Below are 101,327 nucleotides of genomic sequence, written 5' to 3'. Positions count from 1 at the left end.
TGGTTTCCAAGAAAATATTTACATTATGTTATTTTTATGAATTTAAAAATAAAGAACGGTTTCGATTGATTTATTTTTCTATTAATAAGTAAAATTAACATTATAACATCTAATATTTTATATTATTTTTCAAGTATCATAATTTTCCTATCCCCACTCAGCGGTGCATAGGGAACTGCATTGATACTCTTTTTTGTTCGTATTGCCGATTATTTTGATCATTTAGAAAGTAAGGTGATCGGTGTTAAGCCTCAGATGCCAGTCTAGGGACAATAAAATATAGCAGTTAAGGCAATTCCTTCATATGATGGGCATTTCGGTTTTTTCAAATAGTAGCGGTTACTTACACCGTTTCACAAATTAAACTGTTTTGTAAAACGGTTTCTAAATAATAGTTTTGATAAGAGTTAAAAAAAAATCTGGTACAAGCAATTTTAAAACAGTTCCATAAAAAAAAGTGTCACTAGTAACACAATCAGGATATGTGAAACTGTTTATAAAATAACAGTTTAGAGCAGTGAAGGCAAAACTCGTAGCCACCCCTCCCCCCCGTAGGATAGCAATATTTTTTTTCTTTAGAAACAGTTTCACAAAGTAGTTTAATTTGTGAATGAATAATATTAGATATCAACGATGTTTTGAGTACGTCCAAATATATGCAGACTGGCTGGATTTCCTCCCTAGGAAGTTATTCAGATCAAAATTTAGATCTTTAGCGAGGAAATCCAGCCAGTTTGCAAATGTTTGAACATCCTCAAAACATTGTTGAATCAACTAACTGGTAAAAGAAGAAGCACAATTGCTTTCAGGCGTTGCCTAGTAGGTAAATTGGTTCAGCCGGATGAATCTTACCCACATGATAAAGGTTTCAGCTCTTTTTCTTCACAAAAGTCAACAGGTGGAAGTGCTGAGGAAATAATTATGTTTAAACATAGGCAGCATGGTAAAAGTTACACAGTGTGTAAAATGGCCACTTAAACCAGCCAACGACAAATCATAAGCCCTGTAAATGCCTAGACTTCTATATTCCCTTCTCAAAAATGATTTACATCTGTTGCAACTAATATAAGAAGTTTTTTTTTCGGTAACAGTTTAATTTTTGTGTAAAATTGTTTCCCTTGTTTCGGAAGAACAACTGTTTCGTTTTTTTACCACCCTTTCTCAACATACCCGTAAATTGTTTAAAAAACTGAGGGTCTTTGTATCGGTTTCACTTCACTATAAAATATATATTTTTTATAGTTGAACGACATATTACAGCCAGCTTAAAAACAAACATTCGTATCCTCCCTCCAAGGAATCGAACCTGGCACCTCAACCATGGTAAACGAACGCGCGAACCTATATAATACGAGGCGGACTTATCTCAGCTTGATTTTCTTCCCACCTAGATAGAGGCATTCTTCTAGGGTTTTGGTTGTAATTTGCCCACAGAACAGTATTCTTTATCCGCCCGGACGGGTCAGGAAAAAATGAAGATTGACAGACTTGTTGTTTGCTAAGAAATAAGGTCGAAATATAATTTTAATCGAGTTAAAAAATTTACTGGGTTTACATAAGTTGGGTACTTTATCTTCCGAATTCTAAAATGAGCACAGGAAGTAAAACAAAAAATTTAAAAAACACGTCAAATTTTTTTTTTGCTCTATAAGATATTGTATTTAATTTTAGGTCACACATAAATGTTATTTTATTTAATTCCAAGTCGTCAAAATGGAATGTCAAGTAAATTAAAACGAGCAGTTTGGACACCTCTTTCTGTTCGCGTTCAATCGAGGAATAAAGCTGCCAAAGCTGCTCGCGATATTTGCGCAGTGTACGGTGAAGATGCCAGGTAATTTCAACCTGGAAGACAGGAAGCGTTCCGGACGACGATGAAGACCGCTTATAATAATAATAATAATTATGGATAACTTATATAGCGCCATTTTCGTAATATAATACCTCAAGGGCGCTTTACAAAGTGATTATAGAAAGATTTAAATTTAATTTTAACTTTAACTTTTTAATTTAAGAAAAATAATGTACTTTTTCATACTACTTTTCCACCACATGCTAAGAATTTATTCAAATGATTTATAGAACAAGTGGGTTTTAAGTTTCTTCCGAAACATCACCTCACTCTCTCAGTTTCGGATTTCTGCTGGGAGAGCATTCCATGCCGTAGGGCCTGCGACCGCAAATGCACGTTCGCCAAATTTAGTGCGCTGTTTGCGTAGAGGTATAACAACTTTACGCTTAATCCATAGTATTCATGAAGATCCTTTTCAAACCACGTAAGAATTGGCTGAGCAGATAAAATGGAGACCGTCTTTGAAACGCAAAAACCATCGACGAGCTGTTCTTTCATTCATAGGATCTTCACCCTATACACTGCAAATATCGCGAGCAGCTTTGACAGTTTTATTCCTTCGGTTGAACGCGAACAGAACAAGGCGTCGAAAATGCTCACTTACGCCTACTTGACATTCTATTTTAAAGGCTTGTAATTTAATAAAATAATATATTATTTCATTCTTCCGAATGACGTATAATAACCGTTACTTTTTTGTTTTACTTTTGGAGCAAATTTTTAAATTTGTTAACAAACAAACACAGCTTATGTTAACACTCAATTAGTAGTTCGACATTTGGCAGACGATGATACTTCAAATCTACAGAAATTAAGATAGCAAACACGCTTTTTGTTCGCCGTGAAACATTAATTAGCAACATTTTACAGAGTCGAAAATATTTCAGACTGTTTGATTAAAGTAGTCAGTTAATCGAGTGAAGAAAAGTCCGCCCTGTAGTGTTATGATTGGTGCATTTGCCTATCATACATGAGGTCCTGGGTTCGATTCCTGCGATGATCGGCATGAAATATTGTTTTCAAAGTTGCTGTTACATCAAAATTTATGTTATTGAATTATCAAAAACCACAACGGATTAAAATTTTCTCCTTTATTTTTTATTTCCTCATTTTTTTCTCAGGCTAATCCTGGGGATTGGTTTGCAGAAAAATCCTGCATCTCGTCCTCAACCGCTCTTTATTATCTGCAGCCCTCTTTGGCTCGACTTAAAAGGGGCAATTCAAGTCTTCGCACACTTTTAAATACTCCCGTCGAGGGTGTCCTCTGTAATTCGTCCCCTCAATCATTCCCTCTAATATGTAATGGAGGATACCCTCATGGCGCATAATGTGGCCGATCCACGGGTTCGCATCTCTGAGATGGTTTTGATCAGATAGCTCCCTTCTTTGGTTTTACTGAGAACCTCGTCATTAGTGATGTGGTCCCAGGAAATTCCCTACCGGCAATTTCGACATCTAGCAGTTTCCTATCATTATGAGATTCGGAGTTCCAATCGCGATCTGATTTTACTATAAATAGTTAGAACTTCTTTAGCACATAGACAATACTTCTACACAGGAAAAAAGTCATACAATATGCAGAACCATGGAAATGTTGCAAGAGACACAAAATAAATAAGTTAATGACTACTTTTCTCAGAGAAATTGGTCGCAGTCTAAAGGGTTGATAGATGGCCAACACATGTTTTAATTTGAATTGTTAGTATATATTTTTGGTTTTCGTCGATTAAATTTTTTTAGATTTTCATGATTTTTTAATCTGTCAACAATATTTTAAGTTTGTCCAAATTTTTGTAGACAAGGACTGGATTCAACTCCCTGGGGAGCTGTTTATATTAACATATTACAACAGAGATAAAAAACATTTAAGAGAAGGTAATATAGAAGTCTAGGCATCTACAGGACTTATGACCTGTCAATGGCTGGTTTAAGTGGCCACTTTACACACACTGTGTAACATTAACCATTCTGCCTATATTTGAACATCTATATTCCTTCAATTCTTTCATCTGTTGATGTTTGTGAAGTTAAAGAGCTGAAACCTTTATTTATGCGGGTGAGATTCATATAATTGAATTATTTCACCTACATACTAGGCAACGCCTGAAAATATTATTTTTTCAATTTCTATACTTCTTCATGGACCAGGTAATTTATCAACAATATTTTGAGTTTGTCCAAATTTTTGTAGACAAGGACTGGATTCAACTCCCTGGGGAGCTGTTTATATTAACATATTACAACAGAGATGAAGAACATTTAAGAGAAGGTAGTATAATAGTCTAGGCATCTACAGGGCTTATGACCTGTCAATGGCTGGTTTAAGTGGCCACTTTACACACTGTGTAACATTCACCATTCTGCCTATATTTGAACATCTATATTCCTTCAATTCTTTCATCTGTTGATGTTTGTGAAGTTAAAGAGCTGAAACCTTTATTTATGCAGGTGAGATTGTTTTTACTGTGTTTTTTTAAAAATATGTTTTGTTTACCATATATATATAAATTTCTCATTTTGTTTATTACATCTTTTACTTTGTTTTTCACAACAAATTTCTTTCTTTTTTCTCGGTATTTTACAATTTTTTTTAAAATATGTTTTTTTTACTAATATGTTTTTTAGTGTGTATTTTGTTTTTATTACGAATTTTACTGGGTTGCTTAATGTTTTTTTTATCATGTTTTTTACTGTTTTTACTACATATTACTATGTTTTTTAATATGTCCACTAATGTTTAGATATATTGATTACTGTTTTTATGAATTTTTTACTTTCTTGGAATGGGGTGAATAATTTTAGTTAGATAGTCAAAGCAACTTTGTATAAATTATATTTTTTTGTAGATAATATGATAAAAAGTTTGCTTGCGGAGCTTTAGATTTATTTAGAGCAGGCATTGCCTATATAGGAACTGATAGATCCTCTTAAGTATTCCGCTATACCGCACTCCTTCGCTTGCTTGATTTATCCTTAGTGTTTTAGTAGAATATTTGTTTGTAATTTGGCTAAAGTGATTTTTCTAATACATAAATATTTATTTTTATTTTTAAATGTGACTTGAGAAAAAAATATTTTTTTGTTTTAATTCAGCAAACCTCATCATGTCTATCTTTTGCCCGTATATTTTAACAACTTCAGTCATAGAGATGACTCATTTTTTCTCTGATTAAATTTATTGCGATAAATATCTGGGTATTTGTCCATTCGGATAACTGGAGTTCAAATAAACAGAGTTCTACTGAATTATGTATTTATTTTTCAGTTCGACCCTGTTACCATCACCGTAACGTGTGTTCAAATTAGTACCGTGCGTTAGAATCGTACGAAACTTAAAAGTGTCAGTAGACGTATACATATTATTAGACTTACATCATTTTAAACGTTCTCTTCTCTATAGAAAACCGTATAAATCACTAAAATAATCGCATTGCACCAAAATATTGCATTTAATAAAGTTTGTTATGTTACCCATGTTTAAAAATAAAAAAATGCTACTATAGTGAAAGCAATAAACTTCTAAGGTAAGAATTTATTTTATTTGTTCAAAATTAGGTTATTTTAGACTATTTTTAAACGTAACCTTTCTGAATTCACATTGCTACTGTTCTTCGTTTCACAATAAGACAGCATAATATTATTGACATTATTAGATGAAACATTATCATATATCCTTAGAATCCTGAACTTTCGGAACTTTACTGTTTTTTTCTTAAATATATATTTTTATCCCTTTTTTTTTCCTTGGTTCCTCTTTCTCTCTCCTTCCAAACTCATTATCTGATCCCACATCCCTCATCATTTAATATGTATAACATAATGTACTTTATTTTTTTTACATATGCAAGCTTTATCTCCTAACTAAAAGAGCTGTTAGTTTTAATTGATTAGGTTATTTTTATTTTATGTACGAGTATGTATCTTTTTAAATATATTTATGGTTTTTCGTACAAACTTTTGACCAACTCTTTTTTTGACGAGTCTGTTTTTTGGTTGGCTGGAAGATATCGCTTTTAGCAATAAGGCCGTCAAAGTACTTGGTACTTATACTTGAAGTTTTAAATAAATTAATGTGGAACTTCAGCCCTACGGGAAATATGATACAATAAAAAATTACTTGCGCGCGGTACAAATTAGAGCATTTAATTGTACCTGAAAATGTACGACAAAAATAATAAACAATATTTTAACAAAACCGAACTACTTTGAACGACATCACTGGTTCATATGAATCGATCAATTAAAAGAGAGCAATGGAAGATTTCCAGTTTGCTCGCCGTGAATGTACCAATGTGCAGAACTGATCGAGAATAAGCGGAAGAGAACCTCTGACGTCACACGTGGAGTTATTTCAGAAATACAAAACTTTAAAAAATCATTCTTTTTTGGCTTAGCTTAATAGTTATTAACAAATAAAAAACCACCAAACTTCCTCATTCACTAATCAAAAGTTTATGATTAAAAAAAATGTATGAAATAAAATTCGTATTACTCAATTTAAAAAAAAAGATAACTATTTGTTTTTCCTTTCATCATTTCTTTTCTGCACCTAATGGTGCATAGTACACTGTATTTGTACACCGACCAAAATTTATCCAGATAGTAACATGAAGGTAGGGTGATTAGTCTTACGTTTCAGGTACCAATCTAGGGACTATAAATATTATAGTGTGAAAATACCCTTTTAAATAAATATTTCATATCAACCATGTCGGGAATCGAATCCCAGATCTCTTGCATGGTAGGCAAACGAGCTGACCATTACGAGTTCGACAGTATTGTATTAAAAAAGTATTGATATAAAATCGGTCACTAATTATGAGTTTTTTTGTTTAATAAATATTTAAGTTGATATTTTTTACCCAAATGTAAATAACTTGTGTTCGGAAAATGGGAATTGAGTTGTTGTCGAGTGCGATTTGATCCTCGGAGCCTTTTATGTTGGTTCACACATATTACATAACGTTGTCGGCCTCGTGGAGGAGTGGTCAGCGCGTTTGCCTAACATGCAAGAAGTCTCGGGTTCGATTCCCGACACGGTTGATATGAAACGTTTTTTTTTTTTAATAGAGAAGAAATATATGCGTTCTTATAATTTACCCAAATATTTAAAATTTGGTGGCCATTTTCAACGAGTTGTAAATAACTCACTATTAGAAAATGGAAATCAAGTTGGGGTAGAGTGGGGTTCGAACCTTGCACCTCTGATTCGTGAGTCCACAACACTGGTCACGGGACCACAACCCAATTAAATTATAAAACCAAAAGTACCAAAAGTATGTAATAAGTATGGTAATAGAACTTTGAAATATTTAGTACCTAGATTTTTTAATTTATTGTCGAAAGAACTTAAATTTAACACATAATGGTTCCATAGCAAAATAAGAGAGTGGCTACTTAATAAAAAGTTAATATATGAATAGTATTTTCTTGTATGTAAAAAAAAATGAGGAAAAAATAATATTAATATTATTTGTATATGTATGTATACTTTGATTTTTCCGGCTGTTAATTATATTGGTTAATCATTTTTTTTTATAAATATAGATAATTTTATTTTAGTTAGTATAAATATAATCTCCACCAACAAGCTACAGAAAGTGGCTTAGTGGGACATTTAAATAAAATAAATAAATATAAAAATTCACAAGCGATTGAAAAGGGTATTTTTAAACTAGAATATTTCAAATTTCCTGGACGGGCACCTGACGCCTAAGACTGATCATCTTACCTTCATGTAACAGAAATGATTAAGATACGCTGCGTTTGTTGTGACCAGGCTGGTGCAATCCAGTGCCCTATGCACCGGAAAGGGAATGATGATGATGATGCTATAACGTTATTACTTTTTGCATAGTCTTAATCTCTTTGTTTGTCAGTTAGCTTTAAGCTATGAGGCCGTGTTTGCTGGGTGTAATAGTGTTGAGTTGTGCCTACTTGGTGACGTCACATTCTTCCTTGGACGATCCCCCCCTCTTCGCCCCTCCCCAGGAGAGTTCGGACAATCAAGTTATCCTTGAGAGACAAAGGCGGTACCTGCTATATCCTAATGGCGATCCTGCCAGAGTTCAGGTATTTTGTATTAATAATTTATATTCACACGGTATGAGAGATGCAGGGAGTAAAAAATTAACTATGGAGAGTTATATCATCAGCTTTGGTCCCACGGGAGTAATGCGTAATTACTATTTATGAGAGTTTAGAAAGAGTGGCTTCTGGTCTATTTTTGGTAAGCAGTTATTAAGGTTAATCAATATAATTGCAAATATATAAAAAAATCAAAGCGGAAAATTAATTTGTTAACTCTTAAAAGACTGTGGTAAATAATCCCTTTGCGCACAGTGATGTAACACCGTGTTAACGCTAGAAGATGGAATATTCTAAAGTTCAGACATTTGAAAAAAAACTTGGAGATATACTGTTTAATATTTTTTTTCCATAATTTATACGAATAAACTTATAGTTTAGCTCTATTATAGCAAAATAAATTAAAAATCACAACAGTGTGATCACAGCAGATAACGAAAGGATGAAAGGAGAGTTTCTGGGGCCTCCAAACCAGGACCGAAGAGAAATACGATAGATTCATGAGGGTATTTGAAGCAAACTTAGAAATCCCCACCAAAAACGGAAAATTAGTTATTTATGCCAAAATAAACTATACATAAAAACCTATCTACCGAAATAATAGCGTATTTCAAAACCGTCTCCAAATCTTGCAAAAACAGATTTCAAAAATACTACTTGACACCGCAAACCAAGCATTTTTCGTTGAGTTGGTTAAGCATAATTAGAAATCTTACAATTCTTTTTTCAAAGTTTTTCGCAAATATCTCAGTTTTTTATCTATTTATTTAATTGTAAAAATACACATGAATAAAAATTAATATACAAAAAGAGAATTACACTTATTAAATACAATAACCCCACCAAGCCACTTTTTTGGTGAATTTTCATTTATTATTACATGTCCGCTCCCTAGTTGGAGCATATGGTGTCCACAATTCTCTAAGCATCTCTGTCAGCTGCCAGCTCCTGTGCATCTTCCCAAGTCCGGTTTGCGTCCCGTTGTTCTGACACAAACTGCCGACGAACAGTCAGCGGTGAACGTCAAGGACGTCGAGAACCTAATGTCTTGTAAAGTAGGTAAGCGTGGTCAAGGCTCTCAGGAGGCATCCGCAGCACATGGCCAAGCAATTGAAGTATCGCTTCCGCTTGATGACAGTTGTCACCGGAGTTTACTGCGTCCGTTCTCTTATTACTTCGATCCTTACAAAGTCAAACCACCGCACACCCAAGATTCTTCTGAGGACACCTATTCTCAAAACTCAGAATTTTGCTGTTTTGGGCCCTGGTGCCACGATTCGCATCCATAGAAGAGAAAAGGTGTTATGCAGGCGTTATATAGGCGGCATTTGATTTTCACTGAGTAAATATCTGACCTCTAGACTGCCTTTTTAGTGCTAAATAAGGCGTTTGCTATTCCTAGCCACACTCCCAGTTCTTTTTTAAAAGTAAATATCTTTATATAAACAATTACAGTCAAAATAAGGAGCAGTAGTTAGTCAGTATCCGCTCAATCAAAAAAATTGAGTAACTCCTACGATTTTAAAATTTGTTCTAATATCCTCACATATTTTGCAATTCGACAGTATCTAAAAGCTTCTTCAAAAAAGTATCCATCTTTAATTTTGCTCTCCTGTAAATTCCACAAAATTCAGAGTGGACAGTATATGTAGAGACTGTTGAGATACGTGTTCGGCATGACTGAGGGATTGGGCATGAGTTACGTGTCATCATTTTTGAGGACTCGGGGTATGTCTATGTGTATTGATTTAATTTATTTGTTTCAGTTTATTATTGGTCTTGGCTTACCTCTGGATTTGGAAGATCAAGCAGTAACCATAGGTTATGTGATTAAGCTTCTTTACCACGTGCCCCAAGAAGCGTCAGACTACGCTGTGAACATGTTCGCTTCCGCTGCAGAAGCCAGAAGCGCTAGGAACACCAGAAACTCGGCAAAGTGTAACATAGATCACGGCGCAAACACAACAATGGGGAATAACGAACTCTGCGGTATAGAAGACGCAGAAAGTAATGCGAATATAATTACACAAGAAAGCAATAAAAACGATTCAATGAAAAATTCCGGAAGTGCAGACGGAGCAAAAAGAAATGTTATTTATTCAGAGGGAGGAATAATTGCAGAAGATGAAAATTATAAACGGAATTTAATGAAAGTTCGGGAACAAGAAAGGAAGAAGTTTCTTGAAAAGATTCCAAAAACAACGCGATGGGATATTTACAAAGTTTTAGAGAACTTAGTTGAGATGTAAGTAAAAATATTGAATTAATTTTACTGTATTTAATTCGTATAAAAAACGAAGCCGATGCTCGTTTATTAAAGGATGCGCACTTGTTTTTTTTATATATGCTTTGCTAGCTAAGGTATTTAAAAAATATAAATATATATGGGAGTTGCATTATTTTTTACTTTGCTTATAATATGCAAGGTTTATAATAAAAAAAATATTTTTCTATTACTTTAAACTTTAGGTAAGTTTTTGAGATCAGGAAGGATATTCTAGAGTGAGGCAATCAGGAACTTTTCAGCATTTGCTCATGTGGAAAGGAAACCACTTTAAACTCTTCAGGAGAAGCTGGCCTGTTGACAGTAGCCAACAGGCCTTCCGTTCCACTAGAAGAGTCTTCGGCATTTTGTTCCCTACATTGGTTTATTTTACCAATTGCCTGCACAATTTTGATCATGTATAATAGTACCTCTCGTGGGAGTTTTTTATTACCTATCACCGATAGTATGTCGCGTCGATCTTCACCCAGGCTTCTGCATCGCGCATCCAGCTGTTGTCTCTGATAGCTGAAAAAGGGGCAATGCATCATCAGTTGAGGGACATCTTAAGGTATTTTTTTTTAAGATACACAATTTTATAGCATTCTTACTTATTGTAAAAAATAATAATATATTAAAAAATAAACAGCCAGTTTGAGGGGTAGTGCCATATATAAAACATAAAATTTGTCATCTTTAACCAACCCTAAAATTATAATACTTAAAATACATAAATAGTTAATTCCACATTTTTATTTAATCATTTTTTTTTTTAATTACCAGTGACTGGATTTCGTAGTGACCGACATTGATTGCGCCACCTGCTCGTTAGCAGATAAACACTCGCAATGCTGGTTCGCGGAATGCGTTAGCTTTTATTTGCTTTGCCCTTAAAACCTTAATACAATGAATGTAATTACCTACCTTATTCTGGGTTCTGGCTCCTTTATTGTCTGAAACTTCTGTCTCGGCACTCAGGATCAGATCAGATTTGATCTTGTGGTCAAGAAGGAGGAGCACTTGACAATGACACGACATAGTGGATTTCATGAGTTATTGATCGCAAAAATAACTTATTTGCAATCACGGTGAGAATATAAAAAACACGTACACTTACGATTAGCTCAGTTGTTATTATGGGGCCAGGACAATATCGGTACCCACGGTAGGCAATGCAACATCTTAATCCAGGCCCGGTAGGTAGCAAATATTCGAACACTTCATCCTTGTAACTATGCTTATGTATATATGTGTGTACACAAAGAGTTTGACTGATGGGAGTTCAAACAAATTTCAATGGTTTATGGCCGGGATTTTACATAATCATGGGAATAAAAGAGTTTAAATTAAAATTATTTAAGTATAAAGTAATAAAAATTGTATTAATTGAAGTTTTGGTTGAATGTATACCATGAAAAAAGATGTAATTTATATAATTTAACGAAGTTTAATAATAAAAATGTATTTGAATCATATGTTTTAAATTTTATTAAAACTATAACAGGAGGCTCTGGAAGTCCTCGGGCCCAGGGGTAGTTAAATGATTCTCTGAAAGCGAAATTCCCGGCAGTTAATTCTTATCAAGTAGTGTTGTTTTTATTTTAATGAATAAAATAATGGGGAATGAACGTGTGTTAATTGATCGCTTAATATTATTTCATCGGGGCAATTATTTAAGCGGTTTATTTATAAAACTTCAAGTTTATCTTATTTTTAAACTTTTTATCAAAAAACATGATTTTATTTGATAAGGTGGTTTGCAAACGTGAAGTTTTCCTTGTTATTTCTCCAACTTTGGAAGTGTTTGTTAATCCTGTTCGTTTTGAACGACCTTCCCGTTCGGCTTACGTAACCCACGTAGCCCGCCCAAACCTAAAATGAAAATGAATCTTTTCATAGAAGTCCTTAGTATGACATTTTGTAATGTCTGTAAATTTAATCTTTCGGTAGAGGGATGACAAAGGGGTAGGTACTCGTATATCTTTCAATTTCTAAGCTGTACTGGACAAGCAAATTCCTTCTGTCACGTGGTTTAAAGTGTGAAAAGAATAGATGAATCCCATATTTCAATATGGGCATTTTAAATGTCCACCTTGTCGTATATTGGTCTCCACGTTTGGCTACTATGCAAGATGTCTCGGGTTTGATTTTCAACGTGGTTGACATGAAATATTTATTTAAAAATATGTTTTGGATAAAAATATTTCACAGTCCCTGGACAGGACAAAAAATATTAAGATATGCTGCGATTGGTGTACCAATGAAGTGCCTTATGCACCATACGGTACGGAAAGGGAATGATGATGATATCAATTAATGTTAACAATGATTTTATTTACTACATAAAACTTCGAGGCATTTCAGCATACAATTTTGACCCTGTATATAAATTCAACTATTTTGTGAAATTGCTATATTCTTATCATGTCTCTGTCAAGTTCTATAGTTTTTTACATATACTTTTAATACAATTTCACATGTGAAGAACTTCGGCATAATATTATTAAACCCTAAATGAGGGTATTACTTGCAACCCTGGCAAAACCCAAAATCTTAAAAAGTAAGGTATGAATCCAAACCTATTCAGTTTACAATAATTAAGGATCGTCTTTTCTAAACACGATATTCGCCGTACTAAAGCCAGTATCGAGACGCATTCATAACCCGAAAAAAAAACTCACCAAAACACACTAAAAACCGGCTAAAAAAAAAAAAAATTAATCGTTTTTGCAAAACACGATATTTTATCGTTGTCCCTAACTTTAATCATTTGTATTGAGCGGTTTTAAAATACACATGTACAATAATTTTAGGTAATAAGAGCCTATAAAATACCTAAATTATTAGTAGTAAAATAATGCATTCTTACTAATAACGTACACATTTTTTTTATTTTATCAATTTAATTTCCGTGAAAACGTTCCATTGCATTGGCCACTCCCCTAATACGTCACGATTCGGGTATATTTTAAACTTGGTTCTGACCATTTTAAATTTAAATAAAACTTTGTCACGAATCTGATCGGGTTGTGGTCCTGTGGCTAGTGTCTCGGACTCACGGACCAAATTTCTGTGGTTCGAATCCCACTCTACCCCAACTTGATTCCATTTTCTAATAGTGAGTTATTTACAACTCGTTAAAAATGGCACTCAAAATTAAATATTTGGGTAAATCATAAGAACGCAGATATTTTTTTTTTTTTTTAGACAAAAAAAATAAAAAATATTGACGTCACACTTATCAAGGCTAAACATGTTGCATTTTTGGACGGACATATTTTTTAATAATTTATTTTTTAAAGTATTCTGTGAAAACATTTCTCTGCAATATCCATATTGATTTTGAAAATCTTTTAAAAACAGCCCGGATTCCATTTTACATCTTTGTATGTACCTTAAAGAAAAGATTTTTGTTTTATTTTATTTGTTTGTTTAGTTAGATAGTTAATACAATTATTTTATTTATTTGTAAACAAAAAATAATTAAATCAAGAATCAGATTACGGAATGGTCTGTTTTGTTTTGTTTTTTTCTCAGTTGCCAGATTAATAGTTTTATTGCAGATAGTAAAAGTAATGAAAATGAGAAAAACAGTACATAGAGACATAAAAATTATTTATTGCAGTAAATTATTAAATCTGATAAATTACATTATAACATAAAACTTTTTAGACGTATTTATCAATTAATACATTATGATTAAATGAAAATGAAGAAATACTAAAACAGTAATATTTCATAATATTTTGAGTGTGTTTGAAGACACGTACTGGAGTTTAACTTTCTTAACCCTTCAAGTACGAAGATGATAATATGGTTACAGTGGACAATGTCACGAAACACTATCCTAACTTCCCCTGTTTTTAAGTAAATATGGTTGCGTTTACAATATTTTGCCCCTAAACATATTATGTCATTTAGTAAGTGGAAATGGAATGAACAGTCTGTGGAATTAATGGCAAATTTTTAATTTAACGAAATGTTAATGAAACCATCTTAAAATTTCATCCCGAGAGAACAATATCTCACTATTACCAAGGATATAACTTTTTGATATAGGGTGGGCGCCATAGAAATAAGACATTCTATAGCAATTAAATACTCTAAATCTAATAGTTTAAGATGAATTAACGTAAGAATAAATACCCAGCACAAATGAGGCACTTTTTTGTGTGTTTTTTTCTTAAAATTAACGCATTACGTTTATTTATTTTTGACTATTAGATTTAAACTTACCGAAATGAAAAATTTATAAGAAAACGTAAAATATATATATTTACAGGGATTAAGACCTATCATTGGTTGGTGTAAGTGGTAATTTAACACTATTCTGGCTATTGTTTGTGATTTCCATTACTCCACAATAGAGAAATATCACATACTACGAATACCGATAAAAAATATATAAAATGGTTTAAGAATAATTAATTGTATTTCCAAAACCACTATGGATATTGTGAAGAAATTTTTTCATATACAACTTTAAAAAAGAAATTGTTAAAAAACATGTTACTAGAAAAACGCGACATGTTTTGCATTGATAGTTGTGACTTCAAAATTTGTGACGATGTTCCATAAAAATTTTAATGGTTAGAAACAAAGTTGAAAATAAACATAAATCGTGATGTATTAGGGGCGTGGTAAATACAATGACCGTTTTTGCGGGAATTCAAAAAAACTAATTTAAAAATATTTTTTATACTACTAATGAGTAGCAAAAAAATTTTTTTTTACTTGACAGTATTTTAGGGACCATTTTTATTTTGAAAATGTAACAAAAAGTGATATTTCTTAACATGAAGTTGTATGTTACAAAGTTTAAGAAGGCCCTTACACATTTTTTGACGCTTCCCTGTGGGCGAAATCTGTCGAGTTTTTCATTGATCTTTTGACTACTGGATTTTTACAGTTCCTAATAATTTCAGTTGAAATATTGGCCTCTTTCAGTATTGGTGTTATGTTTAAGGTGATTGAATCACACATAAAAGAATCCGCGTTCGATTCCCGGTGAGAATACAAGAAAATAAAATTGTGATTTTTGTCAAGCCTAGGTGTTCTGTGGCGTTATTTACCACTATAATTAGGATTTCTGGGCTATTATTGCGCGAAAATAATAATAAGAAAAAAAAATCTAGGTCGCAAATAAAAATGTCAATCCTTTTCTAATAAACTTTTTATTTGCTTTTGTAATTTTTCTTAATTTAATTATTTACATTGATTTTATTAATTTTTGTCACTATTATCTATTATCTATATCATATTTTAGATTTTAAGAAACCTGAATGTAACTTAATTTTTTTATTTTATTATGTTTTTAATATATATGTATACTTACTTATATCTACATGCACCATAAATTTTATAATGTATTCTAGATTTATTACACCCACGCACAGGTCAAGCCAATGTAGGATTTTTTGTTTTAATAAATATAGTGATATTAATAAAAAAAGGTTACAACAAAAAAATAAAACTAAATAAACATGATTAACAAATTACAACAGGGATCAAGAACATTTTAGAAAAGGGAAAACGGAAGTCTCTGCATTTACTGGGTTTATGACCTGTCATTGGCTGTAAATTGCCACTTTACACCGTATGTCATATTCACCATTCTGCCTATATTTGAGCACCCATACTTCTTCAATTCTTCTATCTGTTGATTCTGTTAAGTTAAAGATATGAAAACTTTATTGTTTTGAATAGATTCAACTGATAGAATTATTTTGCATACTAGTCAACGCCTGATGACTTTATTTTAATATTACCTTTATTAAAAAAACTAATTGTTTCATTGAAACTTGATGGACTGAATGAGTCAAATCAATTATTAAACTCGTCATTTCGGAGTAGGTACTATATAAATGATAAAAGAAATGAATAAGTAATAATTTTGTAGTGTAGAATGAATCAATAAACATATAAAACAATTTAAATACTACGGTCAGACCTCAATATTTTTAATAATTCTATCACATAGATGACACATTTTAATCACTATGAATAAAAATAATGTTTTAGATCAACCGTAACATTTTTTATATTTTGTGCATTTAAATGTATTTAAGACCCAGAAGCGAGTAAACTTTGAACATTTAACGGGAAAATCAAATTGGTAAAGTAATTAAATAATTTTGGCTGTCGTAATTGTGACAATTAACATTAATTGATATGAGTGGTTTTTGAATAAATAATTGTTCTTTGCTTCACAACGGGGTAGAGGTTACATTATTATCAAACTCTGAATTAAGTTGCCTTTTTGCTGAAATAGCACTTAAAAAGCTGAAACCTTCCTAACTTCAGTAAAATCAACATTGAGGGAGAAAACCCATCTCCATCCCCAGCTGTCATAGAGTCCTGGAGGACTCTGTCAGCCACGCTATTTTAACGAATTTACTTTCTACATTTTTTTCCAGTGATTTTAGTTAAAATCTAGGGCAGAAAAGAGCGTACAATTAATAAACATATATGATTTCTCTACCTTGGTCTCCTTGAATGCCTCCGTCACAACTAATTTTTTACTATTTTTTTAATAAAACATTGTAAATATTTACAAAGTTATCAAACATATATGCACTAATGTCCCGATTGTGTCGTATTGTAAACTTAAGACTTGTCTTGATCTTCCTTATCATTGAGCCATGACATTTTTGGCATCACCACATACAAATATGGAACTTGCATTGCGAGAAACTCACTCTAAAAGTTCAGTATGGGCTTTATATGTATCAATTGGTGGCGAAGGAGGAATATAAATACAGCCGATTATATGTTTCTTTGAGTTAATAGAGACACATAAAAATAACTGACCAGCAACATTATTAGAAGATTCAATGTCCCGATTGTGTCGTATTGTAAACTCGAGACAAGATATGGACTTTTTTGGTGTAAGTCTTAATAGATTTAAAAATTCACTAAGATAGACCGGATATTGTCTTGAGGTAGCAATTTTTTTTTGTCCTCGCTTTAATTTTATTTAATTGTATTTTATTTTATAAGTGCCTGTATTTATTATACGAAATTGTATTTACCATCGTTTGAATGGACTGCATAAGTCCGTCAAATAAATAAATAAACATTACAGATAGGGATATACTGGAGAAAATACACCCAGATGTAAAGCTTATTTTATTTTATTTGTTACTAAAACCAACAAATGGAAGAATTGAATAAATATGGATGTGTAAACAAAGTCACAAGTTGAATGTCGCGCGGTGTGCAAAGTGGTCACTTAACCATAGATGGATCATAAGTCAGGCAAACGCCAAGGCTATCATGTTTATTTTATTTATTTATTTAAATTCTTAAGTAAAGAAAAAAAAATCATTGACTGACTTATTGCTAAAAGCAGTCATTTCCTAATTCAATATTTCTTTTTCTAAAATGTTATTAATCACTGTTGTAATATGTTAATCTTAATAACTCCCTAAAGAGTGAAATCATATTTTTGTCTACAGTAATTCGAATTAACTAAAAATATGTTTTTTTTTGTTTGATATTTTTTACATTTAATTGAATATTTTAGGTTGTTTTTTTTATTGGGTGTGGAAAAAAGTTGGGTTTTTTTTCTATGGTATTTGCTTAGGATTAGGTGTTTGCTTTTACGTTTCAAATTTTATTTTATTTCATTACAAGCATTCAAAATGACATTTCAAGTAGACGAAAAAGAGCATTTTCGGCATTTACATCTGTTCGCGTTCAATCGAAGAATAAAGCTACTAAAGCTGCTCGGGATATTTGCGCAGAGCACGGTGAAGATGCTAAGAATAATTGACTAATTTGTCGTAAAATAATGAAGGAGAATACATTGTTGAATAATTTGTTGTATTTTTATTGTTGTTTCCTTTTGTTTTCTTCATTTGGAAGGTGTATAAAATACTCTCTTTCCTCTTACTTAAAATTCCATTTTGAAGACTTGCAATCATTAAAAGTAATTCTTGTCACGTAAACACAATACCTTTTAGAACAGAAAATTTTCTTTCGACCTTTACCGTTTTATTTATAGTTTTGATACTCATTTTTAAATTTGGAAAAAAAGAACTCAACTTATGTTTACATCTAAAATTTATAAATATACTTATGTGAATACATTGTAAAAATATAACAACTAAATAAAAAAAGTCAAAAGTAAATTTTTAAACATTCGTATTTTGCCTTTTTAAGAAGTTCTGTATCCCCGACGAAATCTCTTCTGAACAATAACTTTTCCATCGAAAGCACAGAGCGTGTTTCTTTATACTTTTGATTATTGCCGATTGAACATTACTTTCTATTTGAAATAATCTAATACCACCCTTAATCGAAAAGCTTAAATGAAAAACTCTTGCAAGTGGTTAAATTTCACGAAACTAATAATGAAATATAAGGGCAGTTAGAAGGTACTTATAAAAATTAACCAGCCCCGTACTTTGTTAAAAGAGTAAAATAAACAATATTTTGAGTTTGCCCAAATCGTTGTAGACAAAGGCTGGATTCAACTCCCTGGGGAACTGTTTATATTAACATATTACAACAGAAATAAATAACATTAAGGAGAAGGTAATATCCAGCTAAAATCCACATGGTCCACCTGGTCAAGGTAAAATTCACCTGGTCTATGAAGAAGTATATAAATTGAAAAAATAAGATTTTCATAAGCCCTGTAGATGCCTAGACTTCTATATTACCTTCCCCTAAATTTTCTTCATCTCTGTTGTAATATGTTAATATAAACAGCTCCCCAGGGAGTTGAATCCTATCCTTGTCTACAAAAATTTGGACAAACTCAAAATATTGTTGATAAATCCACCTGGTGCATGAAGAAGTATAGAAATTGAAAAAATAAGATTTTCAGGCGTTGCCTAGTATGTAGGTGAAATAATTCAATTAGATGAATCTCACCCGCATAAATAAAGGCTTCAGCTCTTTGACTTCACAAACATCAACAGATGAAAGAATTGAAGAAATATAAATGTTTAAATATGGGCAGAATGGCAAATGTTACACAGTGTGTTAAGTGGCCACTTAAACCAGCTATTGACAGGCCATAAGCCCTGTAGATGCCAAGACTTCTATATTACCTTTCTTAAATGTTTTTTTTCTATCTCTGTTGTAATATGTTAGTATTATAAACAGTTTTTTAATTATTGTTATTTTTTTTTATTTTTTTTTTGTTTTTTTTACAATAAACATGATAATAAAACAGAGTATTAAAAAATAAGGCATAATTACATATCAATGAAGTACATATTAATAGAAAAATAGTAAACAAAATAATCCCAAAAAGGCATGTCCTGTTCGTGGGTATACAAGAGAATGTTAAAGAATTTTTGCTCCTAAAGTAAATAATGGACAGTTATAATAATCTTGTATAACATAAGAAAGAAAAAAAAAGTATTCCGTTAAAGATAATATGGTATTTTTTTTTATAGTAATTAAAAAAGGAAATGAAAAATATTTAAAAAAAAACACAAAAATATTCCTTATTATTAAAGGGCAACAAAATAAATCATAGAAAAAAAGAGTTCATATCTTTAGTTTGAATCCAGGATAGTGCATGTTTTTTAAAAGAAGGAAAATTTTGAAAGTTTGGAATCAATGAAATATTATCAGTAAAAAAAGAATTAGAAATTTTTGGCCCTATAAAATATGCATGTCTTTGTGCGAGCCGCGTTTTGCAATGAGGTATTTCTAACACACGATTCCTTCTTTGAATTGATCTATTTGAATTACCTGTAAATAAATTTTGGTTCTTAGATATATATTTTAAACATTGAAAACAATATATTTGTCTTACATCTAAAAGTTTAGCTTCTAGGAACAATTGGAAAGAGGGAAAAGTGCGATTTTTGTGAAGCATTATTTTTAATATAAATTTTTGATTAGTTTCTTATAGTTTTAAATTGCAGAAATGGATTAAATGGTCGTGCTTGCATTCTGAAGACTATTTGTGAAGCAGCTGATACTCCTTTTACATACAAAAATGGTCTACTTGGTGAACTAGTTCACATAATTTTTACGTAAGTACCTATTATATTTGCATATGCTATCAGTATGTTTTTGACCAGTCATCTCCTCTCAACCCCTATCCAATCCAGAAAGTATGGCCAGGGTCCCAATTAGGATCTAAGGTTGTATACGGGGAAACTAAAATAAGAAAAATGCTCTGACCACGTGTGTTTTATTGATCACAAGTTGATAGAGTGATATGACGTTCTATTTTCTCTGCCTACCCCCAAGGAGATACGGCGTGATTGTTTGTTGTTTGTTTTGTTTGTGATTTGAAAGAAATATTAAATTTTCAGAAATAAATTAAAATTTTTATTTATTGCTATTATATTTTTTTTAACTTTTAAATTATTATTTATTATATTTACATATTTTTTTTGCAGTTTCTGAATTACTAATATTTCTTAACTTTCAATTGAATTTAATTATATTACTGGGTTATTTTAATGTGTCGGTACACTTGATTAATAACTTACATAGCCGTGGAAAATGATTATTGACGGTTTTTAGAATGTATGTTTCAATGTACCCTTATCTTTTATATGAATCATATGTAAAAATTATTGTTTTTTTCCAAATAAATAAAAAAAAAAAAAATCAGGATAGAGGTAGCCGCTTTTAACTCTATGCTGTCCAGCTCTTATAATATATAATAATATTTATTGGATTCTTATTTTATGGGATTTGTAGTGAGTTGATAATTTGGTGGCCTCCGTGGTGTAGTGGTTAAGACGCTTGACTCACGCACGGAATGTTCCGGGTTCGATTCCCGGTGAGAAATTAAAATGTAATTTTTCTCAAGCCAGGTTGTTCTGTAATGTAATTCACCACTGTAATTGGGCTTTTTGGCCTGTTGTGGTGCAAAAAAATGAAATGAAAAAAAAAATCATTTTTACAGTCCTTCAACAAGTGATGAAAAGGTCTCTGCTCACTCTGATAATGAATACCACGCTGCTGAGAAACTTGGTGCTGATGAAAGAAGTGACTGCGAACGTCTCTTCCCGGAATGCCACGAGTCGCTAATTGAAATGTTTTCTGAAGTAGGATTCGAATCGGTGTTCGGGTAAAAGGATCAATATTTATAATCCACCAATTATGGTAAAACTAAAATAAACTTCTGATGATTATTTTTTGCGTTTTATTTTTATTGAAAACATATATTACAGTACATTTGAGTAGATATACCTACATTTAAAATATTGCCAATAAGTTTTAATTATAAAAAAAAACTCCTTTTGGGACAATATTATGATCTGACAATGATTGTCAATAATTTAGACATGATTGATGGATCCAGAAAACGAAAATGACCGAGAAAGACATGGCACGGTCAACTCCATCAAATGCTTGAAGATGGACACGTCAAGAGTAGGAATAATAGGCGTGCTTGCATGATAAGATGTATGAATGTAGACGAAGCAAAGTCTGTATGGAAAAACAGAGTGATGTGGCTTCTGTCCTCTTTGTCTAACCCCTTCGGGGAAACAGCGTGATGGTTTGTTTGTTTAGATATATGTCCCTTTTCGCGTGACAAGAAATAAACATTTTTTTCCATCTGTCAGTCTATAGCGCTAACTATGCAAAACAAACTTTTTTTTTGCATCAATTCATATATTTAACATACCCCTTAATTTTATTCCAAAATAAATTAAAACTTATTTTATCTGGTTGCGATACGCTCTCACTTGATTTTTAATGATGCAGACGCTTACACACATTTGAACCACACAAATACACACAAACACACCTGTACACTTACTATCATACAAATACAGGCAAACACACCCTTTAATATACATATATGTATACAGCATGTAAATGGAGGGGCGGATCATCGGTGGCAGAGCGATGGGAGGTCTTAATGCCTATCGATTTAATCCCCATGTATGCTCAGCGATATTCAGTCGTTTAAAAGCTATTAAGATTTTTAAGAATTTTTAGTAAAAATCCGATTTTAGGCTGGATGTCCCAAGTGTAGCCAATCTATTAAGTCTACGATAGTTATTTTTTTGTACAAGTAGCTCAATAGTAGGTCTTTTATCCTACAATACAATTTTGAGTCGTTATTTGATTTAATTCCAAATAAAAAATAATATTATATTCTAAAAAAAGTATGAATCATACATACATACAAATACGAACATAAACTGGTATACAAAATAAATTAATCCTAAAATTAATAAAATATAATACAAAAACGTAATTGTTATAATAATGGAAATACTATAACGTGTAAATTAAATTTATTGTTTATGTAACAAAATAACGGTTTATTTGGTAAATTATATACAGAGGAAATAAGGATAAGGAAGGAAAGCAATGAGGGATACGATAAATTAATACACATATAAAGGATATTACACAATATATTATATATACCTTCACATTTATGCATGCATTTATACACAAATACAAGAAAATACACACACGTCAAAATATTTTAAGGTAAATTCCTACTTGCAAAATTCCTCAATATAAAAATATATATTTTTAATGTAAATAAAGAGAAACATTTGCGTTCTTATTTGAGTTGTAAATAGCTCACTGTTATTAAATGGGAACCGGGTTGTGGTAGGGTGGGATAGGAACCTTAGACCTTTGATCCCGAGTCAACTACACTATCTACGGGACCACAACCAGATTAAAATTTATTAAGTCGATACCTTTTTTTTATATGGAGAGCATGATTATGTAACTTGCTTATAATGATCAAGGTTGACATAAAATATTGATTAAAAAATGTGTTTTTCCACTAGAATATTTGAACGTTACTACGTTCCGTATGGTACGTATGCAGAAAGCAGCCAGCCATAGAAAAGTGAAACTGAGATATAAGCGCCTTTGTGAAAAGAGTGAATAATCAAATCTACATAACAGTTAAAATCTCTTTGAACTTAACAAATGATAAACAACGAATACATTAGTTTTCTTTATATTACAAACAACAATAAAATTATGCAATTGACCAGTTTTATCGATTTTTAAAGTACCGTTAGATTTTTCTAGCGCTATTTTCTAAATTGAGAAATCCCATTTTTGTGAACGACACTTTTTTTAGAAGGTGATTATTAGAGTTTTTTGTATGAAAGCGGTTTGGCTGTTTTTAGCAGAACATAGAATTGACCTTACTGCGCTCAATGACACAAATATCTCATTTTTTTAATTTGTGGACTGGCTACTTTCTGCATAACTACGTTTATTTCATAGTCCCTGGACTGGCACCTGAAGCATGAGATTGATCATCTTACTTTCGTGTAACAAAAATGATCAAGGTACGCTGCGATTGGTTTATCAATGCAGTGTCCTATGCACCATTAGGCGCAGAAAGGGAATGATGATAATGTACATGGTTAATATTTACTTCAAAGGGATTTTTATTTATTTGTTTATGTTTTCTTAAATTTATTAAAATTCCATAAAAACTTTATGAAGTTGATATTTTTACGTTATAAAAGGATCTGGTGGGGTGTTTCGGCTGTGGCCTGTTTTAGGAGCTTCTCCGCCTTTGCTCTGGTGACGAGGAAACCACAGAAAACTCATCAGGAGAATGCTGACTTTTGTCTTTCGTCCATTCACCTTCTGATCCACTTGAAGAATGGTCAGCATTTGGTATACTGTTAGCATTGATACCTTTTATTGCCTTTACTATATCTATCATTTATAATATTACCTCTCTTGACAAGTCCTCATGACTAATCACTATACATACATCGTCTGAATTCTCATTTAGACCTCTGCATCACCCCTTAAGTTGTATTGGCAATGCATCAGCATTCAGTCGATACTTATAAGAAATAAGTATTTAAAAATAAAGAGGCAAAAGGTTGCATTTTATTAGCAATGTTCTGAATAGAATATCTATGATAATTATTACAATAAAAGCTATCAAAAATAAATGAATTTCACATTTTATTCAAAGGAACATTTTTTAAAAGTAATTATTTTCTTGATCATCAATTTCGTGGATAACTTCAGTCAAATGATCAAGGGGTGACAGGGGGCAATCTTTGTATACAGCATCGCAACCCCCGATAGTCCTCCCTACATTTTCCGCCCTTAGATATTCTTCAAAGGGTGTTGGATTGGGTGTGACGTAATAATCGGTGCCATGTCTCGCCCTTGTGACGTCACCATCCCTTTTCGTGACGGATTGAGGGTTGTGATCAGAAGGCCTGAAAAGAAAATCGATTCGATGAGTTGACAGTTTTTAATTAAATCGTTAAGTTTTATAATTGTAAGTAAAAGAGCCGGAACCTTTATCGACGCGAGTCAAATCACGAACGTTCAAACAAAGGCAGACTGGTAAATGTAACAAAGTGTGGTGAGTGGCTTCTTAACCAATCAATTACAGGTTATAAGCACTATAAATGCCTAAAATTTCATATTCTTTTCTCTTGAATATTCTCCGAATTTCAAATTGGAATATTTTTTATGAAAATTAGATGTTTTATTTATTTAATGCACAAAATACACAATTTTACATAGACACAATTATATGTTTTTTATGTCCCGACTTGTTAGAAAATTCCGTGTTAAGTCGGAACTCTTCGATATATAAATCAAAAATATTTATTTACATATTAAAACAATATACAGGTAATCAAAACAATATGCAAAATAATCAAAACAATATACAAAATAATAATAAAAAAATATGCAAAACAATAATAGGAAAAAAAAATAAAAAAATTATAATACATGTCGAAAATGGAATCAAAAGTTATATGATAATACGTATGACAGTGATGACATACACATATACGATATACGTATATGGATAATAATGAAAACAGCAGCGATGTTATGCATTTATTCCCGAAGCAATCTCATGCAGTGGTCTCTACCCCTCGATACAATCCAATTATGGATCTTCATCTTGAATATAGACGTTGTTTTGGAGAACTTAATTTGTTCATCCAAGACGTTGAACACTCTTGGAGCTATATATGAAAAGTGTCTCCGAGCAAACATCGTACGCGTTCTCAGTATTAAGAAGTTTAGGTTCCGCGAAAACCTCGTACGGGCATTCTGTTGGGAGTTGGGACCTCCTTCCGTAGTCGCCCGACCAGAAAATTGTCAATACATTCTTGATATAGATTTGACTAAATAGATTTTATATATATGATGTTTTATATAGAGGTTGATGTTCTTATTTGTATTGTAAATTATTAAAGAAAAAAAAAATAAGGGACCGGCTAAGCCTCTATTTTAGATGATTGTCAGCAGGTGGGAGAGAGAGGACGTGGAAAGAAGTGATGAAAAACACATCACAACACCCAGACTAATTGAGGTAAAAACTCTTGTTGGATTTTTTTCATTGAATTGGCAAGAGTCGAACCAGCGACACCAGTTTCACAGTTAGCCGTCTACCCAACTGTGCCACTGCGCCTGTCTTATGTTTATTATATTTTTTTATTTATTGAATTTCGGTAGATTTTCATTACTTTTTACTCTGTTTTTACAATGTTTTTTCTACATCCATATTAATTAAATCTTTTACTTAACTTTTTTACTGCCTATTTTATTACACTTTTTATGTATAGTGTCTCAAACAACATTATTTACTATCTATTTTACCATGTTTTTCAGTATATTTTCACTATGTCTACTATCTTTATTGACCTTTTCTATGAATTGATTACTGTTTTTGACTGTCTAAGAACGGGGATAATATGGGTAACTCTAGTTAGACAGTCAAAGCAACTTTCTATAAATGGATAATTTTATGTATACGATATGATAATAAATAATAATATATTTTTTGAATATCTGACTTAAATTTTTTATCAGAAATACCTTCAAAACTGTTTGTATTTACGTAATGTTCATTAATTTTATTTTTTTAATGGCGCGATGATAAATCGTATGTTCAATCGTATGTTTTCCTTGATATTTACGTGTTTGGATAAACCCATTAATTTCTTATTATTTTCTATTGTTAAAGGAAAAAGCCGTATAATAAACAAATAAATAAAATTTCAAATATATTTATAGTGTGATAGTATTCTGATGTATGTTAGTAAATAATACAGTTTCCAAGTTTATCGTCTCCTGGGGCGGAAAAGTGGAACTATGTGCAATAAATAATGTATGCGGAAGTAACTTCGAGTGTATATTACGATACCATTATGTAGAAAGTTTAAAATAAGAAAGACAATGATATATTGGTAAAATGTGATTTAAAATGTTGGAGGAAGAATTCGTAAATCGTTATCATAATTGAGGGTATTATATGCAAACTTGGAAATCTCCATCAAAAACAAAAAATTAGTTATTGTTGCCAAAAAACAGATTTCAATTGTACTACTTGACACCGCAAACTAAGCATTATCCATTGAGTTGGTGAGGCATAATTATAAATTTCGCAATTATTTTTTCAACGTTTTTCGCAAATATCTCTGTAACTCTTTCAATGGAGATTTCTAAGTTTGCTTCGAATACTCGAAATTATTATGTTACGATGACGGTTTGACTTTACTGTTACTAAAATTTTTGATCAACAATGTTTTGAGTATGTCCAAATACTTGTATACAGACTGAACTTCCTCCCTTGGGAGTAATTTGTTACTGGCTTGAAACAAATTTCTTTATTTTTATTTATATCCCTACAGAGATGAGGTAGAATTTTTTCAAATTCAAGATTCAGGATTATGGATATTCGAGCGTTTACAGGGCTTATGACCTGTCATTGGCTGGGTTAAGTGGCCACTTTTTTGTAGGTACTACAACATTCTCCATTACGCTTATTTTTAGCGAATATCCACACCAGGTAACATTTTTGGTTTTTGCATATATGCTACGAATCAAGAACCCATCCACAAGCGAGTTGGAAGCGCCATCTATGCATTGGTATTGAAGTTAAGTATTTAATTAGCAGATTACTTTATTTTATGTAGTTAAGACTCATCCGAGTTAAATTAAGTACTAGTAAACGCCCGCAGATGACTCTGCAATTTATTTTTACTTATATTTTTACCAGATTTTTTATAAAATTTTTTGGTTTGTGTACCTGCACACAAATCTGGATTTTTCTCCCAAGACGGGAGTAGGTATATATTTTTATTCAATGCATAGATGCATAGATGGCGCTTCCAACTCGCTTGTGGATGAGTTCTTGATTCGTAGCATATATACAAAAACCAAAAATGTTACCTGGTGTGGATATTCGCTAAAAATAAGCGTAATGGGGAATGTTGTAGTACCTACATAAAGTGGCCACTTAATCCAGCCAATGACAGGTCATAAGCCCTGTAAACGCTCGAATATCCATAATCCTGAATCTTGAATTTGAAAAAATTCTACCTCATCTCTGTAGGGATATAAATAAAAATATATACCTACTCCCGTCTTGGGAGAAAAATCCAGATTTGTGTGCAGGTACACAAACCAAAAAATGTCAAATTTATTTAGTTTAAATAATAAAAAAAAAACATGTATTTGCCTTTTCAAATATCAAACAAAAGTGACCCTTCAAGGAAGTTGTCAATTAAAATACATGATTTAAAATGTAATATAGATATCTATTATACGTGCTACAAAATATGTTCAGGGAAAAGCAATAAATATTTGGGTATACACATAGATTAAAGGCTAAAATGGGAAAAGCATACAGCTTAACTAACAGACAAACTCAGATATTTATCTTTTTTTTTAAAAAGACTAAAAAATATTTTAAACAAAGAAAATTAGAAATGTTATATGACGTTTTAATTTAATCTTCAATATATGGTGTAATAGATTTGTACGTGCATAGTTGCTCAATAGAAATTGCACAGAAAAGTATAATTAAGATCATGTACAAAAAACATGGACTATTTTCAAGTAATGAACTATACGTAGAGAGTGGACTCCTTAGCTTTAGAAAATTATATCTATTTCAGTGCCTAAAGTATATTCACAGAAATAGGGAATTATTTAGCAATAATTTAACTGAGACATGCATTATTGACAGAATCAAGAAAGGGGTGCTGCGTTGGTTTGGACATGTAGAGCGAATGGACAGCGAAAGAATGACTAAAAGGATCTACGATGCAAATGTTGATGGATGCAGAAAACGAGGAAGACCGAGAAAGACATGGCACGATCAAGTCCATCAAATACTTGAAGATGGACATGTCAAAAGTAGGAATAATCGGCGTGCGTGCATAAGAAGATGTATGAATGTAGAGGAAGCGAGGTCTGTATGCCAAGATATAGTGTTATGGCGTTCTATCCTCTCTGCCTACCCCTACGGGAAAACGGCGTGATGGTTTGTTGTTGTTGTTGTTGTTGTAATTTAAATTGGATTAGCAATAGATCTTACAGTGTACTGTTAGTTCCAGAATGCAGAACTAAGTTCGCACAGAGCCACTCTTTACATGTTGGTCCAAGATCCTTCAGTCTTTTTTGGCATTTTTTCAAAATTACGGTATACTTTAATAATAAGATTTATTTTTTAAAGTGTATTTTTGCAATGAAAATTCTATGTAAATATATGTAAGGAAAAATATTTTTTGTTTTTTTTTTAATATTAAAATTTGTTGCAACAGAGAAGAAAAACATTTTAAAGACAAGAATATGGATGCCTAGGCATTTATAAGGTTTATCCCTTATCAATAGCTGGGTTAATTGGCCACTTTACACGCTGTGTAACATTCACCATTTTGCCAATGTTAAAACATCCACATTTCCTCAACGCTTCCAATTGTTGACTTTTGTGAAGTAAAAGAGCCGAAAACTTAATCATGTGGGTTAGATTCGTCCGGCTGAACCATTAGGCGACGCGACGCGACGCCTGAAAACATTTTTTAATTTTTTACATTTTTTCTTATACCAGTTCAATCAACAATATTTTGTGTACGTCCAAATGATTTCCTTTATAGGGATTTATATCTAAATTTGTTACAACGGAGAGGGAAAACATTTTTGCGAAGGGAATATAAACATAAATACGTAGTGGTTATATATTTAGTTTTTTTTCTGTATATTAAGTCTTCTTAGTATATTCCCACATGTAAAAAAATAAGAAATGTATTTGTTAAGTGTCCTCAGCACGGGTACCCAGTGAGAACATATTATTTTTATTTTTAATAAATAAAAATATGGAATAAAACATTTAAACTGTTTTATTTTTTAAAAAGATTTTTGAAGGCATAATTTGACATTAAGTTTAAGAAAAAAATAATGTTTGCGTTTAATGTAATATAATGATAATATAAGTATTTTTTCCCACAGATTTATTGTTCAATCTAACAAATTTTACTACAATATTTCATTTTGGTATAAATACCAATGTACCCAAGTTAAGTATAAATTTCAAAATATGTAATTTGCCTTTCAAAAAGGAAGAACAATTAAATTAAATAAAACTTTTAAGTACATTTTTTATCAAATATACTTAAATATATTTATCTACTGTTTTGTTATTTTATTTTCTTAATTTCGTGATTTTAAAAGAACGGTGTTTTAAAATGGCCAACTCGTATCATTTTTGCGTTTGTTATCAGACTACAGCCTTAAAAAGATATGCGGTGGCTCAATTTTTTTTATGAATAAGTATTTTAACATTGTTTTTCTGTCACTTTCTCGCAAAGTTTTCAAAGCTATCGCTTTTTTTAAGGAAATACTGAAATTTTCTGTATTGGTACTTTTTCCGTTTTTCTACACCGTATATTTGTACACCGTACTGGGGACTTTAAAGGGCATTTTATTGATTTTTATCTATCTATGGTATCTTTTTATTTCGAATTGTTGAGAGCAACGCAAAATTTACTAAATGTAATAAACGGTTAGTAAGGGAATATCGTGTCTATTTATAATATGTCAGTGACTTTATACACATCTCTTAACCCGGCTCCAACGAACCGGGGTGTGGGATACCCAGTATATTTTTGAACGTTCACTACATAAAATTGACAGCGTCGCATACCCCCCAATTCAGTAGCTGAAGTAAAAGACTGACGTATCGATAACCTGCTCTGTTTTAGTAGTGCTTTGCGCATGGACTGAGATAGGTGGGTTCAAAATGCGTTTGAGTGCCTCACACCCAGGTTCATGTTCATAGTCGGTGTAACATTTTGGGGCACATATAATAAAAAAGATATCCCTAAGTAAAAAAAATTGTTAGCAATAGCTAGAAATTTTGTTTATTTTTTTATTGTATCTGCGTACTTTTATTTTTTCTCAAAAACTTTGTTTTTATTTGATTCTGAGTTTATTTTTTTAACAATGTTTGAATTGTTTGTTTTTCACACAATTTCATAAATTATTCTGTAAATGTCTAATTTAAAATAAAAAAAACGGTATTTGAAGAAATATTCTTACACTAAAATGTGTATTGCAGTTTATCCATGCATAAAATATTTATTTGTCTATTTATTCATATAAATATACATATTACAAAAAAATAAAATAATAACCTATCCCTAACTCCATGAGGCCAAAAGCCCTGTGTTGAGTTGGGATACAACATAATGGAAAGTGTAAGTCATGTGTAAGCCATGTGTAAGCATGCATATTATTAAAGAATAATAAAAATAAAAATGATAACAAAAACAGTGTGTTTAAAAATCTGATAAGCTAACAGTATCGAATTACTAATTATTAGAATTACGATTTGTTTGACAGACTTTATAAATAAGGAATAAGAAAAAAAAATAAGGATAGTAATCTAAATATAATGCAATTCTATTAAATCATTCATAAATCTATTATGTATTTATATTTTTTTTGTATATAACTGTTTTTTTTTCTCTTTTGGGGTGTTAACTGACTGTTCTTTATTTCTTTAATATTATTGAAGCATATTTGTCGCAACAAATTGCTTTCTTAGAACACGCATTTGCCCATATAGGAACCGATTGCAAAAAAAGACGCATTAATATTTCTGGCTTGCCGACCCTTCATATACTGAGCCTAGTACAAGCAAAATTTGTATAAATAAAGTAATAAAAATAAATAAGCATAACTTTTAATTAACATCTGGAAAACATTCTTAAAAGTGTATATATCTATGCCTCGTCTCGCAGAGTCTCCTGCAATGATCTCTTCCATAAGATAAAACCCAAACTTTTACACTTCTCTTATCTTCTTCTTCCGATGCCTTGTTGGGTCTCTTTGATGTTAGCGATCACTGCAGCAAAAAAAAATCTGCCCTGCGCTACCTTTTCATTCCACAACCGGGACGATTGCTTATTAATGTACTCGCCGTAGTGATTCCCGGGAAAATATGACCAGAATGGTTTTCCTTTGCCTTCACTGGTAAATTTTTCTGTCGAGGTTACCTTCTCTTATCTGGTTGGTTCTGCTTTGTCTCTCATCCTCTTATTATCTGCTGTGACCAAACCGTTATGAGTGTAATTTCATTGCCCAGGGTTTGCGATGTGGAAGCTAGCGAGCTGAAATAGTCAGCAGTGTTACTGGTGGAATACAGCTGGGTGTTTGCAGCATTTTGTAGAATCACATCTTCCAGCAAGATGTGACTCACTGCGACCCTACTGACAGGTCAAACCCAGAGCCAATCCATTATGTATTTTTCATTATGGGTGTCCTAAACCCGGTTCATTCACCGCGTAACGTAAAACAGGTTTATCGACGCCGGGTTAAATATAATTTTTCAACCAAATAGAAGTAATTCATCTTTTCAAAAAGGAACATGACACGGGTTTCATAAAAAAACGAAGACTAAGTATCTGTTTTTTGAGAAAACGATCATCAATCGATTTCAGTTTGTACTTAGTATGAAGAATCTATCGAATTGGGATGTTTTATGGAGGCACTATCAAACATTACACTTTTTATTGAACTTAAACAGAATGGAAAGTCGTTTATTTTATTTTTTGATAAATGCACCACATCCGTTTCAAATATTTGAAATAAATTATATCAAAGGGACAAAGACATTTTGAATATTATGCAATTAAAATCTATAACCTTCTTTCAGTGTCTATTAAAACAATTAGAAATGAGAAAATGTTCAAAAAGGCTATAAAAAAACGGATAATTGAGCTGGGTAGAAGTAAAATGGATTGTCTCATTCGCCCAAACCAATATTGAATAAACTGCTCCACAAATGCACCTACAATTAATGTTATGTTTTTGTTCTTTTATTGTACTTTTATGATGTAAATAAAATATATATATATTTTTTTTAGAAAAATAAATATTTGCAAGTATTTAATTTTGAGGGCCATTTTCAACGAGTTGTAAATAACTCACTATTAGAAAATGGGAATCAAGTTGAGGTAGAGTAAGATTCAAACCACGGACCTTCAGTCCGTGATTCCGAGACACTAGTTATAGGACCACAACGCAAAAGTGTACATAAATTAAATATAAATTTATAAACGTGGTGTTTAAAACTGTCTGAATATTTTGTTATTTATCTCTGTATATTAAGTCTTATTTGTTTTAATCTGTTAGACAATTAGATCTGGTGGCTTCTAAAAAGAATTTCAAGGTTTTCAAAAAGTTTCGTTATCATTTCGGCGGATTGATCATGTCCAATATACGTCATCTAAATCTCTGAAAAGTTCACTTCCCTCAACTCAATGAAGTCCATAATATGGATTATCTTATTTCTGCATATCGTGGTTAAACAAGTAAAAGTGACCATTTGCAAAAATGACAAAATTGAGATTGTTGACTTTCTGACATAATATTAGCATAATGCTTGACTGATAATAATGCCAAGTCGATCCAAAACACAAAAAAAAAACATTTGTAAAATATGTGACCATTTGATAGAAGCTCACAGATTTTTGACAAGTAAAACTGACCAACACATATAGTCACTTTTATTTGTAAATTTAAGATCCAAAGAATTGACCAAGTAACAGTTAGTCAATTTTACTTGTAGGTGATGTCACCAGTGAAGAGTTAGTTAGAGTTAGTAGTTAGCAAGTTAGTATACGTTTTGTATTGGACAGATACGGTTTTTTTTTTATAAAAAGTTCATTAATAAAAATTATTCTTTAGATTATTACGGAACACTTCTTAATTATTTGTTATTTTTTATTTATTTTGTATTTCTGTGTTTTTTTTAACCTTCATAATATAGAAAATTAGATTATTGAAATAAAAAATCCCCAAAACATAATTTAAACTTAAAAAAAAAATACTACCTTCCTCAATGTACGAAACAAAAATGATTATCTGCAAAATTTCATGTCAAATTATATAGGTAAAATTCACTAAGGTTTTCATTTTTTTTTTTTTAAAGTAATAATGTTTTTTTGAATACGCTATACTTTAAATAAAAGTCGAAAGTACCGTACAATTATATAATTTTTCTATATTATTATATTGTACAATTACCAACCGCCTACTTGAAAAATCTGATATTTGAGAAGCAATTGAACTCTAGAAAAACACTAAAATGGCTCCCTTGAACAGTATTGATTTTGTCACTTGGTCAATTATTTAATTTCTCTTGTATGCCCACGATATGTACCAAGGCCAGATTACAGAGAAATCTTCAAGCAACTTTTTTCGTTAAGTCACGAGCAATATTTATTCGAATGTGGCCACTTCCTAGAAAACTTTTGTCTCAGATTCTGCGTATGGTATGTTGTGAAATACGCTGCAGTTAGTGTATTCTATGCTCCTGTTTGCAAATTATGTAGCTGCAAGACGCGTAGTCATAATGTGTAAAAACGTTGATGGGATTTTCATGGAATTGTGCTTATTTTTTTTTTAAAAAGGAATAACCCGATATGCCTCTATTTTGAATCTTGTCAGCAGGTGGGATAGAGGGGATATGGAAGAAGGTAACGAAAAATACACTTCAACACCCAGACCAATTGAGAAAAAAACCTTTCTTGGATTTTTTTCTTGCAACTGGCGGGAATCGAACCTGCGACGCCAATTTCGCAGTTGGCCGTCTTACCAACTGCGCAACGGCGTCTGTCTGTTAAAAGTAATAATTAAAAAGATACAGGGAAATCAATTTACGTCAGGATAAACTGGATGATTTCCCGAAGAATGTCATCGTCTTGATGGAGAGGAATAGCAGCTAGGTGACAAATGGCGTGAAGTAAGCAAGCATTTCCATTATATCCTTTCCTAAAACATAAAGCAAAAAATGTTTATTACTTTTTATGCTGTGCGCTGTTACTGAATAACCATATTTTTATTAAAATGTTGATCATTTATTAATTCAAAATACACAATATGTTTTTTACAAACATATTATACACACCAATTTATATTATAAGCTTATAATTGATCGAAGTTATGCAGGAAGCAGCTAGTCCAAAATTAAAAAAAAAAGATTTTGATGTCATTATGTTCAGGAAGGTCAATTCTATGTTCTGCTTAAAACATTCAGGCAGATTTCGTACAAAAAACTGTAATAATCACCTTCTGAAATTTCCATAATGTCAAAATGTCATGAAAATGAAGGTCACCTCATACATTCTCAATTTGTATGGGGTTCCATTCCTGTCCGTTTTCTGCGAAACGCATATTTTAAGTTGTGCGCATATTTTAAGTCAGACTTTAAAAAATTACACTAATTCCCTTGAACCACAATTAAAGTTTTTTTTAAGTCATTATAAAAAAAAGGTATTTTTTTACGATTAATTACACAAATATAAACATAAAATAATAATATAAATACGTAATGACATAACACAAATCAGAGTTTTACCAGAGTTGGCGGTTTTCTGCAAAATGCACATCTAAGGTTGTGTGGTCAGACTTAAAAAAATATTAAATCTTGCCATATACTAAATTCCTTTTTGTAATACAAAAAAAAAACAGATGCATGCATTATTCATTATTTGTCAAAGTAAAAAACATTCCAACTGTTGTGTAGATTCGATTACTAAGTGCTATTATCTCAGTCTCACTTTTCTAACGCTTGTTGGATTTTGCAAAAGTTCCTTTCAGGGATGGTATCACAAGTTTGCGGGCCAAAAGGAGCATTGCCTTGCTTATGGATGGCCTTTAAACTTCTAAAAGGGTTGATTTATAATCGCAACATTTTATAGCGCATAAAATTATGTAAACCGAGCAAAAACTTAGGCAAATTATTTTTTTAGAGCTGAAACAAGCCTTAGTTTTTTTATTAAAAGCAAAAGATCGAAATCTAAGAAAATAAATACAAAAACATTGAAAAAAATGTAATAATAAATTTGGGGATTGGCCACTAGAGCAAATTTGTTCTATATGGCCCTCTCTTTCCACTTATTTTTGTATTTTCTATCAAACACTCTTTATAATCCATCCATACTTCCATACCAATAATAATATTATACTTATCAATAACCATAGAATTAAAAATAGTCCAGAAACCGCATACGCACATCAAACAGAAGGCGACTCAACTACTCATAAATAAGTAGGTTTACGTTTTGACCCATTAGTTTCTTTGTAGACGTCGCTCAGTATGCAACTCCTGATTTGAATTCAACTATGCCGTGTTGTGTCCTTTAAAGTTTAGAAATACTGATAGAATCTTAAAGAAACAGGATGCAATCACATTTCATCTGTAATTTGCAAATGAATGTGAATATAACAAATGCATAACTTAAAAATTGAATTATTTTTCCATCTGTCAGATTGAAATTAACTAAATGAACATTTAAACAAATGAACATTTCGTTAGTGTTGCCAGGGTAGTATTTTTTTTACCTTACTTTGCTCATCTAATGGAAGAATTAATGAAAATTAGACCTCAGATTAAACAAAGCCGTGGGGGACATTTGGACGACTTTATTTTATCAAATATTACTAAACATGATATAAAAATATCAGTTTTATGTCAAATAAAATTATATTTTCCGTTCAAAGTTCATTAATTCAATTACTCTTATTAAATGACCCTTTACTTATCTACTCTGTTGTGTCAATCAATGTTTCCGAGTACACAATAAAATTTTAGAGAAATTAACAGATTACTTTTTTTTATCTTACATTTGTGTTATGATTTTTTTCCCCATCAAGCAACATTACCCGGCGACTTCATGAATGCGAGCGGCGAAAGTAAAACGTAGTGGCGGAATTGTTGGACACAGTCCGATGTATTCAAGTATGATTCTACGCTCCTTCTGGACTATTCTTAATTCTATGCCAATAACATTAGAAATGCGAAAGTATGTTTGTTTGTGTTTTCTTACGTTTCGACGGAGCGACCAATTGACATATATTTTTTGCATAGGGATAGCCGGGGAGGTGAGAAGTGAAAAAGGATACTTGTTCACTTATTTTTCATCCCGAATAAAACAAAAATACCACGAAAATAATATGTAATTTACCAACAACAAGGAGAAACATTATTTGAAAATGAGTAGGCGGTGGAATGTCAAAAAGAATCATTTTTAATTCTTTAAATTTCTAAAATTTACTCGCTTTATCTATGGTTAGTTTAATTTGCCTTTTTTTAGTTTCATTGTAGAATTTTAGATCTGTGAACAGAATAACGATGCTACGTCGCCATAGACTAACTGATTATCGTATTTCTTTCAAAGCAATAGTTGAAAGACCAAGCTACTTTCAATCCCGATAAAATATATTATTCCACCGGGAAAACGACACAACTAATTAATAACTTAAATAATTTTTCCCTAATACCACGTGGGTGAAACCACGGGTAAAAACCAGTAACTATTAGCATGTAAGTTATAAATTAAAAATACTTTGTGTCAGGGGCGTGCGGCGAGTTGTTTGATTAGTGAAACAATTATTATATAGGTAACTGGTACATAATAATAAACACTGCCCTTAAGAACTTAGAGATCAACTTAATACTATATAAATATGATAAGAAATAATAACAATAACTTAACATATCTAGTAATAAATTGTTATAAAAAATCAACCAACTTCAGTTTATATATTATAGTAAATAACTGCGAAGTAATTTGTGGCGTTATATTTTCATCAGTGAAACCAAAATTGATATTATCTTGTTAAAAAACATGACTTTTAAACGAAAAAAAATGTCATTATTTGAACCCGAAAAATCAATAAAGTAAATTGTAAACCTTATTTTGTGTTTTTTTTTTATAAAAACCTTCATTAGCATAAAAAACAAAACATACGAGGCTCTCCTTATGCACCTGGAGCACCTTATGCAACTGCATAAAATGCAGTTGGTCAGCAGGTGCTTATAGTTAAGTTCTAATATATTTACACAATCTTATCTCTTAAATTATATAAACATATAAAAACTCTTATTACCATGAAAAAAAAGAAAAACATGTACATCGAAAATAAAAAAACTGTCCAAATAAAAAAGAAAAACACAAAAAAAATAAATATAAAAAACCACGTTCTAAAAGCCAGATTCTCAGCAGACGCCTTTCTCTTGAGCCAGATTAGTTGATTTTTTATATTTAATGGGAACATAATATAAATTTATGGTATATTGTAGTCTAGTGTTCTTTTCCCGTATTTATTATTGAATTGAGGGAGAGCTAGTCCATCTTCACTAAGGAACCGAGTATTTTATACATGCTCCGATTTATTTCTATATTCAGATAGAGACGCATGCTGAGAAACCAGCTTTGACCATAGTAAAGCTCTAAATGATAAAATATTTATAGATTTCTACAATTAGGACATTGGAAGATCGTGTCGCTGACAGTACAATTTTTTTTCAATTAATAAACCAGCCAATGATAGGTCATAAGCCTCGTAAATACCTAGACATCCATGTTTTCTTCTTTAAAATAGTCTCCATTTGTGTTGTAATATGAAAATCTTAATAATTCCCTCTACATGAAAATTCAATCTTAGTCTTCAAACATTTAGACAAACCTTAAATATTGTTGAATAAATATGGTGTTTTAAATAATAACGGTAATAATGAAATACAAATAAAATGTAAATTAAATTTAAAACAAATGTGTATTGATACTAAATATAATATATTCGTATATGTATAAAAATAAATGTAAAACGAACTCTCTCTTAAAACACGAGTTTTCACTCTATAAAAGAAGTAGAAACGTCGTTATTAATTATGTATGTACCAATCATTTTGTAATTTTGTACTTAATTTGTCTAGAATTTTTTTCAATTTACATTAAAAAAATTAAAATAATGATACATTTGGTTCAAGTAATAAAAGAAGTTGTAATAATTCATATTTTACACAAGAAACGTCACTTAGATATTGTTTCAATTTCTTAGTAAGAGAAAAGTTATAAATAATTGTGAATTATACACACTTGTCAAAAACAAAATTGTCACAAAAAAAATTGTCTGTGAATGAACATTGTTATCCGCATGTCAATTAAAAAAAATATAAATAAAAAATGATCATGAATGCCAGCTTATATTTCTTAAAGAGGTCTCTGTTGAAATATTAGTTAAAAAAGTCTTACTCGTTGAGAGTCTTCTCTATGAACAAGTAAACATCTTCCGATTTTATATTGTTGTATTCTGAGATAATGTCTCCCCACGACGAACTGGAATACATGGGTACCAATGATTCTTCCCTTTTGTCTCTCGACCTGGCGTTGATGACTGGGGGCACCCAGAGGAAAGAGCTGGGCAGTTTGTTGGTCATGTTTGGCAGTAAGAAGTTGAGCTGGAATCCTTGGTTCACGACAACATTTTGATTTCTGAGTCCTAGTGGAGACGCCATGCAAAAAGAAACCTGTAAAAATAGGGTTATTATTTATTTATTATTTTATTTAAATTTTTATTCCAGTAAAATAATAAATAAATAATTACCCTATTTTTACAGGTTATAATATTATACATTCAAAATATATTACATCACTCTCATATCTACAGTATAGTATTTTGCTCTAATCACAGCGAATCAGCAGTAATTTGTCAAATCATCCTCCTTTCGCCCCAGAGGTGCATAGGACACTGCATTGGCAACTCAAATCCGTCGTTGTTTGATCATTTGTTACTTAAAAGTAACTAACAAGTACGTCACAAACTTTGAAATCAATATTCCACGTTTACCCTTCAAGGAATCGACCCCTGGACCTCAAGAATGCTAAATGAACACGTAAACTACGACAAAGATGAGAATTTATCTCCACTCGATTTCCTTAATGAGGATTTTTACACGAGAGCAGCATCTAGTCGAAAGCACACGTCCAGGGTCATAGTTCTATTTCTCATACAGAGCTGTATTCTCCATCCGCCTGGACCTAAAAACATTATCTTTTAGATAAAAAAAATGTTGTACACAATACTGTCGGCCTCGTGGTATAATGGTCAGCGCGTTAGCCTACCATGCTAGAGACATGGTTGATATAAAATATTTATTTTAAAAGGGTGTTTTCACACTAGAATACACATGGTCCCTGTACTGGTATCTGAAGCGTAAGACTTATGATGTTACCTTCCTGCACCAAAAATGATTGAGATACGCTGCGATTGGTGTACCAATGCAGTGCCCCTAATTATTTATTTATTAACGGACTTAGTCCATTAAAAAAATGGTTAACAAAAATCTTTATAGTACATACAGGCACAATAGAAAAAATAAATTAATTAAAAAAATTATAGCTAGGACAAAAAGTAAATACTAATTTCTACCTCAAATACTATTATGATGAAAGATCACATTGGCATATTGATATTATATTTTTTTGAAAAAAAAGTTCTTGTATTTTTGTTTTTTGTATACGTTTTGTAAATACATTTCTCTGTGTGTATGCAATTTGAATAATAATTTTACTATTTTGAAACATTTTTGTTTATTATTTATTAATAAATTATGAATATAAGAAAATAAATGATGGGAAAATGAGAAGTTATGGAAGGAGTTTGTCGATTTAAAATAGGTGGTGCCCGCCACCCTACCGATATTCTAGAGTGCAAAAAGGTTGGGAGCCCCTTATAATAAGCAATTAAAACTTTTTGGCATATTTTCTGTATTTTTAACCTGTTTTTAACGAATGTCAGGTCGATCTCTTAGTTTAACAGACTAATAACCGGTTTGACAGCTACCGCGAAATTGCATGATTTTTGCTAATTTCATATTATTTACACTTACACCAGTTGTAAGCGGTGATTTATAGGTCATCTACAAAAATATTCATAAATTTGTACCTACATATATATATATATATTTATACTTTTTTTTTATTCATCAACGGTTTAAAGAACCTTTAACAAACAGCTCTTATACAGAAATAGCCACAGCAGTGAACAATTTATAATTTAATATTGTTGATTGAATTGGCATTCACTTCGTAACACTTCATTATAAATTATTATGAAAATAAAAAATTGTTATGAGTGTTACAAAGTAAACAAGAGTGATGTCTTCCCACATATTACAAAACTCTACTTGTACAACTTGGTCGTTTTTAAAATCTCTTGGCGCCGGTAAACTTAAAATAACAGTATCTTCAACTGTCAAACTAGACGATCTTAATACTCATTTTGCTACACCTCCACTAATACTGGATGTCAGCACTAAATCCAACCCTCTCCGACGTTTAAGTATGGCACCTTCCTACAATTATCCACCGTTTTTATTTTCTTCCGTTCAAGAAACTGATATTCAACGTATTTTACTTTCTATAAACCAAATCTATAGGCAGTGATCAGCTGAGTATAAAATTGATACACTTTATTTTCCTTATTCTCTCACCGGTTATTACTCACATTATAAACTTTTCTGTAAATACTGGAGATTTTCCTGAAGCTTGGAAAAAAGCATTCATTATACCACTTCCCAAATTTTTTTTTACCAATTTCTGTCAAAGATTACAGGCCTATATCTATTCTTTCTATTTTTCCAGAGTCGTTGAACGAGTTGTATATAATCAGCTAAATAATTATATATTAACAAATAATCTTCTTGATCCCAAACAATCACGTTTTCGTGCGGGCCATAGTACAACTACCGCTTCAATCAAGGTTACAGATGACATCAGATACGCAATGAATAACAAAATTCTAACCTTGTGCAACAACTATCGTGAAGGTGTATAGTGGGTTTTGCATGTTGGTTTGCATGTTGGTTTAATTGGTGTCCTGACGAAGAGACGGGTACGTCTCGGAACCGGTAGACAAAGAAAAGTCGGTAAGTGGTTATGTACAAATATTTAATAACATTTATTAAAAGGTTTGACCACAAAGTTAATGCTTTAAATATAAATAATAAATACGTTTATTTATATTTTTATGTATCTTCAGCTTTTTCATATTTATTTTCTATCGCATATGTTCTGTAACTTAATTAATTATAAAAATAAAACTTTTATTTTATTGGTGGGTTGGAAAAAAATGCCATTTGGCAATATACATGTAACATTATATACAAAAAGTTAAATAAATATAAAAATAAAAAAAATCTTAGGCATAATTATTGTAACTTCCACTTATGAGCTAAACTTTAAAAAATACATTCTACCTAACGTCCTTTCCCTAAATGATCATGTTTTTATATCTGTCATTAAGATAAATATCCATTTATATGCTAACACCTTGATTAAGTGGAAAAAAAACTCCCCAGCTCTAAGTTTCACTGATTAATTTGTTTATTTTTGGTTCAAATTCTGTGACATTGTTAACAATATTATGTGTTTACTATAAAAGTATTATATAACTCGTCGATGGAAGGAGTGCTCTTCCAAAACTGTGGTAGTGTTCTTGTAAACAAATAAAAATGGTGTAAAACTAATAACAAAGTTTTATTTTTATAATAATTTATAATGTAATACATAATATAACATATTACAACAGACACGAAGAACCTTTTACAGAAGGAAATATAGAAGTCTAGGCATCCACAGGGCTTATGAACGCACGCTTTTTGAATTGTAAAAGGTAATGGTTACTAATGCTAAAAAGATGTGACATTTGTCACCCACTCGACAATAGTCGATTGGGCATCTCGATTGCTTCGTCATAATGCTATTCTTGAAAACCCTCCGACAATTTAATTACAAAGACGAATGAGAATGTGGCAACACTAACAAATCCGTATTTATCTATGGCTCTCCTGTCACACGTAAACTTTTATTGTTTGTTGTAAGACTTCTTCTGTTGAACATTTTGGGTATGGAATATTATGAAAAAATAAAAGAAAATGTTTTACTAAGACACTGCAACATTTATAATTATTATTTGCTTTTGACACAACACACATCTACATGTTTTAGAAATATTTCATATTTATTTAATATATTTTAAAACATATTGCATAATATCATATATCTCAAATACGTATATACAGATTGACAAGGGATAAAATAATTTTTAAATCATGTTTCTAATGAAACTTCATTTGACAATGGATTAACAATAAGTTTAGTTATATTTGTTGCACATTTGTTGATACTTTATCACCATAAAATGGATCAGTGTTGTAAACTTTAAGTTAAAATACAACAAAAATACCTACTCTTCATTCAAACATGAACACCGTGGTTTACAAGAAAGAAGTTTAACAGCTGGAGTTACGATCTCGCATTCGATTGTCAATGTCGAGTGCTTTGGATAAAATGGATTGGTTTTCGATCGACTGAATTCCTATGGGTGGTTCAAGAATGCTGTCACTCGTCAAATTACGGAAGTCGCATACAATTCTAAAGACGAATGAGTCCAGCATGAGGCTCCTGTTCGCTATTTCACCGTTTAAGTTTTAACTTCGCTTTGATTCGCACAACCCCACAAACTTTTCATCATCCATCGCCGTTCTTCATCATCCGCCGCCTCTAGACGAAATTGTGTGCCTGCAGTGTTCTTGATCACCAATTTCCCTGGCAGCGTGAGCTGATCGCCGACAAGAAAGAGGACTGAACACTAAGTAAGTCAGTGTAATTACATGTTGATTTTCTCTAGTCTGAGTACATTTCTAATAGATTGTTGGCTGTATCCACTAGCTCATATTGTTAATTTGGAGAATTAATTTATTCAGTTGAAATTAATTTTAAAAGGCAAAGGTAAAATCTATTTACACGATTCACCACTCTTTATGTAAAAAATATAAATGTAATAAAATAAACGTAAAAAACAAATATATTTTTTTCTCTCAAATCAATTAGAAGTTCAGTACTATGGGAAATAGGACATAATAAATGTTTTGTTACGAGCGGTAAAAATTAGAGCATTTTTTTATTTATTTTTTTATTTATAAATCATATAACACAAAGTATTTTACAAGTATAAGACGTTAAATTACATTCCCAGGAGTTACGACATCTCAATTCGGGACATAAATAGTATTAGCATTAAGAAAATAACATATATTGAGAACAACAAAGAAACAAAGCAAGTTTAGCACCTTTATAACTAAATATACAACAACAATATATGGGCCTAAAACCTTTTCTTACACAAGCAGAATAAATTTATTTAAAAAAACGCTTTTAAGAATTAAAAAAAGTACTGAATCTACTAAAGGAGATAAGGTCATTAACATCACATGCCATGCAGATAATGCTGCCATAGTGATGATGAGAAAATATCTTTCTCAGTTAGTAAACATCTGGATGATTTAATTGTATTGAGTAGTTTCTTGAAAATTTAAAAAAATATTTATTTTAAAATGAACTACTTTGAACGACGACATTATTTTTACGAAATCAAACGATAGAGTGTTGTAATAGATTTCCGGTAACCGGAAAGCCAACTCATCAATCACGACAACTCATTGAAGAGAACTTGTGACGTCACAGGTAGAGTAATAAAAAAATAACAAAACTTAAAAAAATCATAGCGCTGGTAATACAACTCTTGACTTAGTTTGAGTCTATAAAAAAATAAGTATTCAACAATAAAAAAAACCACTGAATTTCTACATTCTAAATTGAACGGGTGACGTGGCTTTATTGTTAATAATGAATTAATGTGTTTCAGATTCTTTGTAAAAAAGAAAGTCTGGAGGTTTTGAAATAACCAAGAGATACGAACCGTTTGTTTTACAAGGAACTAAAAACCTTTTCCAAATAAAATGAATTATATGCCCATACAGCATTATAAATATCCCCGATTTATTTTTTAAACAAAGAACACGGAATTTTTTCATTATTCCATATTCCGAATTGGAATTTATTTGAGTTTCCGTCGCCGAAAGGAACCAATAAGGACCATAAAACGGTAACGTGATCGGCTATATAAACATATTGACGCGGATTAAAAAAAAAGAAAATGAACGGTGGTCTTGAAACTCTCACACGTAAGGCTCCGGGTTCGATTATTTCTGTAATTCACCACTTGGATTGGGTCCCCTGGCCCGTTGTGGTGTATAAACAGAAAACATGGACTTGGCATTGAATTATTAATCACTAAACATACTTCAGTATATCAAAATATTTTGTCTATGTTAGCACATAGATCCTTCAAGATTTTTATCCTCCCCAAGATTATGAACCGGTCTACAAAGATTTGGAAAAGAACTAAAATAGCATATTACAACCAAAATAGAGAACATTTTTGAAAAGGAAATATGGGAGTCTAGGTATTCATAAGGGTATGAAACAAGCATGTGATAGCATAGATCGGGAGTGTCTAAACTATATAATGCTACAATTTTAAGTCCCTCTAAAACTGATCAGACTTTTCAAACCAACCATGTCAGACTCAAGATATCAGGTCAAAATAGACTAACAAACGAGAACTAATGGAAGAATTTGCAGTATCCAAGGGATTAAAACAGGGGGACGGCCTGGTCCCACCTCTTTTTAATACTGCGCTCAAACATGTCACAAAAAGAACTCTGAAAGACATTAGCTACAATATTGGTTATAAAAGTAGCCAACTTGTCGGATATGCAGATGATATCAATATTGTTGGGAGATCAATAACAGCCATCCAAAAGGTCTTTGATCCCTTGGAAACGGCTGCACGAGATGCTGGACTGCAAATTAATGTTCAAAGTTCAATTCAAAATAGACGAAGAACTAACGGGAAAATTCGCAGTATCCCAGGGATTAAAACAGGGTGACGGCCTGGCTCCACCTCTTTTTAATATTGCGCTCGAACATGTCATGAGAAGAAGTCTAAAAAACATTCACTCCAATATTTGTTATAAGAGTTGCCAACTTGTCAGATATGCGGATGACATCAACATTGTCGGGAGATCAATAAAAGCCATTAAAAAGGTATTTGATCCCTTAGAAACAGCTGCACGAGATGTGGAACTGCAAATTAATGTTGAGAAAACAAAAATTTTGACGCAGAGCAGAAACCCATGGCACAGACTAAGAGGCAGTGTCCAATACAAAGATAATTACCCCTTTGAAATGGTCGAGCAATTCATCTTCCTGGACCCAGTACAACAGTGAACAATAAGGATCCAGCAGAAATTAGAAGAAAAATCATAGCAGCCGACAAAACATATGTACTTTGCCTTGATGCCAGTGTTTAAATCTCGTAACGTCCACAGAAAAATCAAAATTTTCATATACAAAACAATTATACGTACTGTATTAGCATATGAGTGTGAGGCGCTAATACTGACAAAAAAGTACTCCGAAGAATCTGCGGACCAGTGAAAGAGAATAATCAGTGGCGTTTTCGGTATAACGAAGAACTGTATAAAATATACCAGACCCCGAGCATCTCGGCCCATATGAAGTTGCTTAGATTAAGATGGGCAGGATAAGTGTCGTAAAGTTTGAACCTTTAACCTCTGATCCGTGAGTTCGCAACGGGATTACAATCTGATTAATTATAAAGGGTACTTTTTATTTAATTAAATTTATTGTTTTAAGGAACCTGCTAATGATTATTTAGTTGTGAAACAGGAGGAACCTTCGGTCATGCTCTAGACGTGGTTAAATACGACTGCAGGCCGAGAGGCTCTACGATCTTCGGAGCCCGAAGAAGAGTGAAATGAAGAAAAGGTCTCTAAGATTTGAATTGAAAATTTGAAGATGAATAAAATGCAGCGTAGAACAACTGAATTGAAATTTAAGTGTCTAGGTTATATTAATTTTTTATTATCTTCATAGTATTTGTGTTATTGTTTCGTTTCTGGTTCTCCAAAACGGTATAAGGTAATAAATGTTGTTAAATATTTGTATAAAATAGCTCACTAACTTTTCTTTGTCTACCGGTTTCGACACGTAACCGTCTCTTCGTCAGAACACCAACTAACCAAACATTCAAAACCCACTATAGTATAAACTTTCCCCATACATAGTTGTTGCACAAAAATATAAAACTGACATGCATCTCAATAAGCAACCCGTAAGGGTTGCATGTAAATACACTAATTAGGTTATGAAAATATTTTTTATTGAGTAAGAAATAGTTGAAAAAAGTGGGAGGGGATGAAAAGAGGAGCGTGAGCTTAATAGGTATACGATTTTCCATTACAATGGAACATCGAATAATGGGCTATATTGAAAGGTTGTTTTATTATTTATCAAAGGAACATTATTTTTTAATGCTTTTCTAATGTGATATATATTATATAATTTACTTTTAACCTTTTATAAAATTTTAACTCTCGTACATTTATTAAAGTCATGATTTAAATTGATTAGGTGATTTGTGAATTCAAAGAATTTGTTATTGTGAAGACTTCTCATATGTTCTTTAACAGGAATATCACCATTTCTTGTTCCAACGTAAACTGAAGGACAAGAAAGATTAGATAGTTAAGTTGGCTTTCTACATAAGCTTGATATATTACTGTTTTTTTTTGAGGAATGTATTATTTTGTGAAACACGCAGTTTAGTTTTGTTCTCTGTAATATTTAATGTGGTTGTTCCATTTTAACTGTCTGAAAGAATAAGTCCTAGATATGTTGCGCTTTCTTGTCGCGGTAAACCTGTTAGTTTTCGGAAACAAGCACCATTATATCAACCGTAGGGCCATTCTCAATTCTACAGATAAGCTTGTTAATCTGTATGTGTCCAGAATCCGTTAGTTTTGCCATAGATTCTCCCAGTTCAGTAGATATGGATTTGTCAGGATATAGGAGACAAGGAGAGGTAGAACTTTGGAATTGATTGCAACTTAACTTAACATTGGGTTGCGGCAGAGAACGCTTAATACGGCATTTCTCATTCATATCTCGTTCCAAAAATAAAAAAGTAATTCTAATTGAATGAAATATTTTTTTATTGAAAAGTAAAACTTCTCTTAAATGTTAAAAAACACACACACATTTTAAATATACAGATAAAAGTGTGTTGCAAGTACGTTCAAATTTGAACTAGGATTTAAAAAACCTAAATGATTAAAAAATCATCATCATCATTCCTTTTCAGTACCTAATGGCGTCGTTATTATTTTCGATCTTAAACATCAAAAAAAGCCATATTTATTTATCATCATTCCCCTTCCGCACCTAATAGTGCATAGGGCACTGCATTGGTGTGCCCATTTTTTCATTTGTTTATTTTTCCACACATATATTATTTACATAGAAATATAATTACAAAAATACAATTTAGAAAAATACATCTTAAAATTAAGCTATAACATAAATTGGAAAAAATGCCCACAAAGACTTCAGCGTCTGAAAAGACTTCAGCGTCAGCGTATCCATTATTACTACATTGACTATTTCGTAGTAATAAATTAAACGTAGAGAGTGGACTCCTTAGTTTTGGAAAATTATATTTATTTCAGTGCCTAAAATATGTTTATTTGAATAGGGAATTGTTTAGTATTATTTGAATCGTATTAGTAATAAATCCGATAGTGTACTGTCAGTTCCAGGATGCAGAACTAAGTTCGCACAGAGACATCTTTACATGATGGACCAAGATCCTTCAATCTTATAACCAAGAAACTACAAAACATTAAATCACTTGTACAGTTTAAAGTTGGTTTGAGGTCTTGGATTAGCATGGAAGGAACAGATAGACACATTTATAAAATAAACAAATAAAATTGAAAATAAATCCATACTGAAAATAAATAATATTTTTGTAATATCAGCATATTATGTTAATTTGGTTTTTTTTTTCATGGTCATGTGTCATGCCATATATTTATATGCTATAAACTTTTTAATAAAGGAATAATTTTTTTATGTAAATAATATATATATGGAAAAATAAACAAATAAAAAAAAACCTTTTTCAATGATTAAAAAGTTTATAGCATATCAATATGGAATGACATGATCAGGAAAAGAAAAGAAAAACCAAATTAACATATGCTGATATTTCGAAAAGATGATTTGCAGTATGCATTTATTTTGATCATTTTTGTTTCGTGAAGGTAAGATGATCAGTCTTACGCTTCATGTATCAGTTCCGGGACTATGAAATATTTTAGTGTGAACACTTTTAGATAAATGTTTCATATTCAAAATTGCGTCTTTTTTTTAAAAAAATTACAAAATTAAATTGCAAATTTATGTAGGACAAAATGATTCATTACAAAATACTTTGATAAACATTAATTAAATGCTAAAATTTAACATAAAACTTAATGTAATTGCGAGGGTCAGCTGTAAGGATATGAGCAAAAAACATGTTTTCGTATTTTGACGGTCGTTAGTCCCATTAAGGGTGTTTAAGTTTAATGTTGTGTATTTAGATAATTTTATACTCTACTTAAGAGAGTTCAACTATTGCTGTACTTAAAGTCATCTGATATTAAAATTAACATATTACAACAGAGATGAAGAACATTTTACATCAATATCAACGGCTTACTAGGGAGTTGAATCCGGTCCTTGTCAACAAAAATTCGGACAAACTCAAAATATTGTTGATATTAAAATACTAAATAAAGATTTTTGTAAACTTAAATTCCTAGGGATTAGTTACACAAAATTTAACCAGATTAATAAATACTTAATTTTAATTACTATTTTTATATATATATTTTTTATTATCGGAAATTTATTTAATAACCCTTACGGATTATTAAATTCATTTTACAAAAAATAAATATGACTTTTTATTCATGCACCACAAAGTTAATGCTTTAAATATTAATAATATAATAGATATTTTTTATTCTAACTTTGTTGATAATAATATTTTTTACACCTTTTGAAAAGTTTGTCTGAGTCTTATGTTCAATTTTGTCTGGTAGTTAATTGTAAAATATTAGTCTCGATTGTCCTTGTCTCGTTTTGGAATGTTGTATGTGATATTGTTCTGATATTCTTGTATTATGTCCATGTTTATTACAATTTTTTTCAAGTTTTAGTTCTTTGTCTACAATGATACCAGTGTCTAACTTATGAATACATTTTAAATGTTCTAGTTGAAAAAGTTCATTAACATTTAATTATTTAGTTTTTTTCAAGAGTTCTTAAGTTGGTGTTAGATAAGAAAAGGGAGGTCATACATAAGTACAAGCTTCGACATTTTATTTTGCTGTCGTTTGTCTGTTTATATCATTTTGGTTTTCTGTTCCTCATAGTTGTAGCATATAACTTATTTAAAATTTATATTTTTTTAAAGTTTAAAGAAATATTAGCGTTCTTATAATTCACCCGAATATTTCAATTTTGGTGGCCATCTTCAACGAGTTGTAAATAACTCACTATTAGAAAACGGAAGTCAAGTTGAGGTAGAGTAGGGTTCGAACCTTGGACCTCTGATCCGCGAGGCTATAGGCTTCATAGTAAGATTTTTTCCAGTTATTGGAACAAAATTTTTCATTTTAGAAAAATATTACAAATCATTCATGTTGTAAACTAATGTCAATAAACTATAATTTGAACTATAGTCCTTAAAATGTAACATGATTAGAATGACAGTTATCAGAAAAAAGTGATGACATTACTTTATAGTAACGTCAAAGGAGTTATTTATATTGACACACGAAAAATCATTTGCATCTGACGTGTTAATTTATTTTTTTATTACAATGCTTGAAACATAAATCAACATTAATATATAAAATCAGCTTTAAAACTAAAATGAACCTAATTATTAACCACGTTTTTACAAGGTTACATCATTTTGCAAAAAAGTTAGAGATGGGACAAATCGATCAATGTAAATTGATCGAACAAAAAAATAATTCATTCGATGTTGTTCATGAAAAAAATATAAATGTCTCATTTTTTGGTGAATAATTGTGTTAAACACACTATAAAAGGCTTGTTTTTGACTTTTTTATATCAATTTTCAGAAACAGAGTTTCATGATTGCATGAAATAACTGATAAAGTCAATTTGATCGGTGATCAGTAATTTTCTATCACTAATGAAATTAGTTTGACAGCTGTCATTCTAATCAAGCTCTATCTTAAGGACTATAGTGCTTATTATCTGTCATTGACTAGTTCATGAAATCAGTTTACACAAGATGTGACATTCATAATACTGCCTATGTCAGAACTCTAATATTTGATTCGCAGATTACAAAGCCCACTAAGATGCATTTTTACAAAATTGGATTTGTAACTCCTCTACATCAATTGCTTATCTATATTATTATCATCATCTCTCCACCTGCTATCAGTCTTTGTATCGGTACTCTAAACCCAGTGTTCGTTAATATTTTTTTTACATAGTTACATGTAAAAAAATTACATAGGATGAACAATGATATATTGGAATGCAAAACCACATTATAAAAAGATAATTAATGTCAATCTTGCTAGAAATCGACCGCAACATATCTAAATCATTTTTGTTACATGATCAATCTTTCGCTCCAGGAACTATGGCATTATCTAGTGAAAAAATACATTTTTAAACCAGCATTTCATTTCAACTATGTCGGGAATCGAACCCGAGACTTATTGCATAGAAGTCCAACGCACTGATTATTAGACAACATGGCGGACAACTTTATTGATATTATATACGTAAATATAATAAGTATCGAGTCGTGGTCCTGTGGCTAGTGTCTCGAACTCACGGACTAAAGGTCCGTGGTTCGAATTTCACTCTACCCCAACTCTATTTCATTTTCTAATAGTGAGTTATTTACAACACGTTGAAAATGGCCCTCAAAATTAAATATTTGGGTAAATCATAAGAACGCATATATTTCTTTTTATTAAAAAAAAATATTAAAAAATAAAGTACAAATAATAAAAAGCAAATAATAAAGATTTTCGCTCCATATTTGTAGAATAATTACTGTCAAAATTATTATCGGTTACGAATACAGGAATCTATTTGTTTCAATTATCTAATAAATTAACATAATGTTTACCAATATTTTTATTAATTTACCATAAAATATACCGTTTTAGTAAATATGGTAATGGAGCATTGAATTATAAAAATATAAAAAATTTCAGACGCGCGTCACACATTTCAGAGGAATCTATTTAAAAAACATACACGTATCCATACAGTGACATTTCAATCGATATAAGACATTCGAAAGCGGAATCAAAGATCCTTTATCTGACATCGGGATACAAATAAAGTCACATTTTTATCGTCTAACAAAAGGAGACAAGGAAGATAACTTGCCTGTACTAGAGTCTGCACAGGAAATAGCAGCTGTCTTTTCTGCCGATCCAAAATGGAAAGATGTTTTTCCACAATTTCCTCAATTTTCTCTCCCGGTAAAGTATGATTTGCCTTCATATTTATGATTCCTCCCAAACGAAGATCGTCCAGACGCACTAGAGAACACTTGAAGGCGAACACGAGAAAAACCGTATAAAGATATGACATTTTCGGATGATATAAATTGTAGGTTGTTTCGCAATTGAAGAGGCACTTATTTGAATCAAACGGTTTATTTTTTAAACGTTGCTACGTCAATATTGACGGCGGAATTGTAAATTATATCACGCGCGGTTAACTTCTAGATGGTAATGTTGATACAAATTTAAGAGATTGGAGTAAAGTCAGAAACCCTCTATATTTGGACATCCAATTATCGGGGAATCTAACGGTACTCGTTCTACTTAAGGAAACCTCATTTAAACTAATAAAAATATATGAGTGTTCATTATTTACCTTAAAGTACCTCATTTTTCATATTACACGAGATAAAGATAGATATTACAATGTTCATATTTTAAAGTTAGAAAGAGTACAACGTAAATTCCTTAGATTCATCAATTACAAACTTAATATACCCGCTGAAAATATTGATTATGATAATTTATTATGTACACTAAATATGTCAACTCTATGTAAAAGAAGAATTATAAATGACTTATTAAATTTATATAAAATAGCGAATGGCGTATTGGACGTCCCGGAATTAACTAGTGTTATCAGCTTGAAAGTACCTCTTCGAAATACTCGGCAGCTAACGTTATTTTTTGAATCTCCTGGCAGTCACAATTATTATTACAATTCACCAATACCTAGACTACACCGGCTAGGTAACGAGTATGGTGCAGTTGATATATTTTGTCTGTCTTTATATAAATATAGGTTAAGTATTCAAAAGGTTATAAATTAATTTATGTAAAATTTCTTAATATTTTTCTTTATTTACTATTTCTTTTTCTCATGTATCTCTTTAATAATGTATAAACTTATATGTATGTATATGTATGCGTGTATGTTTTCATATGTAAATTTTAAAAATATTTTTCTATGTACCATATACCTAAGTTGGTACATTTCCTGATTTTTACCTATTATTGTATCTTTTAGCTTTTCTTATGTTATCTTTTATTTTTACCAAACTTACATACTTATGTTTCACTGCTGCACTTAAATGTAATTTTTAAAATATGTAAAAGCCCATTGGGCGTGTAAATCAATAAATAAATAAATAAATAAATAATGAGAAAAATACGGATTCTTGGTTTACAATTTTACTATGAAATTGTTATACTTAACATTTTCACTATTTTATTTGAAAGATCACTAAGAAAAAGTAAATTTTGTCAAATATCACCAGGACGCTTAACGAGTGTTTTTGACTCGACAGCTACTCACCGGCGAAAATTCTTAACTAGGATATCGTGTGGAAATGAGACCGCCTTGTACCGTACTTGAGGTCCCGAGGTCGATTCCTGGGCCCCGATTACAATAGGAAATTATCAGAGCTATCTAAACCAACATTCGTGTACGGAAATGAGTATATTTGCATGAACATTTAAAGTATCTTCGTCGGTAACCTATAATTGAACATGTTTAGAAGAAAAAATTGTACGCATATACTGCTTTTCATACAGAAAACTTAATTTTACTTTGTGAATAAAATTGAAGATAAGTTGACATATTACAACAGAGATGAAGAATATTTTAGAAGTCTTGATTATTTTTGTAACATGAAGGTGAGATGATCAGTCTTACGCTTCAGGTACCAGTTCAATGACTATGAAATATTCTAGTGTAGAAACTCCCTTTTAAATAAATATTTCATATCAACCATGTCGGGAATCGAATCCGAGACCTCTTCCATGATAGGCATTCGCGCTGACCCTTACGCCACGAGGCCGACAAAAAAAAAGAAAAAAATAGAACAAATCATTAATACACATAATTATCAATCAAATAATTCAATGTATAGAGATCGCTTCCCTATAATGTTAAACACATATTTTAAGTTTATTACGAAGTTGTCTCGTTCGTGGAATTCTAAATTACTTCATTTGAATGTGTGTACGGACGTGATGTGATCTTGATTATTATTAAACACCCCCTTGTAAGGCGGGGAGAAGCAACCCTTCATACGTGGATGTCATTATAGAGCACTTTGCACGTGGACTCGTAAACTTTATGAAACCCTTAACGGAAATAGGAAATTAAATATGATAACCTAACAATAATTGAGGATATTCATTCACTATACCTACACAGTGTACATATAAAAAAAAATGCCTGAATAACATCTATTCTCCTCTACATATGCGAGTTGTGGTACTTCACTAGTGCCTGAAATAGTAAATGTTTGAGTTTCAAGAATAGATGTCTCAAAATAATTGGAAAAAAGGTGTTCGGTGGTTTGATTTTGTTAAGAAAAAAGTAAAAAGCAAATGAACCCAGCTAATTCCGGTGACAACTGTCATCCAGCGGAGGCAGTATGGTTAATTGGCCATGTACTGCGGATGCCTCCTAAGAGCTTTAACCAGGTTCTATAAAAAGCATCAGGTTCTCGGCATCCTGGATGCCCACTGCTGACTGTTTGTCAGCAATTCATATCAGAACTATGGGACGCGAACTTTACTTGGGAGGATGCATAAGAGTTGCCAGCTGAAAGAGATTCCTAAAGGATCTTCGTGGACACCATATGCTGCAACTAGGGAGCGGACATAGAACGATGTACATAAAAATGCGTTTGTAATAAAATTACTATCTTTAAAAGTGGAAATAGGTTCCATTTTGGTCCTTATTGACGGATACTCTAGAATTAAGACATAATTCTAATTTAACAACTTCAGGCTGAGTTTGTATGAGGCTTTTTTTATTATTGGAACTTTTTTATTGCCGGCTATCAATCCGCCCTTCACTTAGGGCTAAATGGAATCCTACAGAGCCTGTTCAATTTGTCAAGGGCAGAAAAGACTTTATCATAGTCATCCCTTTCAATCTTTCATCCAACGAACCCCTGCGGTGGTGAATCAATTTTTTTTAAAGTACGCTAGTTCATCATATTTTAATTTGTTTAAGTGTTTAAATTATAGAATCGTGAATTTTTCTCTCTATTTTAGATATTTTAAAATGAATTAGTAACTCTGCTCTGAAATATCTAAGGAAACTATGCATTCCAGAAGAACTAGCTGACAGACGTCTAACGCTTAGATCAGCTACATCTACAAATTCGATGAACGCACATTTGTGGTCGCTCGCAAGCTCCATGGCGTGGAATGCTTTCCCAGCTGAGGTGCAAAACTGTGAGAGTGAAGTGATGTTTCGGAAAAAATTAAAATACCCTTTGTTCTCTAAATCATTTGAATAAATTCGTGGCATGTGATATTAAAGTAAATAGTTTTAGTTAAAATTAAATTAGTATTAAAAGAATCACTTTGTAAAGTGCCCTTGAGGTATTATATTACAAAAAATATGCTTTTCATGTTATCTATAATAAAAACATTTTTTTTGCCGCAATGATTTTTTGAATTAGAGAAATAATTGTAGAGCTGATATTTTTGCATTTAAGGCCACATAAATATTGGATAGAATTATTTATTATTATTATTTATTAATATACACGGCACGCAGTGCTTTTTACCTTCAAAAGATACATATTAAAAATAATATAAACATTTCAATATAATGTGAAAAACTAAAAACTAAAATGAAAAGTATTATTTTACATAAATACCATATATAACACAGCAGTTTTGTATAAAGAACATATATAGATATAAAAAATAATTAAACAATGTGTGCAGATAAAATTTAAAAAAGAATATATATGTATTTTTCTTTAAAAGGTACAAAATATAAGTATATTAAATACAATTTAATTCTTTTGTCTCAAAAAAAAAAATAGTAATAATAATGACAATTAAAGTAATTTAAAAAATAAGTATACACGTAAATATAGTACAGAATAGTACCCATACAAAAGTAAACATAGAAGAACTATAATCTAAAAAATGTAAATTACCGTTCATCATCTTTGAAATGATTAAAGAGGGTTGATTTATATAAGCTATACTTTATGTCAAAAATATCAGCAACGTCGGAATAGTTATTGCCGAGAACATGGAGTCGATTCAGAATAGCATTATACGAGTATACGGTTAGTATAATTGTGCCGTAAAGTATGTAAATACTAAATACCATAAATATTAAAAGCAATAAATTTGTTGAGAAACATAAAAAGACGTTATTTAATATTTGCGTTAGCCTTTAAAAGCGTGTGTCCTAACAGTACGTTAGTTTTTTTTGTGCTACTATACTAGCGAAGGTGTATTGTAGTATTGTATGATTTGCAGGTTATTATGTAGACATAGAAAAGTCTGTAAGTAGTTATATTTCCCAATTTTTTTTTGTTAATAATTATTTCAACAATATTTTGAGTTTATCCAAATTTTTGGAGAGATAGTAGTGTTGTAGTGTAGTGTTGATAAATCTACCTGGTCCATGAAGAAGTATACAAATTGAAAAATATATAATTCGGGCATTGCCTAGTATGTTGGTGAAATAATTCAATTACATGAATCTCACCCGCTTTAATAAAGGTTTCAGCTCTTTAACTTCACAAACATCAACAGACGAAAGAATTTAAGGAATAAAGATGGTCAAATATGGGAAGAATGGTGAATGTTACACAGAGTGTAAAGTGGCCACTTAAACCAGCCAATGACAGGTCATTAGTCCTGTAGATGCCTAGACATCTACATTCCCTTCTCTAATATGTTCTTCATCTCTGTTGTAATATGTTAGTTCACGTTTGACAGGTTTTTATGTTTTTTTGCATAAATAAAAAAACAGTCAACATCTTTAAACATTTAATTATTTAAGATGATCCTACAAAACATTTATAAATAAAATGATCCGAAAAATTCAGTGCGAAAAATAAAAAAAAAGCCATAAACCTTTAACCCACAACTTTAGCATTATCATGCAAGACAAAATAATAGAAGATATATTTTTTTTCAATTGACGTAAGGTATTGTATACTAATCCTTTTGAATAAGACTGATCATCTTCATGTAACAAAAATAATCAAGATACACTGCGATTGGTGTACCAATGCAGTGCCCTATGCACCATTAGGTGCGGGAAGGGAGTAATGATGATATTCAGGTAGTGCCAGAGACAGTACGGCACAAAGCTTTTGACTATATCTTTAACAAATCTCTTAAATTCTTTGGATTTATTAATAGAACTACATCCGATTTGAAAACATTCTTCTTCTTCTTTGCAGTCTCAATCCTAAGGATTGGTTTGCAGCAAAGTCCTGCATCTCGTCCTCCATTGGTCTTTATTTTCTGCAGCCCTCTTCAGCTCGACATAAGAGGCGCAGTTAAAATCTTCGCACACATGCTCTAAATATTCCCGTCGGGCAATAGACCCTCATGGCGCATAATGTGGCCGATCCATCGGGCTCGCCTCTCTGAGATGTTTTTGATTAGGTGCCTACCTTCTTCGATTCTATTGAGAACCTCGTCATTAGTGATGTGGTCTCTCCAGCAAATTCCTAATATTTTTCTGTAGCACCACATCTCGAAGGCCTCTAGTCTTTTTTTATCTCTTTTGGTAAGGCACCATGTCTCACAACCGTACATCAATATGCTCCATACATATGTCTTGGCAAGTTGCTTGCGGAGTTTTAGTTTGATATTATTTGACTCAAAAATCTTTGATTTTTTGTTAAACGCAAGCCTCGCTTGGTGTATGCAGCAGTCGACTTCTCTTTTTGTTCTGCCATCCCAGGTGATTCTGCTTCCAAGGTACACAAACTCTTTCGCGTTTTTCAGAGTTGCTCTTGACATTACTATATTTATTTGTTGTTCATTACGGGCCAGAGCCATTACTTTGGTTTTGCTCCTGTTTATTTCCATATTATATTTAATACATTTTCCATGGAGGTCAGAGCCTCAGTGAGTTCTTCTTCACATTTAGAAATCAAGGCGATGTCATCGGCAAACCTTATCATGTCTATCTTTTTTCCATGTATTTTAACACCCTCTCTGTGACTCATTTTTTTCCCTGATTTTATCGATTGCGCACTGTATATATCCATTAAATAATACTGGAGACAACGAACATCCCTATCTGACTCCTTGTCTTATTTTGGCTTCTTCTTTGAAAATATATTAACTCTAAAAACGCTTAAGTGGTCATTGGTTCATCCCATTCTTGAATACGCCTCCGTAATATTGTCTCCTTCATATGATACTTATATAAATCGTATTGAATCAGTTCAGCATAAATTTAAAAGAAAAATTGCGTGCAAACTAGGAATCACAAGAGATCACTATCACTATACCGACATGGAACTTTTCCTGAATATATCCAGTCTCTCACAACGTCGATTTAATGCAGATTTAATTTGCATGTTTGAAATACTTAATAGTTTATTTGATGTCCCGACTATTCTCCAACAAATATCTCTTAACGTTCCTTCACGTAGACTCAGAAATAATGAAATTCTGTTCCTCGGTCATCATAAGACTAATTATGGTTTCCATGCACCCATGTATACCGAGAATGATTAGATTGGAAAATAAAAACCAAGATCTAAATTACTTTGATTGTAAATTGAGTTTTTTTACAAATAGACTGAAGAAATATTCCCAATAAATTGACTGTATATTTGTAAAATTACACTGGATTCACTAATGCCTTTCTAATGTACTAACTTGTCTTTACTCTTCTTTGTTGTATTGCTTCTATTATTTGTAACTGTATTATTAATGTTTTTCGTTGAATGATTTGTTTAAATTTTTGTCCGTAAATTTGTTAAATAAAATAAAACAGCTAATTATAATGTAATAACTTAATTCAATAACATCGAAGGTAATAAATAAAAGTATTTTTCCGTTCGAGTTTTAACAGACATATTATCCTGATATAGTGTGTAAGATAGGACTTTATAAATAACAACGTTATTTCACGTGATCTTTCTCTTTATTCACTTGCAATTTAATCCTTTTGACTTCGGACTTAAAGGAAGCTGGTCGCTAAGTCAGTCGTAAATAAAACTAAGCCCTCCCTTCATTTTTCCTAAGTTCCCTGGCTTTAGGGGTGCGGAAATAAATTGACTAGAATTTGTATACGTGCGGACAAGCTTTTGGGGAGAATTACTTTTTAAACTACTAATAATTTATTAAGCACAATATAAATAAGAAAAAATATAACATAGTTAGACGATACGTGATATTTTTTTTCGTTTTTTATTCCGCTTGTTAATATAACTTCTACTTTCTCAGCCTTTATCTCTGCACTGCAGGATAAAGGCCTATTCCATACCCTTAAATTTTTATCTTTTGCTTTTTGAAAAAAGGTTTCAAATTTTTTCAAAGTATTTTCAGGCGTTGCCTAGTAAGTAAAATAATTCAGTCAGATGAATTTCACCCCAACAACGATTTCAGCTCTGTCATATCACAAAAGTCAGCCGAGGAAAAGTTGAGAAATTGTGGATCTTATACCATAGGCAGAATAGTGGCCACTTAAACTAGCAAATGATAAAATAAATAACACAACATTGTTTTTAACCACCAATTTTTTTTTCCACCTACCGGTTTCATAGCGAACAAGGTTCTTCGTCAAGGTTTACGTAACTAATGAATTATTTCATATTTTATTTTATCCATGTTTACTAAATACGTGGAGCTTAAAAATCAAGTTTTTTTTTCCTCAAAAGGGATAATTTGAGATGAATACTTTTGAAACTAGACAGGAGTGGACTAAAAGAAATATTGTTTATTTGGTTATTAATTATTTATTTCTTATTTTGAATCATTTTTTTTACTTCTAAGATTTCCAAGTTGTCTTATTTTAATAATTTATTTTTAACATGAAGTACTTTTAATCCAGTTTATTTATTGAAATAACGATTATTTTCTATTAGACGGTTTACGAATTCAGAAAAAAAAATATTATTCAGGCACCTTAAGTGCTTTTATACTCTAGTATTGAAGTTTCTTTTAGTTTTCCCAATGTAGATAAAATCGCAATCATTACAATTTAATTGGTATATGCCAGATTTATTATATGTATGGACTTTGTCCTTGTGATTTTTTAGCAATGTTTATATCTAAATATTAGAAAATATACGAAAATTAAATGACTTGCTTTTTTTATTAAAAATAATAACATCAATGTTCGATTGTTGTGAATTCATCAATTTGATTAATGTGCGAGTGCCTAGTCGAGTTACCCGATGTAATACTCTGTTCTACTACGGTCCTTCATCGACCAATTACAGCGCGAATTCACCAGTAGTGCGGATGCATGTACTTGCGAACCAATATACTAACAACATCGATGTCTTTAACGTGAGAACGATTCCTGTAAATTTTAAATATCAATGTATATGTTTTATATAAAAAAGAACTCAATTTTCTGTTTATATTGTATTTTATAACATAATGTACCTAGCTGCTTTAAACTTCATTTTTCTTTAATATGTTTGTATTTTATTTGTTTATTTATTTTACTTTTTATTTCACTTTATTTTTATTACTTTTTTTTAATATCTAGCTTATTTATTATTTTTTTCTTAAACTAACTATACTTCTTAACACAGCCCTACATTTTATTTCTTTATATAGTATTTTTTAAATTTATGTTGTTTGTTTATACACTCATCTTTTTTTTTTTTATTATTTTTATTTTAATGCCAACTATACTTTTTAACACTGTTCCTATATTTTATTTCTTTACTTTTTTTCTCTGTATTTTTTCTAATTTATGTTGTTTATATACTCATCTTCTTTTTTATACCAATTTTACTTTTAAAAACTGTTCTATTCCTTATTTTTTGTTTTATAGAGTCTTTATTCAGTAAAATATACATATTATTACAATATTAATACATTATAAAGAAAACAAACTATTAAGATATATTTTGTCCCGATAAACTATTCAATAATAGTTTGTCATCGGGTGCTCAGACATTAGTTTTAATTAATAATCAAATAAGAAGAGTACAGACATAATACTGTATACGTATAAAATAATAAACATAAAAAATAGTTAAAAGATTTTTTTTTTTAAAATAAGAAAATAGAGTCAAATAATGCAATTAAAATTAAAGAATAGTAATTTACTTAAATATATTTTAAATATAAGAAAAAAAAATAAAAGACACAAATATAAATTGCTTTATATTGTATTTTAAAAATTTTATGTTGTTTATATACTCATGTTTTATATAACTTCCATGTATGTTAAACCCATATGGGCGTAAACATAAAAAAATAAACAAATTATATATATTATTAGTTGTGTAAAATGCAGGTTTAATGTTTGATGGAAAGTTTATTTATTTTATCATAATGAATAACCACAAAGTTAGTCCTTCAAATATAAAGCAACTAATACTTCATAAGTCCTTTCTTCTTAGTCCTTTGCTCTCGGCAGAGCAGTCATGGTCACATTGGCAGGAGGGAAGCACGTCGTTAAAATCTGCCTCCATCCGCTTCTATCTTCAGCGCTTCTGGAGGCCACCTGAAGAGGGACGGCCGTCGCTTCTATCACCAAGTCTGTCCATCTGGTAGACCTTCTTCCACGAGATCTAGTTCTCTCTACTCATCCGTGTACCACAAATCCTTCCATTTTGTCTCTTCACCCTTTAAATGACTCTTTATTTTAATTGTGATTACTCCCCGGGAAGTAAAATTTTGCCAACACTTGGACACACTCAAAATGTTGTTGATAAATCATATCATTGGAATTTTCATTATATCTTGTTCTTGTTCAAAAGTTGTATAGTATTGCATAATCTGTTACGAAGGTAATTAAATTTGTGCTGTTAGGTGAATGTTTTAAAAACGAATAAATATATGCGCTGTATGCAGAACATAAACTATTATTAATTGAACAAATTTGTTTGAGCATCGATTTTTGTTTATTAAAAATCAAAGTAATGAAAAAATCATTATTATATTTGTATTTTTTGTAGATAAATCTTTTCCAGAACAGCTGAATGTTGTTTTTGTTTTGTGTTATTCTGATTGGGTTTGAAGTTTTTCATATCTTCGTACTGTTTTGGAATATAAATGAAAGTGGGCGGTCCATGAGGGCTGGGACGGGAAATCCTTCAAGTAAATATATATGTGCTGTGTATAAATAGGAGAATGTCCTTTATATGTAAAGCTCTTTGAGTGAGTGCTGTGTTTAGGAACTAAGAAGGACTATTATTCAAGTTAAAATAAAGCAGTAGCAAGGCCGAGGTTAAAAAGTATACAATAAAACCTTTTTTTTTATTGATAGTTTTTATTCAAGAAAATATACCTGTTGAAACTACACTATTTTACATAATTAAACGAAAAATATTTAAACAGTATAATGTTTGAAAAACAAACATGGTAACTATTCATTATAATAAAATAAATATAAAACAACTTAATTTTAACCAGTTTTTTTTTCTACTGACCGGTTTCAAAGCCACACAAGCTTTTTTATCAAGGCATAATTAAGTAACAATTTTTTCATGCTTTATTTTAACAGCGTTTACTATAAATATAATCTATCTTGATAAAAAGCTTGTGTAACTTTGAAATGTATTTATTTATTTTATTTATTAGTGTGTACACGGCAAAAATGCCTTATATAAACATAAACATAAATACATTCGACATAACAGTGTTCTATTACAAAATTATGAAATAATATAATAACAATATATCTATACATACTCGTATTAAAAATGAACACATAGTAGGGCCTGCCATCGAATTATATGTATTCAATAAATTACACTGCAACAAAACGACGGCAGTTGAAAGTTTGAACTATATAAAGAACTAGCGGACCCGAAAGACGTTGTCCTGCCCGAACTTTGGCTTGCCTGCATTAGCTTAAATTTAAAAAAATAGATAAGTAGGTACCTAGAGACTTGTTTATGATTGAATTCCAAAACTAAAAATTATAAATATTTATATATTGAATTTAAGGTACATGTTTATGGTTGAATTCCAAAATATAAAATAATTCATTATCAAATATGGAATTCTTTTCGCAAATGTCAGACTCAGCTCTTCTCACTAACAAGGGTACACTTTATTCATAAATACGATTTTCAAAAATGTATTGAATGTCAGTTAATATTATTTGAGTATTACCAAAAATCCAGTAAAGGAAATAATGGGAAGAAATTATAAGGAATGTAAGGAAATAATCTGATTGGGATCCATAAAAAGTGAATGTGTTTGTAAACATTCAAAAACAAACTTTTTTTAAACACAAAACAACAACATCCTTTTATTTTTTTAATATGCATTCTCGTTTTGTATATGAAAAAATATTTATGCTTCTAACTTTTTTTTTTACATATTTGATTGAAAATTAATCTACAAACACGCGCAGCGTAAAGATTTACATTTCACTGAAAACCGCACGTAAATAGGTTAAGCCGTTTAAGAGGAGTTTAGTGACATCACATGTACAGATAAATTATATTTATAAAGATAAATATACCATATATTAAAATAAAAGAAATATGGACAAAACAAGGAGAGCGTGGGAAGGAAAAAAGAAAATGGATAAAGAGTGGTGAAGGATGATTGAAGGAAAGTAGGAGTGGAAAATTGCATTTGGTTTCATGATTAATAGAAAGAAACGAGACAAAACGTCTATTCTGTTATTCTAAATTAAGACTATTAGTTCTCTTCTAAACCTATTATATGGAGTGTTAAATATAATATCATGACCATTAAAATTCTTGTTAAATGCTTTACATATACAAGGTATCGTAGAATGTTTCCGATGATTAGTTTTAATAATACGAATATAGAAAATATCGGAGAGTCTAGTTGTTCTGGAACGTTGATGTAAAAAAAAGTATATTTATATATATACTAGCGGACCCGACAGACGTTGTCCTGCCCAAACGTTGGCAAAATACTTTTCATTGATAAGTAGGTACCTAGGTAATTGTTTGTGATTGAATTCCAAAACTAAAAATTGTTTATATTGAATTCAAGTAGGTACCTAGGTACTTGTTTATGATTGAATTCCAAAACATAAAATAAATATTTTTTCAAATATGGCATTCTTTTTGCAAACGTCAAACTCCGGTCGTCTCACCAAAAAAAGGGTGGACTTATGTCGGAATACGATTTGAAAAAATGTATTGAATTTAACAATATTTAAGTGTTACCAAGACAGGCGCCGTGGCGCAGTTGGTTAGACGGTTAACTGTGAAACTGGCGTCGCGGGTTCGATTCCCGCCAGTTGCATGAAAAAAATCCCAGAAAGGTTTTTTTCTCGGGTGTTGTAGTGTATTTTTCGTTACCTCCTTCCATATCCCCTATATCCCACCTGATGACAAGCCTCAAATAGAGGCTTAGCGGGTTATTCCTTAAAAAAAAAAACACTAAAAATAAATAAATGGGTGGAAATTATAAGGAATTTAAGGAAAGAATCTGATTGAGATCCACGAAAAACAAATGCTGTTTGTAAACATTCAAAAACAAACTTTTTTATACACAAAAAAAATTATACGTGTATGGCTGACGGGTGCTGTTTTCAGAAGACGGCAAAGACACAAAATACTTGGCTCGGACACAAGTAAGTATTATTGAAACGACAGACGGCAATACACTAGAAGATTTACTCAACCAATTAGAGGCAAGCACTCGGGAGTTCGCTGCCATATTCTGATACTGTGTGGGTATCTTATTTTTCTTTCTCATTTCCTGGTGGCTGCGTGTCCCAAATGTGCCGTGTACACGGGGCGAGATTTGACACGTTCGGTTGAACCAATATAAGCCTTATTAACACAGCGGCCAAGCGTATTGGGAGATTTTTCGAATATGTTCAGGTATGTAGTACTATTTTTACAATTTCATTTTATTAGAATGTGTAAAAAAAACAATCAAAATTTACCTTAAAAATGTATTGAATTGTTAATTTAAACATCTGCATTATTTTGTATCCAAATAGATAAAAAAAACAGTTTTTTGTGAGAAATAATTGAGTCTTTTTTCAAAAATCAAAAAATAATTTATGAAGCCTATATCAAATCTTAAATATGTTATATGCTACAACTATGGGAAACGGGTAACCAAAATGACATAAACAGACAAACGACAGCAAAATAAAATGTTGAAGCTTGTAAATATGGCCTCCTTATCTAACACCAACTAAAGAACTTTTTAAAAAATCTAAACAATTAGATATTAATGAACTTTTTTTAATATTTTCAATTTCATATTCGAGGTAGTTTATTTGTTTTTTTTAATGAAAATACGTGGTAGGCAACATTTTTGAAGAGGTATTTAAGCATTGTTTTTCTGTCACTCTCTCGCTGATACCTCCCTGATACAGTGCGATAAAGACAAATACACGACTGAATGATTTTGGCCAGTTGAAATCGGCAAAATTGACGTTTTGCTGTACCGTTTTCCGCACCTCAAAACAGATTTTAATGTTTTTTTTTTTAGAAAGAGTATCAGAATATATTTTTTTATGTCGATACATTTTCCACTTTTCAAAATTATTTATCATATTTGGATACATTAACGGCTGTTATGAAGAAGTAATTAAATACATTATTGCTTTCAAACCATTGGACGTACAATAGGGATATTTCACGAATAGCGAATAGCGATAAAAATAAATTAAATAAATTAAATAAATTTATAAATAAATAATTGTATTGTTTTAAATCAATATGGATATTGTAAAGAAATGTTTTCATACATAACTTTAAAACATAAACTATTAAAAAAACTGTCCATAGAAAAACGTGACATATTTGACATTGATAATTGTGACGTCAAGATTCGTGACGATGTACTATAAAAATTCAAACGGTTACAAACAAAGTTCTAAATTAACATAAATTGTGACGCGTTAAGGGCGTGGCCAATGAGACGTTGAAATGAAAAAAAAATGCTAGTAATTATAGCAAAAATATTACTGACCAGTTTCACAGACCCTTGTAATTAAAATGATTTTTTTTATTCATTCTCGAACTGACTTCCATTATAATCAGACGTGACGTATTGCTACACAGTGATATGCCATCGTGTGCGATAAAAAATGCATTAATTAGAATTTAAAAAATGCATTCGTTTCTAATTCATGAACTTATCATGGCTTTTTCGGATGTGCCTGTGTTAGGCCATAATAATTAACAAGAAAAAAATATGCCTCCTCTTTCACAGTGAATCTGCTCGATTATGGAATAATCTACCCACTAATACATGTTATGATTCATATCATTAATTGTAGTGCTTTTGCACTTATAGATTACGCAGACAGGGTATAGTCTAAGCTTATAACCGAGTTGCACAGTTTACACCCGCGCTGTGCCAGCGGGTACCCTGCAAGACATCGGACCCTCCCAGTGTAATGTCAGAGACGCCCCTTCTTTATTTTCATTCAAATCATGTATAAAATGTCACTTCCGGAATATTTGAATGTTTCCCTTCTCCTCCTTCTTTCCTTTTTTCTTTATCACCTCCTCCCTTCATAGTATAATGTAGATATTTAGTCAATTTTTATTTTTTTTAAATATGTGTATGTATTTAAAGGTTTTGTTTTATAGTTAATATATAATAATATACCTATAATACGTTCATAAACCTCGGATTTTCCCAAATAAACCGGTTTGGGTTGGTAGGAAGAAGTTGCTTTAAGACTATATGCCCGCCCTTTTGCATACGTTTGATAACTGTTTATGTAAATAAAGTGCCATTGGCATGTTTTTATACTTGTTATACTTTTAAACTACTTTTAATTACTTATATTATATATGTTAATAAAATCAATATATTGCTGCTCTTACTATAATGTGTCATTAGTTTGAAGATGTTTTTTAAATTGACCTAAATTTAAATTTACTGTCTTATATTTCACCTAAAGATTCTTCTCATCGTTTCTTTGAATCCCTTAAAAAAAATATGTGTTTATGTTTTTCCTTTTTTAAAAAAAAAATGTTATTACTATTTTATTTTATTTTTACATCTGAGCATGTTTTTCATTCTTTATTTCCATTCTTAATTCTTAATTACTCTTACAAGTTTTCTTCATTTTTAATATTATTTCCATTTGTAAATACTCACTACAAACTATAAACCTTAAAATATTTTTTTTTCACTTAAATTTAAATTTTTAAACAACTTTCATTTATGTTTTCTTTTTCCTTCTCTTTTTTATACTTTCATAATTAACATTAGATTTAATTGCTTTTTAATATGGAAACTTCACTGGTCCATTAGAATTAAGTCCAATTGTGTAAAATATTAAACTTTGTAACTGTACTGTATGTTTCCTGAATAAAAGAAAATGAAAAAAAAAAAAAATAAAGTGTTTAAATAAAATTTAAAAAAAACATTCAATTAAAGGAACGTGTGATTCAATAGAATAACAATTCGGAAAAATAAAATAGTTGTAAATAATAAAGAATTCGAATAAAACAAAGCATAAATATTCAAAAAATATTCAAATATTAGATTTAGTTACATGCATAATTATATATTCGGAACAATAAATAATCAAATACACACTTGCCAAATAAAAGAGCCTGGCTCTTTTTGGTAAGTTCAATCTAAATTGTTTTTATGTTTTTTTCTTTATGTTTGTTTTTATGTTAAATTAAGAATTTATTGAACAAAAAATATATTACAACAGAGATGAAGAACATTTAAGATAAGGTAATTAATATAGAAGTCTAGGCATCTACAGGGCTTATGACCTGTCAATGGCTGGTTCAAGTGACCACTTGACATACTGTGTAACATTCACCATTCTGCCCATATTTGAACATCTATATTCCTATAAATATTCCGCATAAATAAAGGTTTCAGCTCTTTAACTTCACAAACATCAGAAGATGAAAGAGTTGAAGGTTAAAAGTTACCTTCTCTTAAATGTTCTTCATCTCTGTTGTAATATGTTAATATAAACAGTTCCCCAGGGAGTTGAATCCAGTCCTTGTCTACAAAAAATTGGAGAAACAATAATGTTAAATAAAAATATAAAAAATCAATGAAATCATTGAAAAATAAAAGCATAACTTTATTGAGATATTGTTTATAAAGTAAAATAAAATGTAACCAAATAACATTGAAAACTGAATTTAATAATAATTAAAAAACACCAAAGTACCAACATTTATAAGAACGAAATCAAAGTGACACGAAATAAATATTTATTCCATCTGCAAGTCTGTAGCACTAACTATGCTCAACACTCTTTTCTCTTTCGATCTTGCTAAATTTTTTAAATTTTTTTTTAATCCATTGATGTTTAAAACATGCCGCCTAATTTATTTAATAAAAAAACTATGACTCAATACATCTGGTTGTGATACACTTTTACACATACTTAAACACTTTTTTTCATACAAATACACACAAACACACACCCTTTTACATATATACACACTTTCAAGAATGTACCATAATGTAAGCTTATTATGTAGAAACTTTGCAGGTGTGTCTTTTAAACTTATTTTTATTATGTAATTTATTCATTGTTGACTGTAAGTTTCTTTAAAATAAATAAATAAATACACAATTTAAACTTACTTAAACATGTCCAGCAAAGTTAATTGCACAATAAAATTAAAATTAAAAACTTCTCTTTTATTTTTAATTTCCTGATAAAAATCCGTATATTTAGCAATCCGGATTACTGGAGTTCGGATAAACGGAGTACTTCTGTATGAACTAAGCAAATATAATGTTTTTTTACATGAATTGGTGCATGTGTTCAGTAATTTTCCAAATTTTTATTTTAATTCCCAAAGGACGACGCAATATTTCCTATGTTTTAAACATAGCACACAGTACTCGTATTAGAATAACGAGTTAATTTATTATACGTCAGTGTTTTAAACATGTATCTGAGGAAAATCGATTTACTAAAATATCTCTGGAGTGATATCAAAAGATATTAAAAATATTGTTTTGACAGAACCGCGCTAGAAGTTTCGGGATGAGAATTTTAGTATAATTCCGCCCGCGTTTTATTGGACCCATTCTCGGAAGAGAATCCAAAGTTTGCCAAAGAATTTGCAAGTCAATGTAATGGTATGTCCAATTCTCCATTCCCCATTTTCCGGAGCACTGGATTGCATGAAATTTTGGATAATTTCCTTGATGAGTTTTGAGAGTTATCATTATCCAACTAAGACGATGATTGTAATTAAGTTCGGCAAAGATGGCTCCACATAAAACACCAGGAAGACAATCTACTACATTGGTGTCAACAAAATAAGAATGAAAATAATACAAAATAATTGGCTATAACAATTTACTATGGCGAATTATTTGAATGTTTCTTATTTGTAAAAGGGTTTTGTGACACGATATCTCCAAAACTTTTTACATTAGCCTTAGAAGACGTTTTTAAGACGCTAAATTGGAATAATAAAGGCATAAAAATAGATGGTAAGTATCTAAATCACCTCCGTTTTGCAGAAGACATAGTAATAATAAGTAAAGAGATAATTTAACTGGAAACTATGCTAGAATAATTATACGAAGCCTCTAGATTGGTCTAGAAATGAATAAAGTCAAAACTAAGATTTTGAGTCGAACACCCTTACAAAATATGTACTAGAAAAAAACTACGGGATAAGCATTTGAACCTTGATCACAAAATCAAATTGGAAAATGAAATCAAACTGGTGAAACTGCCTAGATGAATTGGGTTAAGTTGGCTTGCTTTTGGAAAGCTGAAACACGTTTTCAGAAATAGAAAAAAATCACAAATAATCTAAACACCAAGTCTACAACTTTTGTGTTCTGCCGGTGATAACATATAGTCAAGAAACCATGTCACTCTCTGCCAGAAGTGTTCACAAAATTAAGTGCTCAGCGGTCCGTACAAAGAAAAATGATGGGCGTTTCCTTAAGAGACCGAATAAGGAATGAGGAGATATGACGCCGTACACAGGTGACCGATATCGTAGAAAGAGTGAAAAAACGAAAATGGCAGCGGCCAGGTCATGTGGCGAGACAAGAAGTTGATAGGTGGACACCCAGAATACTAAATTAAATACCCTACGAAAATAAAAGTAGGGAGACCACAGAGGAGATGGACTGACGACATCGTTGAACTCATGGGACATGTGAAGAAACAGTGCCCTGGACAGAAAAACCAGGAAAAATTTGGAACAGGCCTTTATACTGCAGTGCAGAGAAATGGGCTTATTTTTATCTATGGTAAAAAGAAGAAAAGAGTTTTGTGTCGTTGTTATTCAATTCTGTTTGCATTATTACATTCTTCATTCTTTCGAAGCTGAATCTGGAAAGTATATCATGGTCTCAACTTGGAACTTACACCTGTATTCCTTAAACTTCGCGCTGGAAAATAAAAATAAGATGTTTGTAATGACCATACCTATTTTACCGATCGCAATTGATAATACACCAGTAAGGGGTACAACGAAAGCTTTTAAATTTTCCATGTTTCGATATTTTTGCGGTTTGATTGTGAAGAACTATTAAATTTTCCATTAATTAGTTAAACAAAATCGATAGTGAAAATGTGAAACTGAAGAAGAACACAAGTCTTTATAAACAATTTCGGAAAAGGGGTGAGCGCCTTCATTAAAACTTACTCGTTTATTTTTTAGAAATTTTGTTGAATAGTTGGTATATATTTTTTTGTCAAAGGAGCCCAATTTCTCTAGGCATGAAATCGATTTATATTATTGTACTCTCTTTTATGCATGATTATAGAATTAATAATTCGATGACCTTAATTAAGGTTTTTGGATTGGCTGTTGCATTTTTTTTATATATTGACAATAATAATCTAAATTGACGTTATTATTTATTTATTTGACACTTTATAAACATATACAATAAATAAACATATAAAGGCGGGCATATTGCCTTAAGGCGATTTCTTCCTTCCTACCCAAACCGTTCAGTTTGAGAAAATTATAAATACATGGACATATTGAATCTTACAATTTTAAACAAAAATTAAAAGCAAAGATTAACAAAAATAAATATATTTAAAGAAAATTAGTTATTGGGTTTACATAAAATACCATGAAGGAAATTGATTTTTGTCAATAATATTCTCATGAATATACTGGCTTTATACCGTCATAAATTTTATTTCTTCAAAAATATTTCTGAAAGAATCAAACATTGATTTATATGTACCTCTCACTGCCCTCTTTTGCAATACAGAAATTTGCGGAAATATCAGCAGCCCGACCCCACACTAAAATGCCATAATACATACTAGTGTGAAAGTAGCTAAAACAGACTATTCTTGCTGTAGCTACATCTGTTATTAGTCGAATCTTCCTGACGGTGTATGTTGCTGCACAGTCTTGCCGTTAAAGCTTTTATATGAGGGGCCCACTGTAGGGTTGAATCTATCGTTAAACCTAGGAAAACTATGCTTTTAACAAAATCGTCCCTGTTATTATCAAGAATTATATGTATGTCAACCTTTCTTCCGTTGAGTAAAGCTAATTTAATACATTTTTGTTGTTTATTTCTTTTTTTAACGTTTCGGAACGACAATTCGTTCGTTGCTGCAATCAAAAGTGTGAAAAATACTCGCACGTGGTACATCAACCCAGAATAACTTATTTTCATTTTACCTGTTTCTTTAAAACACTTACAACACTGTTTTTTCAGGATATCCGCGGTCCCTATATCCATGGGATTTGTGTTCCTAGTAATGCAATCCGAGGATGTAAAGGTAATGGCGGGGGGTAGTTTCCTCACCGAGGTAGCCACCCCTGGATATAATCAGGAACACCGCGACATAATGGATAATACTACGGAGTACCACGGAAGACACAAGAGAAATCTTCCGTTAATGTTTCCCGAAGGTGGAATTTTTAAGGTACTAAGTTACACTAACTAAAGCTTTCATTTTGTCTTTGGTCTCGCTAAACAAATTATCTTGCTAGAATTAAGATAATTTTGTTTTGCATTTAATATGTTAATTGCAAAATATCCAATTTTTTTTATTATCATAAAGTAATAAATGTCTATGAATACATTTTAAATTTATCTCCAGCTTAACTTTTAATTTTGACTTTTAATTTTATCTTTCAATTTTAACTTAAAAAAAAAAAAATCTTAATTTTAACTTTTTATTTTAATTTTTAATTTAAACATTTAATTTTAACTTTTACTTTTAATTTTAATTTTAACTTTTTATTTCAACTCTTAATTTATACTTATTCATATGTACATTAGAGTGGGCCGATGATGTATGAAGTTTTTTTTTTTTTTTTTAGATATCAAAGTGAAAGGGGTCTAAAAAGTTGCCCTTTGGATCGCATTGAACGTAAACAATATTTAAAAAAATATTCCATACTTTTTTTGGCCCTCAACAGAAGTTTGAAGTTTATAACTGTCTGAACATTTTTTAATTATCTATATTGATAAAATTATTTTTTTGTTCGTAAAGATATAACTTAATCACATTACAAATTTAAAAACACGTTTTAAAACTACCGAAATGCAAAAAGTTTACACTCCGCAGAACTGATTCCGTTGAGCGCCTGACAAATATTGACAAAAACAATGGCACATTAAAACAAAGCTACCCATTTATTACAAAACACAGTGCAACTCACGCCGTTGAATGCTTATATAATAAGACTTGATGCAGATTATAAAATTTAATTAGACTGATTTTCTTACTTAAATACGAAATGACAGCCGGTTTAGCGCAAAAAATGGACTTTTCGAAAACTTCAAGCTATGGTTGAAGGTCAAAAGTAGTATCAAATATTTAAAAAAATATTTTTTGCATCCCGAGTAATCCAAAAGGGAATTTTTTAGGACCCTTTTGATTCTAAATTCGGAAAAAAAATATCAGCTCACCCTACTGTAAATCTACCACCTGCATCTAATTAATTATTGTTGGTCGTGAATTTTTACTAAGAAATATAAATGCTCATGAAAGCAGAAAGTGAGAGGAGGAAAGTAGAGTTGGAGCTATACAATGTCTTCTCCCTTTTATGTACTTTTTATTTAATATTTATAGTTTTATTTTTTTAGAATTTAATTATTTTTTCCCATTTCCTTCTGCATTCATAGTAAATTAATGTGAAATCTGTAATTTGTATTACTTTTTTAATTGTTTTTTGTACCTTGTATTTATATAAAGACTATGATTTCCTTAAAAAAAAAGAAATACTTTTCAGTACAATTTTTTTTTAATGAAAGGTAGGTACTATCTGTGTTACGTGGATTATTACATTTAAGGAAAGTCTAAATTTAGGTGGCGTTCTGCTTTAATGTGATCCACTCTCGTGGACCCCCATTTACATATCATGCACCTTCAATTTTTTTTTCACTGACATGAACCCATTGCAGGTCGCAGTAGACCCTTGGAGGTGATTATAGACCTCTTTAGGAATGACTGTGTGATTTGATTAAATAATTAGTTTGTTGGATTAGGATATTAACTCCGTCGGTAATCATGTTGGTTAATATCAATGGAAACAAAACTAAACTTATGGTTTTTCGCCGAGAGAGTCGTCTAAATGTAAATCTTCAACTTAAAGGTGTCAATATTGAGAGAGTGAAACAGTTCAGGTACTCAGGCAGTATCATCACTGAAAATCTAGACCCTTGAGACATTGAGATGAAATCTTCTTTGTTATGATAATATAAACCTTAAGCTGAGACAACGAATAGTCAAATGTTATATAGTCTGTCTTACTGCACGGTGTAGAGGCGTGGACTCTTAAATTTAATATTAAAAACCGCCTTGAAGCATTTGAAATGCGGATCCACCGCACAATGTTAAGAATATCTTGGACTGATATGATAACCGACAATATTAGTATTACGTAGAGCCAATACTAATAGAGAACTATTCACCACTGTTAAGCTCCGTAAGATTTCATATTTTGGCCATGTGTTGAGAAGTGATAAATATGTCATGCTTCAGCTTGTCATGAAGGGAAAGATCGAGGGACGTAGAGGGGTCGGAAGAGAACAGCTTTCCTAGCTTCGAAACATCCGAGCATGGACCATGATAAGAACTGTGGAGGAGCTGTTTTGCACTGCTCTGGTTCGGGAAGCTTTCTCCAAAGTGATCGTCAACGTCGGGAGGACCCAACATGACACGTGAAGAAGAAGAAAAATTAGGTTGTTAAGGGTTGGTGGTGCTCCTATCTCAGTTAGAGATTAACAGAAGACACGAGGTTGCTGTTTAATGCGTATTTATTACATCGAAAATAACATACATAACTTGGTTGTCTAGCGCGAGCGTAATAGCGATGATGGGTTGAAGAGACTGCACTTGAACTACATGATGGAACTGAATGACTGACTGACTGAACTGGGCGTTGACTGCGCCCTGTAATCTCTTAATAGGCCACGTTTCTTTGTTCTTCATATCTCTATAATACAGACGATATTATTGTACTGTAGGACGTTGATCTTATGTTTCGCAGAATGTAATGAATTGAATTCAATGGAAAACACTTACTTGCTTCTTGGAGTCGTGACTTTATATTTCAGGTGAATTTATTTAGCACGCGTGTGTTATCGATCATGGACTATGAATCCCATAAGTTATTCAGTAAGTCTAAAAAACTTTTTGCATTTTTTTCTTAGATATCTTCCATTTTAATGATGGTTTGCGGGAGATCATTGTACAACCTTGGAATAAAGCAATTTAATGTTCGCTCTCCGAAGTAATTTGTAATTCGAGAAACGACCAGGGAACCCCATTTAATCAAGTGTTTTGAGTGTGGGAAACTATTTTTTTATATTCCGGATTAAAAGTGATCTACAATCAATTTGCTATCACAAAGAAGTTTTACCGGCAGGACGTTACAGAATTAAAAATATACGTCTTTGGCCATATGTTCCGCCTCACAGATTATGCTATTCGGTACAATTTTCTTTAACAATCTCACCTGAATATCACAAAAAGGTTAGAACCCAGACACGCACTCCGCGGGATGTAATCGATTCAATGAGCGAGGTATATATATATCTTAACGTTTTAAAAGGTAGTATGCTTTTGATTCCATAAATGATTTTAAGCCAAGTACCTTAATCTGTCACAGTTTCCATCAGTATGAACACCCCAACTTAATTTAGAATCATTAGTAACCCTAAATATTTATTCCTTTCCTTTAACCACGGTCCAATCGGAAAGGAAATATTTTTAGAATTAAAACAAATACGAAATGTGAGTATTTTTATGAGTGAATCTTATGAAAAAAAAAATTCAGCAAAATTGTTTAGTTAATTTCTACATTATTCTTTTAAATTGAAATTTGATTTACGGAAATCGGATAGTTGTTAGGTTTGAGAAGTTTGTTATTGAGAATATTTGATATTATTTTTATTGTGATCTAATCACAATAAAAAGTACAAAATATTTATCTTCATCATCATTCTACATTTTTTAACTTAAATATATACTATTTACCTGAGTATTAGTTTTAAATAATAATACATATATTTTTGTTTTTCATTTGATGTTATTCAAAATTGTTTTCTTAGTTGTTTTTTTTTTAACTGGTTCAAAGTATTTCTAATACCAAATTATCTTTTTTTATCGATAATTCTATAACTGGTAATATTTTATTATTTTATATAGTTTATCGTTTTTAGACTTTCTTAATTTGTTTATCAATAATATTGTTTCAAATGCCCTGTATTACTTATAATTATGCTTACGTGTATGCATATTTAATTAAATTTGTAACTAATATGTAAAAGGCACTAAGTGCCGTTTATTTCAATGAAATAATAAAAAAAATATATATTGTGCAAATAACTTAAGTAAAAATAACTTAATAAGTTTTATTTTAAAAATGGGAATTTGTTTTTTCTTACACAAGGTAAAAATTAAAGCTTTTAATTCTACTGCGAAGTTACTCTAAAATACATAAAAAAATAATAAAAATGAACTACTTTGAATGACGTCACAAGTTTTTGAAATCTGCCAATGATATAGTGTTGTGATCGATTTCCGGTTCCCGAGAAACCAACCCACTCATCAAGACACCCACCAAAGAGAACTTGAGATGTTACAGACGGGGTAATTTCAAAATTATCATCATCATTCTCTTTAAACACCTATTGGTGTACAGGGAATTGCATGGGTGCACCAATCGCAGCGTATCTTAATCGTTTTAGTCTCATGAAGGTTATATAATCCGCCTTACGCTTCAGGTGCCAGTCCAGGGACTATGAAATATTCTGGTGTGAAAACACTCTTTTAAATAAATATTTCTTATCAACCATGTCGGAAATCGAGCCTCTTGCATGGTAGGCAAACGCGCTGACCACTACAACGCGAGGGAGATAAATTCAAAATTTCAAAATCACAAAACTTTAAAAAATCATAGCGCTTATAATATGATAAATAAAAAAATAAAAAATAATATATATATAATTTAGATATAAGAGATTAAATCTCAATTAAGTTAAAACGCCGTTTGTTATTAATTTAAATAATTAAAATATAGTCTTGTAACACAAGCGCACAATTTACCGCGTGATATTCTATCTTTGTATAAATGATTTCTCTGTACGTGTGATGTCACTGAACTCCTTCTAAACGGCTTAACTGATTTATGTGTGGTTTTCGGCGAAATGTAGATATTTGCGCCGCGCGTGTTCGTAGATATTAAAACTTTCAATTGACTCTGTAATAAAATAGTTGAAAGCATAAATCTTTTTTTTATCGACCTACCAGGGTTACATTCGACGAGAATGCATCTACAAAAAAATGGAAGGATGTTGTTTTTTCGTGTTTCAAAAAAGTTCGTTTTTGTATTTTTTCAAGCAACATTTCCTTTTATGAATCCCAATCAGATTCTTTCCTTACATTTCTTATAATTTTTTCCCATTTATTTCTTTTTGCTAGATTTTTAGAAATACTAAAATAATATTAACTGACATTATATACATTTTTGAAAATCGCATTCATGAATAAAGTGCACCCCTGTTGGCGAGAAGAGCTGAGTTAGACATTTGAAAAAAGAATCCTTTATTTGAAAATGAATTATCTCATGTTTTGGAATTCAACCATAGACAAGTGCCTAGATACCTACTTAACAATGAAAGCTCTTATTCCAACAAGTCTTATTCGCAAGCCAACGTTTGGGCAGGACAACGTCTGTCGGGTCCACTAGTTAACATATAAAAAAACGACTAAACTTCCCTATTAAAAAATCGTCAAGACACAACCAACTCAAATCTCTCCAAGGAAAATAGAGTTTTAAAACCATCTCTTGAAAACAAATTTCATTTACTGAATGACATTTTTAAAACCCATCAAATTATGAATTAACAAATAAACAAACACAAAGCTCGACAAATTTGTCATGTTTAATAACGAGGCTTTAGATTTTAGTTTAAACATAGTTTAGATACATACATTGACAATAATTTAAGTATTATTACTCCGTACCAACTCAAACGTGGCGCAACCAATTTCCATGCATTTAGATTACGAGTATCTAAGTTTATTCAGAAAATAAAAATATAAAAACACTACATTATCACTAAATACTATTTTTATACATATTTACATGTATTTATTTTAAATTAAATACACATCTGTTGAAATAAATTGAAATTTGAAATACTCCCTTGGGAGGAAATCCAGCCAGTCTGCAACCATTTGGACATACTCAAATATTGTTGAATTAACTATCTGGTAAAAGAAGTATAAAAAATGGAAAATTGTTTTCAGGCGTTGCCTAGTAGGTTATTTGGTTCAGCCGGATGAATCTCACCCACGTGATAAAGGTTTCAGCTCTTTTACTTCACAAACGTCAACAGATGGAAGAGTTGAGGAAATGTAGATGTTCAAACATGGGCTGAATAGTGAATGATACACAATGTGTAAAGTGGCTACTTAAACCAGCAAATGACAGGTCATAAGCCCTGTAAATGCCTAGACTTCCATATTCCCTTCTGAAAAATGTTTTCCCTCTCTGTTGAAATAAATTTAAATATAAATATTTATTTGTTTATTTTACACTTTATATACATATACAAAATATGTACATACAAGGGCGGGCACATTGCCTTAAAGCAATTTCTTCCTACCTACCCAAACCGTTTAGTTTGAGAAAATTATAAATACATGGAATAATTAAATCTTACAATTTTATACAAAAATGAAAAACAAAGATTAACAAAATAAAAATATATAAAAAAAATTAACACTTTACTATGAAGAGAGGAGAAGAGATGGGAAGGAAAGAAGAAGGATAAAGGAAAAATTTAAATATTTATATTGTGACATTTCAATCTTGACTTAAATGTAAATAAAGAAGAAGCGTCTTTAACATTAGTGGGTAGATTATTCTACATTTGAGCGGCTACTACTGTGAAAGAGGAGGCAAGAAAATTAGAGCGATGACATGGTATTAAAAGGGTTCTCTCGTTACTAGAATGAAGAGATAGTCCGTGTTGTGAAAGAAGTAAGATGAGCTCTCTCAGATAAACAGGCGAAGTGGGATTATTAAAAATATTGTGAAGAAGTGATAGAATGTGATTGTTTCTTCCATGCCTGATACTGAGCCAGTGTAATTGCGTGTGATACTCGGTTATGTGGTCAAATTTGCGAAGATCAAAGATATAACGAATGCAAATATTCTGCAATCGTTCTAACTTATCAAGTAATTCAGAGTTAGCATCTGGATAGCATACATCCGCATAGTCAAGGAGTGAAAGAAGTAAGCTCTGGACTAATGTTTGCTTAACATTAATTGGTATGTAACTATATATCTTTACATTAACGTTTCCCTTTACGTAAAAGAAAAAACAATTCTTGTGTACATAATGGGGAGTGACGTCTAACAGTGATTTGTTTATTTAATTTTTAATTATAAATACAACATATACATTACAAAAAATAAATCAATGATGTTTTAAATCAATGCTTCACAAAAAATAATTGAAAATAAAAATATTCGCTTCTGTCTTAAATATGTTATATTCCTGACTGTACTTTTTATTTTCTTTGTTTATTTTATTAAAGAAAAATATTCCTACGTAAGTATAATGATATTGTGTTGTAGTTGTTTTTAATTTAGGAATTATGATGTTACCAGTTGTTGTAGGTCGCGTACTTACGTTTTGTGACGTAGAAACACTACTATTTTTTTGATTTAAATTATTTGTTGACAATTCTTGATGGAATTCCATTGTAATGATGTAATAACTTATATACACATATATTTTACTAATTAAAAAACTTGGACCATATCCACTCACTTGTTTGACCAATTAGCGCTTTCACCTTCTTATAGGCATCTTCAGACTGGCCAGTATAATAAATGAGTGGAAGTGTGTTTAATAAGAACTTATATGTAAATATAAGTTAATACATCATTACTACTATTTTTGTTGTCTTTATGGTTTTGAAATAAACAATTATTTTTAATTAATGATTCTACATCTTAAACCCTATTTTTTTTAAAAATTGGACAGTGAAAAAAGTAGACGGTTTTTTTTATTATTACTTTTGTAAATAATTTTTGTATTTTTTTGACCGGTAAAATATTTGTTTTAAAAGCACCATCCCTTCCGATTATTTTGCACTGTAATATAGATTGGGCCAATTCAAAGTAAATCGTTTTTAATTTTTCGATAGTTAAAATAATAAACACTCATATATAGTTTTCTCATTCTATTTACAATATTATTTATTTGCTCCTTCTATTGATACAAATCTCAATTATGTTAAGACGCTGTTTATTATTATTTTTAATAATTTAAATATCGTACGGCAACACAAGCGTTACAAATCACTACGTGACGTCACGCGCAGAGTAATGAAATAAATTGCAAAGTTTAAAAAAACGTTGGATTAGGTTAATAGTCCATAAACAAATAAAAATACAAAAAAAGACGCGGAACTTCCTTATTATTGTATGTTTGATGATTCTCTCTTACGACGCAGTCTAAAATAAAGATATCAATTAGGCCGTCTGCTAATTTATATTGTACAAAACGATAGAAAGCTTGGGCTCGATTGCCGTAAGTGGGCTCAAGTAAAAAAATGGCCGCTTAATTACGAGGAGATAGGTAAGCTCTTTGAAAATCCATTAAAAGTTTGCTCTGAACTCTAATCGGCTACGTTTCCGAGCAAAATTAATGAATCGGCATAAATAAATGAAACGTTTCGTTATTAGCGGAAATACTCCGCAGAAAAAGACGTCGAAACAAAAGGAAAGATCTATTTCTAAGAAAGTAATGGGAATGGTGTAAATTGATTTACAACTATTTTCCAAATTGAAAAGTATTTTTTTAGGGAAGACGTCAAATTAGGAAGCTAAGTGGCTTTTTTATATTTGTTAATAGACTACCAACAGCCAAATAAATAACTTATTTTCATATACCGTGTTATCAATTAAATTTTAAAATATTTTTTTTTTCAGAATAAGGTTTAGAAATTTACCATACTTTAAAAAAAAAATTATAACATTTCTTGACTTAAATATTTACAAAAGGGTTTCGAAAGTAAATATAAACTATTTTTTTTAAAATTTTATTTTTTATAATAAAACTTCTAACCAATCTCTTTTCTGTACACTTTTCAATATAATTACAAGTTTTTAATTATTTATATTTTTATATTTACACACCCACACACACACCTTCTCCTTCATTCATTCACACACGCGCATGCACACTCTCCCTCATTCATTCACACACACATACACACTCATGAATACAAACTTCACACACATACAATTATGTTAACTCTTTCTCTTTTATTTATTTATTACATAAACGGCCCAAGTATATAACAGTTACATGAAAAACATAAATGCAAGAAACTGAATAAAAATAACATAAAACTATGTAGCAAAGACAAATAAGGGCAAGACAATAATGGCATATAATATTTTCATAAAAACGAAAGACAGAAGACTTCGAGCTAAACCGTGCCAATCCAACTTCATCTCACATTGTTTAGCCGCGAAGAGATCTACGAAAAGCAGGAGGATCTATCACAAAGAATTCCAAGTCGTGTGATGAATTGACTAATCTACACATTCTGGACATTGGGGCATAAAAACAAAAGTTGCCCTTAAAAGATTTTATAAATAGCAGATTTCGATTTCTGGTGACATGGTTGGGAACATGAAAATAAATTGATTGCAACAGAGATGGGACATTACCTAAAGCATTAAGTATTTTTAAAATGCCTATAAGGTCCATCTCAGTTCTACGTCTCTCCAATGAAGATAGATTAAGAGATTGTTCTATTTCAAAATAGGAATGGTTACCCCTTTTTAATCCGAGCAACCAGGCCACTTTTCTTAGAAAACGGCATTGGACAGACTCAATTTGGTCAATATGAGTCCTGTAGAATGGAGACCAAATAGGAGAAGCGTATTCTAGATGGGGTCGAACTAGTGAGCAATAAAGAGTTTTGATGGTATTAATATTTTTGAATTCCGTTGTCACTCTGTTGATAAAACCGAGAAGTTCGAGAGATTTCTTTACAATATTATCAATGTGTTCACTATCTAAAGTAATGCCAATGATCCTTTATTGACAAAACCATTGAAAGGGAAGTATTTTTTAGTATTGTATTTGAATTGTATAGGTTATATTATGTATTATTAGATTTACAGTGGATTTTTTTAATTGACTCTAGTATTGTTAATATATTTCCACTTATTGTTTTATGTAATAGCTGTAAAAATCCCAAATAAAATAAAATAAATAAAAATCATTAGTGACCGACCGAAGTTACGGTTTCGGTGTCGGCCAGTTTCTTCCGAAAATTGCCCGAAATTTCGGCTCAGCCGAACCCTGTGGTCGGGATGAGTCTAATTTTACCAATTTTAGTGAACGTGGAGACAATTCGAGGTCCTGGGATACTTTTTGATAAGAAACTTACATTCAACCATAACATTGATCATATTTCCAAGAGCGACCAAATCTGTGGATTTATTTTGCGAATATCTACGCCATTCAAAATCCCAAAAATTGCAATTACATTTTTAAAATCTTTTGTTCGTGCTTGAATTTAATTCTAGAATACAGTCTCCTAATTATAATATTCATGTAACGCGGATTGAATCAGTGCATCGTAAATTTTTAAAATCGTCAATATTTAGAATTGGATCAAATACTTTCATAATTCAACAATATTTTGAGTTTGTCCAAATTTTTGTAGACAAGGACTGGATTCAACTCCCTGGGGAGCTGTTTATATTAACATATTACAACAGAGATGAAGAACATTTAAGAGAAGGTAATATGGAAGTCTAGGCATCTACAGGATCCAGTCCTTGTCTACAAAAATTTGGACAAACTCAAAATATTGTTGATAAATTACCTGGTCCATGAAGAAGTATATAAATTGAAAAAATAATATTTTTAGGCGTTGCCTAGTATGTAGGTGAAATAATTCAATTAGATAAATCTCACCCGCATAAATAAAGGTTTCAGCTCTTTAACTTCACAAACATCAACAGATGAAAGAATTGAAGGAATATGGATGTTCAAATATAGGCAGAATGGTGAATTTTACACAGTGTGTAAAGTGGCCACTTAAACCAGCCATTGACAGGTCATAAGCCCTGTAGATGCCTAGACTTCCATATTACCTTCTCTTAAATGTTCTTCATCTCTGTTGTTATATTAACTTTCATAATTATCTAAAATGATCGTCCAGAGTACTTTTATATCTTCAGTTAAGAATTCAGAAAGATTTTGGCTGGTTTGATATTCTTGCACAAATTAATATCTAACTGTATAGATGGCCATGATAGTTTTGCTCAGATTAACCTCAATGTACCTCACCGTAACTTGCGTACCAATGCTGTCTTTGCTGTGGGAAACTATAAAACCAACACCGGATTATTTTCCCCTCTGCCAAGGATCCTCAAAACAGTGAACAAAATGTCATTAAACGGTACTGTCGATGTGTTCCAACAGCAAAAGCAAGCATTCAAGAAGCAAGCGGTGTTGTCGCTCCTGACTCGCGATGACACACTTGCCATGTCCGCCTAGATTATGCCATAATTATACCTTTGTAAATTTAAATGGATTTTAAAATAGTTTAAATTAAATTTTATTAAATAATGCATACTCAATAATGCCAATCAATTAGGGCGTAAATCCAATAACAGCTCTTTTACTTTACAAAAGTCAACAGTTGGAGGATTTAAGGAAATGTGTATATTTTGACATAGGCAGAATGGCGAATGTTACATTGCGCGTACTTTACACGCTACTTAAGGCTAAAGTAGCCACGCCACTTAATCTAGCCAATGACAGGTCATAAGCCCTGTAAATGCTCCGACTTCCACATTTCCTTCTCAAAATGTATCCCTCTCTGTTGCAATAAATTTTGAATTCAATAATTAATTGAATTATAGAATGAGGTTTAAGACGTTATTTATTTACTGAAAAATATTATATGAACTTCGGACGTCTGTAGTAAGTAACTTTACAGACAAAATGACACATTTTATCTACATTTTACGTTTTTAAATAAATATTTAATGTCAACTATATCGGAACTCGAACCCGAGACCTCTTGCATGGTAAGAAAATATGGTGACCATTGGAACACGAGGTAAAAACGATTTTGAAAACGAAAATATACAAAATTCTATAAAACTAATCAATTTTGAAATGCTTGCTTGACACGCTTAAAAGTATATTACGAGTAAATTAATTGTTTTCTGTTTTTTTTACAGTTGCTGATTGGTTTTGCTCTGCCGATTAAGAATCCAATCAACGTTAATTTAATCTTCGCATTGAATTTCCAATACCAGTATGCTGTTCCTCCTAACATTTCCTTCTTCACACAGTACTATTCCTTTGTGGATGAAGGTAGAAGAAAAAGAAACGTTGAACAGGAGGATAGAAGGACTTTTTACACTGCTGTTGAGGGGACTATGGATGGGTATGATGTTTTCCACTATTTAAGGATTAAATGAAATCATTTAACAATATCCGTATTTAAAATAGATGACGCGAATGTCATCATCATTAAAAAAAACACTTATTATCAAACGGCTGTAGGTTTAATTCCCTTTCTAAAAGCAGGAAAATAGTATTAAAGTAAAAACTTTTCATATTCAAACTTATTGCTACAGAGAGGGAAAACATTTTTGAGAAAGAAATATGGAAGTCTAGGCATTTACAGGGCTTTTGACCTGTCATTGGCTGGTTTAAGTGGCCACTTTACACACTGTGTAACATTCACCATTCTGCCCATGTTTGAACATCCACATTTCCTCAACTCTTCCATCTGTTGACTTTTGTGAAGTAAAAGAGCTGAAACCTTTATCACGTGGGTGAGATTCATCCGGCTGAACCAAATCACCTACTAGGCAACGCTTGAAAACAATTTTCCAATTTTTATACTTCTTTTACCAGGTGGTTAATTCAACAATGTTTGAGTATGTCCAAATGCTTGCAGACTGGCTGGATTTCATTCTAGGGATTTATTGATTTTTTAATTTATTTCAACAGAGAGGGAAAACATTTTTGAGAAAGAAATATGAAAGTTTAGGCATTTACAGGGCTTATGACCTGTCGTTGGCTGGTTTGAGTGGCCACTTTACACACTGTGTAACATTCATCATTTGTAAATAACTTTGTTTAAATATGAATAACTCCCTAGGAAGGTTCAACCAGTCTGCAAGCATTTGGATATTCTCAAAGGTTGTTAAATTTTTTTGACTAGATGACTGCTTCGATTCCTGTCAGGGAGGACGTAAAATATTTTTTGTAAAGAATTTTTGAAGTGAAACATTTTTTTGTTCCTGGACTGGCACCTGAAGCGTAAGACCGGTGACCTGCCCTTCATATTATAGATTTTTAAAATACGCTGCATTGAGTTTAACAATGCAGTGCCCTATTCACAACTGGGTGTGGAAAGGGGAATGATGATGATGATTTAAAATTAATTTGGATTTACATAATACAAAAATAAGGAAATATGGAATTAAAGGCATTTGCAGGGCTCATAATCTGTCAGCGGCTGGTTCGAGTGCCCATTTTACACACTATATATCATTCATTATTCTGCTCATGTTCGAGCACCCATCTTTCTTCCATTCTTCCATCTGTTGTGACCAAGGTTGGTTGATAGGTCTAGACTAAGGTGATGCCAGGTTTTGAATGGGTCGACGCTAGGTTTTTGTCTTGAAAAGGTTGATGCTAGGAATAAAATTAATTTACGAACATTTTTTTTCTTTTGAGCTTAATACTGCCGTCATAAGAAAAAAAAACGCATCTAACATTTTTTTAAAAAATGAATTAAATACATATTCGGAATAAGGAAAAAAATATGCATCTACTCGTACTTGAATTAACTTCCTAAAATAACCATAACCCTATTATTTTTACTAATAAATGAGACTTAACTGTAAAAAGATTACTAAATATAAAAGGCTGTTCTGCTACTACTACTACTACCATTGAGCCATTTCCCCGTAGGGGTAGGCAGAGAGAATGGACCGTCTATCCTGGCATACATTCTTAGCTTCTTCCACATTCATACATCTTGTCATACATGCCCTTCGGTTCTGTCTGCTTTTGACATGACCAGACTTATCTGATCATGCCACGTCTTCCTTGGTCGTCCTCGTCTCACGTTGCCGTTCATTTTCGCCTATATACTTGTTTTACTCTTCTTTTGTCGTCCATTTGTTCCACGTGACCAAACCATCTCAGAAACCCTTCCTTAATCTTATCAACTATACTTGACTCAGATTTACACACTCATATGGTTTCATCATTAGTAAACCTGTCATACATTGATTTCCCACACATTCGTCTAAGAGATCGCATTTCAACCGCGTTCACTCGGTTTTCATCCTTCTTCTGCCAGTTCCGTGTGTTGGGACTAAAACTCCGTTGTGCACTGCCAGTTTAGCCTTGATCGACATATTTTTATTAACAATTGCTGTGCTTAGTGCTCCGTTCATTTTGTTGCCCGTATTCACTCTCCTATCAACATCTTTTTATACTCTTCTATCCTTTGAAAACATGCTTCCCAGATACACAAATTATTCTGCTTGTTCGAGATATTCGTTGTTTACATTTATTTTGCGGCCAGTAACCTTACTATCCGTTCTGATTTATATAATTATTTCAGACTGATTAAAATACTTATTTTTTCTTCTATTCCGTTTTTAAAACATTTGAAATGAATGTACCTACTCTTATTCAATTAAATTTAAGATGGGTACCTGCCGGTAATTTCGAAGTTGATTAATTTTAAGGTCGGCGTTACAAGTTTAAAAAGCAGTAAATGGCCAGTAACGTCTATTTTATTTAGTTGAGTAGAATCTATTGACATATTAACACTAAGAAAGAAAGAAAGACACTTACTAAATAAAAAGGGCGTTTCTGGCCAGAAACGTCTTTTCATTGAAGTATAACATATTTACTTGTATTTTTTTTACTAAAAAGAAAATAAAAATGTTACTTTTTAAATATTTAACGTAAAATTTATTAAAATAAGTATATATGTTTCGTTAAGGCAAACCATAATACATACTGTCGCATAATAATATATCTAGTAACAATATTTTGAGTTTGTCCAAATTTTTGTAGACAAGGACTGGATTCAACTCCCTGGGGAGCTGTTTATATTTATATATTACAACAGAGATGAAGAACATTTAAGAGAAGGTAATATAGAAGTCTAGGCAACTACAGGGCTTATGACCTGTCAATGGCTGGTTTAAGTGGCCACTTTACAAACTGTGTAACATTCACCATTCTGCCTATATTTGAACATCTATATTCCTTCAATTCTTTCATCTGTTGATGTTTGTGAAGTTAAAGAGCTGAAACCTTTATTTATGCGGTTGAGATTCATCTAATTGAATTATTTCACCGACATACTAGGCAACGCCTGAAAATATTATTTTTTCAATTTCATAAGCCCTGTAGATGCCTAGAGTTCTATATTACCTTCTCTTAAATGTTCTTCATCTCTGTTGTAATATGTTAATATAAACAGCTCCCCAGGGAGTTGAATCCAGTCCTTGTCTAAAATAATTTGGACAAACTCAAAATATTGTTCATAAATTACCTGGTCCATGAAGAAGTATAGAAATTGAAAAAATAACATTTTCAGGCGTTGCCTAGTATGTCGGTGAAATAATTCAATTATATGAATCTCACCCGCATAAATAAAGGTTTCAGCTCTTTAACTTCACAAACATTAACAGATGAAAGAATTGAAGGAATATGGATGTTCAAATATGGGCAGAATGGTGAATGTTACACAGTTTGTAAAGTGGCCACTTAAACCAGCCATTGACAGGTCATAAGCCCTGTAGATGCCTAGACTTCCATATTACCTTCTCTTAAATGTTCTTCATCTCTGTTGTTAAATGTTAATATATCTAGTATTTGTAGTATTTTTCACACAGCGAATTTTTTCATTTTCCATTTACAAATTTGTTTTTTCTCCGTTTTTTGTTTTATGAAACGTCTTTCTTTATTATGGCGGCAGAAAAGATTTGAATGGTTGGGTTGGTGGAGGGTTGGTGATGGTGACAAGCTAATAAACTAACATACCCTATCGCCTTCAGAATTAGGAAAATTAGATTGTGGGTGACAGACAAATTAACTGTATACACTTAGGTTGCTCTGACTGCGATAGAGGCGGGACATTAAAAGCACTAAATGTAAAATAAATAAATTTTGAAAAAAAAAATAAGATACCGTAAAAAAAATATTTTTTTAATGTGTGGATTTAAAAAAAGGCTACAACACTTTAAAAACGGATCCGGGTAAGTGGATGAGGCTTTAAATGTGGATTTTGTTATAGTTAATGAGCTGAGTGCTGTATTGATGTGGGTAAGATTTATCCAACTGAATTATTTCACGTACTGGTCAACGTCTGAAAACATTTTTCAGTTTTCACACTTCTTATTTACTTTATTTATTTATTTTAACGACTTTTAGGCATTTATATGATTTATATACATATATACTAATAAAAACAGACATGTTTTCTACATAGAAGTAGCAAAAAATATATAAATGATTTTTAGAAGAAAAAGAAAAATATCAAAAATATCATCATTTCATTTTAGTATAAAAGTGGAAAAAATAGAAAAGCATTTTTAAATATGAAGACAGAAATTCATTTTACACAAAATAGGAGCAAAAAATAAAAATTAAATAAGAAGAAAAAGAAAAATAAAAAAATATAAATAAAAATCATTACATATTAGTAGAAAATATATGGGGATACATAATAATACATACATATATTGCAGTAGAGAACGGGAGTACATTTTTTCGTATAAGTAATATTAAAATAATCTCAAAATTAGAAGAAGTTAGAAAAATACTAATTTAGAATACAGATATAAGTCAATAAACGGTAAATAATTGAAATCAATAAAGCATTATTTAGGTTTTACAATTTGAAGATAGTTAATTGATACACTGCCTTTTAAAATTCAAAAGTGTTGTATTAAATATCTCTACGTCGTTTGCGTATTCATTTGAAAATGTATGAATTCTCCTTATTGGCGAGTGTGCACTATAGTTTGTTGTAGATACATTTACATATTATAATTTATTAAATCAGGTAACCCAGCCCGGAACTCGCAAGTTAATTAGTTGTAACAGTTCGGAACAATCAAATATTGAATGTAATATTTTAGATAAAAATAACAAATCATTCAGTTCTCTTATATTTTTTAATGTTTGTACATTTAAATATTTATATTTCTTCTTGAACAGACAAAGACAAATACTGGATTTCTCACCTAAGAAAAACTAAACATTGTTAATTAACCCTTTGATTCCTGAACATGCTTTTAATTTTTTAAATATTTTATTTATAATAAAATAAATATAAAACAACTTTGTTTATAACCACTGTTTTTTGTTTCAATAACCCTTGAATTGTGTAAGCTAATGTTAAATAATATATTATGAGTAGTTTTTAAAAAAGTCTCTGATATTTGTCCATTTTTGTTTAAATTATGTATAACTATAAATCGTTATATCTGATAATCTTTTTAATTGTAACTATCCCAGAATGAGTTTGCTAACTCACAAGAATACAACTATGTATTGTATATTTTTTGTATTTTGAAAAATGAAAAAAAAGTATGCCTAACTAATGAATTCTATCCTATTTTATTTTTAATGTGATAACTAAATATTACAAAGTTGTTTTACTATAGTGAATAATTGCAAAGTAAGTGCTTCAATATAAATTTGATGTATATTTTTTTAAAACTCCATATACAAAAACAGTGGTTGAAATTTGTACCGCCCGGGAATCGAAAAATAAAATTGTTATCTTTTCAATAAGATATATTTACATAATTAAATAAAAAACCAACATTTTAATTAAAGAATAAATGATATTGAAAAAAAAGAACTTACTTGTTATCACAATTATAATACTGTATGATAGCTAAGATATTTGACCCATAAACGAGGGTTCGATTCCCGGTGAGAACAGAAGTCAAATTTTGCGTCTAAACATAAAATTTTAATATTGATTTTCTCGTGCCTGGGTGTTCTGTGCTCAAATTCACCACTTCGATTGGGCATTTTGGCCTGTTGTGGTGCAGAAAAAGAACAAAAATACAAATAATATTGAAGTTTGTAGAGACTTGATTGAGTAGTATGTTATTTTACACCACCAAACGGGTAACAACTCTACCCAAAACTGATTTGAAATGGAATTGTCCAAAAATAATCAAAAACGTCAAAATATGTACCGACAGTGATTAGTTACATGAAATTTATTGTCATATAAGAGTTTGTCCAAATTTTTGTAGGCAAGGACTGGATTAAACCACCTTGTGAGCTGTTAATATTAACATATTACAACAGACATGACGAACATTTACATTTATTACGTAGAGTCAATACTAATAGAGAACTATTCACCACTGTTAAGCTCCGTAAGATTTCATATTTTGGTCATGTGTTGAGAGGTGATAAATATGCCATACTTCAGCTTGTCATGAAGGAGAAGATCAAGGGATGTAGAGGGGTCGGAAGAAAACAGCTTTCCTGGCTTCGAAACATCCGAGCATGGACCAGGATTAGAACTGCGGAGGAGCTGTTTCGCACTGCTCAGGATAGGGAAGCTTTCGCCCAAGTGATCGTCTACGTCGGGGGGACCCGACATGACACGTGAAGAAGAAGAAATATTAGGTTTTTAAGGGTTGGTGGTGCTTCTACCCCAGTTGGAGATTGACAGAGAAGACGCAAAGTTCCTGTTTAATGCGTATTTATTACATGGTGAATAAGATACTGCACTTGGTTGTGTAGCGTGAGCAAAGCGGCGATGATGGGTTGAAGAAAAAAGTCTTGTTACATTAAAAAAAAAAATCTTCTCTACGGGGAAGAGAAGATTCAGAATACCACTCCAGGACAAATTTTCACGGTAAATGGTTAATTAAAACATAAAAATTTATGTATATCAAGAGCATATTTACATAATAAATCACATTAATTACCAAAAATATTTGATGGCTAACGATATTTACTTCAAAGCATACTTTTTACCGATTGTGTAATTTCAATTCTTGTTTCTGATTTTACAAGCTGCGGCATTGTTTGCCCGAAATTAAAGAGTTCACCGTTTCCCGTAAAGGGTCTGTTTATTCAGCCCGCTCGGGAAATTGCCAGAAATGTAAATTTTCTCTGTTGACTCAGCGTTTTCGGTGGAAAAATCTAAACAATTTTTCACGACTGCACGTCGCAGAGTCAAATGAACCGAGAAATTAAATTTTGATCCCGTAAAGTACACAATAAAAACTATAAGAAACATTTTGGAACTCGTTAGGATAAAATAAGATTCTATTCTATAAAACTGTATGACTTAATAAGGATTAGTTGACAACGCGCAATTTATAGACTTAAAACCCTAAGAGTATATGCGGTGTCAGAAAATTTCAACGAATAGATAATTGACCATTGTTTACCTGCCGATATCAAATGCCTTCTCAACTGGGCAAAAATAACAACTGCCTTTTGGAATGTTTATACCTATTCCTATTCTTATTTTTAGAGGTGAGGGTCAGCGCTATGCTGGCTCCTGGCGTCACTGCAACCTTTGAAGATCTATTGTGACGGGTGCCCATGAAAATTTCTCGCTCTCTAAGCCCAGGTCTACAAAGAGCCTGGCTACTGTGGGGTGTGGAAGGCGAGAGTTTACATTTTGCTAAATCTCACGGTCCAAGCCCAGATCCTTATAGTATTAGGTTTAACCGGTGGTTCTCCGAGGATGGAGCTACTTTTTTGATACAAGGCGGTAAAACTACCCTGATATTTTACGGTAATTTTACCAAATTTTAATAAAAAACGGTATTTAACGGTAATTTTTGGTTAAAAACGAATACGTCTAACTAATTTGTAGTTTTTGAAGATACAACAAATACGAGTAGCTTCGTTTTAGAACACGTTACATAACAGTTAAAGCCAGGTTTAGATCCATCGGGTAGTTCTCGAGATTTTTCATAAGTATGGGGCGTTCAAGGTCACTCGGTATGTACTTTTTTCATTTTTTTCAAGACCTTTGTTCCACGTCATAATTCCTCATTTCTAATTTTAATTCACGATGACTGACACCCAACATTTGTGTTTTCATTAATCGCTTCTGAAAGTGAGGGAAAGAGTTTCCAGGTCATACGTCATCACTGGCAAGATACACAAGTCATTGACTTTAGTTTTCAAATTTATAGGCACCTCTTCGTTTCCAAGTACATATTTTAATTTACCGAAAGTAGCCTAACTTACTATTATTTGCCGTGGTATTTAACAAGTTCGGTTATTTTTCACCAACATTATTTTGTTTCCTTGACATACATATTTGTTGACTATCTCAATGGATTTATTGTCAATGTCAACTCCGTCAAGGGTTAAACTCGATCGGACTCAAGGAATTTTAGTTTTACCCATATTTTAATCCAAATCTATTTTTAAGGATGCGTGGTGAAGGTCTTGTGGATCCATCATTTTTTTTTTTTTAAAGTTTTATTCATTTTAACAAATAAGTAACATACATAATTGTATTTTTTTCCCGCAAAGCCGAAGCTTGTCTGCGGGTTACATTACATTTTTAAAAAAAATTTATAAGTAAGTACATAGTTTAATAATAATTAAATAATAAAATATATTTATATACTTAAGTTTCACTTGCTGTTTAATAATTTTTTGACTATTTTTTTTAATGAAATTAGGTTTTTTTATCCACGATTTTCAGCTGGTATTAAATTGTACAGTTTTGGTATTACACTACCCATTGTTCTGTCACCATAATAGTTTTTCTGTCGTGGTACCATCAGCTGCTGTGCCGATACTTGTCGGGTCATGATCTGGTGGTTTATTTTGGATTTAAAATTGCAATCGAGGAAATGATCTGTCATTATCTTATACTGACACTGTTTGTTAATTGGCAAAACGTTAACAAAATCAAATAATATTTTATTGTTGTCTTTTGCCTCATTCTTTTTTTTACAGGTACGATAATTTTTAAAATTTGTACCTGTAAGTTCAAGACTCTATCCGTATAAGATTTAAAACTTATTCCCCATATTCTTAATCCATATTGAATAATTGGGTCAACTAGCCCCAAGTAAACTAGTCTCAGCACTGGGTATGGTATGTATGGTTTTAAATGGTACATGTTAAGTAGGCAAACTCTTAGCTTATTGCAAACTGTTTTTATCTGTTCTTCCCAATTAAAAGTGGAATCTATAATAATACCCAAATACTTATATTTTGATACGTGATCTATTTTTGTGCATTTGCAGTCTTGCAGATTGATATGCAAGCATTCGTGAGTGTGTGCATATATTAACAAATCTTCTTTTGGTCTATTATATGGGGACGTAATGTGTAACGCTTTCGAGGCTGTTTTTTGATTTTTCTGTTGTTTATGGCCATATCAACTTTAACATGGTTTATTTCCAGCAGATCTTCTGATCCCACATTTGTATTTGTTTCAGGTTTTCTTAAGTTCGAAATATATAGTTCCAAATAAAAATCTTTTATTGTTCTTGCAATGGACTCTTTATCGTGTTTTATTACACTGGTTTTACTCTTATTCTCGTTGTGTTTTCTTTTGATTCGAGTACTTTCATGTTTTTATTTCTCTCAGTGGTTTTAATAATGAATTTTGTATTTCACTTCCTGATGTTTTTCCTTATTTCCTTCCTTATTGATTTGTTTAAATTTTCATTTTTAACACAATCTCTTTATCGTCTCAAAATATTAAGTAAAATATTTAATATTATAGGAATAATATATTATCAAATATTCGCTGTCCGTATATTTCTTTTACAACTAGACTATCAAAAGATGTAAATCTCGTTAGATAAAAATGAAATAAAACAAATATAAAGTCTATTTTTTATTTCCAGATATGGCGTTAATGGCAGAGAATGTCTTCTGAGAACAATATGCGAGGCAGCAGAATCTCCTGTACATCATAACGGGCTCATAGGAGAACTGATTCAACTATTGTTAACGTAAATTATTTTTATATTATTAATATTCAAAGCATTAACTTTGTGGTCCAACATTTTAATATTATGTTAATAAAATAAAATTATTTTTATTAATTATTCTAATAAGGAAGTTCAATTCTATGGGAAATGGGCTATGTATAGCGTGTGAGCTCGCCAATATATGACAGTAAAAAATTTATTGTCTTTGAATTTCCTAGAGTTTTAACCATCGAAAAAAAAGAAGATTGCAAATAAAATCAACAGACAATGGAAATTTGATGTGTATTATTTTAATAGATTGTTTATAACAGAAAAATACATAGAGAAATATGCATTTTTATTTTTTGTAATAAAAACAGTCTAGTAAATTCGAATAAATAAAAATACGCTTTGTATTAACAATATTAATTAAAATGCAAAAATAATATTGAATACTTGAAAAATAAATATTACTGAGTTTTACAAACATAATTTAAAAAACGGATAGCGATTAAAAGTAAAAACTATCTTTAGTTTAATTCTTATAGCGATAAATACATAAACATTATAAAACAGGAGTTATACAAAAATAATATTGTAACTAGGCGGCTACCTACACGGTTAAATTTCGAAACACCACGCAATTTCTTATCTCGGCTACGCTATGTAAAATGAAAAAAAATATTTAAATTAATAATTTCATCACGTCATGAAGTCGCCCCTGGGTAGCGCCTGCTAACGTCAATCAACAAAAACATCCTCGTTTTAATTACAATATTTCGGCTACGCCATAAATCTCTTTTTTTTAAATAATTTCTCACGTCACAAAGTCGCCCCTGGGTAGCGCCTGCTAACGTCAATCAACAAAAACATCCTCGTTTTTATAACAGTATTTCGGCTACGCCATGAATTTCTTATAAAAAATGTCAAAACGTCACAAAGCCACTCTCTGGGTGTCGCTACTGACATCATTTACAAAAACATAATTATTTGTGCTTTTTTCAGGTACGCAACATTTTTTTAAATACACCTACCTAACCGATAAAATACTATTAGTAATTAAACCAAGGTGTGCTTTAAAGTTCCGTATGGCCAAATAATATTATTTATTATTAGAATATTATTGACATGTAGTTCAAGCATTGCTGCATTCACGTTGCTTTACTTCTGAGAGCTCAACTGCTATGTTTTTCTATGGTTATGTTAATGTCATCTGTCATGTATTGGCGAGCTCACAGGCTATACTTACGCCTGGGAAATTTTACATTACAAATAAAAATGTGAGCATTTTATTGCACGGCGAAGTTTTTTAAAAACGTTTAAATAAAAATCAACTATTTTTCAACATCACAAGTTTCTGTGACCACGTGTTTACAATAAACAACCAATAAAACGGTTATTATGTCGTTGTGGCAACCGGCAACAGATATTCGGTTTCCGGGATTGCCATTTTTTTTTCGACGTTTAGCGTGTTGATGTTTAGCGGATGAAAATGTGTGTTTAAAAAATATTTTTACGGGATTCAGATTTTAAATATCAGAAACACTCACCGACTTGAACGAGTGACGTCGCGGGTAATATTTCGCGGCGCAGCTTTGGGGATTTTCAAATTACAAAACTTTAGAAAATCAAAACGATGATAATACGATACGAAGAATTTTATTTCGCTTAGTTTAATCATATATTAACAAATAATATTAAAAATAAAAATAACACTGCACAACATTGATTCCCTATTATTTTTTTTATTATCAACATCATACCCTTCCGCACCTAATTGTGCATAAGGCACTGCATTGGTAAACCAATCGCAGCGTATCTTTTTTTTTTTTTTGTTACATGAAGGTAGATGATCAGTCTTACGCTTCAGGTACCAATCCGGGTACTATAAAATATTCAAGGGTGAATACACCCTTTTAAATAAATATTTAATATCAACCACGTCGGGAATCGAACCCGAGACCTCTTGCATGATAGGCAAATGCGCTAACCATTACACCACGAGGCCGAAATAAATTTTATATCAATTCGAAATCAGCTATATCACTTATTTACGACTAAAAAAAATTATTCCGAAAATTAAACGTTTGGGTAAATCATAAAAAAAATGTCGATTAATTATTTTAAAATCCCGGGTTTTGAAAGAAAGAAGATTTTTTTTAATTTCAGAAGATTTGTTTATTTTACTTCAAATTAAAGTAAAGTTAAGCTTAGAGCTGTATACACATTCTGGACACCTTGTACTTTTATGGCTGTTTAGTTTCCATGTTTTAATATTCGATTTATTTATTTCTTCAGAGAAATTCAACACTGAGCCAAATGCGTAGTACCAAGAAGCATTTATTAGAAAAATACTCCATTTATTTCTTGATTTATTTTGTGAATTTTCATTCGAGTTTTTGTTTTCGTTCCAGATATGCCTAATTTAAATATTTTGTTATCAACTTTGATTATTATTTTGTTTAAAAGGTAGAAAGTGGCTTGTTTTTATGTATATCCTAAAACCAATACATAAATATAAACAAAATATTAATTTTCCATCATATCAAGGAGACGTGAAGTTAACATATTTCATTCGTCAAACATTTATTTATTTGAACAGATTTTTTTATAAACTAAAAGTGTACCGAAAAAATACTTTTATGCACAAAAGGTAATAAAATCTTTTCACGTTTTTTAAAATTATTATTCGCACAATATTTGAGTTTGTCCAAATGTTCGTAGTTCGAATCTCTTCACAACAAGAAAGGTTTCAGCTCTTTAACTTCGCTAAAATCAACAAATGGAAGAAATTTGGATGCTCAAACATAGGCAAAATGGTGAATGTTACACAGTGTTTAAAGTGGCCACTTAAACCAGCCAATGACAGGTCAAAGGCCCTGTTAATGCCTAGACTTCCATATTCCCTTATTTGAGGTATTCTCCATCCCTGTTGTAATTTGTTAATCTTAATGACTCCCGAGGGGGTGAAATCCAGTCTTTTGGCTACGAACATTTTGACAAACTCAAATATTGTAATGAAACCAACTGGTCCAAGAAGAAGTTTGAAAATTGAAAAATTTTTCAGGCGTTGCCTAGTATGTGAAATAATTCAGTCAGATGAATCTCTTCACAACAATACAGGTTTCAGCTCTTTAACTTCGCTAAAATCAACAAATGGAAGAATTAAAGAAATTTGGATGTTCAAACATAGGCAAAATGGTGAATGTTACACAGTGTGTAAAGTGGCCACTTAAACCAGCTAATGACAGGTCATAAGCCCTGTAAATGCCTAGACTTCCATATTCCCTTATTTAAGGTATTCTCCATCCCTGTTGTAATTGTATCATTAACGGTATCATTATTTTTTCTGTGCAGCGCTGGATAAACGTTCAATGGTTACCGGGCCATACTGGTTTCTTACACAATGTTTGTTAAAATCACACTCAGCAGGCATGACGTGCGTCAAAATAATGTGACGCTAACTGCCAGCCGTTTTGTATGCGCTCGATTTTAAACCCGAAAACTATGACTGAAAATAGTTTTTTTTTAATCCACTTTAAATATTTAATAATACAAAGACAACAAAATAAAATTCTTAAACTAACATACAACCTACCCTACCTGACCTGTACGACTGAACTATACAAAAAAACACACCAGTTTGACATAAACTACTTGACTAAAATTGAGACCTTAAAAATTGTGCACAAAAACACTGGGAAACATACAGAACGGCGACACAATGTTAGTCAAAAATGCTGACATACACAAATATAACACCAGACAACAACAACACTATCCTATTGAAAAAGCAAAGACAAACACAGGACAGTCAAAAATACTACATAATGGACTTAAACACTACAACGACTTACCTTACTACTTGAAAACTTTTACTACTACTACTACTACCATCACGCCATTTCCCCGTAGGGGTAGGCAGAGAGAATGGACCACCACACACGTCTATCCTGGCATACAATCCTAGCCTCTTCCACATTCATACATCTTGTCATACATGCCCTTCGGTTCTGTCTGCTTTTTACATGACCAGACTTAAGATTTTGGTTTATCTGATCATGCCACGTCTTCCTTGGTCGTCCTCGTCTAACGTTGCCGTTCAATTTAAAATCAATCTGAAAAAGCACATGATGACTGAATTAACTAGACTAGAACTAAAATGACTAGACAATATAAAATTTCTTATGTAACCCTAACGGGTTTTTTAAAATTGTAAATAAATAAATAAATAAAATAAAAAATTCCAAATTATTCCTACTTAGTGAAAATACTCTTTCAAAAATTGCTACAAAGCTCATTAAAATTGTATTTAAAATCAAGCTATTTGAAATTCTTAGCTCACTCTTTGATGCGCCTGAACTACTGAGCTCAATAAAATTAAATATCCCAACTAGAAACCTCAGACAAAACTTACTCTTTGACACCGATATCCATAGAACTAACTATGGTTTTTATTCCCCTATGCCCAGAATGCTTGGGTCTGCCGACAAACATACCAGTCTTGATTTCTTTGATAACAAGTTTTCTTCTTTCAAACGATCACTGAATCAAATTCAATTATAAACACCTCTCTCCCACTTCCACTCCCACCAAGTCTACTATATACCATTGTGTCTTTCTACTTTCCTTTATAGTAATTTTTAATGTATAAATATGTCCTTAAAAATGCCCATTAGTCGTATATATAAATAAATAAATAAATAATGACTTTTAAAAATATTATTTTTAATAATAGTTTTTCTAGAAATTTGAGTGAAAAAACTGAATAATTTAAAAATTATTGTAAGACGTCTCTCCTCATTATGTACACAATAATATATTTTTTTATTTTACGTAATGGGAAACATTAATGTTAATATATGTATGAAGTTTATTAAAAAAATTGTATTTCGTAATAATATTGTAATAATATTTTTGTATCAAAATAAACTGAACTTACATTATCTGGTAAAAAATATATATTCATCTGACAATATTGACACTGGGGTAAATAGTTAATGTTTTGATTTTTTGTTTAGTCAAAGGTAACAAAATTATTAAAAATACGATTGTACATTTTCGATTATTTTGATGTATTTGTTGCAAGAAGGAAATTTATTAATACCTAAAAAAAATCTAATAATTATTTAATCAGGGAAACACAAAAACGTATGAAAAGAAAACGTAAAAAAGAATTTAAAAAAATATTCAAGTTATTATTGAACCCTAAATTTTGTGATTATTTATATTTCTGTGCAGACACGGAAAAGTGGCACAAGTCTGTGGTGTTATTTTACAGTATGGCTGTTTTACTTATTGACAGGTAGGGCCTCGGTAGTTTTTTATTAATTACAAAATATATTACTACAAATTTTCGATTTCAATGCTTGAATATATTTGGATTGAGTATTTTCTACGAGGTGTCTTATTACTTATTGTTTATCTCTTTCAAAAATCACGTATTTATATTTATTTACATCTTGTGCCCTTTTTCTCTGCCATTTTTTTCTTCGTACTACTATCGATTTGGCACCAAGTGCACATAGGCCTAAATTCATAGATATATTTCAGCTTTGCTATTGCTCGAATTGGAGTTATAATTTCACCAAACAGATCATTTTCTTATAGCCTTATTTAACATTTTCTTGCTACTAATTAGTAAAACCATTGTTTTAATAGATAGTGGAAGTAGATTATAGATTTTAATTGAATAATACCTGTTCATCCATTCGTTCTACATGACTAAACGATCTCAGAGACTCTTTTTCAAAGAACCGTTTATAAATAATACATTTAAGTACATTGAAATGTTTATAGTTGATCCGCTTCTTAATTTATCTTACATATTTCTAAGATTTACCTAAACAAATATACTAGATTTCTTTATATTCCTAAGACAATTATCGTACTTTGCTACCAAATAGTAATTACCTAGACTGGGCACTTAAAAGAGTTTGTGTTATGTACATGGGGCCTGATATAAAAAATGATGACGTTGATAAATTTGAATTTACGTGCTTTATGACAGTAACCTTATAACTGAATGTTTGCAATGTGTGCAACCTTCCTTTTGATGATTTATTGTCATATGTATATCTGATTAAAGGTTCATATGTAGTTAATGTATTTCACTCGTTGAGTTGGTATTTCATAACCTTTAAAAAAATAACTTTGACCTTGGCAGAGTTATGGTCGTTTGCAACCCACCCAACCGACTGGGACAAAAGGGCCCTTCTCGAAACACTGAGCTAACTGTGGGCATAGAGATACTGCATGGAGGTAGGGATAAGTCTGGACTAACGTACTAACCTAAAAGCTTTCCTATGCAGTATCCTCGTCCGATGGCTGAGAGTCATGAGGTTATACGAGTATATATGATTGCTGATGTGAGTTGGTAAAAAATATATGTAGCGAGGTAAGTATTTAAGAGCAAATCACTACACGGTCGAGGTAAATACGTAAATCCACTCTTTCAATAATCTTTCCATCTACCGTAACTGGTCGTAGTTCTGAGATAAAAATAATCTTGGTTTTTGAGTAACACATTTTCAATCCTACAGAACGTGAAAGATTATTTACATCATTAAGCATATTAAGTTCACCTTTGTCCTTAAAATATGTTACCCAGAAAATATTTTCCTTTTTTTAAATGTGTGTTTTCCTTATTTCTATAAAATAAATTGAAATATTTTACTGTTTATTTCAGACCTCCTGTGATAAAAGAATCCGACTATTTCGACAAAAAGGCCGATTATTCGTATGACGACTACGCATCTGCAAGGCTGGCAGGTGAGCAGCTGTATGACTGCAAAGGACTTTATCCAAAGTGCCCCAACGGACATGGAATCTTTGATATAATTTCTTTTCTAATGTAAAATAAATTTAAATAAAAAAATAACCCTAGATTTTTATTTATAATATTTAATTTTTTTTTTTTAGTTTTGTGTTTAATAATTATACCCATATTAATTAAATAATCTCTTAAAATTTTAGACATTATCAAACCTTTCTTTGCACATAGCGATGCAAAAGACATTGCATTACTAACCAATTGCAGCGTATTAATTACACAAAGGCAAAACAGAGAGTAATTAGTTCACAATGTACTACAATGTAATACACTTCTCATATTAGTTCTCCATTCTACAGGACTCATATTGACCATATCGAGTCTGTTCAACACCGTTTTCTAAGAAAAGTGGCATGGTTGCTCGGATTACAAAGGGGTAATTATTCCTATTTTGAAATAGAGTAATCTCTTAATCTGTCTTCATTGGAGAGACGTAGAACTGAGATGGACCTTATATGCATTTTAAAAATACTTAATGCTTTAAGTGATGTCCCATATCTGTTGCAATCAATTTCTTTTCATGTTCCCAACCGCGTCACCAGAAGTCAAAATCTGCTATTTATAAAATCTTCTAAGAGCAACTTTGGTTTTTATTCCCCAATGTCCAGAATGTGTAGATTAGTCAATTCATCACACGACTTGGAATTCTTTGGGATAGATCTTCCGGCTTTTCGTAGATCTCTTCGCGACTAAACAGTGAGGAATGAAGTTGGATCGGCATGGTTTAGCTCAAAGTTTTAGGTCTTTCGTTTTTTTGAATATATTGTATACAATTATTGTTTTGCCCTTGTTTGTCTTTGCTAAAGAGTTTTATGTTCTTTTTGTTCAGTTTCTTGCATTTATGTTTCTTCATGTAACTGTTGTAATTGGCTTAGGCCGTAAATAAAATAAATAAATAGACTTTACACTTTGGGCAATAAGTACCGAGACATCGGTGATTCGTCCCATGTGAAATTTACTACCCACAGAGAGGCCCTTCTCTTGTATTTCATGGGTGGAAGAGACTAGTACTTAGTAGTTCTAAATGATCATATATTTTTATATCGTTTTGTATTATTCAAAACAGTTTTTATTTATTTATATACTTACCTTTTCTATCGATTTTATTTAAAGGATCAAAATATTTCTATTTATCAGTTTTTATCTTTATTCTTATTACTTTTTTATATTTTTTAATACTGTTTAATTATTAGTAAATAACTGTTAGTATTAATTTATTTGAATATACTTTCGTCTACTTGACATTCCACTTTGAAAGCTTGTAATCGAATAAAATAATGTTTTAGAACAGATGTCTTTCAAATGATGTATAACCATTGCCATTTTGTTTGACTTTTCGTGCTCATTTTCTGCATAATTTCCATAATTATATAAAAAAAATTCAAGAATGAGATGAGAATTTATAAAAGATCCGTAAGACAAATAATGACAAATGGCGTTGAAGCAAGGACAGACGCTTGAGAACTTCCCAGATAAAGACACTGAAGATGATAACAGGAAAACTCTAAGAGATCGCTTTAGGAACATCAAGATGAAAGAGATATGTGAGGCTGAGGACCTCGTAAGAAGGAGTAGACAGTGAAAGT

General features: G+C 31.2%; 3 protein-coding genes, 1 long non-coding RNA gene and 1 other non-coding gene across 7 annotated transcripts; 3 read left to right on the top strand and 2 right to left on the bottom strand.

The window, feature by feature from the left end:
* The first annotated feature begins 5,192 nt into the window (after nucleotides 1-5,192).
* On the top strand, nucleotides 5,193-21,314 carry LOC148276364 (uncharacterized). The gene is made up of 5 exons (XM_088234372.1): nucleotides 5,193-5,376; nucleotides 7,736-7,924; nucleotides 9,706-10,184; nucleotides 20,090-20,200; nucleotides 21,088-21,314. The coding sequence occupies exons 2-5, from the start codon at nucleotides 7,745-7,747 to the stop codon at nucleotides 21,254-21,256; spliced, it is 939 nt and encodes a 312-aa protein (XP_088090498.1). The 5' UTR covers nucleotides 5,193-5,376; nucleotides 7,736-7,744; the 3' UTR covers nucleotides 21,257-21,314.
* A 2,840-nt stretch (nucleotides 21,315-24,154) lies between these two features.
* LOC148276363 (uncharacterized) lies at nucleotides 24,155-35,711 on the bottom strand. Of its 2 annotated transcripts, none has more exons than XR_015823768.1 (3): nucleotides 35,474-35,711; nucleotides 34,119-34,229; nucleotides 24,155-24,361 (listed from the first exon to the last, which is right to left on the bottom strand). It is a non-coding gene; the product is annotated as an uncharacterized LOC148276363 (long non-coding RNA). The 2 variants fall into 2 exon arrangements; XR_015823769.1 differs by having other exon boundaries at nucleotides 35,519-35,711.
* Nucleotides 35,712-42,098: 6,387 nt separating this feature from the next.
* On the top strand, nucleotides 42,099-99,787 carry LOC148276360 (uncharacterized). Of its 2 annotated transcripts, XM_088234373.1 has the most exons (6): nucleotides 63,606-63,644; nucleotides 64,047-64,337; nucleotides 71,134-71,344; nucleotides 83,169-83,377; nucleotides 92,844-92,951; nucleotides 99,598-99,787. In XM_088234373.1, exons 2-6 carry the CDS (start codon nucleotides 64,330-64,332, stop codon nucleotides 99,764-99,766), a joined length of 705 nt encoding a protein of 234 aa, XP_088090499.1. In that variant the 5' UTR covers nucleotides 63,606-63,644; nucleotides 64,047-64,329; the 3' UTR covers nucleotides 99,767-99,787. The 2 variants fall into 2 exon arrangements, with proteins under 2 accessions (XP_088090501.1, XP_088090499.1); XM_088234375.1 differs by lacking the exons at nucleotides 63,606-63,644; nucleotides 64,047-64,337 and adding an exon at nucleotides 42,099-42,900.
* LOC148276362 (uncharacterized) lies at nucleotides 44,945-45,379 on the top strand. Its single transcript, XM_088234369.1, has one exon. The coding sequence runs from the start codon at nucleotides 44,945-44,947 to the stop codon at nucleotides 45,377-45,379; it is 435 nt and encodes a 144-aa protein (XP_088090495.1).
* Nucleotides 94,845-94,917, bottom strand: TRNAD-AUC (transfer RNA aspartic acid (anticodon AUC)). Its single transcript has one exon. It is a non-coding gene; the product is annotated as a tRNA-Asp (tRNA).
* Nucleotides 99,788-101,327: the final 1,540 nt, after the last annotated feature.

This window comes from Micrasema longulum, unplaced genomic scaffold (assembly GCF_059751315.1).
Source record: "Micrasema longulum isolate JH-2025_06_02 unplaced genomic scaffold, ASM5975131v1 h1tg001232l, whole genome shotgun sequence".
NCBI lineage: Eukaryota > Metazoa > Arthropoda > Insecta > Trichoptera > Brachycentridae > Micrasema > Micrasema longulum.
Note: the sequence above shows the minus strand (reverse complement) of the source record. Positions and strands in the feature narration are given on the sequence as shown.

Bases quoted from the DNA above. Each gene is read 5' to 3' on its own strand.
- LOC148276360 (XM_088234373.1), top strand. The intron at 83,378-92,843 runs GTATGATGTTTT...TTTTATTTCCAG, and splicing joins GTTGAGGGGACTATGGATGG to ATATGGCGTTAATGGCAGAG. The intron at 92,952-99,597 runs GTAAATTATTTT...TGTTTATTTCAG, and splicing joins CTGATTCAACTATTGTTAAC to ACCTCCTGTGATAAAAGAAT.
- LOC148276362 (XM_088234369.1), top strand. From the start codon at position 44,945: ATGCTGGACTGCAAATTAATGTTCAAAGTTCAATTCAAAATAGACGAA.
- LOC148276364 (XM_088234372.1), top strand. From the start codon at position 7,745: ATGAGGCCGTGTTTGCTGGGTGTAATAGTGTTGAGTTGTGCCTACTTG. The intron at 10,185-20,089 runs GTAAGTAAAAAT...TTTAAATTGCAG, and splicing joins TTAGAGAACTTAGTTGAGAT to AAATGGATTAAATGGTCGTG. The intron at 20,201-21,087 runs GTAAGTACCTAT...TCATTTTTACAG, and splicing joins CTAGTTCACATAATTTTTAC to TCCTTCAACAAGTGATGAAA.